Here is a 124,475-nt window from a genome sequence, read left to right on the forward strand (position 1 = left end):
ACCCTTCCAAAAATGAGTCATAGGTGCCTCTTTGCCCAATTAGCAGGGGATGGCCAGTTAGCAGGAGTTGTTTTTGGACTACAACTCCAATAATCCCTAGTTTTTGGTTTTAATGTAAACTGCTCTGAGCCACTTTAGGAAGGGTGGTATATAAACTGAATTAATTAATTAATTAATTAATTAAATTAAGTAAGTAATTCATTAATCAAAGAAGAATGAATCAATGCAGTTCTACCTGAGGAAAACAAAGGAATTGTGGTATCAAGAGCAGCTAAAAAAAAACCCCTATGTTCATTGTCACTCCCAAAATGTTTTGCCAGCTCCTTCTCACTGCTGCAAAAGCAGCTCAGTAGAATGTCACCTTTGCTAGCAGCCATGATAGATGGTTCTGTTCTGGCAGCTCCCAACCTGCCAACTGGCTGAGGAGTGAGGGAGTATTTTTTCTATAACAATACAGCAATTCTTCATGCATCTTTCATGAACGCTATTGCAATGCTTCCCAAAAACTTGAATATAAGTAAAAATGATATTAGAGGCTTGCAAGTCAGCATATACATCATTTGTGACTATGTGGAGAGCTTGTTTTCTCCCCCCCCCCAATAAAATCTTATAGTATAGGTATTCCCAACCTTAGATCTCCAGACGTTGTTGGACTACAACTCCCATCAACCGTAACCACACATGCCTCCAGCCCCTGTGGCTGTGGATGATGGGACTACTGACATATTTAGGGATATTGGAATTCTTACACACTATCTCAGTTCCTGAGGCATGTGACTTTGGAGTCATCTCTGATTAACCTCTAACCCTGATCAAAGCAGTTGCACAGTTTCTGTTGCTTTTTCTGTTTCCCCATCACTGGCATTTACACTTCCTCTCTGAATCTGTTACTAAAAGCCTTGCCCATGCTGTGTCTAGCGGCTATGCATTGGATCCAGACTTGTGCTTGAGGAACAGCATGAGTGCAAGCGATCTTCCCTGCCCCTCCTCTCCAATGCAGTTTCCCCAGCACCCCAAAAGGCAGCTAGTGAGGGTTGAGCAACCTTTGGAATGGTGCAGGATGTGGTGCAGGGGGCTGAAGGGGTTGGGGTGATGATCTTCAGAAGTGAAGTGTAACCACCTTCTCTGAATGGAAAATCACTCGCAGAAAGTACTTGTGGCTAGTTTTGGAGGATTCCCCCACCTCTGTGTTGTTCCTGTGGGTCTGTGTTTCCTGCAGCGCTATCCTCTTGCACCATATTTAGACTCAAAGAAACAACTGAAGGTTAAGTAAACTGTGTCTCTTTATTCAATTATATATTTATTATATTCATACGTCACCCCAAGCTTACGTCTCTGGGTAGTTTACATAAAACAAATTAAAACAAACATTAAAACAATTCAAAACTACAAGTCTAATTAAAAAACTTGGGTGAATAAATGTGTCTTTAGAGACTTTTAGAAGGTTGTCAGAGATGGGGAGGCTCTTATTTCAGCAGGGAACACATTTCAGAGTTTCTCCAGGTGGCAGCAGAGAAGGCCCATCCCTGAGTAGCCGACATACGAGCCGCTGGCAGCTGCAGACGGATCTCTCTGGATGATCTCAGTGGGCGATGGAGTTCATCATGAAGAAGTGATTCTCTTAAGAACCCCAGGCCTAAGCTGTTTAGGGCTTTATGGGTTATAACCAGTACCTTGCTTTTTGCCTGGAAACTTATTGGTAGCCTGTGTAGTTCTTTTAATATAGGAGTAATATGGTCTCTCTGAGATGACCCAGAGACCAACCTGGCTGCCACATTCTGTACAAACTGCAGTTTCTGGACTATGTACAAAGGCAGTCCCACATAGAGTGCATTGCAGTAGTCAAGTCTGGAGGTTACCACCATATATATGTGCGTGTGTGTTTGGAGGTTGTTTATCTCAAGGAATGGATGCAGCTGGCATATCAGCTGAATGCTTTCTATTTATTCATGGAATGCTTCTGCAGCTAATACAGGTACTGTAACTGCATGCTTTATCTTGAAATCTTCTGAACTATTCATTCCATTCCTTCATTTACTGTTCCTCCTCTAAATTCTACCTCCCTATTGCTGCTTCTAATCAGGGGCGTAACAAGGCTGGAGTGGGCCCAGAGACAAAATTTTAAAAAGGGCCCCTCGCTGACACACACACACACACACACACACACACTTACTTCACAATATATAGTCATGTGAATTGCCTCTGGGGGGCCCCTCGAGGCGTGGGGGGCCCCAGGCAGCTGCCTCCCCTTGCCTAATAGTAGTTACGCCCCTGCTTCTAATACAACATATTGTTATAGTCCCCTGACCCTCAGGAACTTTTCCACATGGCAGTTGAATGCAGCTTCACTACACTTAGGCTGGGGCAAAGTTCATACAAGGGAACCATTTGCAGTGACATCAAGACTGCAACAGAGGGTGCTGTTCATACAGCCAATGGCATTTTCCAGCTTTGCTCCTGATGATTCGCAGCTACTGACTGAGCATTATATGCATCCTAAAAAAGAAGCACTTTGGTGCAGAGCTTAAAACGGTTTACTTTAGGCACTTCCTGCCACAGTAAAGCCACCCATCTGGGAAAGCTCTAGGGACTTTTGCACACAGCAGGCTTTACCGCGAGTTCACAGGGAGGCTTTACTGCAAACTCAAAGTTGTTCCCCAAAACCAACACAAATAGTGGATTTTTTTTACCCTGGATATAAATCGAGCTACACTCTAATGTGCAGTGAAAAACCTGAATTGTGTGTGAACTGCTTCCTGATTATTATTATCATTATTATTATTTATATTTATTTATTTTTACATTTATATCCCGCTCTTCCTCCAAGGAGCCCAGAGCGGTGTACTACATTCTTGAGTTTCTCTTTCACAACAACCCTGTGAAGTAGGTTAGGCTGAGAGCGAAGTGACTGGCCCAGAGTCACCCAGCTAGTATTATGGCTGAATGGGGATTTGAACTCGGGTCTCCCCGGTCGTAGTCCAGCACTCTAACCACTACACCACGCAGGTACTTTGGGGTAAATCTGGCCAATATGTGAATGCAGCCCCTCCATTCTGGAGGCGATGTAAGTTAAAGAGCTTTAAAAGCCCCATGTGAAAAACATCCAGGAGGCTTTGCAGACAGGGCTGTTACCCTGAATCTCCTCTGAATGAGAGTGTATGTGATCACACACCAGCCAAACTTACCCCGAAGTCCCTTCAGGATCCTTGGCCCCACTCCACACACAAATCGGGTGTTGTGTTCTGGATTCTAGCTTATTTCAATGTATTTCCGGGTTTTTAAAATGCTGGCTTTAAGTGACTTTTTCTGAAAACACCTGAGCAAATAGGGAGACACACTGAGGTAGAATCATTAACATGATAAGAGGGAAACTCTCTTTAGGAATGCAGAAATAGGCTTTAGAAATTTCTCTTCCCGCCCCACCCCCCATTGGCTAGAAGGAAAACATGGAGGCATGTGATGTCAACCTGCACCAAAAAGAAGCCCAAGAGCAGAGGGGAGGGGCTGCTTCCCTCAATGCTTCGAGTGTACTTCAAAGTGACTTTGCTCCACATTTAGCCCGCAGCATGAAGCCATGTGTGAATAACTCCCAGGAGAGCCTTTTGATGGGGATCGGGGAACTCAGTGGAGATAAGGGGTTGAGGAAGATCCCTTGTGCTCATACCATTGTATAAATGTAAGTCTGGATCCAGTCTATGTGTCAACATCCCTTTGCAGGGCATTCCCTCCTCCTGTGTATGTCTCTGTTCCATCTTCTTCAGAACAAGATTGCATGACCCTAGAGAGACCAGTCTGAGTGTTCTAGACGCCCATTACTATCGTGGAAACCCTTCTTCCTTGGCTGGACAGCAAGAACCAATTGCAGACGCAAATATGGATGAAGTGGGGGGAAAGGAAGAGGATAATATGGGAGAAAGAGGGAAGGTTCTAGAATGAGGGGTGTGGGGGGAGGCCAAAGTAAGGGTGAGAGGCATGGGAGAGGGAAGGATTAGAGCGCTCTCCCCAAAGCATGCACAACATACTTTACCATTACACTGATGATGTGATTTTTTTTAAGGACTCATTGGGTGTTTCTGCACTAAAATGATATAACAAGGGAGCCATCAGACTCTAGGTCAGAAGGTTTATAAATCTAATAAATAAAGAAATAAAATAAACCAATTTAAAAAAAGAAAAAGGAAATAAAGGTAATAAGGTGATGCAAGGAGAGAAATTTTGTCTCTCATCACTACAAACATCACAGGGACTATCCAATAGGTGGCACTCATGCAACCACCTTTTGCACAGCCCTTACATTCGAAACAGATGTGCTAATTTGTGGGGGAGTTCACCTCTCCTCAGTGTGAGAGAAACACATACTGCTATTAATATTATATTAACATATACTTGAATTAATAATAAGAAATACTGTAGATATGTTGTCATTTTATAATGAAGACTCCATCAAGAAGCAAGAAAAAACCTTGCTAGTGTCAGCTCTCGGGAAAACTAATTTGTCTTCTTCCTCTGCATACTGAAGATTGATATTCATGTGCTTTCTGGTAATGGAAAAATACTTTTCCCAGACACAACAAAATAGCTTTCTAGTAGTCCAATGAGTTTTTCCCATTTAGGTTCCTACCCACCCACCATGAGAAGTCATCCTGCTAATGGAGCAAAGAAGCACCAGTTAAAGTAGTAGCTCTCTTCTATTTTTACTGTCCCTGTTCAACCCAGCATAGCATCTCTCCAGGGGTTGATTGCTAATGTCTCCATTGTGGTTTGTTTTGTTTTAGATTGTGAGCCCTTTGGGGATAGGGTATCATTTTCTATTTTCTGTTGCTATGTAAACCTTTTGTTGAAGGCTTGCTTTATTTTAAAAGGGGAGGTATATATACTAATACAATAACAAGTACAACGATCATGATAAATATCTTTGCCATAGCAGAAGGTGTGACCAACCAACTATTAGTGAGGTCAAGATGACACCAAGTTTCTCTTTTGGTTCTGGATTTAAGGGGGGCGGGCAGTGATGTAGGAAGAGCATAGGTGACCAATGGCCCATGCCTCTAACCGGGAGGTGGTGGGGCCCCCACCACGGACCCCCATGTGTGCTCACGGCAGTGGCAGCCTCCCTAATGAAGAAACCCAGTAGCCTGTCTGCCCCCACCACTCAGCTGGCCACGGCACTGAACAGCAGGGGCAGGGCAGCCTACCCCGAAGGCGTTCCCTTTGCCATATGTGGTGGGAGGGAAGGGGTGCCGCGCTCACCGCAATAGTTTCTCAGGTTTCTCAGGTTGAGGCTGTGGCCAGGAGTGCTTTTTATCAGCTTCAGCTGATATTATTATTATTATTATTATTATTATTTTATTACACAAGATACATCCATTCTTGGAGAGTGGTGACCTTAAAACGGTGGTACATATGCTGGCAACCTCTCGGCTTGACTACTGTAATGCACTCTATGTGGGGCTGCCTTTATACGTAGTTCAGAAACTACAATTGGTACAGAATGCGGCAGCCAGACTGGTCTCTGGGTTCACTCAAAGGGACCATATAACACTGATTCTAAAAGAACTGCACTGGCTGCTGATAGGTTTTCGGACAAAATACAAAGTGCTAGTTAATACCTATAAGGCCCTTAATGGCTTAGGTCCAGGGTATTTAAGAAAGCGCCTTCTCAGTCGTGAACCCTGTCACCTTTTAAGATCATCTGGAGAGGTCCAACTATGGGTGCCGCAAACTCGTTTGGTAGCAACTTGGGACCGGGCCTTTTCTATGGCTGCCCCAGGGCTTTGGAACGTGCTCCCTGCTGAAATAAGAGCACCTCCTTCTCTGCTTGCTTTTAGAAGGACCCTGAAGACGTACTTGTTTTCCCAGGCCTTCAACTGAGATTCGATTTTTAAATTTTAATGTGTTTTTAACATATTTTTATCTAATTTTCATCGTATGGGTTTTTAAACTGTTTTGTTGTTTAATTGTTTCATGGTATTTTACATTTTAATTGTTGATTGATTATAACTGTCTTTGTTTTATTTGTAAACTGCCCTGAGCCAATTTTGGAAGGGCAGTATAAACACTGAATGAATGAATGAATGAATGAATGAATGAATGAATGAATGACTAGGAACCTGGCGGGTCCCCCTCCTCCGTGCAGCGCCCCTTCTCTCCTAGCGCACACACCATGGCAGCCACTATGGTGAAGCAGCCCGGGGCAGGTTGTCCTGCTCCCGCGGCTCAGCACAGTCAGTGGCAAACTGAGCAGCAGGGGCAGGGCAGCCTAACCCAGGCTCCTATGCCAAGGCATACAAATATGAATATGATGGAAATTTATGTCCTGCTTTTCAATAAAAGTTTCCAAAGCAGTTTACATAGATATAAAATAAATAAATAAAATGGCTCCCTGTCCCCAAAGGGCTCATAGCCTATAAACAGCAACAGCCACAGGAGGGTTGCTATGCTATGCTGGGGATGGATAGGGTCATCCCCAGGAGGCTGCTGCTGCTGCTGCTGCCATGCAGGAGGCAGAAGAGAAGAGAACCACATGGAGGAGAGGGGCACCACTGGATGCCCGTTGCGGAGAGCACAGCAGCCCCAGAAAGGACTGGCAGCTGCTCTAGTAGTAGTTGCGTGCAGGTTCTTTGAACCCTTGCACACAATTACAGCTCCGCCCAGTGGTGCATTAGCACAGAGGCAGAGGAGGCATCTGCCTACGGCGGCAACATTTGAGGAGTGGCTCCTAAAGTTTTGCTGTGCCTCTCTGTCTCTGAGGGAGGTGGCAGGGAGCGAGAGGAAAGTCCTCCCTCCTTTATTTCATTTTAAAAATGAAATAAAATTAAAAACCATGGCGGCGGCAGCAGTAGCTGCTGCTGGGAGGGAGGCAACCAGGTGAGGGGAAAGTTCCCCCTTTTGCCCCCTAAAAGATCGCTGCTACCGGCAGTAGAATGAGGTGTGGTGGCAATGGCTGGCTGTGGAGGGGGGTGTTGAGGAGGGAAGAGTGCCCCCCTTTTTTACCTCTAAAAGCCTGCCGATGACTGCGGCGAGCTTGGCTCCTTCCTTCTCCCTGCCTCCTCCCAAGTGAATGTATTCAGGCTGAGGCTCTGCTATAGATTGCAGCCCATTTCCAGCTTTCCTTCCAAGCCAAAAATTGAAGCAAAGGGGGAGTACTTTCCTCTTGCCCCCTCCCTGAAGCTATTGCCACTGCCACGGCTTTTTTTTTTTTTAAAGTGAAGTGAAAGGGGGGAACTTTCCTCTCGCCCCCTCCTTACCCACAGTACTTCTGCCGCCGCACAGCAGCTGCTTTTTTATATATATAAGGGTGGCAAAAGCCTTTTTGCCTATAGGCAGCAAAAAGGTGAATCCACCCCTGACTCTGCCCCTGGTGGGGGTCAATATTGTCCTCCCTCCAGACACATGATTACTTATTAGGCCCAGAATTATTCCTCACTGGTAGATACAAATACTTTTATCGATCTGGGATTAAATATGTGGGAGAATGGGGGGGCAGCATTACCCTTTGGCACTAGTAACACAGGAAGCTGCCTTATACTGAGTCAGACAATTGGTCCATCTAGCTCAGTATTATCTTCACAGACTGGCAGAGGCTTCTCCAAGACTGCAGGCAGGAGTCTCTCTCAGCCCTATCTTGGAGATGCCAGGGAAGGAACTTGGAACCTTCCAATGCAAGCACTGTTATTTATTATTATTATTTACATTTTCTATCCTGCTATTCCTCCAAGGAGTCCAGAGCAGTGTACTACATACCTAATGTTCTCCTCACAACAACCCTGTGAAGTAGGTTAGGCTAAGAGAGAAGTGATTGGCCCAGAGTCACCCAGCAAATATCATAGTTGAATGGGGATTTGAATTCGGGTCTCCCTGGTCCTAGTCCAGCACTCTAACCTCTACACTACACACTAGAGAGGCCTGTTAGTTTCTTTTAATATTTTTAATGTAAACTTACAAAAATATTCACACAGATATTGATGTTATTGTTCTTTATAATACTTATTTCTAATAAATGGTTTGCTGAAATGTACACTTTCTTTGTTCCAAAAAGCTTTCTTAAATTGGGAACATTTTGATCTGCTTTTTTGCTTCTAACATAATTCATTGATTTAGTCATAATTATATATATATATATATTCTATTGTGGACATTCCCTGAATCCACTATTTGGTATAAAGTATCCTTGCCATTGTTACTATCTATCTATCTATCTATCTATCTATCTATCTATCTATCTATCTCAATCCTCTCTGTATCTGTGATTTCTGCTCTTCACATGTCAAAAGGGGGAAAAAACCACATTCATTCCAGTTATTCTGTTCACTGCTAGGGAGTGGAGGATACACTGGGTGAGCCTAATCTGGTTTTGGTGTATGAAAATAATATCTGGAGGGCTGAAGTAAAAGTAGACTAGTTATGTTTCCATGTGGAGGTATGTTTTGGACACCCAGCAATGAACTGTTGTTGGCTTAGTGCTGGGGAAATGTGATGTATCTCCTTTCATTCTTTCTTACTGGAAACTGGGCCCTACGCAACCAATATACATTTATTACTGTGTTAACGGGGTGGAGGGATTCTTTGTTTATCTAGAAAGCCCTTTGGTGGCTCTAGGGATGAGCCATTAACCACTCTTCCAATAGTGCCTACTTGCAGGGGTGGTCCTTTCATGAGGGAAGGGGAGGCATTTTCCTTAGACGGCAGATTATTGGGGCATCAGCAGGGTGGCAATATGTCACCTGCCACTACCATCAGAGCAGCTCTTCAGGACTGATCTGACTACTGCAAACTTTGCAAGGAGCACCTCTTCCTTGAAAGGCAAGAAGAGACCTGCTGGTGGCAACTTTTCCTCCTTATTTATTTATTTCTTTATTTATACCTATATATTCCGCTCTTCCTCCAAGGAGCCCTCAATGTCCATAGTTTATATTTATCTGCACAACAATCCTGTGAGGTAGGTTAGGCTGAGAAATGAATGATTGCCCCAGAGTCACTCAGTGAGCTTCATGGCTGAATGGGGATTTGAACTCAGGTCTCCCATGTCCTAGTCCAACAGTCTAATCACTATACCACACTGACTCTCCTTTGCACCACTTTCAAAGTTTACAAGGGTTGCTTCTGAAAGGAGGCTGGCCCCCACCAGAAGCATGGGGCAAAGCAGCTCAGACACCACAATACCTTGGGCCACCCCACCTTCTTGCTTCCTCTAGAAGGGCTTGCTGAGAGCAGAGGCGCTCTAACCACCAGACCTTGGGGACCCAGCCCATGGCCTCTGAGGTCTGGGGGCCTTCCAATGAATGGGGGGCCTCCAGAGGGCCTCCTTGCCCACCCTGCTGCTGCCCCATCACGCCGCCCCGCAAAAAGTTACCTTCCTTTAGCCATGAAATATGAGCAGGCCTCCACCCCGCCCCATGGTGGCAGTGGCCAGAATGGCTACTGACGGGCCTGTCTGGCCCAGTGGTCCTTGTACATTGTGAGGCACTCCAGTGTGCCTGTGCCTCACAGTTTGCAAGGACCTCTGGGCCAGTCAGGCCAACCCAGAGACTGCTCCGGCCGCCGGCACCACGGGGCATGGGGAGGCCTGCTTTGCTCACCCACCCACCCTGACCACACAAATTGGCAGCTAAACAGATGCATAACTATAGGGGGGCAGGAAGGGCACGTGCCCTGGGCGCCACTTTGGTGGGTCACGTGGGGGGCGCCAAAAAGTGCCATGACACCCCCATCCCCCCTTCCCCACAAAAAAATTTTTTTCAGGGTGGCGGCAGCCGCCGCACGCCCCTGCCAGCTCACGCCGCCGCCGCTACCTGCGCCCTCGCCAGCGGCCCAATGGAGTCGTCGTGTGCCCCCTGATGGCTTGTGGGGAGGGGAGTGAGTGCAGCGGTGGCGGGCGGCAGCGGATCGCCGAGTACAGAGCAACGCCAAGGCCTGCCGTCTGGCCCGGCGTCGCTGCCAGCTCGCGCTGCACCGCCACCGCTACCTGCGCCCCGGCCGGCGGCCCGACGGAGTCGTCATGTGCCCCGGGCCCCCTGATGGCTTGTGGGGAGGGGAGTGAGCGCGGTGGTGGCGGGCAGCGGTGGATTGCCGAGTACAGAGCGATGCCGAGGCCTGCCGTCTGGCCCAGCGTCGCTTCCCAACTGCGCAGGCACAGACTCCGTCAGGCCGCCGGCCAGGGCGCAGGTAGTGGCGGCGCAGCGCGAGCTGGCAGCGACGCCGGGCCAGACGGCAGGCCTCGGCATCGCTCTGTACTCGGCAATCCACCGCCGCCGCCGCGCTCACTCCCCTCCCCACAAGCCATCAGGGGACACACGACTCCGTCAGGCCGCCGGCCAGGGCACAGGACCGCAGGTATGGGGTTAGGATGTGGGGGGGGCGGGGGCGCAATTTCAGAGGCAGAGCTTGCCCTGGGCGCAGTTTTCCCCAGTTACGCCTCTGCAGCTAAAGGAAGATAACTTTGCATGATGCAGTGCAGCGGGGCATTGGGGAGGGGGGCCTTGCACGGGGGCCTCGTGGCAGGGTGATCCGGGCACCACTTTTGGCGATGTGTGCCCCTGACTGAGAGCCTGGAGCCAAACAAGACAAGTCAACCAAAGGCAGCTCAGCTGGGCCTCATTCCTGGTTTAGCAAGCTGAAGAGAGAGCCCTGGAATCAACAGAACCACGATTTAATATTCCTAAAGCACTGCAAACATACTAGGCAGGAACCATCCTGCATTTAAAATCTATTCCGTTTGATTACCAGAGCTTAGTATATAGCTTGTTCAAGACAGCGCAGTGTTGATCACTGCTGAATAAGAAGAAGTGTGACCATGTCGAAAGGAGGAGGCAGGCCTGAACAGCTATCACAAAAGTGATACTAGTGACTTAACTTAAAAAGTGTTTGCTGCCTCCTTGGCATTTCCAAATCCTGTTAGTGCTGGTTTTGGAGGAGCCCAGCTCCAGGCAACTGAGTGACTTCTGAGCTTCTTCTGTGACACTCTCCTGGGCGAGCGCCATCCATGAAGGACAATTTGCTGCACCACATAAGAATGCAGAGTATGTGGGCTTGCAGAAGAAGAAAAAGACTTGGAGGAAGGAGGGGGGAATTTCTGCCTTTCAAAAAAGAGAGCTGAATTAAGCATCTGGAAAATTACTGCAGCCTCTCTGCTTCTGCCACTTGCAACCCAGGATGAGTCATCAACTGGTTGCCGAGGCAACCGCTATTTTCTTCCCGCTGCTGATCAATTTTGTCTGCACAAAGGTCCTATGAAACTGTGAGCTGTGTAGATAATGCAGCCGAGTCACAGAAACCCCTACCAAGCAAACGTTTGCATTTTAAGTCTTCCAGGCCGAGGGCTTCTTCAAATTCCTTCCAGGATTAGCCTCATTATTATCAAGTCGATGACAACCCCTCAGGAGTACGTGTGTGATATTGGTGGTGTCACTACTAGGCTTTGTAATACCGGCCGCCACCGTGCCAGCTGTAAATACAAATTAGCATCTTGTCCTGAGAAATAAAAGAAAAGGACACTCCCAGTATCAGTGCTGTGGAATGGTTCTGGCCGTATTTATGCCATACAGCCAGAAATGGCTTCAGAGACCCAGGCAGCTGAGACTCTGGGAGTTCAGGCATTCATTTTGCCCCTGCTAACTGGGCAAAGAGTCACCTTTTTAATGTGATTATTCTCTTTATTGAGCAGAGGGAGGGTAATTGGCCCTATCCACTCCCAGAACATCCCTTCCAGTGGCTGTTGCTGGTGTCTATTTTATGTTTCTTTTTAGATTATGAGCCCTTTGGGGATAGGAATCCATCTTACTTACTTACTTACTATTTCTCTTTGTAAACTTCTTTGGAAATTTTTGTTGAAAAGCGGTATATAAATATTTGTTCTTGTTTTACTCATTGTGTAGCCTTGGACAACTCTCTCTGCATCATTACTGTGATGTGCATAATGAAAAAGAGGATAACTCCATCAGCTACCAGATCTGATGCTAATTGCTCCAGTGACAATTCCAAGTTCTTGTTCCCTAAGGTAAAGTGTGTCGTCAAATCGATTTCGACTCCTGGCGCCCACAGAGCCCTGTGGTTTTCTTTGGTAGAATACAGGAGGGGTTTACCATTGCCTCCTCCCATGCAGTATGAGGTGATGCCTTTCAGCATCTTCCTATATCGCTGCTGCCTGATATAATACCAGTGGGGATTTGAACCAGCAACCTTCTGCTTGTTAGTCAAGTAAAAATAAAACCATACATACATGTACATGCACTTGCTCCAGTGACAATTCCAATATCATGCCAACAAAGCACAGTGCATGCAGACTCTTTAGAACAATTGTCTCAGGAAGCCTGCATGAAATAGGAATGCTTATTGCCACCTTGGAAGCCCTTCACCACTACCAGGGCACTTTCCAGATTAGACCCTGCAATGGGGTCACATCGTATCTCGGAAGTGTGCTTCCACACTTCCTGCATTGTGACAGCGCAGTCCCTACGCGACAGCAGGGTGCCATTCTCATTGCCAATGCCTTGTTTTGAATTTAATCGCTGTGATATAGAGTTAGGACGTCGTATATCTGGCGTTTAAAAGTTGTTTTTGGTGGGGTTAAGTTTCAATGAGACTGCTCCCCCTGCTATTTACATTTCGAATGTGACTTTCCTGAATGGAGACGTTATGCTGCTGTTGACCAGCTAGTCTGGAAAGCGCCCAGGAGAAGTTGGCAAGGTCTACATGAAGCAGAGGCCCTCCCACTGTCACCATTGCCATGAGACCTTATCAGCTTGTAGAAAGGTGCCCAAATTCATGGCCTTTGTCTGTGGGGACTGTGGGCTATACAATCTCACCACATTTTCAAAATCTCAAGGATGGCATAACTGAAAAGACTGACATAACTGAAGAGATAAGCTTCAACAAAATGGGCTGCAATCATCCCAACTGCCTTGAGATGTCTTACAAAAGGCGGTATAGAAACTGAACAATAAAATAAATAAATAAGCTGCTACAGAAAAGCTGCTCAAAATCATTTTCCAGGATGAAGTGTCATGATGAACATGCAAATTCTTTAATTAATGATGAGTTGTATAAAACCATCCTCTTGGATGAGCAATTCTCACGAACACTGTTTTACCAGGCAGAAAGAAACCTACAAGTCAATACCTGTTTCTGTGACATGCTGCATAAAGAATCATTGTCACTCTAATTGAGCGAAAGCCCATCAATATGAAAGGATATAAATATGATCAGTTAGGAATATGAGAAGGGCACTCAGTACAAAAATGATCGATTTGGAATATGAGGAAGTCACTCATATTTCTGGACAATATATGTACACTTGCAGATTCCTTGCCTGTGTCTCTGTTACTATGAGGTTTGAAAGAGTTCAAGAGTCTTGAGTCAGAAGCTTCTTTCCCAAAGGGTCCTCAGCCCACTTCATGATCAAATTAGCTTTACCTATTTTCAGGGTCAGCTCAAGGTGTTTTCTCATCCCAGGTAAGGAATTTTTTTTTGTCCCCTTTCCTCCAAATGATGTTGTTGGAGACCCCCTAAGCCCAACTAGACCCTGAGGTACCAACCCAGAATTTTATGGAATTCAGGCCTGTGTCTGATTCCATTTTATTAAGCGATCAATTAATGCCTGAACTTAAGGTGAATTGACCAGTACATGACTACCTCTGCTAACTATATAGTTATAACTTAATAAAATAATAATAATAATAATAATAATAATAATAATAATAATAATAATAACTGCTCTGTGAAAGAAGAGGCAATCCAGCATTGTATTGTAAATGGGTACTCACAGAAACACAAAGGCCAGGCCTGAGCGATCCAAATGCTAAAATCTAACCCACTATCAGATAATGTCCAGAAGAAGTGAGAAGCTGAGCTCTCACTTCCTCCTGCAAGGTCTATGTTAATCCTTGTCAATGATTGCTCTGATATGCCCAAAGGGTATACTCAATTGCTGTCTATAGAAATTCCACTCTAGGTAAATGCACACAAAGAAAACACCTATAGATTTTAATTCTTATTTTATCAACACCTTTTAACACCTTCTGGGACCAGGCACCAGAAATCTGGGGACAAGAGAAGATGCCCATTTGCAGCTCAGAGATGCAGATTTGCTTTGGGCAAAGTAGAATGTCCCCTCCCCTAAATAGCAGCTAAGAGGATATGGGATTCAGATCACCATGGACTGAGCAGATATCCTGAATAATTAAAAGACAATATCCAGAAGGTAACAGCAAATTGTCACCTTTTTCGGACCCAGGAAGGGTGAGGATATTTTGAATAGACTCTATGGAGATCAAAGGGAGAATTAACGACAAAAATTGAGCAAGCTGAACAGAGAGCTAGCAAGCTTTGCCTAACAAGCAGATCTTAGCTCAAGAGCCATCTGAGAGTTTGTTGCTATAGCCACAGGGCCACAAGCAGGAACTCTGTCCATGGACAGGAACCGTCTGTGACTTCTGCGCAGTGAGAAGTCAAAACTTCCCCAGCCATGGTGCTCCCACCCACTGCCTCAGTCTGAGCAAACTGCCTGCTTGACCAGCCTGCTTGACCACCAGAAGCTTGACCACCACTCCCAAGCTGCTGTTCCCAGCTACAGCACCTCTCCTTCAGCTGAATTCTCACCGCTCTCAAGCCTCTGACCCTGGTAATATGCGACATCCACATGCCTTGGATCCCTCTTCCCTCCTCTCTACTAATCACTGCCATCCCTCTCCTAAGCCCTCCCTCCTTCCTTCTTTCTCTGCTTCTCTCTAAATGTTTTATTAGGATTTGTTAGATTATTAGATAGCTGTAATTACTGATTGCACACACATGTGTTAGTTAGGCACATTGCACCACACCTTGAATTGGAAACATGTCTTTAATTTGGATGATTTGATCCTGATGAGCAACTTTCTATAATAAAGCCCATTGAACTTTCTGAGTGTGTGTCTCTCTCTGTATCTCTGTTTGCATGCCCAGATCCTACATAGTCACCATATAAAAGAACTGGTCACTTTGTGACATTGATGAAACAAGCCTAATTTTGTATGCTAGCTCCTGAGCATATCTAGTATACAGATCAGGCATGGTTCACAACAATGTCATGTACTGAACAATGTAATGTCTGTTTATATTTTTGAGTAACTTCACATTACAACTCCATTATCAATATTGTAACAAAATATAATATTTTAGATTATGATGTCATAATTTTGTAATGGACCTCAAATTTGCAGCTTGAAAAGACTGTTCTCAGAGACGTAGTCCAGAGATTCCGCATCTGTTAATTAAAATAATCTAGCTAATAACAACTTCCATGATAAATATTCATGGGGATTTGTAAGACAACTGATCAAGTACACTGAAGTCAGTGTCTCCACCACAACACCAGCCATAGTGTGAGGCCTGGGGGCAGAGCCTACAATCTGTTCAAGTTGTACAGCTATTGTATGTGTTTACAAGTCCCCTGTCACCTAACAGTGCCATTAACACATCATATCAGGACCACGCAGATTACAATCCAGATTACCGCTGTGTCACAGTCAGAAAGCAGGAAATAATATACATGCAGAGCAGGGGCATAGCACGGTTGCTGGAGGCCATGGAACAAGCCACAAAGGCCGTTGGAGCCAGGCCTGCTAACTCGCTCCGGTCATGTCCCTTCCACTTGAGTCAGCATGCCAACGGTGTGGTCAACGTGGGAAAGTGTGCCTGGCCTTGACGGCAGGGGACGGTGGGAAGTGCGGCGGGGGGGGGGGTGATGGTGTGGGGGGGGGGATGAGGGAGTGACTTGCTCCCCCAGACTCCCACGGCCCAGGAATATTTGTCCTTCTACCCGCTCCATTATCCCCACATGCCTGATGCACAGAAGAAAGCTCAAGAAACTGAGCCAAGCCACAGCCTACAAATTAAGCCACATATTATATGGTCAGGGAATTAAGGATCTAGGAAATATTTACTCATTTTACAGAAAGGGAACACTGAAGCTGAGGCTAGATCCCAGAGCAATAAGTGGATCCATGCAGGGGCATCGCTTCTATTGGACAAGTGGGGACGATTGCACCTGGGCCCACAGGGTTTGAGAGGGGCCCCCAAGCATGGGTGTAGGGTCCATTGGACAAAGAGGCCCTGCAGCTGGGGCTCATGCACTCTTTCTGAGCATGATGGGAAGAGAAGAGAAGAAGTGCGCTGGAGCTAGGCATCTTTTCTCCTCCCTCACCCCACGCTTCCTCCTCCCAGGCAGCGGACCGCCACCCTTGCCGCCCTTGACACTCTTGGCTGCCTGGCCCCAATCTGCTGCCTCCGTCCCCAGCGGAGGATGGCAACTCCTGATTGCCCTGCACCCGACCCGGCTCCACGCCGTCGAGCCAGTGCTGCTGCTGGCCACCCTCCTGCTCTGCACAGAAGGTGATCCAGTGGAGGGGAAGGCTTGTGGGGGGAGGGTTAGGTTGCCCCACCCCTTGCATCTGACAGCAGGTGCAGGGGGCATGGCTTGGGCACTGGGGCACCCCATCGCTCCGATTTGTCCCCTGGCCGCCAGAAAACTCACTACACCCTGGAACCATGGCAGAGGCCTCAAACACACATCACACTCACACAAAGGATTGACTCCCCAGCATTTCCCCTTCTCTTCTTCCCACTACTTCTCACCACACTTCTTCAAGTTCTCCTTTCTTTTCCACTATCTTCTGATTAAAAATTGGGAGTGAGGTTTGTTTGTGTGTTTGTTTGTTTGTTTGTTTTCAAAAATCATGCTCCTTTAAAAACATTCAGTCATATATGTGTGAACTTATGCAAAGTATGTCTTAACATTCACTCAGGAAAAGTTGGCAGGTATGAGCGTTGGCAGGCCCTCCAAATAATGTTGGCAGGCCCTCCAAATAACTACAGAAATCCAAGTCAAGAAGAAATGGGAAAGCTGAGATCTTGTTTGCATCTGCATTTCATGACAGCCAGCCATGAAGGGGCAAGAAACCCTGCTAAAGGACAGCGTGTTCTGATGTTCCTTCACTCTGAGTAGTACTTTTCCTACTTTCTCTGTGATGCCAGAACATAACATTTTAATATATCCAACTGCTATTCTTAGTGGCTGCTCAAAAACGCGTCTACCAAATAGAATATATTATCTCATCACTAAAGAGCTGTCACTTCTACAAAGCACATTTTTAAGCATTGCATAAATTATGCCCTGGAGTGTCATTGCAAATGTGCTCGATTACTAACTTTCCATGCCATTAATCATTTGTCACAGAAATGCACCAAATGCTTTCTTTTAAGCACCCCAGGAAACCTGGGGATGGCAGAAAATCCAAACACAGATCTGCATCCTACAGAGGCATCCTTCACATGCACATCAGTGCCCATGCAACCAAGAGCGTGACTTAATTTACCACCTGGGTATAGCCAACAGCATGAACTTTTCCACCCAACTAGGAGGGAGGGCAACGAGCCAGTGGCAAAGACCCCAAAACAAATTGTCATGTCCGTGTGGTTGCTTTATCTGCATATATTCTGAAGCAACATGAAATTGCACCCCAGAGAAATGGCCCCTGCTAACTGAACAAAGAGGTACTTTTTTAAAGTGGTGGTCCTATTTATATAGCGGGGGGGGAGCAACTGGCCCACTCCATCCCTGGCACAGCATCCCTCCAGTGGCTGTTGCTGGTGTCTATCTTGTGTTTCTTTTTTCGATTGAGAGACCTTCGGGGACAAGGAGCCATTTTATTTATTTATTATATCTGTGTAAACAGCTTTGGGAACTTTTTGTTGAAAAGAGGTATATAAATATTCATCGTCATCCTCGTCTGCCCGGCCAGTGCAGCTGTGTGAGAACAGGGCCTTCTGTATGGGGCCTCGCTTGATTAATGTATTGAAATAGGACTGCACTCAGATTATCCACAGGACTTTTCTTCTGCATGAATGAGAGAGAGCTTGCAAATCAAGACTGTTTCATGGATAAATGAAATCTGGCCTTCCTGCTTGACATGAGAGGAGCCATCTTGGAGCCATGTCTGTTTGGGAGCTGGAAAGAACGGCCTTTGTGATGTAACATTCCACTGCTAAGGGACCAGTCTGAGCTCAATGAAGAGAAAGGAACACCACTAACCAAAACACCATTCCTGCTTCCACTCACAGGAACATTTCAAGAACTAGATAACAAAAACTAAATGGATTGTTTTGAATTAGGAAGGGCTGTTGAAGTGAAAGTTCTCCATTTAGGTAAAGTGTCTAGAGCACACACAGAAAGGGAACTTTGCATCATAGGCTGGACAGTCAGACAGACAGACAGCCTAATGTCTGGGCTGTCTCAGCTATCGCTGAGAAAATGGACTTTTACATATACATTTTTAAAAGGACTGAGTCAGCTGTTCTAAGATGGAGCTAGTCTCTTTTGATAATATCAGCAATAGCTTTGAATTGTACCTTTACTTTTTAAGAATACTTTTGGGAATGCCAAGAAAAACTAAAGAACTATTTTTTGTATCCAAAAAAATATTGGGGCCAAAATATTATTTGAAGTGTATTTTCAGAGAGAGAGAGAGAGAGAGAGAGATTTTTTTTTTCAAACCTTGATTGCTTATTGATTATTTTGAGTGTTTATTGTTAAAGATGAAATAACTGCCCTTAGACTTCAAAGCTCTTACCTTCCAATCCCAAGTGTCCATGATCTCCAGAGAGGAATTTACAGGGAGTGTCTAATCAGGGCTAGATCACATGGATCATTGAAGCATGGCCTATCTGTCATTAGGCACATTCTGATGATGCTACAGGCACTCCACTTATATTGCATCTGTGTACTACAGAGTGTCTTTCTACTAGGAAAATCACAGTTACAAAACTTGTAGGTCTTGTGTGAAACTAGAGTATTTGCTATAACCATTTGATTTTGAAATTATCGTCTATAGCAAGATAAGATATGTATGGTCTGACTTTTCCCCTGCCCACACAGTCTACTTGATTTATTCCAACATGGTTTAAAAGAAAAAAGAAGAAAAAATCACTGAGACAACTAATCTCTACCCCAAGGGATAACTCGGCATACATCTGCAAGCAAAACAGGCTTTATCTGACTATAATACTAAAACTCAGGATCATGAGATGAAATTGATTGGCAATTGATTCAGGACAAATAAAAGAAAGTAGTTCAGTTTTATTTTGGTCTCTGACCAGCAATACAAAGTAAACAGATTTTAAAAAAACTTTAAACATTAATAACAATTCATCCTAAAATATAACAATTGGATTAAGTATTAGGCATTTCTTGGTTGAGATTAGGCATCTCAACCAAGAGGATCAGGGGCCTAGAGCACCTTCTTTATGAGGCAAGGTTACAACACCTGGGGCTACTTAGTTTAGAAACAAAACAACCGCAGAGAGACATGATAGAGGTCTATAAAATCATGTATGGTGTGGAGAAAGTGGATAGAGAGAAATTCTTCTCCCTCTCACATAACTCTAGAACCAGGGTTCACCCTATGAAATTGATTGCCAGGAAATCTAGGATGAGCAAACAGAGTATTTTTTCACACAACGCATAATAAACTTGTGGAATTCTCTGCCAAAAGATGTGGTGCAACTGGTATTCAGCGGCATCCTGCCTCTGAGGCTGGAGTTGGCCTGTAGCCCTCAGACTAGTAGCCATTGATAGACCTCTCCTCCATGAAGTTATCCAAATCCCTCTTAAAGCCATCCAGGTTATTGGCTGTCACCACATCTTGTGGCAGAGAATTCCACAAGTTGATTATGCATTGTGTGAAAAAGTACTTTCATTTGTTGGTCCTAAATTTCCTGGCAATCAATTTCATGGGATGACCCCTGATTCTAGTGTTAGGTGAGAGGGAGAAAAAATTTCTCTCTATACACTTTCTCCATGAATGATTTTATAGACCTCTATCATATCTCCCCACAGTCGTCTTTTTTCTGTACTAAAAAGCCCCAGGTGTTGTAGCCTTGCCTCATAAGAAAGGTGCTCTAGGCCCCTGATCATCTTGGTTCCCCTCTTCTGCACCTTTTTCAGTTCTACAATGTTCTTCTTCAGATGTGGTGATCAGAATTGTACACAGTACTCCAGGTGTGGCCACACCATAGTTTTGCATAAGGGCATTATATATAATATTAGCAGTTTTATTTTCAGTCCCCTTCCTAATGATCCCTAACATGGAATTGACCTTTTTCACAGCTGCTGCACATTGAGTCAACTCTTTCAATGAGCTGCCCACCATGACCCCAAGATCCCTCTCCTGGTCAGTCAATGACAGCTCAGATCCCATCAGCGTATATGTGAAGCTGGGGTTTTTCATCCCAATGTGCATCACTTTACACTTGCCAGCACTGAACTGCATTTGCCATTTTGTCACCCACTCACCCAATTTGAAGAGATCCTTTTAGAGCTCCTCACAATTTGTTTTGGATTTCATTACCCTAAATAGTTAGGTGCCATCTGCAAATTTGACCACCTAGCTGCTTACCCCAACTCCCCATTCATACCTACCGTTTGTTTTCTGTCCTTCAACCAGTTGCCAATCCACACATGTACTTGTCCCCTTATCCCATGACTGCTAAGTTTTCTCAAGAGTCTTTGATGAGGAACTTTGTCAAAAGCTTTTTGGAAGTCCAGGTATACTATGTCAACCAGGTTTATCCACAAACCTGTTGACACTCTCAAAGAACTCCAAAAGGTTTGTGAGGCAAGATTTGCCTTTGAAGAAGCCATGCTGGTTCTTCCCCCAGCAGGGCCTGTTCTTCTATGTGATTTACAATTTTATCCTTGAGGATGCTTTCCAACAATTTGTCTGGAACAGACATTAAGCTAACCGGCCTGTAATTTCCCAGATCACTCCTGGATCCATTTTTGAAAATCGGTGCTACTCTTTAAAATAAACAAATAGAGAGAACGCTAGTTAATACTCGATATGTAGAGCCCAAAAAACCAAAGAAGTTGCTTGCCCACCTCTGAAGCATGTACATATGAGCTCAGGGGGGAATTTTCACTGATTTCCCCTTCCCCTGGAAGCACTCTGTGTAACATGTAAATATATCTCTGAAAGTCACACAGCTCACTATAACATATTTGTGCATTACAAAGAGTGCTTCAGGGGAAGGGGAGATCAGTGAAAATTACTACACCCACCCCCCTGTACTCAAGCATCTGCAGTCAAGCAACTTCATGGGGTTTTTTTGGGGGGGTGAGGGGAGCGGCTCTGTGTATGCAGCATTGGTTAGGATGTTGGCCAGTGAATTTAATCTCTTAATTACATCTTGAGGTCATTAACAAAATCAAAAACTGTGTTCTATCCGGGTTTGGAAAACCTGGGTAGAAGTGATTGTATGGAAGCAAGGTAGGAGGAAAAGCTACCCAGGTTTTCCTCTCACTTTGCTTCCACACAACCGAAAATTGGGAGCACACACAGCTCTCAAACCCGGATAGAACACAGTTTTTGATTTCTGAACGACCTCATAATGTGGCTTCTTTGGGGACACATTAGTTGGAATGATGGCCATTACCACTAAATCAGGTGATGGCCACTAACTCAGATTGTTTTTAAAAAGGGATCAAGCACATTCATGGGGAATAGGTTTATCAGCGGCTATTAGTAATTATGACTATGTGGATCTTCCACTTTCAGAGACTGCAAACCTTTTGCTGAATAGCAGTTGCTAGGGAGCAACACAGGGAGGGAGTTGTTGCCTTCATGCCTTTTATTTATCTATCAGCCAGGTCCACAAGTTAGATCTCTTGCACCTCAAAGGTTTACGTGTCCACCATCTTGGATTGGTGCAGATGACATCATCACAAACTTTGCCATTCAGGTGTCCCTGTGTGTCACTCAATGCAACTGTACCCAATTTGGAGCAAATGGGTTAGACAGTCCACAAATTAGCCGGCTTGCACCTCAGATGTTCAAACGTCCACCATCCTGTATTGGGGTAGATGACATCATCACAAACCATGCCATTGAGGCATCCCTATGTGTCCCTACTGCTGCAGCACATTTGGTTCAAATTGGTTAAGCGGTTCACAAGTTAGTCCACTTGCACCTCAAATGTTTACGCGTTCGCCATCTTGAATCGGCATGGATGACATCATCACAAGATATGCCATTGAGGTGTCCCCATGTGTCACTCACTGCAATTATACCCAATTTGGTTCAAACAGGTTAGACAGTCAGGGGATGGAGCCGCTCTGGGAAGAGCAGAAGGTTTCAAGTTCCCTCCCATGCTTCTCCAAGAGAGGGCTGAGAGAGATTCCTGCCTGCAACCTTGGAGAAGCCACTGCCAGTCTGTGACACACAGATGGATGGACACACGGGTACATGGGCACATGGGCACACACATAGAAATCCGGGTGATCTCATAAGCCTACTGGAAATTAGGCTAAAAATAGAAATAAATAAGAAATAAATAAAATAAAGGATCTTTTCTAATGCATCCCCACATGTCTCCTGCCCTATAGCATGTTATATTCAAGATATGTTTTTAAAAGCTGAATATTCTTTTAAATGAATATTTAAAATGGGGCAGGTGGACCATATGACCATGGGGCAGGTGGTCTTATGACATTTTGTTGGGATTTGCTTCCAATTGAAGTGAAAAACTGACTCATTTTTAATTAAGATGATTGAGCACATGAATAAGATGACTGAGCACATGCATTTAGAAATGAATGCTATCCTTCAACCTGACTGCATTTTAAAAATGAAAATGGCATTTATATTTCACTGCAAATGACATTTCTCATTTTCCAAATGGCATGGGAATTAATGCTTAGGATGCTGAGAGACTGGCATAAAAAATGCCACTGACTGCTTCTCATCAGATTCTTGCAGCTCTGTGCTGCAGAAGAAGGAAACGGTTCCTAGAAAAAGCAAGTCTTTCTAGTTCCTCTCAGCTGCAGAGGCTGGCAGGAGATCAGTGTGACAGGAACCGGTCTTTGTGGGCTTCTGAAGTGCCAAAACAGTTTATCTCACACTCTACAGAGGGTCAGATGGAGTCATTATAAGAGCCAAACAAAATATTATATGTGAGATGCATATGGTATGTAATAGTCTCGTAGGTTTTTTAAATGAAAAGCTACCCCAGGAGGCAACCAGTTTGAATGGGGGGGAAATCACAGGGGGGTTGGGGTGCTTAATCCTTTTCCCTCCAGCTGTTTTTTTTCCTGCACAGAATTGGCTCCCAACTTGCTTTTCTAGCCCTGAGGGAAGCAAGACAGGTTCCCATATCTTACCTGTTTAATTTCTTCTTCGGGTGGACTGATTTTGAGTGGTGGGGGGGAAGCGGCCAAAGTAGGAAGGGAAAGCACAGCCCCTCCTGCTGTTGTTTTCCCATTCAGACTGACAGCCTCTGGGGGCTGCTTTTCATTTTAAAAAATCTTGAGCATCTATTACTCAGTGGTGCACCTAGATCCAAAAATCAGCCCGGACCTGAAGGGCTTTGGAACACACACACACACACACACAACCACCACCACCACGAAAGCCTCCCTTAAACTTTTTTTTAAGGTACCTGCTGCTCCCTGCTGCTGCTCCTGTCTTATGGGGGCCTCCAAATGATCTGGGGGCCTCCCCAGAGCCCTACCTTCACCACCATTTGCACAGCCAGGGGGTTGGGGGTGATCTGAGCAGAGCAGAGCAGGTGGGTGGACGCACAGCAGCTGTTGAGCCTCTCCGGAGGGCACACCTGCACAGTGTGAGTATGGAGTGTCACAAGCCTATGACGTCACGGGCTTGTGAGGCTCCATACTTACACAGCGCAGGCACGCCCACCAGCCTCTGCGTGCCCACCTGCACCACTCAGCTCACCCCCAACCCCACCCCTGGCCAAACAAAGGGCGGTGAAGTTGGCAAGCGGTGGTGTGGGGCAGGTGCGGGGCAGCGGGGCAGTGGAGGGGCTTAGGGAAGCCCCCCCAGATCATTTGGAGGCCCCCCCAAGACAGGAGGCCACAGACCTGATCCCCAAGGTCTGTGGCTAAGTGCGCCTCTGCGAATATGAATACGACAAATATTTATATGCCACTTTTCAACAAAAATTCTCCAAGTGGTTGACATAGATATAAATAAATAAATAAAATGGCTCCCTGTCCCCAAAGGGCTCACAATTGAAAAAAGAAATATAAGATAGACCCCAGCAAGAGCCACTGGAGGGATGCTGTGCTGGGGATGTAATGTATGTCATGCTGAGGCCATGATATGTCAGGTTTGGTTCTAACCTCCTTTTCTACATGTGTTGTCTTTATATAATCCGCATAACAAGAAGGTAAATAAGGAAAGGAATGGGGCTTTAGCTCAGAGGCAGAGCATCTGCTTTGCACATAGAAAGTCCCAGGTTCAATCCCCAGCATCTTCAGGTAGGGCTGGCAAAGACTCCCACTTGAAACCTTGGTGAGCTGCTGCCAGTCAGTGTAGTTAAGAACATTACTACGACGACAACGACAATGACGACAATGACAATGTATATACCACTTTCCAACAAAGTTTCTAAAGTGGTTTACATAGAAAAATAAAGAATAAATAAATAAGATGGCTCCCTGTCCTCAAAGGGCTCACAGTTTAAAAAAGAAATATAAGGTAAACACCAAAAACAGCCACTGAAGGGATGCTGTGCTGGGGCTGGATAGGGCCAGTTGCTCTCCCCCTGATAAATGTAAGAGAATCGCCACTTTGAAAGATGTCACTTTGTTCAGTTAGCAGTTAAGAACATAAGAACAGCCTGATGGATTAGGCCCAAGGCCCATCTAGTCCAGCATCTTGTTTCACACAGTGGGAAGCCCACAGGCAAGATGTGAGGGCATGCCCTCTCTCCTGCTGTTGCTCCCTAGGGGTGTGCACAGAACCGCACAGCTGCGGTCTGGCACTGTGGAGGGGGTTCCTTTAAGGGCGGGGAGGGTTTACTTACCCCTCCTGCCACTTTGCCCCCTCCAGCACTCATATTTACTGCAGAAATTGGGGTGGCAGGATACCTCCCTGCCGCCCCTTGCCCCTCCGAAATGCAAAAGGCTCCGGCAAGCCCTTTGCACACACGCACGTCATGCGCGAGCTTCACGTCTCCCCGACGCCGGAGGCCCAGTCTACCCGGCCTCGGCCCCTGCTGGCGGGTAGACCGGGCCTCCGGCGGCCTCCGGCAAGACTTTTGCGCATGCTGCGCGCAAGCTTTACGTCTCCCCGACCTCCGGAGGCCCAGTCTACCTGGCCTCATCCCGGCGGGTAGACCGGGCCTCCGGCCGCCGGGGAGATGTAAAGCTCGCGTGCGACATGCGCGTGTGCAAAGGCTTGCCAGAGCCTTTTGCATTGCGGAGGGGCAAGGGGCAGCAGGGAGGTATCCTGCTGCCCCAATTTCTACAGTAAATATGAGCGCTGGAGGGGGCAAAGCAGCAGGAGGGGTAAGTAAACCCTCCCCAGCCTTAAAGGAACCCCCTCCACCCGGACCGAACTGGCCAGGTCCGAACCGGTCCGGACGGTCCGGAAGCCTTTACAATGGCCTCTGGACCGGTCCGGACCCATCCCTATTGCTCCCCTGCAACTGTTATTGAGAGGCATCATGCCTCTGAAACTGGAGATGGCCCACAGCCATCAGACTAATGGATAGCAATAGCAATAGCAATAGCACTTACATTTATATACCGCTTTATAGCCGGAGCTCTCTAAGCGGTTTACAATGATTTTAGCATATTGCCCCCAACATTCTGGGTACTCATTTTACCAACCTCGGAAGGATGGAAGGCTGAGTCAACCTTGAGCCCCTGGTCAGGATTGAACTTGTAACCTTCTGGTTACAGGGCGGCAGTTTTACCACTGCGCCACCAGGGGCTCTTAGGTGATAGACCTGTCCTCCATCAATTTGTCTAAGCTCCATTTAAATCCATCCAAGCTAGTAGCCATCTCCACAACCCATGGCAAAGAATTCCATAGATTAATATTGTGCTGTATGAAAAAGTACTTCCTTTTGTTGGTCCTAAATTTCCCAACTTTCAGTTTCATGGGATGATCCTTGGTTCTAGAGTTATGAGAGAGGGAGAAAAATGTCTCTCTTTCCACTCTCTCTACTCCATTCATAACTTTCTACACCTCTATCATGTCTCCCTGTAGTCACCTCCGATGCTGTAGCCTAGCCTCATATGGAAGGTGCTTCAGGCCCCTGATCACCTCGGTTGCCCTCTACTGCACCTTTTCCAGTTCTACACTGTCCTTCTTAAGATACAATGACCAAAACTGTACACAGTACTCCAGATGTACTGAGCTAGATGATCCAATGGTCTGACTCGGTAAAAGGCAGCAGCTACCTATGTATTAATGAACTAATTATCCCTATATTGCAACTGAGAGACTTGCCTAAGGCCACCTAGTGAGTTTATGGCATGGCAAGATTCAAACCAGGGAAGCCCTGATTTGCAGCCTAGTCTCTTAGCCACTGTGCTAAACCAGCTCTCCCCAAAATAAATGGGAAGTCGGCAAAAATCCATTTACACAGAGAATATATAAACTCATTAGCCCACAGGCATAATAAATGAAGTCAACTAAAAATCCTTTGCCCACAACAAAGGACATGAATTGAAGTCCCCAATGAACACTGCATAAGCTCACTAGCTGACTGTTTTCACAGGTCATCAAACGGACTCCAGAGTCCACATAAATCACCACACACACACACACACACACACACACACACACCCCAGATCCTTGTACTAACCTATGTTTAGTTCTTTGAGTTTTCATAAAAACCCTTTGCTAGCCAATCAAATGTTCTGCTATAAAATGATAGGAACCAACAAGCACACACATCCACATATATGCACTCAATTAACAGAACAGCCAAAGCTGCTGGCTGTATCAGCTCCTGAATTTCACGCCCATTCCTGCCAAAGCGACAGGTTTCCCTGAATGTCTTTCAGTTCTGTTGCCAACATGATCTCTTTTCCTCTCACACCATATGAGTCATTAAACTGCCGCCTGACACCATCTGCTGGAGTGTAAGGAAAAGAGAGCCAGCTTAGCAAAGCATTGGAAAGTAGAGCTTGTAGGTGGGAGAGACCAGAGACTTTGCTTTGGAAGATGCAGGGAGCAATCGCTGGAGCCAGGAGTGGCCAACCTGAGGCTCGCAGCTGTCATTGCAGCTGGGGTTCATGGGTGTTGTAGTCCACAACAGCTGGAAAGCGTCAGGTTGGCCACCCCTAGTTTGAGCCATGTGTTTAGCTCAGGCCTGCTCAATTTAGCTTCCCCCCCGCCGCTGTTTATTTATTTATTATTTATATATTGCCCTTCCAGAAATGGCTCGGGGTGGTTTACACAGAGAAATAACAAACAAATAAGATGGCTCCCTGTCCCCAAAGGGCTCACATTCTAAAAAGAAACTTAAGATAGACACCAGCAACAGTCACTGGAGGTACTGTGCTGGGGGTGGATAGGGCCAGTTACTCTCCCCCTGCTAAATAAAGAGAATCACCATGTTAAAAGGTGCCTCTTTGCCCAGTTAGCAGGGGATGGCTAGTTAGCAGGAGTTGGTTTTGGACTACAACTCCCATAATCCCCAGCCACAATGACCAGTAGCCAGGGATTTTGGGAGTTGTAGGCCAACATCTGCAGGAGGGCTGAAGTTGAGCAGCCCTGGTTTAGCTTGTGCGGCTAAGTCCATGTTTCAAAAGAAGGGTCTGAAATAAAGGACACCCCCTTCACTCCATGAGACAGTGAAGACTGGGACTTCTATTATCATTTATGGAAGAGATTTGGGGATTATGGAAGGAAAGAGAGCTGGTCTTGTGGTAGCAAGCATGGCTTGTCCCCATAGCTAAGTAGGGTCTGCCCTGGTTGCATATGAATGGGGGACTCGATGTGTGAGCACATCAGTCAATACTAACCTAGATAGACCAATGTTCTGACTCAGTATATGGCAGCTTCCTATGTTCCTATGATACAATTTATGGTCCAAGGGATTTTGGTGCCTGCAGCAAGGCATCAAATGTTGCCCCCCGTCACATTCCCCACACAGGGGCACAGTTGTCCTCCACCCCTTTATCTAGCTGCTCAGCTCAGGGACTCCTGGGTTAAGGGTAGCCGGGGGAGGGCTACCGCTGCTACTGCTGCTGCTGCCGCTGCCGCCGCCACCACAATGCCTCTGCTCTTCACTGCTGAGTTGGAGCCAATGCAGGTAGGAGTGCTGCTGCGCCCAAGGGCTGCCATGGGCAGCTCTTGCAGACACCCAGCTGAGGGGATGGCAGCAGTGCCAGGCAGCTGTCTTTCGCCTAGCCAGCCGTCAGCCCGATCACCGAGTTCTTGCCTTTCCTCCTTCTGCTCCCCCGATGCTCAGTTTAAAAGAGAGACGGAGGAGGGAGAGGAAGCAGGAGGAGAGGCAGGGAAAGGAGGAGGGAGTTCTGCCTGGAGAGCGGGGCTCGCATGGTGCCAGCCTCTGCAGTGCTGCCAGCCACAGCAGGAGCATGCCAGGAGACAAGCAAGTGTGTGGAATGGCTCTCAGTCTGCCTCTCTTCCTGATTCCCTCCCCTGGGCAGCTTGCTTCACTCTGCTTCGCGGATGGGCCGATCCTGGCAATCTATGTCCTGGGAACAGCTGGTGCACCCTTTTGGCATTGGAGTTCCAGTGCATCGACCTTTTGCACTGACTGTTCTAATGACCACTAGGGGCACTGGCAGTAGAGGTAGTTAGTGAGGGTCTCCTTACCTGTCCCTGCTTGCTTCTGCTCTATCACCCCTGCTGCTTTGACTCCTCAGTTACTTCCTGTAGTGAGTCAGTCCTCTTCCTTTCCTCCTAGAGAGAACATGGAAACAACTCTCTCTTCCTCTCCTTAAAGGTAAAGTGTGCCATCAGGTCAGTTCCGACTCCTGGCGCCACAGAGCCCTGTGGTTTTCTTTGGTAGAATACAGGCAGGGTCCCTCACCAGGGCGGAGAGCTGGTCTTGTGGTAGCAAGCATGACTTGTCCCCTTAGCTAAGCAGGGTCTGCCCTGGTTGCATATGAATGGGAGACTAGAAGTGTGAGCACTGTAAAATATTCCCCTCAGGGGATGGAGCCATTCTGGAAAGAGCAGAAGGTTCCAAGTTCCCTCCCTGGCTTCTCCAAGATAGGGCTGCGAGAGATTCCTGCCTCCAACCTTGGAGAAGCTGCTGCCAGTCTGCGAAGACAGTACTGAGCTAGATAGACCAATGGTCTGACTCAGTATATGGCAGCTTCCTATCTTCCTATGTACCATTGCCTCCTTCCTTGCAGTATGAGATGATGCCTTTCAGCATCTTCCTATATCACTGCTGCCCGATGTAGCCAAACCACACACAACCAGGCACTCCAGCCTGTTTCCAGAAGCAAACTAGTGTGACTGACTATCCATGAACTGGTTTTCTCACAGGGTGAGGGTTTCTATCCAGCTTCTCTCCTTTCCTCTTGGTGAAAAGACGTGCTCTTGGGAAGAGCTGCTCTAACTCAGTGGTAGAGCACCTGCATATAGTCCCAGCTTCAGTCCCTGCCATCTCCAGTTTCCTGCCTGAAACCTTGGAGAAGCCACTGTAGACAGTACTTGGCTAGACGCACCAATGGCCTGACGGTATACGGCAGCTTCCTATGTTTCAATATTCCTATCAGTGAGCACACTGGAGCCCTTCCCTGGTCTCAATACTGAGTAACCACTAGAAATGAGAAAACACATCCAGATCACTGGACTTGAATTCAGTACCTCTTCTTGCATATGATCACTATCTTTTTTCATGGAGAGCATCTCAGGAAAAGCTTCTCCTGGAGTCTTAGGTACATCAAAAGTGATATTCATGCACTAGCTGAAGTTTACAGAAGGGTTGTGAGAGAGAGAGCCAAGATCCCCCTGGGGGGTTTCTAAAAGTCTTGTTAAAGCTCCCACACCCAGAGGTACACCTAGATAATTTTGGTGCTTGGACCTAAAGGCCTCTGGAGTCTCCCCCCGCCAGGTGCAGATTAAGCATCATGCCCCTACTACAGAGAGAGAGAGAGAGAGAGAGAGAGAGAGAGAGAGAGAGAGAGAGAGAGAGATGCAGTATTTTCAACACATAGCTTCTTAAGGGCACAAACAGCAACTGAACTCACAAGAATGTAAGAATATATAACAGGTATATTTATGCAAATATGTATTAGCAGAAACATTTCAACCACCCAGGACAGACTAAAGAGGAGTTGGGGGCCCCAGGGGGTATGGAGGCCCTGGACTTTAGCACAGAGGTCCAGGGGCAAGAGGGCCTCTGCCCACACCTGCTGATTGCAGGTGTGGGCACACACTTTCTTGTCCTATACACAAATTTGTGCCTAGTGTCCACTCTTCATTGTGAATAGTCATGATAAAAAATATTCTGAAATTGCTTCTCAGAGTGGCTACAGCTGAGAAGATTCATTTCCCCCCTTGATAAGAGTTTGCCACAAGCTTTAAGGAAGCATTGATGACAGAATGGCATTTATCACCAAGCTGGACATTAACAGAAGTTCATTTTCCGCTTTCTAAATCATCAAATTGATGACCTTTTAAAGTGATGTTATTATATCAGTGTGCAACTGACACAGTGAAGGTGTCAGATTTGCTACTTTTCTCCTCCTCACCCCCTCCAGTTATAGCTATTCTCTTATCAGAGCCATTTTGGCTTTGCAAGAAATCACTTTTCCTCCTCTTGTTGTCTTGGAGCCCTCCCTGCCAGCAGATCTACTTAGGAATAAACACCCCAACATAAGGCTTTCTTATAAAAACTGCTAGTCTCAACAGTTTTGCCCTCCCAAATCTGCTATTTAAAAAAAAAATATTATATATATTTTAAAAATACACAAAAGGCGACAGGACTGCTTAAAAATGAGCTTTCTGGAGAATCAGGTTGCAATTCTGGGCAGCTCCATTTGTTTGCTGCAGGAGTCTCTCTGGGCAGTGATGAGTCATACGTTAGCAGTGCAGAGACTGCGCAAGCAAGCAGCAGCCATTATACTCTCAGCAAATTTGTTCTATCAAATCCTGGTGTGTTGGAAGCATGAAGATACCAAACAAGAGATTCTGTCTGCCTTAAAGAAATCAGCTTTCCTTTGAACCGCTCTGCTTTCCAGCTGGAGACTCACCACGTGGCACTGGGGAGAGGAGTGTGTAAGAAACAGGTAGAAGAAAAATCTAGAAGCATTAAGTCATCTGCTAAAGTATGTGGATATACTGTACCTGTCCTGTATACCACCCACTGAAGCAGGAGAAGAGAACATAAGAACATAAGAATAGCCCTGCTGGATCTTGCCCAAGGCCCATCTGGTCCAGCATCCTGTTTCGCACAGTGGCCCACCAGATGCTGCTGGAAGACACAGGCAGGAGTTGAGGGCATGCCCTCTCTCCTGCTGTTACTCCCCTGCAACTGGTACTCAGAGGCATCCTGCCTTTGAGGCTGGAGGTGGCCTATAACCCTTCAACTAGTAGCCGATGATAGACCTCTCCATGGAGTTATCCAAACCCCTGTTAAAGACATCCAGGTTGTTGGCTTCTTGTGGCAGAGAATTCCACAAGTGGATTATGCATTGTGTGAAAAAGTACTTCCGTTTGTTGGTCCTAGATTTCCCAGCAATCAATTTCATGGGATGACCCCTGGTTCTAGTGTTATGGGAGAGGGAGAAGAATTTCTCTCTCTCCACTTTCTCCACACCATGCATGATTTTATAGACCTCTATCATGTCTCCCGGCAGTCGTCTTTTTTCTAAACTAAAAAGCCCCAGGCATTGTAGTATGTTGTTGCTGTTGTATGTTGCCTCATAAGAAAGGTGCTCTAGGCCCCTAATAATCTTGGTTGCCCTCTTCTGAACCTTTTCCAGTTCTACAATGTCCTTTTTTAGATGTGGTGACCAGAATTGTACACAGTACTCCAGGTGTGGACGCACCATTGTTTTGTACAAGGGTATTATAATATTAGCAGTTGTATTTTCAATCCCCTTCCTAATGGTCCCTCGCATGGAATTGGCCTTTTTCACAGCTGCCGCAGAGGTAGCCATGGATGATCCTGATTGGTCTTCCCCCGCCACTTACCACCTTTCCCCTCATCCATAGGGCAGGCAGAAGGATCTGGGGAAGAAACGGGCAGAAGCAGCTGCACAACTATTTCAGTTCCTATGTTGCTGGGGAATTTAAAGATACACATACACATTCTCTAGGTTACAACCAAGCAACCTTAAAACTAAAATGCCCTGGCAAAATATAGTGAAGTCATTCTCACGACCAGCCCTACCTGGGTAGGGCAGTGCTAGCCTGGGTAAGGTTGGTTGTGAGAACTGCTGGGATTGGTCCTGATCCTGGCAGTGGTGCTCCTCCGCCAGGTAGCCCAGATTATGTACCCTGGCTAAAAGTGAGATAGGAAGGCTTGTGTGCACCTTCCTACCTCACCGCCTGGTCGTGGAGAAGCTCCCATAGAGCAAGGTAGAAGGAGTGCCCGGCAGCATGGAACTCCCCCAGTGCACCAAAATCCTTGCATGGTGTACTGTGGGATACTGGAGGACTTCCTCCTCCAGATCCCAGCTCTGTCTATTGCTGCTTCACCGGTTGTCTGGGCGCACAATCAGCAGAGCAAGGAAGAGCCTCTGGTCATCTGTGGGGAAACAGGTAGGAGCCTGCCTTCACCCACCACCTACCCTAGTCTGGTTGTGAGAATGACCACAGTGGCTGGCATCCAGACTAACAAAGTGCTTGTGTAAATGTGTTTCACTAGTGCAAGTCTCTTGTAGCTGGTTATGCTAACTCTTGAGCTTGCGGTCCAGACTAGGGTTGTACTAGTGCAAGTCTGTTTGCACTAGCACAACAAAATGCACAACTTATGGCACACCTTATGTGTTTTACAGGTAATCTTTGTGCAAGAGTGCAATTCCAAAAAACCCTTTGACTTCTTGTAGCCACGCAATCTTCTTCCACTAGCACAACTTTGTTAATTGTGCTTCATCCATCTGGATGCCAGTCAGTATATGAATGCCAGTCATCATCATCAAACTTTTTATTGTACACCTGAAAGGCCATGACAAAAAAGAACGTGCACATATATGGAACAAATCCAACAACAGAACATAAGCAAAATTAAAGACAAAAACAAACAAGGAACTGAACTCCACCTAAAAGTCCCCACAAACGTAGCTCTGATTTTCCTTGCTGTAAGGGCAAACATGCATTTGTTTATTTTTATTTATTTAACAGTGTTTATACTTTATATCTCGCCATCACATCATGGTCAGACACCAGAAAACAAACAACTGCAGCATCTGGTCCAAATGTATGTGTTCCCAGAAGATATGAGTATAGAAATGCAGCAAGCAAGTAAGTAAGTCAGGCATCACAGGATTAATTTACATTTCATTAACAAAGCAAAGAGAAATGCTTTGCCACACTGCAGCCTCAGAACTGGTTCATTTGTCCTACATTTGTAAAGGGCCTTCTTCTCCTGTGGTTGCTTTGCATGATGCTCTGATAATGTCCAGATGCAGGAAGTATGTAGGTGGCGAAACTAAATAGGTCCTTCCCACACCAGTCTCTCATATGCATAAGAGAATGGGTGTGATGCCATGGGCCAGAAAGACTGTTGAGCAGCACTGACGGGCAGATCGGGAATGGGCTAGCAAAACTGGTGGACACTCATTGCTGGATGTACATGACTTAACTGAGGAGACAAGGCACATCAGGAGCAATGCCAGCTGAACTGCTTTTGGTCAGCCTGTTCTCAAGCAAACTGAACCAGCTTTCTATATACATCAAAACTTTCTGTTAGACAAGTCATTGAAAAGATCAACAAACTATGAAGACAATGGTTCTTGCTATATAGGAGCAACCTTAGAAAGATCTACCACTAATTACCTGGATCTTGTGTTGAAACAGATGCAGACAGCACTTTTTACTAAAGATGTGGATGAAATCTGTCATGACTTGGTCTGGAATACACATTTGTCCAGCTCATAGTGCTTGGTTGTGTTACAAATTGAGTATCATTTCCCTCAGAAGTTCTTCTCTGTGCTGGAATGAAAAGCAAGATTCTGACAGGCAATTCAGTGTTCAGGATGAGCACCTTTTTTGTAAGAGGATGCACAAAAGTTGTTTAACAGTTGCTGCTGACTCATTGAAATTCTTGCTGATGGCTACTAACTAATCGACAAACAGTCGATCAGTCAAGCACCCTTTTGTTTGGTGAGTATCTCTTATGCGTTTTGATCTGAAATGGGTAAACTCTTCAATTAATGCAGAAATTATCCAATTTCTTCATCTCACCCAAAAATTGATGAAAAATGTACTGTTTTCTGTACCAATTCAAGGAGGCTGGAAAATGACCCACCCCCTCCATGCCAAGCTGCCTGTCATCCCCCTATGCCCTCAAATGGCAGAGGTGGGAGCAGCACCATTAGTAGTATAGGGAAGAGGGAGCCGTGTTCCCTTTAACAGGGATTCCCAGCTTTTTTGACTACAACTCCCATAATCCCCAAGCAAAAGTCATTGCAGCTGGGGATTCTGGGAGTTGTAGTCAACAACATCTGGGAATCCCTGTTAGCGAGAACACTGAGAGGGAAGGTTCTTTAAATCCCCATATCCTAGTTGCTTGATAGGCTGAAAGGCAGTGTATCAAGTAAAGAGCATCTTGGCATCACGTGAAGAGTAAGGAGGTATGTTATCCTCCCCATTATTATGAAGTGCTATGGTACATTGCTCCAGGAGCACTGGCACAGTCAGGGATCTGGACTCTTCCTCAAGGCTAGATATCCCTTGGGAAGACTCCAAATCTTAAGGTCCACCAAGCCTTTGCTCCTACTGTGCTGCTTCACAGAGCAATGGGGGTGGGGGAGAAGAACAACCCCACCACCACCACCCATGAGGTACCACAGTTGTTTTTCACCAGTCTGCAGTACCACAGCATGCCAGAGCAATCAGTGGGGAGTAAAAACTTCCTTTCCAGCCCCACACTAATACTCCTGGTGTTTCCACTGCTGCTGCCAGGACCACTAAAGCAAAGCAGATGAGAAAGTATGTTTTGTTTGGGAGACTGATCGGCAGAATTGTGGGAAGGGAAGTTAGCTAACAAACTTCTCCAACCTCAGTCTCAAAGAAGAACCTTGAGGGCTTCCAAACTTCATGTTCATAGATTCTTTCTTGATCTTTTCTCGATTTTTTTCTTTGCAAACAGTTTTTGTAGTTCTTATCCTCCATCCAGATCTAAAATCCTCTTTTGGTCCCAGGCGTATTTTTTTGGCAGAGGAAAGATTGAATTTCCAGGCATTTCTTTGGTGCTCTGGGGCAGAACTAGGGAAGACAAAACCCAACTAAAATTCTCAGGTAGCAATACAAAAATGTACATGCACATAGCATCATCAGCATGGATTGCAACATTTCAACAAGGAGAAAGTCCTCAGAAAACAGATAAGCTTTTCTGACTATTCTCCAAAAAAGCTCATAAAGACTGAGTCAACTCTAGATCAAGCTGCAGGAAATTTCCCCCAAATTTTTTAATCATACGCTGACTTAATACCCATATATGGCAGATATTGATTTCCTGTTCTAACTGGAGGGACTTTCATACAAGGCACAACAGAAAAGGAGGATGAAACAGCCACATAACCAAGTACATAACATTAAGGCTGCAACTTTAAGCAACATGTGGAAGAAAACCTCATGAAATAATACGATCATAGAATCTGGGAGGTGGAAAGAACCTTAGAGGTTGTCTAGTCCCGTCCCCTGCTTAGTGTAGGAATCATGATATTTACTTCTGAGTGTGCACAGCTAGTTTAGGTGGCATATGTTTTATATGCCTGCCTATTAAGAACAAGATGGCTTTCATGTTTAATCTCTTTTATGTTGTAAACTAGGGATGTGTACGAAACCGGAGCCTACCAGTTCAAAGGTGGGGGGATATCTTTAAGGATGGGGGAGGGTGCTCTTACCCCTCCTGCCACATTACCCCCACTGGCGCTGTCTGTTACAATGGTCCGGCTGGGCGGCAGCAGACCTCCTTGCCCTCCCAGTGCCTCCTCAGACCGGAAGAGGCTGGAAGTGCCCTGTGTCCATTTTAACAGACAGCACCAGTGGGGGAAACGAAACACGGCAGGAGGGGTAAGAGCACCCTCCCCCATCCTTAAAGATATCCCCCCCACCTTCGAACCGGCTGAACTGCCAGACATCCGTGCACATCCCTATTGTAAACTACCCAAAGACAGAAGTTTGGGGGCAGTATACAAATCTGAAAGATAGATAAATAGATAGATAGACAGACAGACAGAAGCAAGGTGAGCTCCCCATTGAAACCGGTGATTGTGTGAATGTGTCAGGGCTGCTGCGGACTTGTAAAACAGCCCCAACACTGCTGGGAATGAATGCTACCACAGTTATTTCCCTCGTGATGAATGGGCATCATGTCAGTCAGCATTTATTAATAGGGTGCACGTTACACCTTCCCACATGACAATGAGAACCCCAATATTAAAGAGATGCTCATTGTAGGGGTTCAGAATCTGAGGGATGAGTTAGATCTCCCTGTGCTGGATGGGGTTATACCCCCGGCTGGAAGGAGCAGGTATGGAGCTTGGGAGTACTTCTGGACCCAGGCCTCACTCTGGTATCTCAGGTGGAGGCTATGGCAAGGAGTGCTTTCTATCAGCTTCAGCTGATTCGATAGCTGCATCAATTCCTTGAAGAGGACAACCTCAAAACAGTGGTGTACCAGCTGGTAACCTCCAGGCTTGACTATTGCAATGCGCTCTACGTGGGGCTGCCTTTGTACGTAGTTCAAAAACTTCAGTTAGTTCAAAATGCAGCAGCCAGATTGGTCTCTGGGGCAACCCGGAGAGACCATATTATGCCTGTTTTGAAACAGCTACACTGGCTGCCGATATGTTTCTGGGCAAAATACAAAGTGCTGGTTATTAACTTTAAAGCCCTGAACAGCTTACGTCCAGGTTACTTCAGAGAGCGCCTTCTTCTGCATGATCCCCACCGGACACTCAGGTCATCTGAAGAGGTCCGTCTCCAGTTACCACCACTACATCTGGTGGCGACTGAGAGGCAAGCCTTCTCTGTAGCCACTCCTGGACTGTGGAATGTGCTCCCTACAGAAATCCATAATTTGAATTCTTTGTTGGCCTTCAGGATAGCCCTCTATTTGGCCTGGCCTTCTAGGATTTTTAAATTGTTGTAAATGGTTTAATGCTATAACCTGGTTTTTCAGGGTTTTAAAACAGGTCTGACTGTTTAATTGTTGTTGTTTTATGGTGTTTGAATTGTTTAATTGTTGTTGATTTATGCTGTTCTATAATTTCTGTTTTAACCATTAATTGAGTTTAATAGTTTTGTTTTAATTGTGAACCGCCCTGAGCCATTCTGGAAGGGCGGTATAGAAATTGAATAAATAAATAAACAAACAATAAAATGAATAAATCTAGGACATGAGACGGGAAAGAAAAAGAAAGAAAGAAAATACTTAATAAAGCGTGATTGGAGGGTGACACTTACTGGATTCCCATTTAAACACATGGGTCAGCAGGAAAAGTGCCTGCCAGAAAAGAACAGGGCCAGGAAATACTACACTTTCTGCTACTATGTTTGCTCAAGTCCCTGCAAATCAGAGCAGAAGCAACAAAGGTAATAGAAACCTGTGTGACAGGCTTCTTTTTCATGCCAGAAGAGACGTTAGAGAGATGTGTGTTGCTTCCTCTGTGTCTGCTGTGATCCCCAACAGCCCCCACCCATCCTGGCTTTCTATCCTCTTCCTCTCACAGTCCCATCACCGTTTCCAGTCGCTGGGCACCTCCCACCTAGAGCACTGAAATGTACTCCATCACTCATTTCTTACCTTTCCAGATAGTGGTTGGCCACATCCTACTAATATGTCAAGTTTCCACTGGGTCACCAAACTAATAGTAAGAAAGAGCCTCTGTCTTGAAGGGCGATGCACACCATATACCTCAATTAAGATCTGTTTTATAGTACTGAGGTAGCTAAAGCACTTATATCACCATAGTTTGTTCTGTAAGAGAATGGATCAGCAGAAGATGTGCCTTCTTCATTTTGTCAATGCATAGTACTCCAAATATTTTGAAAGCTTTCTTTTATACTTCTGTTACATGCATAATATTACATGCATAACTATTATATAGAAGCCTTGTTCACACAACCATATGTGGGTGGGCTGGAGGAAAGGCAGACTCCTACTCCTTGCCTCCCAGACCACCAGAACTCTACTTACAAATCAAGATCTCATTTGTTCAGAAGATATATATATATATATATATATATATATATATATATATGAGCTCTCATGAGAATTCGCGAGTTAGCTGCCAGCAGGAGGAGAGGAAAGCGGCGGCACCAGTGGACAGGCAGGTGAGGCGGGAAACAAAACGTCAGCAAGGGGAAGAAAATGGTGGCAGCAGGCAGGCGGGGAGAAAATGGGGGGCAGGGAAGAAAATGGTGGGGACAGGCGGGGGGCAGGTGGGGAAGAAAATGGTGGGGGCGAACGGATGGGGGAAATTAGAGGCGCAGATGCTCTGCACCTGGCCCAGCTAGTTTTATTTCAATCAGCAAATGCCTCTGTTTGAAATTGACCCTTTAATCAGTCATCCCCTGCTCCCTGCCCATTTTTGGCCCTTCATATACTGTATGCATTTCTTTTTTGCTGTCACAATGATCCCATAATTCATTAATTTTATTTTTTGTCAACACAACTGCAATCTATTAAAAGCATATTTTTAATGAACCCTTGACACAAACACAAAAAGAAAATGAAATGATCGAAACAAATAAATCAGAATTCCAGCTTTAGGAGAAGGGACTATTTACTTGGGAGTATAACTGCAAAGCAACCTGGACACTTTCCAGATTGCATGGTACCACAGTGTCACAACGTATCCCTTAAGTGTCCTTCCGTACTGCCTGTGTCTTGACATCACAGTCCCTGCGCTGTAAGCAAGGTGCTGTTCACATTTCCGATGCCTTCTTTCATGTTTTATTGCTGTGTTACAGCCCTATAACGTCACATCTGCATTGTAAACAAGTTGTTCTAGTAAGAACTAATCAGCCTACTTTCCTTTCATTGTCTCTACATCTGGACTAAATATGGTGCAAATCGAGGTCATCATTACAGACTGCACCACTGAGGTGTCCTTGTGTGTCACTCACTACCGCTGTTCCAAATTTGGTTCAAAACGGTTAGACAGTCCACAAGTTAGTGCACTTGTACCTCAAAAGTGTATGTATCTGCCATCTTGGATTGGGGTGGGTGACATCATCACAAACTGCACCATTGGGGCATCCCTATGTGTCCATTCAGCTGTTGCAAATTTGGTTCAAATTGGTTAGACTGTCCACAAGTTAGTGCACTTGTGTCTCAAAAGTTTACATGTCCACCATCTTGAACTAGGGTGGATGACATTGTCACAATCTTCGCTGTTGAGGTATCCCTATGTGTCCCTAGAGCTGAAGTAAATTAGGTTCAAATCAGTTAAGCAGTTCACAAGTTAGCACACTTGCACCTCAAAAGTTTACGCGTCCACCATTTGGGATTTGTGTAGATGACATCACCACAAACTATGCCATTGAGGTGTCCATGTTCATCACTCACTGCAGCTGAACCCAATTTGGTTCAAATAGGTTAAGCAGTCCACAAATTAGCCCACTTGCACCTCAGATGTTCACGTGGCGCCATCTTGAATTGGAGTGGATGACATCATCACACACCATGCCATTTGGGCATCCCTATGTGTCCTTACAGCAGTAGAAAATTTGGTTCAAATCAGTTAGGCGGTTCACAAGTTAGCCCACTTGCACCTCAAAAATTTATGCATCCACCATCTTGGATCGGGGTGGGTGACATCATTACAAACTATGCCATTGAGGTGTCCCTGTGTGTGTGTCACTCACTGCAACTGTACCTAATTTGGTTTAAATTGGTTAGACAGTCCACAAATTAGCCCGCTTGTGCCTCAGATGTTCATGTGGCCGACATCATCACACACCATGCCATTTGGGCATTCCTATGTGTCCCTGCAGCTGTAGCAAATCTGGTTCAAATCAATTACGCGGTTCACAAGTTAGCCCACTTGTGCCTCAAATGTTTATGCATCCACCATCTTGGATTGGGGTGAATGACATCATCACAAACTACACCATTGAGGTGTCCCTATGTGTCCCTACAACTGTACCTGATTTGGTTCATATTGGTCCAGGCGTTGCGAAGTTGATAGTGGGAGACACACTGTCACACGGGCACACACAGAGAATGCCGGGTTATCTCATAAGCCTACTGGAAAGTAGGCTTAAAAATAACTGTATTTGCCCATTGTAGGAGGCAATGGATTTCAACTGTAGATTTAAATTGGCACCACAAAACGTTGCAGTTGTACACCACTTTTTGCAGTGTAAAGCTCACTAGCTGGAAACCACCCAGGAAATACAGGGCAAGGAATGCAAAACAGTGGAGCACCACCAGCCATATGACTAACAAGTTTAGGAACCTCTTCTCCCAACAGTTGGACTGAGAGGAGTTTGCCAGTCCACACTAGACAGGCTGGTACTGAAATTGCATTTTAAAGCAGAACAATTGTAGCAAACCAGGTCTGTAAATAGGGAGATGTAGCAGTCTGGCAGTGGCAATATTGTTGTATGGGTTCTTGATAACTACCATGTGAATGAATTATGGCAATCCCAAAGAACAAGGCTGGCATGGAATCAAACCAAGATGCATCCCTCTCTGGCTTTGTAGGACACAGTGATCAAATGCAAATGAAGACAGGGCTCCTGTATATTTCAGAGCAGTAAAGGAAGATTAATAGTACATTTACTTTTGAGAGCAGAAGGGAGAATTCTGGCAGGTAGAACTGATCATGCAGGGGTGAAGAAGGCAACACCTTCTAGAATTCCTCCTTCTGCACCTTTATTCAATGGACAGGGGCCCTGCCTTTCTTTGCATCTGATTAGCCTGCATGGAGACTGCTTTGTGCGATTTCTTAGCCACACATCTACTACTTTGAAGAGATAAGATCAGCTCTGCTGTGTCAGGCCCAAGGCCTTTCTAGGCCAGCATCCTGTTTCCCACAGTGGTCCACCAGAAGAGTTTAGGAAGCTCCCAAGCAGGAGAAGAAGGCATGCCCCCTCTCTTGGAAGTTATTGAGATATGGCTTCATGCCCTGTGATATCTGAAGAGCGAATCTGCTTTGAAACAGATTCAAAGATCTTTAATTTGGGGGATTAAATGGACCGTTCACATAGGGTTGGCTCCTCTCCGCAATCCCTGCAGATCTTTTTCCTGTGTGCATTCCCACAGCTTGCTCCAGGTTTTTTCTCCAACCAATCACATCCCAAAGGAGGAGGCAAGAGACCTTTTTTTGTTGTTAGTTTGACAGTTAGTTACAGAAGACCGGCGAGACAAGTTGCCAAGCAGCCAGATCAAACAATAGAATGCTTAAGCTGAACCTGCCGAATCTGACCCAAACCTTTGCTGGCTTTTATAATGAGCTTGCCTTTGTGACTGCCTTCACCACCTCATGTTCCCACCCTGACCCCAGACCATTTAAGAAGCCATGGAAGTTTAAAGTAGAAATCAATGCTTTTTCTCTGTGATGAAGAAAAATGCAGCCTTGTGGAATCAGCTCAGACATGAAGGGCTCAAGTTACATTGGCTTCCAGGCATCCTCCAACAACATCTGCATATTTAAAGCCTATACTCCGATGGAGAAGGCCTGTGAGAGTTTTGGGGGGAAATGAATTACAATGGCCCCTCTACACATTGCGGGATAAGGAGCGGAGCATACCAGAAAGCTCAGTTTCCCTCCAAAAAGCTGCCACACATAGATAATCAGGTGTGTATTTGTCCCTGATAACTCGCAGGGTAAAATCCAGCTGATATGTGGACTCACACCCTCCATTCCGGAGGGGATGCAAGCTAAAATCCATGTGTGTAAAAGTCCCTGGAGATGCTCTCTTGCAACTGATATTCAGAGGCACCCTATCTCGGAACCTGGAGGTAGCCTTAAGCTATCAAGACTTGTCATCATTGAAAGACATGAATGTGTATCCATGAAGATGTGATAGTTCAGTCACAGAACACATTCTTTGCATGCAGGAGATTGTAGTTTCAGTCCCTGGCATCTCAAAGTTGGGCTGGGGAAGACCCTTGCCTAAAACCATGGAGAGTTGCTGCCAATCAGGGTAGGCTATACTGAGCTAGACAAACCAATGGCCTGTCTCAGTATAAGGTAACTTTGTCTATGTTCTTGGCCTGCAGGAACAGGCCACTGCAGAACTACTCCACAAATGGCCACACTGGCTTTCCGGAAGATTAATGGAATATAGCTGCTCACCTGGCTGACTTGGTCTATCCCTGTGCCTTTAAGAAATATTTGCTATGCAGAAATGAGCAGGTGACACTTTTCATGGCATGGGAACTCAAGATGATAATCTTGTAATTTGCTGCAGGACAAACTGCTGTTAAATTGCCAGCTGTTGAACCAGCTACAACAACTGGTTCAACAGCTAGCAATCCTACAGGTATTTAGGCAAACCTCCCCTGACCAGTATGTAGGGTAGTTTTGGTAATAACAAATCATTTCTTGAATGTGGAGAAACTAGAAGGCATCTGACCACTGGCCTGTTGTAGACCTGTAGAAATACATGAATATTGGTGGAGCCTAGCATTCCTGTCAAAAGAATTCCATACAGAAGGTGTTAAGAACTTAATGATGGAGGAATTTACTCCAAGTAATTCCATTGAAATTAATAGGATGTTACACATTGCCTAACGTGTCCTATTAATTTCCACTGGACTTCTTAGAGTAATTTTTTCATCATGTCAGTCGAAGTTTCCAAAAGAATTTGGATAGCAGCAAAATATTTTTAGAGCAACATTGCCACCTAGTGAGGTATATAGTGTAGAAAAATCTGAACACAAGTCCTGTACAACATATCCCTTAGGGTAAGACTAGTGCCCTCTTCAGAAGTTAATTTGAAAAAAGACAGTGTACGTGTGTATACCACCCAAAATGGTATACCCAAAGTCCCCCCTCCCCTCCCCAGGCCACACTGGACTTAATCTGAAGCCTGTGTTCCCATGAAACTTCCTCCCTCCAGAAGGAAACTCCATTGTACAACTCAAGGAACTGCTGCGAAACCCTAAAATCCTCCTTTACTTTCATGGACAGGCAAACACAATGATTCAGCTGCTGTACCCCAACCATCTGGGCATAAAGCCTAAGGGAGAAGGCCCTACCCAAACCAACCACCTGGCAGGCAACATTCAAAAGATCCGCCAACCCCTGTAACCCCCTAAGAGTTGCCGGCTTTTGTAGCAGGAGTGCATCTATGGCCCTGCACAATTTTTCTGGGGCGGCATCCTTTGCAGTGGTGTCATTGCAAATTCAGAAGTGATAGCCCTCATGGTCATGTCCATGATCCTGAGAACTGAAACATACCAGTGCTCCAATCTGCGCATCCCCAGAGAAGCTGAGAAGTACCCGTGCTCCAACCCTGCTAACTGGGCAAAGAGGCACCTTTTAAAAGTGGTGATTCTCTTTATTTAGCAGGGAGAGAACTGGCCCTATCCATCTCTAGCACAGCATCCCTCCAGTGGCTGTTGCTGGTGTCTATCATGTTTCTTTTTTTAGCTTGTGAGCCCTTTGGGGACAGGGAGCCATTTTATTTATTTATATCTATGTAAACCACTTTGGGAACTTTTTGTTGAAAAGCAGTATACTGTATAAATATTATTTGTCGTTGTTGTAAACCTGCACATCCTCCCTTCACTACACCCCTGCCCTTTTAACTGAATCCAACTTGATCCCCAGGAATTGCAAACAGAGGAACAGGATCTCCATCTTTTCCGGGCTAAAGGAGATGCCCATCACATTCATCAACAGCCCCAAATCCTCCAGCAGCCTAGTGCATCATGCTGACCCCACCAGGTCCACAAACAGGAAATCATCTAGTCAGTGTGTTACATCCTGGGATCCTGTCACCTTGGAAAAGCACCACTGAAGAAAGATGCCAAATGTCTCAAAGACTGTGCAGGATATGGAGCAGCCCATAGGTAATGCCTTGTCAGAGTAGTATATCACCTTGAACTTAAACCCCAGCAGGCTGAAACCCCATGAGAGGATGGCGAGGAGCCTGAATGCTGACTTTATGTCATATGAACCATTAAGGTGTCCTGTCCCAACCTGTGTGCTATGTCTATCAATGGTAGCTATAGTCTCGTGGCTATAGGCCACCTCCAGCCTCAGAAGCAAGTTGCCTCTAAATACCAGTTGCAGGGGAACAACAGCAAGAGAGAGGGCATGCCCTCACTGATTGCCTGTGGGCTTCTCAGAGGCATCTGGTGAACCACTGTGTGAAACAGGATGTTGGACTAGGTAGGCCTTGGCCTGGCCTGTCTGACCATTTGCAGCACCTACTGCCAAGAGGTGCCCACAAATGAGTGTCTGCCTGGGACCTCCTGGTCCTGTGACATGAAGTCCCTACAAAGCTTCCTGTCCCAGGGGATGGATTTATTCAGGCTGCATCACTTCCTAAATAGATCATCATAATTGGTCCATAAAGGGCTGGTAAAGGAGTTATATGTACTGTGTATAATGTTAGGGTACTTAACTAGAGGGCGACCTAATGGCACAGCAGGGAAAGCAACCTGCCTAGAGAGCAGGAGCTGTTGGTTCGAATCCCCGCTGGTGTGTTTCCCAGAATATAGGAAACTCCTATATTGGGCAGCAGCGATATAGGAAGGTGCTGAAAGGCATCATCTCATACTGCATGGGAGAAGGTAGTGGTAAACCACTCCTGAATTCTACCAAGAAAACCACATGGCTCTGTGGTTGACAGGAGTCGACACTGACTTGACGGCACAACCTTTCCAACTTAACTAGAGCGGAGGGCAGGGGTGTGTGCCAAGATTGCACCTACAACACACTCATGAAAATCGGATAGTGAGTTTATTTATTTATTATTTATTTATTAGATTTATATACCGCCCTTCCGATACGGCTCAGGGCAGTTCACAACATTTGTCCCAGTTCCTCTCGGCGTTTCAGTTGTTCTAATTGCGTGCGTACTGTGGTAAGGACTCCATCCTTTTCCAAGAGTTTTGGTTCAAGGTCCCTTAAAAGGAGGGAAAATAGATCCACATATTCACCCCTCCATACTTGCCCTTATGGCTTGCTCCAGGTGATACCTGAGAGAAGCCGATACATCCATGGATGGGTTACACATGGACAACCTGTTCTCTCCCCGCCATCACCATCCCATGAGGGGAGTTGACCCTGGAGGTGGTAGTGCAGTGTTAGGCCTTGGTTCCTGCCCCACACTCCCAAAACACCCTGCATGCCCCACCTGATCATATCTGGCACAGCTTGAGGGCCTGGAGTGCTTCCTGGAGGAGCTGTTCTACGCTGACCCAGTGAAACCGCAGAGGTGGATGCTTCCACCTGACCTGCAGGCACGGGCTCCTGAGCAGCTGCTGGTGGGCAGTGAATCCATGTTCTGAAGGAAGCTGCTCACCAGCACCTTGACCATTCTGGCCAGCACCAATGCCCCTGGGTAGGCTGCCACCCATGCCGATGCATGGGGAGCAGACAGGCTTTCTCACCATGCTGCCACCATCTCAGGTCCTTGAGAAGAGGATATGGGGCCATGCACCAAAGGAACCACCCTGCTGCCTGCACCTGACTGAGAGGGCCCAACTACCATGGTGTCCTAGTGGGACAAGGCCAGAACACCCAAATGGGCCAAGGCCAAAGCCCCCATACTAAGACCAACTGTGGCAGTCAAATGCTGCCATGGATCCCAAAGCGGGGAGGATGGAGGTTGCATGACCATGATCCCCAAGGGTGGCATAGGCCAGGGGAAAGAGTGGGGTGATTCAGTGCTACCCCTGCTGGCATAAGTGCTGCAGCTTGTACAGAAGGGACTGTGGTTGCTGGGGATCTGCCTCATGCTGCCCTCCCAACGCTCTGCCCTTCATGGACCCCATAAGTCTCCCTCAACCTTTAGTGGCCTGCATAAGCCTTTTATTGGGTTGTGCCAGGCCTTTTCTTGTAATGTGTTGTGTGTCTTAGGCAGGGTGATGCAGGGGGGGCATTCAGAAGCTCTGGGGCAGCTATTATTGTTGTGGTGGGGAATAGAAAAAATGGCGTGGGTAGAGCAGCTGGCCAGTACAGGGGGAGGAAAACCAGTAATTTAGTACCTGTTTCCACTTCCGGCTGCCATCAACTCTCTGGCCTCGGGAAGCAGTTCCAACTACCCACAGAACCTAGCCTTGCTCCTCTGCAATGCGTGGTCAGTTCAGAATAAGTTTGAAACCATCCACAACTTGATCATGGATGAAGTTGCTGACCTGGCTTGTATAACTGAGACCTGGATGCGGGAGGCTAGTAGCCCAGTCTGGGCCCAGCTTATCCCACCAGGCTACTCTGTTGTTGAGCAGATGGGGCAGTGGGCAGGGGGTGCAGGGGTGGAGTGGGTATGGTCCATAAGAATACAATTTCCCTTACCAGGGCTCCTGTGCAACAGTTGAGTTAGATTGAGTGTGTATTTCTGAGGCTGGGAACTAGGGGTAGATTGGGGATTCTGTTGGTGTACTGTCTACCCCGTTACCCAACTGACTCCCTAACTGAGCTGATGGAGTTGGTCTCAGAGTTACCCAGACCTTTAGTGCTGGGGGACTTCAATATCCATTATGAGGCTGACTTGTCTGGTGCGCCTCAGGAGTTCATAGCGACCATGACAACTATGGGCTTATCCCAACGAGTTTCAGGACCAATTCATGTTGCTGGACACACATTCAATTTAGTCTTTGTTCAGATCAGGGGGGTGTTCAATGGGTGGGGGATCCTGTGATTTCCCCATTGTCATGGACAGACCACTACCTGGTTAAGGTTGGTTTCACAGCCACAGGCCTGCAGGCGTGGAGGACCTATTAAGATGGTCTGCCCAAGATGGGTGCTGGACCCAGTAAGATTCCAAAAAGCCTTGGAGAGTTTTAATGTTGATCTTGCCAGTGATTCTGTCAATGCCCTGGTGGGACCCTTGAATAGGGAATTCACCAGAGCAGTAAACACGATCACTCCCTTCTGACCTGCTTTAAAAGTGGCCTCTTGTTATACAGAAGAGTTGCAGGGTCTGAAGCAGCAAGGTAGGCCATTAGAGTGCAAGTGGAGGAGAACTCGGCTCGAAATTGACAGAACATGGCATAGAGCCCATTTGAAGGTTTATACGAAAGCAATGCAAGTGGTAAAAAAAAACAATTCTGGTCGGCACACATTGCTTCTGCAGGTTCACATTCAGCAGAGCTGTCCTGTGTTATGAGGCATTTGATTCAGGCTCCTTCCATTTCAAACTACTCCCCCGAGACTTTGTTCTACTGTGATGCTTTTAATGGATTCTTTGCGGACAACATCTCTTGTATCCAGGCTGACTTGGACTCCACTGTTTTTGCAGAGTCTATGAAGGAGGTGTCCAGCAATCCCTCTTGCAGTATTAGGTTGGATCAGTTTCAGTCTGTGATGCCTGATGATGTGGACAAGCTGTCTGGGGTGGTACAACCTACCACTTGTTCTCTGGATCCTTGCCTTTCTTGGCTGCTTCTATCTAGCAGGGAAATGATTGGAGATGTTCGTTGATATCATTAACTCATTGCTGCGGGAGGGTAGGATGCCTCCTTGTTTGAAGGAAGCAATGATTAAACCACCTCTTAAGAAGCCTTCCATAGATTCCTCACTATATAGTTATAGACCGGTCTCCATTCTCCCATGGTTGGGCAAGTTGATTAAGAGAGTGGTGGCTAACCAGCTCCAGGCAGTTTTGGAGGAAACCGATTATCTAGACCCATTTCAAACTGGCTTTAGAGCAGGCTATGGGGTTGAGTCTGCCTTGACCGGTCTGATGGATGACCTTTACCGGGGAATCAACAGAGGGAATGTGACTCCTCTGGTTCTTTTGGATCTCTCGGCGTGGTCGATACCATTGACCATGGTATCCTTCTGGATCACCTGGGGGAGTTGAGGATAGGAGGCACTGCTTTGCTATGGATCTGCTCCTATCTCTCAGGCAGATTCCAGATGGTAGAGCCTGGTGATGGTTGCTCTTTGAAATGGGAATTATTATGAGAAGTCCCTCAGGACTCCATTCTGTCACCAATGCTTTTTAACAGCTACATGAAACCGCTGGGTGAGGTTGTCAGGAGATTTGGTGCAGGGTGTTATCAAGTTAACCCATGCTAACTTGGCAAAGAGGCACCTTTTCATTTGGTGATTTACTTTATTTAGCTGGGGAGAGTAACTGGCCCTATCCACCCCCAGCACAGTACTTCCAGTGACTGTTGCTGGTGTCTATCTCATGTTTCTTTTTAGATTGTGAGCCCTTTGGGGACAGGGATCCATCCATCTTATTTATTTGTTATTTCTCTGTGTAAACTGCCCTGAGCCATTTTTGGAAGGGCAGTATAGAAACAAAACAAAACAAAATAAACTAAACTAAACTAAACTAAACTAAACTAAACTAAACTAAACTAAACTAAACTAAACTAAAATAAAATAAAATAAAATAAAATAAACTAAAATAAATAAATAAATAAATAAATAACAATGCTGATGACACCCAAATCTATTTCTCCTTATCAATCACCATCATCAGGGAGAGGCATTCACTCCCTAAATGCCTGCCTATGGGCAGTAATGGGCTGGATGTGGGATAACAAGTTGAAGCTGAATCCAAGCAAGACAGAGGTGCCCATTGTGGGGGATTGGAACTTGAGGGATGAGTTTGATCTTTCTGTGCTGGATGGGGGTTACACTCTCCCAGAAGGAACAAGTACACAGCTTGGGAGTGCTCTTAGATCCAGGCCTCACCCTGGTATCTCAGATGGAAGCTATGGCCTGGAGCGCTTTCCATCAACTTTAGCTGATTCGACCACTGCATCTATTTCTTGAAGAGAACGATCTCAAAACAGTGGTGCATCAGCTGGTAACCTCCAGACTTGACTATTGCAATGCCTTCTATGTGGGGCCACCTTTGTACATAGTTCATAAACTTCTGTTAGTTCAAGATGCAGCAACCAAACTGGTCTTTGGGGTAACCCGGAGAGACCATATTATGCCTATCTTGAAACAATTGCACTGTCTGCCAATATGTTTCTGGGCAAAATATAAAGTGCTGGTTATTACCTTTAAAGCCCTGAATAGCTTGGGTCCGGGCTGCTTTAGAGAGCACCTCCTTCTGTATGATCCCCATTGCACGTTGAGGTCATCTGGAGAGGTCTGTCTCCAGGTACCACCCTCAGGTCTGGTGGCGATTCGGAACCGGGCCTTCTCTGTAGCTGCTCCTGGCCTATGGAATGCACTTCTGCAGATATCCGTAATTTAGGCTCATTGTCTGCCTTTAAGAGAGCCCTACAAATGTACTTGTTTGGCCTGGCCTTCTAAGGTTTTAAAATTGTTTTTAAGTATTTTAATTGGTTTTGAATTGAATTGTTTTTATATTGTTTTAAGCAGTGTGTTTTAAATGGTGTTTGTTTTTATGTCTTTTAAAACTTGTTATATACCACCCAGAGCCTTTGGATGGGGGTGTGGGCTATAAAGGTAAATATATATATATAGTAATTCAGTCTCTGAGGGCCCTGGGACTGCCTCCATCACCTCTCATGCCACTACAGCCCGGGTCTCAAGAGGGGGCCTTCTCCCCACTAACCTGATCACTAGGCCAGGGCCACTTGGGGGTTCAGCGGTAGGTGGGCAGGCACCGCTCTTTAAACACTCCAACCTGGCACAGAGGTCAGATTGTATGGCTCAAATCTCTATTACTGGCCACTCTTCTGGTGGTGGGGAGTCTTTCTTCCATGTCCTTCTCTTTGATCACCATGCTGATCATGGGACTAATCACCATGCCCAGATGTTGCCAACTATTCTCATGAAAAGGTGCCCTTTGCACTCTGTGTTGCTTAATTTTCTTACTCTCCCATCCTCTCAAAGGCAAGTTTCACCTCTCCATCACTATTACTATTTATATACCATTTTTCAACAATAACAAAAAAGTCAGATCAAAACAGTCTGACAAGAAAAAGAACAATAGGGAGAAGTTTGTTCTCTGACCCCAAACCCAAAGGGCTTGCAAACTAACACAAAATGCAGGGTAGACCCCAGCAACAGCCACTGGAGGGCTGCTGTGCTGAGGATGAATAGGGACAGTTGCTCTCCCCATGCGAGAATCACCAGTTTGGAATGTACCTCTTTGCTCAGTCAGCAGGATTTCTCTGAATGGAAATCCCTGAAAAGTTAGAAGAAACTATTTGGGGGTGAGGAAATATCAAAGAGCCAACTTGAGAAGGGGCATAGTGATTCCCACAGAGAACAATGGAAAATCACAATTTATCAAAACTGAATTAAAAATCAAAACTAAAACTAATCTAAAATGATCCTCCTGAGTCCCACACACCTCTATGGTGCCAAAGGGAATAGTTTCCACATATGACCCATCCTTGCTAGCATCCTCCTCTCCATTTCATCATGTGAGCCATCTTGAGACTTTCCATAAATGAACAGAATACAGTTATTAGCTCAGCTATTTGTAACTCTGTAAACCCACTCTCTGCCACTTGCTGTACATACTGAACCCACATTACAGCTGATAAGCAAGCATGGCCATAAAGAAACATGCTTCATGAACCACTGTAAACTCCCTCCTATATTCTACCAAAGACAACCACAGGGCTCTGTGGTCACCAGGAGTCAACACCAACTAAATGGCACACTTTACCTAAACATTAAAAGGATTTTTCTTTTAGGGTTAGGAAGAGGAATGGCAATATCTTTCCCCAACTCTGCCTTCTAGGCTTTTATCAGGAGCCTGGCAAGCAGGAATTCACCAGGAGGTTTTAGAGAAAGGGCTTTTGCCCTGAATCCAGTCCTAATTGGAGTGTGCCAATCTACGTATTCGCTGGATTTAATCTGACCTCCCTGCAAACTATCAGGGACCAGGACAGACAGGACTTTGGTTCTCCCTGAACGGAGGCTGCAAATTCTGGCTTAGCCCGAGTTATGGAAATCCTCTACTATTTCCAGAAGGTTTTGAAAGAAAGAAAAGGGCTCCAAGGCTTCTGCTTTCTCCGAAGGTGTTGTTGGAGGTGCTGATAGCTATGCAAAGGAGGTGCTGGCGGCTATGTGAATGGTCTCTCTAATCACTTGAATTAAAATGCCTTGAAACTGCTGTGAAGCAGATTCACTCTTCAGATACTCCGAGGCATAGAGCATGCAACCTCCAGGTGGTTTTACAGACTAGGAGTGTGCACAGTTCAGTCCGGGCACAATTTAAAAGACCGCCAGACCGGTTCGGAGGTCCGGCGGTCCGGAGGTTTGGGAGGGCGGGGGCATGTAGCTTTAAGGGGGTGGTGGTAGTACTCCCCCCCCCCCAGCTGCTCTTCCCCCTCCGGCGCTGGTCCTTTGAAAAATATTCTTGGGGCGGCAGAGTTTAGGGAGTTTAACCCCCTAAAGGGTTAAAGAGATGAGCGGCAGGGAGGAACTCTGCCGCCCCAAGAAGATTTTTCAAAGGACCAGCGCCGGAGGGGGAAGAGCGGCGGGGTGTGTGTGTAAGTACTACCACCCCCCCTTAAAGTAACAGTCCCCCCCGTGCCAGACTGGGGGGGACTCCAGACCATGCACACCCCTATTACAGACAGGTCCCACTGGTTCTAATCCTGCGCCCAGGAGCAACAGAGAACAAGTCCACTCCTCCTTCTATGCAACAGCCCCCCAGTTATCTGAAGATGGATCTCATAGCTCCCCTTCTCTTTACCAAGTTAAACATACCCAGCTGCTTCTACTGTCATAGGACTTGGTTTCCAAACACCTTGCCATCCTGCTTGCCCTCCTCTGAACTCATTCTTGCTTCCTGCTCCTCATCTGGGACACTAATGATACATTTGAGGATCACATTTTTCAGTCCTATATGAAGGCAGCTGATGCATTTGGATTACAAATTACATGGAAAAAATGGCACATCAAGCCACAGAGCATGATAAAGTTATCTTTATTTCTGCTAGAACCAGATAGAAATTCAGGATAAATGTTCTCAGAAATATACTACAGCCAACCAAGATATTTTCATTCTCAGGAGCATCAGAGCAAATCACGAAGTCTGTAGAAGAATTGTGTCATCTGTCACTGAAATGTACCCAGCATTCAATAGTGCTGGACCATGATGGGTGGTATTCCTAATGCACAAACACTTCACAGTAATTGTAGAGCAGGAAGTAAAATTTACTACATTATTGTTAAAGTTGGAGAGCAAACCATACATTGTGTAAACCAATATATGGCTTACACCATACATTTCATGCCCACACAAGAAAGACCTGACTTTCCCTAAGCATATGTGCATATTGACAGACCATGTGCAATCTAGACAATAGTTTTGGACAATTTTCATAGCTACCTCCAACTTTTTTCCTCCACTCAGCTCAATCACAGAAATGAAAGTTGTCAGAATCCATGCTTACACATGACATTAATCAACACAGAGCAGGTGCTCAGAAAAAGCCAGGATAGCACACAGAAAGTTATCCATTAGAGAATCAAAATCAATGTTATTCTATACTGGAAAGTGGAATAAAGCATTTACAAGGCATGCATAAAATTACTTTTAGGAATATCAAAAGAATTCCAGCCCATACAATGGATAAAATTTTAACTTCTATTGGGTGGATGTTTGTTTGGGTGGATGAGGGCCATGAAGTGGATGAGTTTGGGTGGATGAGGGCCATGAAGTGGAAACAAAAATCAGATAAAATTGAGGTACTGTTGGTCAAAGATTCTGTCTTGCTAGATGGAGTGCAATCCCATTCAAGATTTATCTTCATTGTGGTTGCCACTGCCAGGAGCACTTTTAATCAGCTTAGACTGGTATCTTGAGATGGCCTCAAAATTTTTGCTCTCTAGCCCACCACTGACAGAAATTTGAATGGTGCAAACCAAAAATAGGGCTTTCTCAGGCTTTCAAAAGTACACTGCTGAACATGATTACAGTTGCCTAAAGGGGGTCCTGCCCCCACTTTTCAATCATCTCCCTTCTCTCTCACTGTTCATGGAAAGGGCAGAATTTGTGTGAAGATCTAACTGTGATGGCAGGTACATCCATGATCGGCAGCCTGTGATGTGCACAAACCAAGGTTCATGCCCCAGTTCAAGGCCAAACCAATTTATAGGGATGTGCAAAATGATTCAGGTACAAAACGATTTGTACCCAAATCTGGCTGATTTGGGTGATTTGTAGACAAAACAAATCACCCGTGTCCTCAGTTATTCAGATTCAGGTACAATCAAATCACCCCAGATTTGGATCCATTGTGGGTTGGGTGGTAGTGCCCAATGGGTGGAAGCTACCACCCAAATTTCAAAGAAATTGGGCAAGGGGATGATTTTTAAAGAATGTTTAAAAGCATCTTTAAGCTTTTTGCTATAGGGAATAACGGGGATTTCATCAGCCTCAGTTATAACTCCCTGGGGGCAGCGGCACCAGACTGGCCCAGAGCAGGTTGTGGTGGGTGGTAATGCCCAATGGGTGCAAGGAAGCTACCACCTAGATTTCAAAGGAATTGGGCAAAGGGGTGATTTTTAAAAGATTTTTGAAGTTGGCATTTCTTTGGGGCAGAAAAGGGGTTTCAGGGACAGAAGAGTGGGTCAGGTGGTAGTGCCCCAATGGGTGGCTGATACCACCCAGATTTCAAAGAAATTGTGTGCCATTGAATCCACTCTCATTTCCTACCAGAGAATGTTCTCTCAGAAGAACGCCTCAGAAACAACAAAACCTAGTGCCCCATGGATGTCATTTTGAAGGGGGGTTGGCACCCTATGTGCACTACATCACCCCTGGTGCCACCCGTGGAGTTATGGGGCTGTTGAAATTCCCCATTATTCCCTATAGGGGGGAGCTTAAAGACGTGCGAACTTCAGGAATGCTTTAAAAATCACCCGTTTAACCAATTTCTTTGAAATATGGATGGTAGCAGGCACTCATTGGGGCACTACTACCTGACCCACTCTTCTGCTGCTGAACCCCTTTTCTGCCCTGAATCTGCCACAAAGACATGGCAACTTCAAACATCTTTTAAAAATCACCCCTTTGCCCATATTCCTTTTAAATCTGGGTGGTAGCGCTTGCACCCATTGGGCACTACTACCCACCACAACCTGCTCTGGGCCATCCTTGTCCACGCTCCTCCCCTCCTAGGGAGTTATAATGGAGGCTGCTGAAATACCCATTATTCCCTATGGGAAAAAGCTTAAAGGCGCATAAACTTCAAAAATCATTTAAAAATCACCCCTTTCTCCAATTCCTTTGAAATATGGGTGATAGCTTCCTTGTACCCATTGCGCACTACCACCCACCACAACCACTCTGGGCCACCCTGGTGTCTCCCACATGGAGCTATAAGGTTGCTGAAATCCCCATTATTCCCTATGGGGAAAAGCTTAAAGAGGCACCAAATACAAAAATTATTTAAAAATCACCCCCTTGCCCAAATTCTTTGAAATTTGGGTGGTAGATTCCACCCATTGGGCACTACCACCCACTCCAATCTTTTGCCCCTGGACCCCCCTTTTTTGCCCCAAATCAATTCAGATATGGAAAATTCAGATACAAATTGAATCTGGGGTGATTCGGGGGAGGGCAGATTCAGACCCCCAAAAAATTGGGTGTGATTCGATTTGAATACAAATTGAAATGAAAAAAATCAATTTGTGCACATCCCTACCACTTTATGCTACCTAAAACCTTTGTGTGGTCAGAATGGTGTTGCTGTGACAACCCAGGCTGCCAATCACGGAAGCACCTAAAACACCACAGTTAAGGTGCTTCCCTCTTCACACAAAAGCTGCCCTTTCTTTGAGCAGTGAGAGGAGGGAGATGACTGACAGGCGAGCCCCTTTAGGCAGCTGTAATCATGCTCAGCAGCATTCTTTTGAATGCCTATAACTGGCCCCCTATCTGTGGAATTCCCACCATAAGGAGGTTTGGGTACACTTTAGCAGTTTTTAGAAGGGAAGTCAAGACCTTACTCTTCTGAGAAGCATTTGACTCTATGTTTCTGTTATTTTATTATTAGTAGTAGTATTAATTCGATTTCTATACCGCCCTTCCAAAAATGGCTCAGGGCAGTTTACAAAGAGAGATAACAAACAAATAAGATGGCTCCCTGTCCCCAAAGGGCTCACATTCTAAAAAGAAACATAAGACACACACCAGCAACAGTCACTGGAAGTACTGTGTTGGGGGTGGATAGGACATTTATTGCTGTTATCCCTGTGTTATTGTTTTAAATGGAATGTTATACTGTGTTTTGTTATAAGCTGTTTGGAATTTATACAAAAAGTGGGATATGAACAACTAAATAAATGAACTTGCTGGTAGAAATGTAATCAAAAGGTCCACCCCGCCCCCGCCCCCCCCCCCCGCTCCCAGATGGATTACTCTTAAACACTTCTCTAGTGTCAATGGGCATGCTGGGTACTGTACAGAATACACACAAAAATAAACAATTCCTTCCTTGAAGTGGTTATTGTCTACATTAGATGGATGAGACTGGAGAGATCAAGAATAAATGAAGACAGGCCGAACAGATTTACATTTTCATCAGTGAAAGATATCCTTAACTTACTCAGTTTCTCTTATCGTTTCGTATCAATAGTCTGCAGAAGCAAAGTAATTTCCTTTTCAGACACTATTCAAGAAAAGTACTAAGATGTGTCTTCTAATAACTAATATATCCCTGAGCAAGAATCTGACCAAACAGAGTTATAGCCAACAATATCATGAAATCAGATTAAAATAACGGTATCCTCATGGGGAGCCCATTTTCCCTTTCTTCTTTGACATAAGCAATAACAAGATTTCTTTTACAGATTCATTTTACCAAATCCCCTCAGCGTTACAGCACAATTGGTTCCTACAAACTGTGTTTAAAGTTGAACTGTCTTAACTATTTTCCCATAGGAAACCATGTTATAAGAGGGGGTTTGGTTCCTGAACAAGGCTGGATACCCTAATTATTTCTGCTGCAGTCAAAGCTGGTGGTGTGTCAGTCACAGACATGCAGAGAAGAGTATGGGGAATCAGAAGTTGCTCACCCTTGCCTCCGATTCCCTTCCTGGCTCTTTCTCTCACTTTTCAGCAGAAGAAAGGGAGGTGAATGGGTAGATCACTTCCATCTCTTCCTCCTGAGCAATGGTTAGACAAGTGAAGACGGAGGGGAGGCAGGAAGTGAGGTGTGGGCTAGAAATGGCCAGGACTCTTTCTCTCTCAGCATTACAGCACAGCAGCTGAGCCTGCAAGAGGAGGAGGACTGGAAGAGTGGAAAAAGCTGTGGTGGCAGTGGAGAGCATATTGGACGGGCGAGTCGGACAATCCTTCCATAGTCTCAGATGCTGCAGCATCTCGAGGACAATGTGAGCCTGAGACACCATTGTCTCCTCGTCCTCTAGCCTACATACCAGCAACCATCTAGTGGAGCCTCCCCTCCTGCAATTGAAAAAGGTGGCAATTTACAAGAATCTTAAGTGCTGTTCATCTTAACTCAGAGTGTCTTAAGTCAAGGGCTTCTTGTACTTGGTGCCTGTAGAGCTGGGCACCACAGCCCCAGATAAGTGCGCTTGCAAACCTTCTCTCAGTGTTGTCCCAGGGCACTTGACTGCATCACAAGCTAAACAGGACTTTTGAGATGTGGAGAAAATTAGAGCATCACTTAAATGTGGTCGTTTGCTGTGGGAATGGCAGCCTTCAGCTCTGCTCCATTCAGGATGTTTCTGGGCATTCTTGGGCAGCTCTTTGTGCCTTAAAATGAGTGAGAGGCCACAGATGTCCAGGTGGAATCGGTTAGTCTGGAAAATGCAGGCTCCAATTGTGTTTCCATGCCGCTAGCGACTGTCCCTGGCAGAGGAACTGAAGCAGATGAGGATGTGGCAGGCCATGGGATATTGCTTCGCAGGAATGTTCCTGGAGGGCTGCTGCTTGCATCACTTGTAAGATTGGCAACATTGATGGCATTGTTGCTGACTGTCCATAGGCACGGGTAGTGGCTGCAATTAATCAATGTAAACATGCAATAGCTGAAATTGTATCTATGGGGGCTGCATGGAAAGCACTTGTTGCAGTCTACTGTTCTGAGATCCATCTTATTTGCTTAGCTCTTTGGGAAATCCCAGTCAACAGAAATGAGGGAAATATTTCCAAGGATGATGCAATAGCTCAGGGGTGGCCAGCCTGAGAGTTTCCAGCTATTGTTGGACTACAACTCCTATCTTTGTCAGCTGCAATAAGCTGTGGCTGCTGGGGATGATGGGAGTTTTAGTCCAACAACTGCTGGAGATCCTCAAGTTGGCCAGCCCTGGGCGCTTTCCAGATTAGCCGCTCAACAGCGGCAAAATGCTTCCATTCAGGCCAATCACTTTCAAAACATAAACAGCAGGGGGGAAAGTCTTGCGAAAACTAAGAACCCCAAAAAACAGCAACTTTTTAATGCCAGATATACAACGTCATGGCACTATATCATGCTTAAATTCAAAACAAGGCATTGGAAATATGAACTGCACCCTGCTGTCAGCATAGGGACTGTGGTGTCACAACACAGGAAGTGTGGAAGCACACTTCAGAGATTCGTCATGACCCTGTTACAGGGTGTAATCTGGAAAGTGCCCTGGAAGAGCTGTTTGTGCAGTGCCAGTACCAGGCTGCAGGGGTCTCTTGGGCAAAGCCCCTGGACCTCCCTGGCACATCTCTCTCTCTCTCTCCAAGTTTATCAAAAAGAGAGACATAATCTATAGATCCTGATATAGATTATGGATAAAGGAAACAGATAATGGTGGAGCTAAAGTAATTCTTAATAGATCAGAATACGAGAAAGAGGTGTACCATCAATTTACCTGATTTAATGATGTATAAACCATGTGCAGGAAATCCATCGTGTGGATTTGTTCAGCAACTCCAAGAAAAAAAATCTTGGTATTCCAACCATTATAATTTTAAAAACTATTTTTTATATATGTCAATATAGGAAGCTGCCTTATACCAAGTCAGATCTTTGATCCACCCAGCTCATACTGTCCGTACTGACTGGTAGTGGCTCCAGGTAGAAGTCTTTCCGTACCTGGAGATGGCAGAGATTGAACCTGAGACCTTCTGCAGATGAGCTATAGCCTTGGCCTCCACCCCCAACATATTAGGTATGTACTGCTTTCAGGCCTAGTTTATCATTGTTAATAACTTGGAGCTAGACAGGGAGGTAGGAATGAGTGAGCAAGGAAGAAATTTGGTTTTCTTAGCTTTCAGGCAGTTACACATCAAGGAGCCTCATGTCATACATGAGGGATCCTCCTCCACAAGGAAGAGAGCTGGTCTTGTGGTAGTGAGCATGACTTGTCCCCTTAGCTAAGCAGGGTTCAGGTGCGCAGCCACGGTGTGAATGGCCTGTGCCCAGCCGCGGCATGGCGGCCCCTCTCACCCGACCCCTGCATCTGACGTCAGGCTCAGTGGGCGTGGTCTGGCTCCCGAACGGAGCCACGCGGCTCCGTTCGGCAGTTAGAGCCTGGCCGGTGCTGTGTTCCCAGCGCGGCCATTTAACTCCCAAGCACAGCTTCGCTCAGGATCTAAACCAGCACACACACACACCCGCATCTGACATCAGGCACAGGAGGTGTGTCGGGGCTGTGAGGCGCGGCCCCTGATTGGCAGTGGTCCGGGTTCTTTGAACCCATTCACCCAATGGTGGCTCCGTCCCTGGCAGGGTTCACCCTGGTTGCATATGAAAGGGAGACTAGAAGTGTGAGCACTGGAAGATATTCCCCTCAGGGGATGGAGCTGCTCTGGGAAGAGTATGTAGATTCCAAGTTCCTTCCCTGGCATCTCCAAGATAGGGCTGAGAGAGATTCCTGCCTGCAACCATGCAGAAGCTGCTGCCAGTCTATGTAGACTATACTGAGTGAGATGGACCTATGTATGGTCTAACTCAGTATATGACAGCTTCCTATGTTCCACAGCTCAGAGAGGCTCTTACACCGACCTCTGCCAAGGTCACAACATGCAAATACAATGTCTGCTTACCTAGGACCTGGCGTGGCAGTGCCACTATTGTGTGGCACTGGGAGCAAGTTGGCATGGGGACTGGATGATACTGAAGTCCAGCCTTCATGGCTTGGAGACACCTGAAGATCATTATTGGTGCTCTCCATCAAATTCACTTTAGTAGGAAGAACACAAAAAGTTTAGCAATTGTAGCATATTTCTAACAACATTATTCCAAGATCCCAAATCAGACTATATTTCTCTTTAAAATCATAATGGAAAATAACCAGTTTAGGCTGAAATGACAGTTTAAGTTTAATCACTCAGTCCTGCTCATTTCCTTGAGTAATTTACAGTCATGGAGCCCTTTCTCACGAGCAGAAAAAGGGCTCCGACGGGGCAAGGGCAGGAAGCCTCGAAAAGCTTATCTGCCCCACAGATGAGCAGGTCCTTGCCTCTGGGAGGGCAGATCGTCAGCCCAGACAGTCACCAGATGCTGCTGGTTGCTCCGAGGGTTGGGGTGTCGGAATGCCCCAACCTGCCCCGCCCTGCATCGCTCCAGTAATGCACCGCACAAGTGTGCAGTGCATTATGGGGATGCCCCCTTCCCGAGTCTGATAGCCGTGGCTGCTTGCAGCTACGGCTGGCAGACGAACGTTAGAACAAGGTTAAGGGAGTGCTCGCTCCCTTAACCTCATTTTAAAGGGAGGCTTCCTAGGCGGGTTTGCTGCCATGATCGGCCCGATCCCAGGGGTTCACATGCGTGTGCAAAACCAGGCTGGGCTCCCTTAGCCTGGTTTTGAACGTGCGTGTTAATCGCTTCATGGATTGCTTGCCCCATCTATATATCTAGGGCAATACCTATGCCATTGTTTACATACCTACTGTGGGCTGGTACAATCGTTATGGTCACTACACGGAGGTAGCTTTAATAGGGACATTTAAGGAAGGCAAAGGGACCATGGCAACTGGACACACACACCCGCACCAGTTTCAGGTCATGTGATTATTCCTCAGAAGGACCAATATTTCTGCCAGGTGGGCCTGTGGTAATCTGTCCCTTCAGGGATTGTTCCAGGCTAAGAATTCCCTCCATACACTGAGATCTAAGGAAAAGCACACAGGTAGTATTCTCTCCAGTTGTGCACTACGAAGTATCATTAACCTGCTTTCCAATATTCCGGTCAATGAGTGCAAAGGCTTATTTTAAATTTTTATAAAATCACGTGTAATTTATTTAATACAATTTAACAACTTCACATATATGAGGCTATTATTCAGACAAGTTATTAATATACAAAGTTCATTTTAAATGTTTGGGAAAAGTCAAGGACTTGATTTGGCTTTCTTCAATTTCTCCAACTGCTGACACAACTTTTGGCTAAGGTGTGAGTAAATTGACAAATTTCCAAGACTTATGCTGCCTCTATAATCCAGAGTAGATTGGAGAGAAACAGTTGGGTGCTGAGAGAATGCAGAACTATTACATGGTATTTGATGCCACAGCAGTCCAGTCATGGAATGCTGTGGATAATATTGCAATGCATCAGGCAGAAATCCACCTGGTACATCTGTAGCAAATATTTGTATGTGTTGCATCTGTTGAAATTCTGTCTGGACATTTACTATCATAGGTGGCACTTTGGGAAAGCACTGTTTAATTTCCTAAAAACTGATTTGACAATGTCTGTGTAAAACAGAGGAAACTGTTTACATATAACATATCTGTAAATAGAAACCAGTTCTTGAACTCTTCTTTTCCCTCATGATTATCAATTCTGAAACAGTGCTTGGGGGAGATGAACTTTAACCCTTTCCCCTTTCATGATTTTCCTGATCTGAATCACACGCACAGTTCCAGAATTGCTGTTTGTCTCATAGGGCAAAAACAAACAAGTACACATGGCAGCTCAGGGTAAAGGTAAAGTGTGCCATCAAGTCAATGTCGACTCAGGGTAGGGGCATGCAATTGGATTAGGAAAACTACAGAAGGAGAAGGATTAATCCCATCTGCATTTACCCATTTTTTCAAAGCAGGAAATCCAACCCCAGATTTCATCCCATCTAGTTGTACCCTAAGGCCAGGACAAAGTATTATAGAAAAGAAGTGCATGTTCTGCAATCATGAATTCATTTTTTAATTATTGCTCCCTTTTGTAACTTTAAATATGTTTGCTCTTAATGTTGAAAAGAAATGGGAGCCATTTATACACTTCTGGGGTGAGCAAGAAATCCCTATCAGGTTCTTTGCACTGCCATAGAGTGATTTGATTTACTTGTTTTCTCTTTTATAAGATGCCCTTTAGGGTTTGAGAAAGGAATATTGGAAATATAAATTATGTTTGTTTTTAATTTTTAATTTTAAGAATTAAGTCTTTGCGCTTTTCCCATAAAGGAAAGAAGGCACACACATCGGAAACTTACCTGTTGGGGAGTGATTTCTCTGCATGTATGTGGCAGGATAGGGAACAGCTCTGTGCCCTCGAAGAGCCAAATAATGTTCACAGCCATGATGCGAATGTGGAGCAGGCAGAGAAAATGTCCCACTGTACTGATAGCTTGAACTTCCTGCTGTGCACACTGCATCCGGATTGGAAATCAACCAGCCACCCACTATGGGGACAAAGAGGGGAAAGAGTTGAAGAACAGGACAGAACAGCAAGTTGCTAATTTGAAGATTCCAGGCAGCAATAAAAATAGTAACTCAAAACCCTACTTTGACCCATATTTTGTTTTGTACCAAAATACTGTAGACTGGGGGACGGTCTAATAATATAACTAAATGATCTTTTTGTCTCTAAGTAACAAAGGAACCTATTAATAAATGAAATACAAGCAGTTCTTCAGCTACAAATAGATAATTCATTGTGCGATATGATGAGGGCAAAACAATTAGAGGCAAATAAACTCTGAGATGGGGGGGGGGGAAGTAGACCTTTTTTTGTTATACATCATCCAACAAAAAGTAGTTGTATCCAGTATGCATTGACAAATGGAAAAAGAAAAACCTTTTGATAGCTAAATTGTAAACCCCTTGGGACAGGGGCCTGTGCTCTCATTATTTGTAAAGCATGGCATACATGTATGGCACAATAAGAACAATAACAAAAGCAAAGAAACTCCCTCTTCTGAGCATAATCGAAATGGTAAGTGCTGGGAACAAAAGAAGTGTTCCATCTTGTACATGTTCATGTCATCCCACCACTGGCTGACATTTCATGCAGCAGAATGGCAGCATTAGGGACCTGCCAGGGCTGCTGTGCAATGTGAAAGGCAGCCCTGGCATTGTTATGGAGGTGGCAAGTTGCACAATGGCCTATAACAACACCCAGACACTTAACATAAGAACAGCCTTGTTTCACACAGTGGCCCACCAGATGCCACTGGAAGCCTACAGGCAGGAGTTGAGGACATCCTGCTCTTTCCTGCTCTTTCTCCCCTGCAACTGGTATTCAGAGGCATCCTGCCTTTGAGGCTGGGGGTGGCCTATAGCCCTCCAACTAGTAGCCGTTGATACACCTCTCCTCCATGAAGTTATCCAAACCCCTCTAAAAGCCATCCAGGTTGTTGGCCGTCACCACATCTTGTGGCAGAGAATTCCACAAGCTGATTATGCACTGTGTGAAAAAGTACTTCTGTTTGTCCTAGATTTCCTGGCAATCAATTTCATGGGATGACCTCTGGTTCTAGTGTTATGGGAGAGGGAGAAGAATTTCTCTCTATCCACTTTCTCCACACCATGCATGATTTTATAGACCTCTATCATGTCTCCCCGCAGTCGTCTTTTTTCTAAACTAAAAAGCCCCAAGTGTTGTAGCCTTGCCTCATAAGGAAGGTGATCTAGGCCCCTAATCATCTTGGTTGCCCTCTTCTGAACCTTTTCTAGTTCTACAATGACCTTCTTTAGATGTGGTGACCAGAATTGTACTCAGTACTCCAAGTATGGTGGCACCATAATTTCATATGAGGGCATTATAATATTAGCAGTTTTATTTTATATCTCCTTCCTAATGATTCCTAGCATGGAATTGGACTTTTTCACAGCTGCCACACATTGAATCAACACTTTCAACGAGCTGTCCAGCACAACCCCAAGATTCCTCTCCTGGAGGCTTTACACACAGGACTTTTATTTCCAATCTCCTCCGGAATGGAGTGTGTCAGTCCACATATTAGCTGCATTTACCCCAAAGTAGCTGCAGGCTATCAGGGGCCATATAGACAGGACTCGGTTTCCCCCCCGAATCGAGGCTGCACATTCTGGCTTAGCTCAAAATATGTCCGGCTTTTTAAATGCCTCTAGTTTCAGCAGCTTTTGGATGGGGGAATCTGAGGCTTCTGTTATGCCCCACCATTTCTCCCTTGATGTGTGGAGTGGCCATGCCAGTAATTTGGCTTTTGAAAACTCAATGAAGGGGAGTTTGCATAGGCTTTAGATATGCAGATTGGATGTAACCTGAGCTTTTTTGTCTGAACTGATTCCATTAGCCTGCAATTTTCTTCATGACAGAGAGAAAGCTCTGATTTCTGCTTTAAACTTCCCTGCCTCTTAAATCGGTGTGTGTCGGGGAGGGGGGGCATGAGGTGATGAAGGCAGTCACTCACAAAGGCAAGAGTTAAGCATTCTACTGTTTGATCCAGCTTTTGGTAACGTGTCATGCCTGTCTTCCGCAGCTGTCAAACCAACAGCAACAAAAAAGCTCTCTCTCACTCTCCTCCTCTCTGATGTGATTTGTGATTGGTTGGAGGAAAAACCCGGAGTAAGCCAGTGGGAATGCACAGGAAAAAGATCTGCCCAGGGATTGCGGAGAGGAGCTAACCCTATGTGAAATGTCCATTTAATTCTCTGAATTAAACACCTTGCGAATCTGCTGCGAAGCAGAATCGCTCTTCAGATACCCCGCGGTATGAAGGCATATGTTAATAAATCCCTGATCAGTTAGTGACAGCTCAGATCGCATTAGTGTAAACATGAAGTTTGGGTTTTTTGTCCCAAAGTGCATCACTTTACACTTGCCAACACTGAAGCGCATTTGTCAATTTTGTCATCCACTCGCCCTGTCTGGAGAGATCCTTTTGGAGCTCCTCACAATCTTTTTGGATTTCACTACCCTAAATAGTTAGGTGCCATCTGCAAATTTGGCCACCTCGCTACTTACCCAAACTCTCCATTTATACCTACCCTCTGTTTCCTGTCCTTCAACCAGTTACCAGTCCACACATGTCCCCTTATCCTGCTAATGATTACTAAGCTTTTTCAAGAGTCTTTGATGAGGAACTTTGTCAAAAGCTTTTTGGAAGTCCAAAACTTACACTTGCATCATACTACTTCCATTTTTCCAACAGTAGTGCTGCGGAAGTGCCCACATGCTCTTTTAGGCCATCTGCCTCCACAGCACCACTGGGGCTGCCTTCCACATAGCCCAGTGGGTCCCTAAGGTGGCCATTCTGCTGCTCAGAATGTTGGCCATTGCCTATTATAAGAACCATCTCCGATACTGACCACATCTCAGATACTGAAGCAAATAGGTCACAGATCTATCTCAAATATGATCTAGCACTACAGGCTCAGAGAAAAGAAAAGCTATCATGAAGCCATACAATGAGAATACGTCATGTGTTGACTTTCAGAGGCAGTTTCTGGAGCATCCTTGGAGTGGTTTCTGAAATATAAGGACATTAAAGTTATTTTGATGCTAATGACACTACTTTTACACTGCTTTCTCCCCACTCAGGACTGCCAACAGGTGGGGGAGAACAGAACCTCCCATACCGGGCCTGGAGACAGCAGGGTGTCTGGCAGGGAAAGTGCCACCCCATCTGCCTGCCCCACCACGGCTCCTCTTCCTTGCCATTGCCACTACAAAAGCAGATAAACTTTAGGCAAGCACCTTACTGGCCTCTATGTACTTCCTTGAAGCCAGCATGCTACTAGCCTGAATGCGCTTCTGCCGCAGCGTTTCTTTTCCAAGGAAGAGTGGGAAGTTGGAGCAGAGGACAAGACATCTGCTGGAAAAGGAGGTTGTTGGGGGCCAAAATGGCTGGCCGCACTGGGTGACCATTATCAGTCCCACCCAGAGAGTGCTCAGGCAAGGCCTGGTAGGGGGCAAAGTCAAGGGGCTGGATGCACTGTGGGCCAAGCTAGGGAGAGGTAGCATGAGAACTGATCCAGGACTGATCCATAAAATCCTGTTGGCATCCTTGACTACACAGATGAATCCATTTAATGGATATGAATCCATTCTCATAGTGTGCCATACCACCACCTTATAGTAATACTACAAATTCTCATATCACACATAGCAGGGCTGGGGACCTGCAACAGCAGCTTATAGAAGATCATCCCAGCATCACAAGTACTGCAGGTATCATGAGGCTTACCGAGTAGCAAACTCACCTTTCTTTTGCATCCAGAAAGGCTTTGGCAAATGGGTTGTACTTGATTTTGAGAGCTGTTATCTTGAGTTTCAAAAAATAAATAAAAATAAAGCATTTTAAGAAGATTATTCAAAGTGGACAGAGGCAATGGTCAGCATTTTCCAGAACAGAATAAATGAGTTTCAGCTTGCCACAGACAACACACACATATGCAAATATGCATTACATTTAATCACACAGTTATACATCAGTTGGGTTCACTCCACTGGAACGCCCCTTTGAGAAGCAGCATCCTTTGTTTTAGAAAAAGCATCACGCATCATTTCTGCAGAATTTTCCCCAGCTTGCATTATAATGAACAGCAACTAATATTTTTCCCCCATGCAGGGGCGTAACTATCATAGGGCAAGGGGAGACAGTTGTCTGGGGGCCCACTGCCTTGGGCCCCCCAGAGGCAAGTCACATGACTGACTCCCCCAGCCGCGCACCCCACCCAGGCTTCCTTCAGTTGTATTCATCCTCAGAAACTGATGTGAGTGTTAAAGACCTGGAGCTACCAGAACAGCATGTCTTTCTCTAGGACCATTAAATGACTTGCATCATCCACAATTTACAAACCTTTTAAAAAATAATTTAGGATGATGTTCTACTGTGGCACATAGGAGATAGATAGATAGATAGACAGACAGATTTTACTATGCTTTTTGTTACCACTATTCAGCCTCATTTAAGATTTCTTTACTTCATGAGTTGAGCTTCGGGGGGGCGGAGGCATTTTAAAATCTTGTCTCTGGGCCCACTCCAACCTTGCTACGCCCCTGCCCCCATGAGCTAACTGCTGGAACCTTTTTAAAAAAAAGCATTACTAAACAAGACACATCCTGACAAATCCTATACAAAAAGATGGGATCCTATGATAAATGGGCCGTTTTAATATATGCTAACAGACAGAAAAATGGACAAAGTGGACATTCATCCATCTGACTGATGCTGTGTCAGGCTGATTGCACTATATGGTAGGAATGAGGTGGTAACGTTCTGAGTGACAGAATGGAGTATACCACTTCGGACTGCAGATGGGAGGTCCCACTTTTAAATGCTTAAAAGTTAAAAAATTGCTTAAAAGTAATAGCACATCAGGGAGGGAAGTTTTACCCTAGCCCTTTGCCTGCTGTGCTGGTTTTTGTTTTGCAGGGAATATTTAACACAGAAGAGCACTAAAAATTGGGATTTCACCCTGTAGTTTGAAATGGTACAGTCTGTTCTGCCACCTCAGGATTCTGCCACTTCATTCTGCTGTATGTTAGCCAGGCCCTCAGACACTGACGTGGTCAGCCCATGGGTGCTCCATATTAACAATATAGTAGGGAGAAACATTGTTTTTAGTTCATTTCTAAGATTTTGCATATAATCCCCACCAGTAATGCCCAAATTTTTATCATATTTATACCCACCTACCTCTTCATTCTGGTACGCAGTCACAGCTATGAACTGTGTTTCAGGAAAGGAACAATTCATTACCATTCTGTGTGGGCCTCCTACTCGAACGATGTGAACTTGAGGCTCATATTTATGTAGTGAATTCAGCATAATCTGTATCGAGAAAAAGGACGACAGATTAGCTAACGATAATGGTCCTGATCCAACTAAGAGAATCATGACTAGGTCCCATTGACATTAATGAGGTTTAAGTTAGTTGAGACTAACTTGCTCCATTGGTTTCAATGAGGCTTAGTCATGACTAGATTTATCTGGACTAGATCCAGTGAGGTCATTCACACAATCAGAAATTGTGTTGTACCCAGGTTTGGAAGATATGTGTGCTCCCAATTTTCGGCTGCGTGGAAGCAAAGTAGGATAAAAACCTGATAGCTTTTCCTCTTACCTTGCTTCCACACAACCAAAAATTGGGAGCATACAAAGCTCCCAAACGTGGGTAAAACATAGTTTTTGATTGTGTGAATGACCTCAATATCTTCTTCACTTGCAGATCATTAACCTAGGAGATATGCAGCAAAGTCCAAGGTAGATTGTAGATTTCCTAAAGAAGCAACAATTAACATTATATAGATTTGTATTACATTATGTCTGAAAACATCTGCTGAATAATTTAAAACATGAACTGGAAAACCTATAATGGATGATGAAAACTGTCTCATATGCAATTGCTCAAAAGTTAGATCCCAAAATTTATATGATTTTAACTCTGCATTATGTCATTTTGGAAGTGGCATCACTCAACTTTGAATATTTAGGGTAGTAACTGTAGCATGTCTCTTAGTCACCTCGGCTGACTCAAAAACCAGGCAGTCAAGAAAGATGAAATTCAAAACAAGGCAATTGTCACCCAGCCCTATTGGGTGAGAAAAGTATGTCAATCAGTCATGGGTTCCCTTTTCCTCTGCCCTACAGTTTCCCCCCTCTTCCTCTCACGTACTTCTTCCTGCTGGATTTGGTCAGGAAGTAAAGGATCAGAGGTGGTCGGCAGGGTATCCGACCCAGTGCTCTGTACTGAGTCATACACCCTTCAGACCACCTCTGATCCTTCACTTCCTGACCAAATCCAGCAGTTTGATGCTAACCAAGAGAATGACTTTCAAATGAACACCCACAAGGGCACTTTTCTATGAGGTGAAAATTGTGGATCCAACACAGCCTCTGTCTCAGTGGAAAGCAATTTTTGATGCTTCATGATGATCAATGTAAAATGTTGAATTTAATGAACACTGAGCTGTCTCTTAGCTGCTGATGTCTATAGTAGTCAATACAGCTGGACTACAGTGTTGCCTGAATTGCTAAGCACCACCACAACCAAAATCCCAACCACAATAGCCTGTTGAATATCTGCCATTAAATCCGAGATCCCTGTATCTTGGCATATACATTTATTTGTGAATGCTATCCATCATTCACTGTGTAGGCCAAGGACTACTGATTATCTTTGACATGTCTGCCCAGTTCTTTAAGCTGCTTCCCATGACTGAACCACCTTACATTTCAGAAATAGGCCCAGTATTTTGAACATAAGAACAGCCATGTTGGATCAGACCCAAGGCCTATCTAGTCCAGCATCCTGTTTCACAAGGTGGCCGACCAGACACCTCTGAGAAGCCATCAGGCAATAGGTGAGAGCATGTCCTCTCTCTTGCTGTTGCTCCCCTGCAACTGGTATTTAGCAGCATCCTGCCTCTGGGGCTGCATATAGGTGGCATGTAGTCACCAGACTAGTAGCCAGAAGGTCTAGATTCCACCCTCAACTTTGCTACTACTTTACTGTATGCAACACAGACTCCCCATGCCTCACTTTTCCCATCTGACATGCTATAGCAAGCACTGTTTCCTCCTTAATATGCTTCTTGGGGGACTAAATTTGTTACACACTGCCAGACAAGAATAGAAAAGGCCATGAACTGACCAGAATAGATATAGATCAGATACAAGGTTAAAAGTTTGTTCTTGGCTTGCTAATGGGTTCACTGACAGGTGTGCCCTGATATAAGAGTTCTGCATAAAACAAGCTACAGGTAATACATAACATTGTAGTCTTGGGTACATACTAAACAAACAACCCAACAAAGCCAACTTTCCCCTTTGCATTTTTAAGGGTCTCAGAGAGAATGCCACTTATTTTCTGGTATAGGTACTGGCTTTTTATTATTATTCCAAAGGCCAAAGATGATTCAATATAATATTGATAATTATCATGAAGCAGAAGCAAACACAGTAATTATTTCATTTAGGAGCAGCCTTTTATTCCAGTATCTCACTATTGCCAACATTCCACTTATGCACCAAACGGCATGGGGAGAAAACAAAACCTTAATACCCACAATCATTTCCCCTTCTCTGAAGTCCTGTGTAAAAACCTCTACACACAAGGAAAACTATGGGGGGGAAATCCCTGATGGTTCAACCATAGCGCACTCTGTCTCTCTTCACATCAAGGAGTCCATTAAAATCTGAAAGCTCCAATTAAGACCTGTTTATTCCTGTTTACATTTGGACTCCAGGGAATAATTGGCATCTGTGGGTGAAGAGGCCTCTAAGGGCCCTTCTAATTGCATAAATGCACCCTTGATATTTCTTGATTGGTAGAAGCCTTTGACCGAAGCCAAGAGACATGGAGGAAACATGGTGCCATACCTGCCCGTTGCCATTCAGCTTATTGGTAAGTTTCACTTTGCTAAAAGATACAGCAGCCTTCATCCAGTGGGCCCCAAAGTTTGGAGAGTCAGGGTGGATATAGACACAGCTGTTATTTGAGGGCTCTGGTTTCCCAGCTGGTACCCATTCTCCGTTTACATACTTCCAGCGATGGCTGTCGGTTGGAGCAAAATCCAGCAGAAAAGAATACATGGCATTAGGATCCAAGCCCGAGACGCTGATCTTTAATACAGGGAACATCCTTCTGCAAGAGAAACCAGATGTGGGAAACTAGGGGATAATTTTAAACCGGGAAATAATTTATTTGTATAGATTCATTACTTAACTCAAGGGGCTGACAAAGCTGCTTGAAGTCATAACATTCTACCAATGAAACAAACATGGAACCATCATTCTTCCGCTTTGCACAGATGACTAGGAGCTAGCATAGCTTCTGTTTGGAGCAGAACTTTCTGTTCCCAATATCATTGACACTATTAGAGCTTTGATTTTATTAATTTCATTCTCCAGATCTGGACTCCATTTTTGCTTAGCAAACTGTCTCAAAGTAACTGCATCTAAGGGTATGTCAGCATCATAATGATTAGTCTAGGACATGTTTCCCCAACCTGCGGCCCTCCAGATGTTGCTGAACTACAATTCCCATCATCCCAGCCACAATAAGTTGTAGCTGGGGGTGATAGGAATTGTAGTGCGGCAACATCTGGAGGGCCGCAGGTTGGGGAAGCCTGATCTAGGGGACTAGGTATGTTCACACAGTACATCTGATCCCAGAACTTTATTTATTTAGATTTATATTCCACTCTTCCTGCAGTCTATAGACTGGGAGCTGGGGTTGCTTCAGTCTGTGCAAGTCACCCACCCATCCAGATGGGACCATGGCAGGGTGGCTGGCTCCCTGTTATTATGGAGTGAGGCCTCCCAGACCAGCTTCTTTAAAGGTTAAGAATAAAAATAAAGTGCTGTCTGAAATGCAAGGGTGAGAAATCCACTTTAGACACATCCAGAAGCACCTAACTCAAGGCTTTAGATCAAAGAACAAGACTATTAGGTAGCCCTGACATGTATGTCCTGAATGCCTGTACAAGTCTACTCTTGAGAACTTCCAAAGCAAGACATTTCAGTATATTCTGTCCTTGAACTATTCCTTGTTATGAATAGGAAGATGGTGGTTCTTTCCTCAGTTTATTATCATTTTCAATTCTCACCTTTCCCCAGGAAATAAAACAAAGATTTTTCTCCCTTCTTTCTGACATCTTTTTAGATCCATAAACAAATCAGGATATTCTATCTCTAGATAAAACAGCAGCAGTTCCTCCTTCAGTCTTTCTCTGTCCAATCTGCCTTCTAGAATTTGGGCACAATGGTCTTGTTCATACAACCAAAAGGGGCACTGGATGTTTATGCCATATGATGATTCTCTTTATCGAGCAGAGGGAGAGTAACTTGCCCTATCCACCCCCAGCACAATACCTCCAGTGACTGTTGCTGGTGTCTATCTTATGTTTCTTTTTAGATTGTGAGCCCTTTGGGGACAGGGGTCTATCTTATTTATTTATTATTTCTCTGTGTAAACTGCCCTGAGCCATTTTTGGAAGGGTGGTATAGAAATCGAATGTATGTATGTATGTATGAGTGAATGAATGAATATAGGTATTCTATTGACATTCTCAGCTGGTTATCCACTATCACCTCTATATGTTTTTTCTGATATTTCACTGGCACTGTCTAGCCAGTAATCTCTAATTTTTGGATTGTTTTAAGATCACATTTCTCTTCCACTTGCAACATAAAAAATCTTTGCCGATTCCAATTTGTTACTGGGTACAATTCAAGGCATTGATTTTGACCTATAAAATCCTTTACATCAGGGCAATCCAAAATATTGTGGCATCTGAGGTGAAGTACAAAATGTTGCCTTGCTCCCATGTTTCTGCTGTGGGCCAACCCCCTTTCAAATCTGACCTTTGCAAGCTTTAAAAGTGACACAGGAGGCAGGGAAGATCGAAGCCTCCTTACCTCTCCTCATGCTTCCTTCAAGCCCCAAAAGTGGTGGTAAGGGACACCTCCTCTGCCCCTTAGCCATTGGCCCATAGGAAACTGCAGGGTTCTATTCTGCCCACCCCCATGCTGTTCAACATCTACACAAAACCCCTGGGAATGGCCATCCATAGGTATGGGCTGTGGGGTCATCAATATGCAGATGATACTCAGCTGTACTTGTCTTTCAAATTGGTCAGGTTGATGTCTTGTAGTTGATGTCCTGAACAGGTGTCTAGAGGCCATTCTGGATTGGATGGAGGCAAACAAACTGAAATATAATCCAGATACAACGGAAGTTTGCCAGGCCACTAAAACTGGTAATCTGAGTGGTTAGGTAAATCTGGTCTTAGATGAGATCACACACTAGCTTGAGAGTCCTCCAGTGCCTAATGCTGTCCCTGGAGGTCCAGCTGGTGGCAGTATCCAGGAGTGCCTTTTACCATCTTTAGAAGATACTTGGCTGGAGGAACCAGATCTGACTTCAGTTATCCATGCATTGGTTACATCCAGATTGGATTAGTGCAATGTGCTCTATATGGGGCTGCTTTTGATCATGATTTGGAAGTTTCAACTAGTTCACAATGCTGCTGCAAGGAGCAAGTTGCTCCTATGTGAGAGCTAGTTGCTTGGAAGTCTTACACCTATCCTGCAGTAGCCAGTGAGGTATCCATTTATGGCAATAGGGGAGCCTCCATATCCCCATGGGTGGATATCTGAAGGCTGCAGATCTGATGTAGTAAGGAGTTTCTTGTAAAATAGATGGGAAACGATAGTGTATGGAGAACCAGAATCAGCCATCAGCCATACTTCATGGCCATTAAGTTTAGCTTGACACTGTGGAGAAGTGTCAAGAAGCTATTATTCTGTTACACTTACAATGCTGTCAGGAAGTGATTCATCTGCCCCATTCTTATCATACAGTGACTCAGTAATGCAGTGGACAGCAGACTTACAAACCTTCGCAGAGCATCTTCTTTCTTTGCACCTGTTGCAAGTGACCTTCCGAGGAGGACTGTGAGCAAGATTGGCTTTGTGGGGAGAGTCTCCACATTAGGGATGCCAGTCTGAAGGCAGGGGGGTAACTTTAAGGATGGGGAGAGTGTTCTTACCCATTCCACCATGTATCCCTCACTGGCACCATGTATTCAAATGGTTCGATGGGGCAGCAGCATACCTCCCTGCTGCCCCGTTGCTTCCTTAGACTGGAAGTTTCTGGTGCGTGTGTGCACGTCATACATGTGTATGTGTGCACGTACATACGAGGTGGACACTCACACTGGGAACTTCCAGTCCAAGGAGGCAACAGGGCAGCAGGGAGGTACACTGCCACCCTGCTGGAGTAAGAGCACCCTCCCCCCCCCAAAGTTACCCACACACACACACACCACCTTCAGACCGACTCAAATGCTAATCAATGAAACCAGTTCAGCACTCCTAGAATGGTGCGCCGAATGGTTCCATGCACATCCCTACTCCACATTGGTAGCTCCTCCTGCTGCCACTTTCTGGGGCAGTGCCATATGAGAAGATTGGGTTTGGAAGGATTTAGACAGAACAGCCTGGATTTCAGTTGGTTGGTTTTGGGGTACCAAAGAGAGCAATTTAGCACAGTGAAGAGCATTTTCCACCCTCCTAGCTATCTCTATAATTTTATACAAGGTAAATCTCCACTCCACAGCAATTTTTCACACAGTATGGAGCAGCTTGTTTGCATAACAATCTGATCCCTGATCAGTTCATCAATAAAGGAAGTCCAACACAGGTGCATTGGAAGTTCAACACAGATGCGTTGGACTTCAGAAGAGGAAATTTCACAAAGATGAGGGGACTGGTAAGAAGGAAGTTGAAAAGGAAAGTCAGGAGGGTCAAATCACTCCAGAAAGCATGGAACTTATTTAAAACCACAGTACTAGAAGCACAGTTGGAATGTATACTGAGAAGGAGGAAAGGTACCACCAAGTCCAGGAGGACACCAGTGTGACTAACAGGTAGAGTCAGGGAAGCTATAAAAGGGAAGACTTCCTTCAGAAAATGGAAGTCCTGCCCAAATGAAGAGAACAGGAAGGAACATAAACTCTGGCAAAATTAATGCAAGGAGACAATAAGGGATGCAAAGAGAGAGTTTGAGGAGCAGATAGCTAGAAGTGTCAAGGGGAGTAACAAAAACTTCTTTAAATATATCAGAAGTAGAAAACCTGCCAGGGAGGCAGTTGGACCCTTAGATGATGAGGATGTGAAAGGGATTATTAAGGAGGATAAGGAGATTGCAGAGAAGCTGAATGAGTTTTTTGCATCTATCTTCACGGCAGACGATACTGATTATATACCCTCTGTAGAATTGAGCTTTTCAGGTTTAGCAGCTGAAGAACTGAGCGAATTTGAGGTGACAAGGGAAGATGTTCTAAACTGTCTTGAAAAACTAAAAATTAACAAATCACCAAGGCGAGATGGCATCCACCCAAGAGTTCTTAAGGAACTCAAATGTGAAATTGACAGTCTTCTAGCAAAAATATATAACTTGTCCCTACAATCAGGCTCTGTACCAGAGGACTGGAAAGTAGCCAATGTGACCCCAGTTTTCAAAAAGGGATCTGGGGGGATCTGGGAAATTACAGGCCAGTCAGCTTAACTTTGGTGCCAGGTAAATTGATGGAAAGCATACTTAAGGACAAAATTGTTAAGCATATAGAAGAAAAGGCCTTGTTGAAGGAGAACCAGCATGATTTCTGCAAGGGAAAGTCTTGCCTCACTAACCTTTTAGAGTTCTTTGAGAGTGTCAACAGGCACGTAGATAAAGGTGATTCCAGGTATCGGTACTGGGACCAGTGCTCTTTAACTTGTTCATAAACAATCTAGAAGTTGGGGGGACCAGAGAAGTGACCAAATTTGCAGATGACACTAAACTATTTATGTTAGTGAAATCCACAATGGATTGTGAGGGCTCCAAAAAGATCTTTCCAAACTGGGTGAGTGGGTGACAAAATGACAAATGCGGTTCAATGTAAGCAAGTGTAAAGTGAAAGAAATGGCTTCTCCTCCTGAAGATCATGTTACAGCATTCCACTCAGGCACCACAAACAAAAGGTGCTTTCAGTGTAAAGGTGAAGACCTGTATATGCTAGTTGTCCTGATAAGCCTAAAAAAGCTGCTACTAGCAGAAACAAGACAAAATGAGAGACAGAGGGGATTAAGATTCCTGATGCTAAAAGCCATCAGAATTCCATACCGGGAAATACATAAACTGAAGTACATAAAGGCCAAACCTAAGCTTAAAAGTTATAATACCATGATTGAGACCAATAAAAATGTATTCTGCATCAATTCCAGAGCAACAGAGAATCTTTTGAAAGATATTAAACTGTTTACAGAATTGGATAATGATTACAAAGTCCTGATTTATCTCTCAGATCTCTTTCTGCTGAGGGGAGAGGTGGTGCAATAGTGCATTGTAAGCTACCAGATGGCCAATGTGTTGCTGTTACTATTAAGGGTGCATTATTTGTGCCATCATTGGAGAATAATTTTATTTCTGTGAAATTTGGAGTTGAAATGGGATGCAGAGTTGAGTTCAAAGACAAGTATTGTTATATTACACATGGAAATGATTCAATTATGGCTGAAACTCTGAAAGTGGGTTGTTTTAATAGGACTCTATAAATGAAAGAGCAAGTCTAGCAACAGACTGCAATCACAAGCCACGTGACTTACTTTGGCACCAGCACCTTGTGCATCATGATGTAAAAGCGATTCATGAGCTTGAGAAGGGGGAATTAAAGACTTTGAAGTACAGCCATGCAGAGAGGCTGCATCCAGATATGACTGTTGCCTTCATGCTAAAGCTGTGAAGCCTACTTTTCATAAGAGAGAGAAAAAAGTCACAGGACCCCCTACAGTTGATTCACAGTGATGTTTGTGGTCCATTGGAAGAAAGCAGTTTTAATCATTACATACTCACATTTATTGATGATTTTACAAGATTTGATTATGTTTATACTCTGAGAGAGAAGAGTAAGTTGTACTGGTCAGTAACAAATTTGGAAGAAAGCCTCAGAGACTAAGGTCTGATAATGGAAGTGAGGACATGTCAAATGAGTTGAAAACATTCCTGAAGGAACGGGGATTGAACATGAGACTACTCCCCCATGCTCACCAGAACTAAATGGTGTGGCATAGAGGAAACATCACTCTTTACTAGAAATTGACAGATACATGTTGGAAGATGCAGGTTTGGCAAATAAATTTTGGGGAGAAGCAGTGATGACTGCCAGCTAATTTACAGAACAGATTGCCAACAAAAGCAGTAAAAAAAGACACAGTTTGAACCGTGGTTTGGATACAAGCATAGCCTAAAGCATACTAGAGTATTTGGATGTGAAATATATGGTTGGATATGTACCAAAAGCAAAGAGAAACAAGCTGAATTGCAGAAGAAAATACTCTGTGGATATGTACTAGGAAGAAAAGGATATAGAATCCTGAATGTTGAAACTGGTGATATTGAAATTTGAAATGGTGTGTACTTTGATGAGAGGCAAAGGCCAATCAAAAGGTGAAGTACCAGAAACTGGGCCAAGGATCCAGCAAGGAACCAGATGAGCGGACTTTCATACGCCTCATGCCAGGCTGTGAACCCGAACCAGATTCAGATAGTGATGTGCACGGAACCGCAGAGCTGCAGTCCGGCACTGGGATGGGGGTTCCTTTAAGGGTGGGGGGGAGGAACCCTCCCGCCACTTTCCCCCCTCTGTGCGCCTTTTTTAATTAGCAATTGGGGCAACAGGATTCCTCCCTGCCACCCCCTTCCCCCGCTCGGCTGCAAAAGGCTTCAGGAAGCCTTTTGTGCATGCGTGCGCGTGTCGCCACGCGCACAAGTCGCGGAGATGTGAGGTGCGCACAACATGCACATGCACAAAATGCTTCCTGAAGCTTTTTGCAGCCAAGCATAGGAAGGGGCGGCAGGGAGGAATCCTGCTGCCCCAATTGCTAACTTAAAAAAGCTTGTGGAGGGGGAAAAGCGGCGGGAAGGGTAAGTACATCCTCCCCCCACCCTTAAAAGAACCTCCACCTCAGTCCGGCTGAACCCCAAACCTCCCATGTCCGGACCGGTCCAGAGGCCTGTAGAATGGCCTCCGGACCGGTCCATGCACATCACTAGATTCAGAAGAGGTTACACAGCCTGAACCAGAACTGAGGTGCTCACAGAAGCCCAACAAAGGGATTCCACCCAAAAGACTCTCACTCATGACCAGAAGTGAAGAATTACACTTCTGAACCCAGCACATGGCAAGATGTTGAAAAAATGCCAACCCACAAAGCTGAGAAATGGAGGAAAACTTCTGAAGAATAAAAAAATTGAATCTCTGCACAAGAACAAGACATGGACACTTGTGGAACTACCTGCTGGAAGCAAGACTATAGGATGCAAATGGGTCTTTAAAATGAAACAAGATGTGGAAAGGGGATGTACAGTGCTACAAGGCAAGGCTAGTAGCCAAAGGATACTCCCAAATATATGGTGAGGACTACTATGAGACATTTGCACCAGTCATGAAACACACTTCATCAGGACACTGCTCATCATAGCAGCAGCAAGAAAGATGCATGTCGACCACTTGGACATAAAGACTGCCTTCCTACATGGAGAAATTGAGGAAGACATCTACAGTATATGCAGCAGCCACCAGGCTTTGAAGAACCTGGAAAAGAGAGGCTTGTGTGCAAACTTCAAAAGAGCATCTATGGTTTAAAGCAAGCTGCTAGAGCATTGAATGAAAAGCTAAACCAACTCCTGCTCAAGTTGGGGTTCACACAAGAAGAAGCTGACCCCTGCGTTTACTCAAGATTCAGAGATTCAAATCTTCCAAACACTCTCTCCCTGTGGAACAGTGACTACAGGTCATTTGAGATAGCAAGATAGACCAATGAACTGCCTTGGAACTATGGAACAGCTTCAAATGTTCATTTAACTGAAGTGGAGTGAGCCGTAGCCCAAACAAATCAGCCTATTGTTCAGAATTGTTGAGATTTGTCATCACTGCATTTAAGAAAGTGCAAAACCATGGATCATGGTTACAAGAAAGAGAGAAGCAACTAGGATTCCTGAGGATGTCAATAGCAGGGGTATTCCCCACCCCCCTCCTTTTGTCTCCAGTAGTTCCATATGGATGACATGTCCATGCAATGGCAAAAGTTGTGAACCACTGGCTTAGACATCATGTCCCACCAAATTACATTGTGGCCTAAATTACATTCGACTGCTCAACTTGGGCAACAAAACTTAGACACCACTAAAACGCATAAAAATCAGAAGAAAAACAAATTAGCTCTTCAAAAGAGCCCTGAACAAGTCAAGAGATTCTTTCTAAACCTTTGGAAAGAAAAACCTGTGTAATTTCAGAACTCTCCTAACCAGCTTCTCAAAAAGCTTCTCCACACAATTTATACCATGGCTTTTAGCAAGAGCTTTGGAACTGCATTGAGCTCCCAAAGATATTTGGGTATTTCTGTCTCAAAATGCTGTCTTCCAAATCCCTTTGCAAGGTCAGTTTGCATTTCAGTCACACTGAATACAACACATACTTAACTAAACAATTCATGCTCAACAGCTTTTTGCATATCTTATCTTCTGCTAATCACTCAGTGCCTCAGCTGGAGTAGAGAGAGTCAGAGAAGTCAATTCCAATTGCAATGCTTTTCCAAAGAAAAAAGCATTCTGTCCGAAACACAGTCATTTTGATTTGGAACAAAAATCTCTATTTTTTAATTTTGATTTTGTTTTGGTTACAAAACCTCTGAAATTGCCATTTTGGGGCACAAAACATTTTGTACCCGAATCGAAATGCACAAGCATACCCTACAGAACTAAGAGCCTATTGGGTCTGTTTCTGCAGTCCTGGCCATGTGATCTCTCCCCCTCATATCTTGGACAAAGAGAGGGAGCAATCTGGGCTGCTCTGTGAAAGTAAGAACATCACTCTTTCTGTTGGGGTAGGGTGTGTTTGTGTGTATGTATGGCCAGGACTGCAGAAACAGACCCAATAGGCTCTTAGTTCTGTAGGGTATGCTTGTGCGTTTCGATTCGGGTACAAAACGTTTTGTGCCCCAAAATGGCAATTTCGGAGGTTTTGTAACCAAAACAAAATCAAGAATTAAAAAATAGAGATTTTTGTTTCCAAATCGAAATGACTGTGTTTCAGACAGAATGCTTTTTTCTTTGGAAAAGCATTGCAATTGGAATTGAATGTGTGTGTGAGAATGTGCGTGAGTGTGCGTAAGAGAGAGAGATTTCTCCATCTCTGTGATTTCTGTAGTTGTGGGGTTCCTTCCCCCACCTCAGGCTTGAGTTAGTCTTTGTATGCCTTTCTGCGAGAGAGAGAAATTCTTTTCTCCCTCATTTGGAAGCCACTGTTGGGGTGGGGCTTGGTTTAATTTTAAACAATTTCAATTTTGCTTGAAATTGAAACTAAGTCTTAGGCTGCTGGGAACTGTGTGCAGTCTTCTTTATTCATGTAGTGAATAATCATGTGCATTTATAACACTGTAGGGTAAACACGCATCATTAAAATTTGATTCAAGGCATGGGAAATGTGAACGGCACCCTGCTGACAATGCAACAATTCCAATGTGGAAACACAGGAAATCTGGAGGGGCACTTAGAAGATATGTTGTGAGTATGTTGTAGGGATGTGCACAAAACCGGTTTGAAAATCTTATATACTACCAAAGAATCTACACTCAGAACACTTCAGAATCAATAAAACCCAGTACCCCATGGGTTAGCAACCCATGGGAGTGGTTAACACCCTCTGTGCACTACACCACCACTCACTCTGGGCCACCCAAGCACCCCACAAGTGGCTTTAAGGTTTTTCTCCATAGGGAAGAATTGAGGTTTCAGCAGCCCCATAACTGCACTTGGGGGGTGCTGGAGTGGCCCAAAGTGAAGGTGCCAACCACCCCCATGGGTTGCTAACCCATGGGGTACTGGGTTTTATTGCTTCTGAAGTGTTCTGAGTGTAGATTCTTTAGTAGCAAATAAGATTTTCAATGACAAACCATGAATCCACTCTCATTGCTCACCTTAAAGACACATAAACTTCAAAAATCACTTAAAAATCAGCCTTTTGCCCAATTCCTTTCAAAGAATTCTGATAGCTTCCTGGCCCCCCTTGGGCACTACCACCCACCAAACTCCACTCTAGGACACCCCTTTCCCCCCCGACGTGAAGCTATACATTTGCTGCAATCCTCATTATTCCCTATGAGGAATTCAAAAATACTTCTTAAGTTCACCAATAATCAGAGGAGTGTCCAATTGCCTTGGGTTTTTGTGGGTGGTAGGAACCCTGGGTGCCTACCACCCACCCCACTTTTGTGCCCCAAGGTGCTCCACAATAGGGGATAATGGGCTGGTTCGGGTTGAAAATGAGAAAAATAATTAAAAATATTTCAAATATTTATTAAAAATCGTAGGAGTGTCTGATTGCTTCAGAGTTTGGGTGGTTGTTGGCACTCATGGGTGCTACACAACAGGGAATAATGGGCTGACTCGAGTTCCATTATACCCTATGAGAGAAAAATAAAAATAAATTTCAAAAATTCATTTAAAAAATCGTACAAGTGTCAGATTGCTTTGGGGTTTGGGTGGTAGGTACCCATGGGTGCCAGCTACCACCCCACCCACATTTGTAGGTTCGAACTGGTTCAAACCAGTTTGAATCGAACCACCCCAAGTCTGGTTTGAATTTGAACCTGCAGCTCGAACCTGATGGCTAGTTTGGTTCAAATTCGAACCACCCTGGTTTGAATTCAAACCCATTCAAGTTCAAACCGGTTTGCACATCCCTAGTATGTTGCAGTGTGTAATCTGGAAAACGCCTTGGTGACCACAGAGCTATGTGGTTTTCTTGGTAGAATACAGGAGTGGTTTACCATTGCCTTTCTCCTGCACAGTACGAGATGATGCCTTTTGCCATTATCACTGAAGTGAGCATCCACCTCCAGCACCTTCCCATATTGCTGCTGCCTGATATAGGTGACTACAAATATTTATTTACTAAGCACAGTCTGGGAAGCACACTGGCAGGGATTCGAACTAACAGCCTCTTGCTCTCTAGGCAAGCTGCTTCCCTGCTGCACCACCACAGCCGATTCCAATACTGAGTGATTGATTAATTAAGTGCCGTCAAGTTGGTGTTGACTTTTAGCAACCACATAGATTCTCTCCAGGATGATCTGTCTTCAACTTGGCCTTTAAGGTCTCTCAGTGGTGCATTCATTGCTGTCATAATTGAGACCATCCACTTTTCTGCTAGTTGACCTCTTCTTCTCTTTCCTTCAACTTTTCCCAGCATTATGGTCTTCTCAAAGGACCTGAGTCTTCACATAATATGTATGATAGTTTGAGCCTGGTCATTTGTGCGAGTGAACATTTTGGTTTGATTTGTTCTATGATCCATTTGTTTGTTTTCCTGGCTATCCATGGTATCCTCAAAAGCAGTGTTCTGTCTAACAGGGATTTCCAGAAGTTGTTGGAAATCCCATAATTCCCAGCCAAAGGCCACTGCAGCTGGGGATGCTGGGAACAGTGCTCAAAAGTCTTCTCCAGCACCAATTTTCAAAAGCATCAATACTTTTTCTATCTTGCTAGTCCAGCTTTTGTATCCATAGAGTGTCAAGGGGAATACCATTCTCCGAATGATTCTAATCTTTGTAGGTATAGACACATCATAACATCTAAATAGCCTTTCCTTCATTGCAACCCTACCAAGTGCTAGTGTGTGGCATATTTCTTGACTGCTGGATCCTTTAATGTTGACAGTCAATCCTAAAAGGCAGAAGCTATCCACCACTTCAATGTCTTCATTGTCAGTTCTGAGGCTGATTGCTGTACCTGTTGTCATTAGTTTAGTCATCTTGACATTTAGTCGTAGTCCCATTTTCTCACTGTGCTCCTTGAATTTCATTACTAGAGCTTGCAGATCATCTGCATTCTCAGCTGTCAGAGTGGTGTCATCAGAATAGCGTAGGTTATTGAGGTTTCTTCCTCCAACTTTAAAACCACGCTCATCTTCTTCCAATCCAGCTTCTCTCAGTATATATGTTCAGCATATAAATTGAATAAAAAGAAAGTATACAGCCTTGTCTTACTCTTTCCAATACTTATAGGAGATCTCTATTTAAAAAGAGGACGGTGGGACCCTCTTTAAATAGAGATCTCCTATAAAATTGTTGGATAAATGCCCCTGAAGAAAGCTCATAGCTGAAATGTGTTTGGCATATCATTACTACATGAATAAAGAAGATTGCACACAGATCCCCACATCCTAAGACTTGGGGTCTTTCCTATTGCCTTTTCTTTAGATGTTTCCCCTCTCTCTCTCCCTCTCTCTCTCTCTCTCTCTCTCTCTCTCTCTCTCTCTCTCTCACTGTTTTCAGTTTTGCTAGAGCAAAAAACTGTTTTTGTTTCTTTTTTTCTGATTTTGAGTTGTCATGTGGTGACTGATTGTGGGGTGGGTGCTAAATTGAGCATTGTCTTTAATCTGGTCTGTGGGTTTTTTCTTCTGTCTGTCTTGTTGTTGAAAATATATTTATATTCTGCTTTGTAACAACAAAGCTACATTGCAGCAAAACATTTAAGAATATGGTTCACTGCCCCAGAATAGCTCACAGTTTGGGGACGGAGGGGGGGGCAGTGGTTAATCTTAGATTAAAGATTTTGATAGTTGATTTTATAGTGTTGATAAAAGCAGGTTTGTTTCTAGCCTACTTTCCAGTAGGCTTATGAGATCACCTGGCATTCCATGTGTGTGCCCCTCTTCCCCCAGGGGAAAAAAATCCCCCTGGCATTGCAAAAAATCAACTTTGCAATGCCTGGACCAATATGAACCAAACTGAGTACAGTTGTAGGGACTCACAGGGACACCTCAGTGGCATAGTTTGTGATGATGTCATCCATCCCAGTTCAAGATGGCGGATGAGTAAACATTTGAAGCGAAAGTATTACTGCTTCACCTCACTTGTGAACCACTTAACTGATCTGAACCAAATTTGCTACAGCTGTAGGGACACATAGACACAGCTCAAGGGCAGTTTGTGATGATGTCATCCACCCTGATTCAAGATGACAGACGCACAAATGGCTGAATAACAAGGGGACTAAATTGTGAACTGCCTAACCAATTTAGTCTAGTTGTAGGGATAGTGAAAGAAGTCAGATCAGTTCTTTCTAGAATGCCTTGTTTTTAATAGTCATGGTGATGTGTATAACTTGTACCAGATATGTTATACCAGCACCTAGCATGTGTAAACTCCATAGCTGACTTTATGCCACAGGCTAAAGAAACTATTTCTGTGCATCTTTACTCAGAAATAAACTGCCTAGAGATTTACATATCAGGCAGTATACAAATATGATAAATAAATAAATAAATAAATAAATATGTTCCATTATATTCCATGAAGCTTATTTCCAGGCAAATGTGTGTAAGATTCTTGATGAAATATTTTTATGCTAAGAACAATTATGGAGAACGCTTAAATGAAAGTTCTTGTTGCTTGGGCATTGTTTTGGTAAGTTATATTTCCCTTCCACTTCTCTGTTCATCTGGTAGTCACAAGAAAGGGTAGGCTCTAAATATAAGATTTTCAAAGTTATGAATAGTTGTGCAGTAAATCATTAACAATCAACCACTAGATTGTTTTATTTCAAACTGAACACACAGTCTTGTTCTCACATGTGAAATGTTTGCAATGGTAGTAGTATTCTGTATTTAACTGAGTTTGTGATTCAGTCGTGCTAACCGAGACCATTGTGCCTCTGGGGAGGAGAGCTGGACTTCATTAGCAAGCATGAATTTCCTTTGCTAAGCAAAGTTCCTTGGTTTGCATACTATGGAAGATTACACGTGAGCACTGTAAGATATTCTCCTTAGGATGTGGGGCCATTGGAAGAGCATCTGCATGCTCATACTTGCATGCAGGAAGTCCCAGATTCCCTCCCTGAGATACTCTTGCTGTAACCTTGAAAAAGCCGCTACCAGTCAGTGTAGACAGTACTGAGCTAGATGAATCAAGGACGTTACTCGGTATAAGATAGATTCCTATCTTCCTCTACAGGCAAATTAATGGGGTGGGTGGGCATTGCTTCTTGCTTCTGCATCTGAGGTAGTGGGCATGGCTATAGGGGACTGTTATGGAGAGCACCTCCACTTCTGAATTTGTGACTACAGCACTATATGCAGGAAAAATAACAATCTCTCTCACAATCATTTCCTGGGAAATGTAGGCCTAGTTCTCACAGAGGTGTCTGGGCTGTATCACTGATGCTCTGATGATTGACTGATCCTTCATACAAAAACATTCCTTCCACACAGAAAATGTGACCTTAAGGAGAAAACTAGGCTAGACTCCTTCCTCCAACATCCTTAAAAAAAAAAAAAAAAATTACAGATGGGGAAAATTGAAGAGAGGAACATTCAATCATGTGCACTTACCTGAAATGGACTAGGTATTGATTTAGGCACAGGTTTACCCATAAGTCTCTTTTCCATGATTCTTTGGGGTTGTAAGAGACACATGTCCTTTCTCGTCACTCTCAGAATAATCTACTAGACTTCTAATCACTTAACTATTCATTTTTGAATCAATTGCTCCCTCAGTTATTGAGGGATTCAATTCTGGTTCAAGGCCAATGACAGATTTTTGCTTTGAGCTCACCAAAAGAAAATCCCTCTCTGAGTCAATATTTGGGTTCAGCTTCAAATTCCATTTGGCTTCCAGGTTCCAAAAACTATTATTTTCTTTACCAAACTTTATACATCCATTTTAAAGCCAAAGTCTTAGTGCATTTCCTTGATGCTTTCTTTTGCTAAGGAACACAGCATAAAAATGGAAGAAGGCAGCTGTATTTGTGAATCTGTTCTAAAAATCAGCACTACCCTTCAGACGTTTCTGCTGCTCCTTTCTGGAACAATTTATACAGGCCCAGATAACAAAGCAATACTGATAGCTGGCCTACTCAACAGGATGCTAAACCCAGTGTTACATAGGAAGCTGCCTTCTACCGAGTCAGACTATTGGTCCATCTAGCTCAGTATCATCTACACAGACTGGCAGTGGCTTCTCCAAGGTTGAAGGCAGAGAGAGAACTCTCAGCCCTCTCTTGAAGAAGTCAGGGAGGGAACTTGGAACCTTATGCATGCAAGCATGCAGATGCTCTTCCCAGAGCAGCCTCATCCTCTGAGGGGAATATCTTACAGTGCTCACACATGTAGTCTCCCATTCAAATTCAAACCAGGGCAGACCCTGCTTAGCAAAGGGGAAAATTCATGCTCACTACCACAAGACCAGCTTCTAACCACACAGCTAATTCTAATCACACTGCTAATACCCATCAGAGTGTATGATCACAGGGTTGTGTGCAAGGGCATCATTAGGGGGTAGCCCATGGGGCTTGAGTCCCTAGTTTATGGCCCTGAGCCCTGAATCTCATCAGTCACATCCTTCTTGAGTGGGGGGGGTTGCCTCTGCTGCTCCAGCAGCTATTGCTTCTTGTCTCGGTCTTTTCCGTAAAAGGTGCTGTACTGAAAACAAAACATATGCTTTAGCCCCCAGCACAGCACTCGTTTCCTCCAGATTCCCTTTGGGGAGGAGTCCGACATTATTATTCATGGGGGTGGGGATGATTAGAGTTTAATCATCAAAGAGGGGCTCTGGGCCCAGATCCTGGGTCTTTTGAGTACCTACCAACACCCCTGGTTGTCTGTCCCAGTTTCTCCGTTGCAATAATAAAGAACCTTGCAACGAGAAAGTATATTGAGATCTATAGGTAAAGTGCCGCCACTTGCCGTGTGAGTAGCAGAGTATTGCCTATACATTTTCATTAAAGACAGAGACCTATCCTTTCTCTAGAGAAAACTGTTCCTGAAGAATGCCAAATCCACCCAATTAAGGAGAAAAGTTCCCATACCGCAGAAATAGCACACGGCAGCCAAAGAGAGAGAAGCTCAGCATGCTCTCCTAAGATTTACAGACTTTGCTTCGGAAATGATACATTTAACACACGTGTGCCATGTGTGTACAAAAGGACAGTTTCATGGTTCACAGACACTACAAGAACTCATGACTAGTCAAGGTATCCCATGATGGGCACATGTCCATGGTAATTTAAAAAATTTATATACTTTCCAAATAATTTTTGTTTCTGTTTGGGTGTTTATAATACTATAAAGTGGCCCCGTGAGCCTTGAACTCACTGAAAGGCAAGATAGATTCAATACATAAAACAAAACAGGTATTTATTTACCACACAGGATGTCAAACACATAGCGTAAGAAAGCCCCAACGAGGCCCTCTTGAGAGACAATATTTCAAGAACAGCCCTGTGCAGCTTGTGCACCAACAGATGCTGACCCAGAAGAAGAATCTCCTTTACGTTTACCTTACATTTACAGTAGCCAGCATGGACATTCATTAACTACATATCCATCACTCAGATGTTTCATTTACTGTTAAGCCTGTATAAATAGCAGCAGCTCCCACCTTAATATTGAAAAGGCTAAAGATGCATTATCTAAATGCATCTTTGCAGAACCCACAAAGAGGATCTTCTGAAAAAGTCCTATTGAAAGCAAGGGAACTGCAGTAGATAGAGTGCTCCCATGGTCCTGGGAATTCCTTTTCATTCCAGTTGTTCTTGTAAAAGGAGAACTTTCCCATACTCTGCAGGGCACAGTGAACTGCTGCAGCATAAGCAGTTCTCTGTATCCCTCACTTCCTCCAAAGGAGAAGATCATACTCACCTGCCATTCTTGGTGACAATCATCTCATTTGTAACTTCTCTGAACCTCTGCCACAGAGCAGCATCCTCCAAGACAACCAGGAGCTGCTTCTCAGTGGGGTCTCCTTTGTCTCTTCCAGCCTGGAGCTCATTCTCCACCACATTAAGCAGCCTGGAGATGGTGCAATCGCTATGTTTCTTGCAGCCCAAATCAGTCATGGTGACTTTAATGTCAGAAACTTCTCAGATGACTTAAAAAAAAAAAATCAAAACCAACCCCACAGCTCTAAACCCAAGCCGATTAATTAGCCACAGTGGAACAAATGTGCTCACCTCAGCCCTTTGCTATGGACTTGTTCTTCCCCCACTATGTCCCAACAGGATGATGACACCTGCGTGTTAAGGTTTTAACATGCACACACAACCTTTCCTAATTACTGGCTGTCAGGTGGGAGGCAGCCTGATTATGCAATTGGCTGCTTCTGAAGAAGAATCTTCCATTCAAATCACTAAGCTTTTATCTTTTTGAGGGGGTTTAATTAGTCTGCTTAAGAACTATATTTCCATTAATGGAAATTGTTTAATGTCTCAACTGAAACAATGAATGGAAAGTGGGTCTGTGCAGATGCAAATTCCTGCTGGGGGAGAAGAGAGAGAACAACATTCAAAAGCTATCTGTGGGAATATGTTGGTGTTCTCATCACAAGTACAAATTTACCCATTTACTTCTGTTTCACTACATTTTTCTCAACCATTACGTTTCTGCTTATCATACCATATGGTTCTAGCCTTAAAACAGGAGAACAATTCGTGCATGTTTACTATTTCTAAGCCCAACTAGCTATTCTGGGGAATTAGAAGGGAGGGAAAGAAGGTGTGCATAATGTTCTCAAAAGTATACTTTCTGACAGGGGCGTAGTGGAGGGGGCATTGGTACTTCTTGGCCTCTGGCTGTTGAGGTGGGCATGGCCATGGGGGCTGTTACGGAGATCACCGGCACTTCTGAATTTGCAACTACATCACTGCTTTCTGGACACCTCAACACACAAAACTGTAAACCTGTTTACTAGAGATGTGCACGAACCGGTTCGGCGCTCATTTTCTGGAGTGCCGAACCAGTTCAAAAGTCTGACGTTCGAGCCGGTTCGCGGGCAGGGGTCATTTAAGGGGCAGAGATGGTGCCCTTACCTGCCCCGTTGCTTTCCCCCTGCCAGTGCTCTCCCCAAAAGCATTGATGCAGGGCTGCAGCATACCTCCTTGCAGACCCAGTGAACGTCATCACGCAAATGGCTGGTGCACATGTGCACGGGACGCACATGCACATACTTCGGTTATTTGCATGATGATGTTCACCGGGGCTGCAAGGCGGTACGCTGCAGCCCTGCACCAATGCTTTTGAGGAGAGTGCCAGCAGAGGGAAAGAGGTGGGGCAGGTAAGGGCACCCTCCCTGCCCCTTAAAGGACCCCCCCACCTCCCGGGAGTGCACAAACTAGTTCGTGCACATCCCTACTGTTTACACAACCATTCTGTATGTTCAGGATGCTTTTCTTTCCTCCCAGATTGCACGTTGATCATGGCAGAGGGATTATCTGATTAATCCAGACAACCATTCCATCCTTAATTGAGACAACCATTCGATCCACTAAGTGTGCATGCAAACAATCTACCCCTGCTCCCATGACCACACATGCACACACATAGACTTTGCTATACCTGCTGCAATACTCCTGGTAAATTGGATTAGGTGACCATTGTTTGGCACAGAGAACTTTAGGGGCAGCCCAAGATATTGTGGCACCAAATGCTGCCTCGCCTCCACCTGAAACCATGATTCATGAAAGAGCCACCCCTGGAGTTAAAGGTACAAATTACAGCCTTATAGAGCAAAATAGTTGTCATCACCGTAATGTCACTTTAGACTGAAAACAAAGATTCTTCCATCAGGACACTCCCTTTTGCAAGTATATTATGGCAGCAAGCACCATCTGACAGGGAGCCTATATGCTGGATCTGGGCCTAGAACATTTTTTTCCAAAGTATGATAAAATGTTCACCCACAGTTTCAATCATAAGGGGGAGAAAGTTTTCAAACTATAAGAAATACGGATATTTTTACCTTTCAGTGTTGCATGTCTTCTTTGGATTTTGTATGTGCCATGTATGTGATGTGTAAATGTTCATATTAACTGTGAATCCCTTACTGTTAGATGGCACCAACTTTGTTATTCAAGTCAATTACCTGTGAGGTCAGTTTGTGCAGCAAAATATATTTATCTCCAGCACCAAAGAAGTAGGCCATTCCCACATTATAGCAACTTCCAGTCAGAGTCAAATGCTATTTTCACATGTTATGTGAAACAATACAATACAAACTCATACAATCTATATACAGGTACAGATCGGTATACAGATCTGCAAGCACAAATCCACCCCCAGCATAGTACTTCCAGTGACTGTTGCTGGTGTGTGTCTTATGTTTCTTTTTAGAATGTGAGCCCTTTGGGGACAGGGAGCCATCTTATTTGTTTGTTATCTCTCTTTGTAAACCGCCCTGAGTCATTTTTGGAAGGGCAGTATAGAAATCAAATTAATAATAATAATAATAATAATAATAATAATAATAATAATAATAATAATAATAATAATATACAGATACAGTTATTTACACAATATGTTGAACACGCACAAAAACATGTATAAGTGCATAGAGATCTGAATGCAGGTACAACTTAAGGTTCGAATAGGGCTAAAATAAGCAAAGTTATCCAGTCTTGCTGGGAAGGAGGAGTTACAGGTCAGTGTTAGAGCACATGCTTTACATGCAGCAGTTCCTGGTTCAATCCCTGGCATCTCCATGTGAGGCTAAGAAAAATGTCCGAAATCCTAGAGGAAGGCTGCTAATTACTGAGCCAGATGGGCCAAGGGATTGACTCAGTCAAAGGCAGATTCATGAGTGTGTCCAATTTATGGTACATGAGGAAGAGATAGTGTCAGTGCCACACCAAATAACCTTTGACTTCTATAGCCTCATGGATCAGATTTCTTCTGCCAATAAAATGGTTGAGAAGCAAAGACGACTCATACCTTCCACCCTTTGGAAAAGAAACAAGCAATTTGACCAGTCATCCACCTTGTTGGCTTCACTGAACTCCATTAAAGTGGGCATCCGCAGGACTTTTACCAGAGGGTGGCAAAGGCTGCAATCCTATACACACTTACCTGGGAGTAAGGCCCATTGAATTCAATGGGACTGGCTCATTCCAGGGGGGAATTGCTCCCTTGACCCCCCTCCAGATATCTGTGAGGTGGTTTCTCTTATTAGCAACCATCTCCTCAGTTATCAGTTGCTGCTATACCATAAAAACCCCAGCCTGCCTGCCTATCTCAGCCATTAGAAATATATTTAATTGACCCTTCCTTGGAAATGATGCCTGTACAAGTAATGAAAAGACTAATCTTTCCTAAATCACTTAAAAGCCAATAAGCTCCACCAGTGTCAAGACCTGATTAAAAACACCAGCCAAGCAGCTGTCTTTTTGTCCTTCGTAATTATGACTTGGCATTGGGTGTCATGGCAAGGTAGATATTTGGTTTCCCTAGAGCTTCTGGAACTGAACGTACAGGGAAGGGAGTGCATTCACATGGGACAGCAGGGAGATGGAAAGAATAAGTTTTCTTGGATTTCATTTGATTAAGAATTTCCTTCTCTTTTGCAGGCAGGAGAAAAAGTCTGCAGGAAAAAACAGCTATCAAATATCAGGTGAAGAGGAAAAATTGTTTTCCTGTTCCATGTCAGCAGCTGTTAGCTCCAGAAAGTTTTAGATTAAACTCTATCTGCTAATCAACCAATAAATAAGCAAAGTGATACCTAGACAAGCATGCTCCCTGATGAACCTCGGCACATATAGTGTATAATGCATTTAACAGAGTTATGATATCTATCCATCCATCCATCTTTATTTATTTATTTATGGCATTTATACACTACTTTTCAGGCAGTTTACATTTTTAAACAATTAATAAACAGCCACACTAAAAGCAACATGTTTACTTACTTTGTCTCTTCTCTCTTCGCCTCAGAGCAAGATGGCCCCTTGCAGCTATCTTGTAGTAGCAGGGGCATAACTATAATATGGCACGGGGAGACAGTTGTCTGGGGGCCCACTGCCTTGGGGGGCCCCCCCAGAGGCAAGTCACATGACTGACTCCCCCAGCCATGCACCCGCCTGGGCTTCCTTCAGTTGTATTCATCCTCCAAAATTGATGTGAGTGTTAAGACCTAGAGCTACCAGAACAGCATGTCTTTCTCTAGTATCATTAAATGACTTGCATCGTCCACAAAACCTTTCAGGGGATGGAGCCACTCTGGGAAGAGCAGAAGAGTCCAAGTTCCCTCCCTGGCAGCATCTCCAAGATAGGGCTGAGAGAGATTCCCACCTGCAACCTTGGAGAAGCCGCTGCCAGTCTGTGTAGACAATTCTGAGCTAGATAGACCAATGGTCTGACTCAGTATATGGCAGCTTCCTATGTCCCTTTGTCTTCTCTCCTTCCCTCAGAGCAAGATGGCCATTCATAAGGGCCAAGCTAGACATGACATTAAACACATTGAAACTATTCTCACAACCAGCATAAACTGGGCTAAGGGAGCCCAGCCCAGTTCCTGCTGGTCATGAGAACCACTGGGAGCTGTGTGGCTCCTGGTGGTGGCTCAGTGGTAAGCCCGCTTACGGAACCTGCCACATAACCCAGGTTTGGGGCACAAGCACACGCCCAAAATGGGTCATCTGATCGTGTGTCTGCTGTGGTTGCTTGCGAGCACACTCGGGGAGGGGGGATCCCAGAAATGCACCATGCACTTGTACGGGGAGGGGGGATCCCAGAAATGCACTAGGCACTGTGTGACGGCACTTTCCTTCGCCCGACCCCCGGAGCTGCCAGGCGAGGTGTGGGCAGATGGCAGGAGAGCCACTGCTCGTCTGCACCGCCGATCCACCTGTGCAGGGAACCCCTTCTGATTGTCTGTGGGGAAAGGTTAACCCTCTTTCCCCCATTAGCCCTGAAAGCTCTTCTCACTGATTGAGAGAAGGACTTCACTGTTTGGCTCTGCCTTGTGTTTACTTTTGATGAACAACAATTGCAGAAGGTCACAGTCTAGGTAGGGTCTGCACTGCAGCATGGGGGCAAGGAAGGGATGTAACTCTTTGCCCCCACCTTGCTCTCAGTCCAGATCAGTCCATCCCCCTTGCTATTTGTTACAGGAGGGAAACCTTCTGAAAGGCTTCTTGATATAAAATACAAGTCAGTATGTTTCAAACATTTTAATTGTGTGAACGGTGCCTAGCAATATATAAGAATAGAGCGATGAATTATATATTTCACTTCAGCCATTTGAATTGTCTTCAACTTTATGCATGCGTTTTGATTAAACATGTTTCAGTATTTCCCTGTTGTGCATGAACTTATTTAAAGAATATGTTCATAGTCACATTACAGCTTACTCTTGCTATCACTTATTATGCAAGCATGGGAGTACCTGTGTATTATGGGTGGAAAGGTAAAACAGAATTCTATCATATTATTTCACCCAACCCACCCACCCCCCAGCCACAATCTTCTTAACGCTTTCTGTTTGCACTATTCATGCTAGAAGGGGCATTTTAATGCCCAGGATCACCTGTTCAATAAATGTGCCAGTTATTTATTGAATCCATGGGGAAATGGCTACGTTATGAGGAGTAGAAGTTGAAAAGCAGAAATGAAAACTTAAGATCACAGTTGGATCTTCCCCCACTGCATTTATTTATTTATTTATCAGATTTGTACACTACCCCGAACTTTCGTCTCTGGGTGGTTAACAATAGCATAAAACAAGTTAAAAACATATACAAAAATGTTTTTGTTTTATAGTGAGGGAAGGATTGTCTATCCAAATAGAGAAGCACAAACTGACTTTCCTGATTCCTTCACAAAAGGCCTCTTTAGATAGTCTGTCTTCTATAAAAGACTCTTTGATGAGTTTGTCGAAGAAAATAGGTTTAGAATTTCTACAAATTAAGAAAATAGACAGTATTGTTACATCAATCTCACGTGCACACAGAACAGTTGGAATATTCATGAGGCAAAAAGGGGAGGGGGAAGTGAGTGAGTGGGCACAGAAAGGAGGAGGGAATAAACAGCCTCTACCCTTGTTGTCTGACTCTTTAGCCCTGGAAACAGCTGTGAAGGGGCTGGCTAGTGAAATCTCCCCCCTCCCCATCAGAGAAGGAGAAATGTCTTTAAAATTAGCAACAACTATAGTTGAATAGTTTAACTCATGTCAATAGTCAGCTCGTCTGGTGGCGACCCAGAGGGGGGCCTTCTCTGTAGCCGCTCCTGGACTGTGGAATGCGCTCTCTGCAGACATCCGTAATTTGAATTCTTTATTGGAATTTAGGAGAGCCCTAAAGACCTACCTGTTCGGCCTGGCCTTCCAGTGCTCTTAAATTGTTTTAAAGGGTCTTTGATGTTTGTGAACCACCCTGAGCTAGTTTGTAAGGGCGGTCTAAAAATCGAACAAACAAACAAACAAACAGAACAGGTTCAGTCACACAGGCCTTGGCTCCTTGTGCATTACTGCTTCTGACAGTGACCACATTTGGCTTCATTTTACCTCAGAACTGTGAGACCTCAGCACTCCTGATTTTACCACCTTCCAATCTGTAAATCATAGTGGGAAGGACTGCTGAGTTCTTTGTTAGGACCAGACTTTTAACAGTTTTGTGCCAGGCAGACATTCAACTTTGCCTAGCATAGGAGGATGGAAGGAACACCTGTTATTATTCTGCCTGTACTTCAACTGCTTGACAGCCAGAAATGAAACAAGCAATGCTTCAATTATATAAAAGTTACTATTTTTCCACCTTATTCCACCCATGTTTAGCCTACTTTCCTTAAGGAAAGTAAGCTTAAGAGAAAACCTGGCATTCTGTGTGTGTCCATGTGTCCCTATCAACTTTGTAATGAACCACACTGGGTACAGTTGTAGGGATGCCTCAACGGCGTAGTTTGAGATGTCATCCAGCCTGATACAAAATGGTGGACACAAACATTTGAGGAACAAGTGGGATAACTTGTGGACTGCCAAACCGATTTAAATCAAATTTGCTGCCGTTGTGGGGACACCTCAACAGCATAGTTTGTGATGTCATCCACCCCAATTCAAAATGGCAGATGTGTGAATGTTTGAAGTGTAAGTGTGTGCTGATTTGGACCAGATTTGGTACAGTTGAAGGGACACCTCAATGGCGTAGTTTGTAATGTCATCCATCCAGGGGCGTAACAAGGCTGGAGTGGGCCCAGAGACAAAATTTTAAAATCGGCCCCTCGCTGATACACACACACACACACACACACACACACACACACACACACACCCCACAATATATAGTCATGTGACTTGCCTCGGGGGGGGCCTCGAGGCGGGGGGGTCCCCAGGCAGCCACCTCCCCTTGCCTAATAGTAGTTATGCCCCTGCATCCATCCTAACTAAAGATGGCAGATGTGTGAGTGTTTGAGGCACAAGAGGGTTAACTTGTGAACCACCTAACTGATTTGAACCAAATTTGGTACAGTTGTAGTGAGCAACACATAGGGACACCTCAGTGGTATCTTCTGTGATGTCATCCACCCCAATTTAAGACAGCAGCTGTGTGAACTCAACACACAAACCCTTTTGTAAACAGAAAGGGTCCCCACCCCTTTAACTGACATTCACAATAAGGGCAATTATAGAATTCTACCTTTTCAGTGCATGCTTCAGTGGAGTGAAAATTGTGGAGGATTAGAAGGGCAGTGGGGGCTGGAATTTATTCCAGATTAACAAGTGCAAGATCACCCTATTCAGACATTATGCGGGCATGTGTGCAGATGTCTATTCACATGAACATGTTTGTGTAAATTACTGTACACAAGTTAATTTTAAAACCTGTGCACAGGCCCCATCTAATGTAGAGTACACATAAGTGTACTACATGTTGATTATTATCTGTGATTTGTGCATGCATACATTTGTACAATACATGTGCAGATTGAATAGAACGCTTGTCTATGCAGCATCATTTCTGAAAGCAGAAACTGTTTAGGTGCTATATTTTATATATTTACTTTTCTTTGTAAACCGCTGTGTGAACTTTGGTTGAAGAGCGGTATATAAATAATATTATTAGTAGTAGTATATATGAAGAAGAATTCTGTGATTAGTTGCTGACAGGACAGTGAAGTATTTTAGACATTTTATAATGTTGCTTAACACTTTTTTACTTTAGCTTAATCTAATAATAATAATAATAATAATAATGAAGATGTAAAAATATTATGGGACTTCCGACTACAAACAGACAAACATCTGCCACACAATACACCAGATAACACTGTAGTCGAGAAGAAAGAAAAACAAGTCAAAATAATCGACATAGCAATACCAGGGGATAGCAGAATAGAAGAAAAAGAAATAGAAAAAATCACCAAATACAAAGATCTACAAATTGAAATTGAAAGGCTGTGGCAGAAGAAGACCAAAATAATCCCAGTGGTCATTGGCGCCCTAGGTGCAGTTCCAAAAGACCTTGAAGAGCACCTCAACACCATAGGGGCCACAGAAATCACCATCAGCCAATTACAAAAAGCAGCTTTACTGGGAACAGCCTATATTCTGCGACGATATCTATAACCATTGACAATAAAATTCTGGCATCCCAGGTCCTTGGGAAGGACTCGATGTCTGGATAAAACAAACCAGTCAATAACACCTGTAATAATATTTCTATACTGCCCTTCCAAAAATGGCTCAGGGCAGTTTACACAGATAAGTAATAAATAAATAAGATGGCTCCCTGTCCCCAAAGGGCTCACAATCTAAAAAGCAACACAAGACAGACACCAGCAACAGTCACTGGAGGTCCTGTGCTGGAGGTGGATAGGGCCAGTTACTCTCCTCCTGCTAAATAAAGAGAATCACCACGGTAAAAGTTGCCTCCTTGCCAAGTTAGCAGGGGTTTTACATAAACAAGGATGTTTACTCATGAATGAGAATAAAGTAGCACTATGACTACCTTTGCTGTGGCTACCACCACTTTCATCATGACTTGACAGGAGTACAAATCAATGGCAGACATGGGTGAAAGACCTTTAGGACTGATCCATTGCTTAAGTAAGTTCTACAATATTTTCTTCATATCTGCAAAAATAGTTTTAATTAAACCAAAATGTGAGCTTACACAGAGATGGCAATGGAGTATTTGGAGGTACAGTAATCCCTCGAACTACTCGACATCCGATGTTTTCGAGTTACGAGCGACAAAAAAGACCGGAAGTAGTTGCCAGTTTAGATTCAGCTTACTCGACCTACGAATTTTTAGATGTGGTTTCCTCGACTTACGAATGTTTCCAGACTTCCGTGGTGCGCTCTTCGACTTACGAAAATTTCGACCTCCGAACGTGCGTTCAGAATGGATTAATTACGTAAGTCGAGGGACCACTGTAGTCTGTTTCTTTCCTATGTTCTACAGACTCTCATCCTGTGCTTAAACTGGTGTAAACATGCAGCTCCAAGCCCAATTACTTTGTTTTCAGGCTCAAACACCAAGTTAGAAAATTTAAGCAGTTGCCAAACTGTTTTATGGTACACCCCTTGAATTCTACCATAGTCTAATATATTGTCCAATGATTACTTAATAACCTTAGCATCAATGGTTAGTTTTATCATTCTTTAGGTTTTCTGCAATGATCACCTTGATTTTAAAGAAGAGAGAGAGGTTTTGAGAAACCAGCTTTATTGTAGAAGGGATACAGTCAGTATAGTAAAGAGATGTTCAAAGAGGTATTTTTCTTGAGGCAGACAAAGCAACCAGTATACAAAAAGGTACAATAGCAAACAAGAGAATTGTACAAAAGTGAGACATTCACATTGAAAAATAAGACACTTATTACAAAAATCCCTGTTAATGTGGCCACATTACATTGTGGAGTCAGGCACTTTTTCTTATGTTTGCTTTGTTTCTCCCCAGTCTCCTGCCAAAGCTACCCAAACAAAATAATCCACACCACATATCTTGGAGAGATCACTTTGTATTTAGTAGCTGAAGAGCCTTAAGATGCACCACCAACACACTGTGATTAAGGCAAACAATGGTTTTAACTAAATAGTATTGTGAAAAACTGTAGAAATAAGCTGCCCAATCAGAATAACTATGCTCCGATAGTATAAGCATAGTGTGTGTGTGTGTGTGTGTGTGTGTGTGTGTGTGTGTGTGTGTGTCTGTGTCTGTGTGTTTTGAGGGGGGAGCTTAGAATAGATGAATTAACCTGTTTCAACATGCAAAAGTCTATAGACAGTATGGAACGTTCCTGGAATTTGTGCCATGCAACGATATCAAGATGTTTGACAGCTGGGCCCTAGTCCTTTAGTGCACATTTAGCTCAGAAACTGTGCTAAGCTATAAGAATGAATAACAATGTAAGCTGGCTTTTACACTAACACAATTAACAAATTTGTAATTGAAAAATCGCTTGAAATTTTGAGGTGAAAGAAACCTACAACAAATATAGCTGTTAAAGTTTTGAAAATTACTCAACTTGAGGATGAATTTTAAGAAGAAAATTTAAGAGAATGCCAAACATCTGCAGATCAAACAAGTGAGGGTAGTGACATTTTTGAGACAGTTGTATCCCCATGGTGTGCATGCAGGTATTTCTTTTATCTCACCATTTCCTCTAGGTCAAACAAATTTTGCAGTTTTCTGGAACACAAAAACCATTTTTCCAGAAGCAAATACAGGATGAATGTAGATGCTACAGGCAGCAATCTCTCTTTCAAACCACATCCAGGTTTCTGAAGAAACCATTCTGACTGCAGCCTAAAAGACAAGCTGACAAAGTGATCTAAATCGACATCTGAACATGACCTGAAAGGATTCAGATCCTTCATTCTTTGGAAAAGCCCCATGCAATTAAACGTCATCACTTTTTCTTCAAGAATTTCCAGGCTAAGTATACGGATCATAATTTAAAGTCACCCTTTCCCACTACACAGCAATATTGATCTGTGAAAAATACATCTGCAATAAATAAGGTTTCCAAGTCCTCAAAGGGTTCCTGTATCTTTAAGAAACTTCAACCTGCCTTTTTCCATCGGTACAGCAATGTGGTGGGAAATGCCACACCAGATGAAATCCTAATTTTCAATGATACAACAGTTTATTTGGTTTAACTGGCAACAATAACCACCTTGCCCAATACTAACCAAGAAAGGGATGTGGGAGTAAGACCCTGCACTAAAGCAGAATGCCACCTCATGCTAAAGATATATGGTGATACTGTACCAATTGACATGTGAACGTTGAGAGCATGTGAATGACCCACAGACCTATGCTATGTCTTCCCAAGTATCATGTGTATCTCTGGGCAGTTCAGTATGTAAATAGAAGTGGTAATGATACTGGACATAGCACCATGTGGGAAACAAAGCACACACAGATTCCAAATAGCAGCATGCTTATGAGTTCTTGAAACAAAGTACTGTCTTCCCAACTTAAATATATTTGAGGTTTGATTTTCCCCACCCCCTTTCATTCATATTCAGTGCATACATGATTTACAGATCAAGTCTGTGTTCTTCCAACTGCTTATTGTAAAGTGGTTAAGATTGCATCAAACGTTCCAAACACTTATTTTTGTAGCTTATAACATCCTGCAGAACTCGAATCCTGTCCTTAAAATAATTACGTCATAAGTGAATAATTTTGCCAGTTCTGCTTCTTTGGCAGTGGGGCAGAACACAATTAAGCTTTAAAAACCTAGTTATGAATAGCTGACAACACAATGAAAAGGTTGCAGTTTGCGAATTAGATACAAAATGTATAACTCAGTGTATACGAAGTTGGGCTTAAATTCTGGTACTCTCAAGATGTACAGGAAAACATCTATGTTCAGATACACAGCACGAATCCCTTCCAAATGTTGAGAGAATTCAGAGTAAGAGGCACAAAAGCACAGAAACAGACTTGGTCCCAGAAGCTGATTACAAGCCCTCTACAGAGGGATTGGTCCCACAACTTACTGTGATGAATTTAGTTAGTGACTCCTTTCTTTTGGAAGTGGATGCCTGCAGCTTATGCTTTCCCCAAAACACCTCACATACAAACAGTTGTAACACAAGCATGAAAGAAGTGAAAATCGCATCAACAAAAATCGTAATGAAATACTCAGAAGCAATTGTATAGTATTTCTTGGGGGTAGGGGAGGTACATCAATTCCTTGTTACAAAAATTTGAGATTTGAATCCAAGAAAAGACACGTAGCAAGGATTTCCAACTCCTGAGAATAGCCTTCTCCAATCACTATAGGACAAGGGTAGGCAACTTGGCTCTCCAGCTGTTGCTGGATGATAACTCCCATCCCCTGATGGCTAGGAATAATGGAAGTTGTAGTTCAGCAACAGCTGGATAGCCAAGATTGTTCTATAGACAATCATTCATTGAGAAACCAGAAAAAAAGAAACAAGACAAACCCCACTGAGCTATGCCAGCAATGTGAACAAAAATCAAGTATTAAGAGGCAAAGTGGAAGGGGAAAAAAGTTTAAGAATATGAGGTGTCTCTTTTCAGGTTATATTTCACCAACTTTAAAAAGGAACATGATATTCTAATGACAGAATGTGCAGGGGAAATCTAGTGAAACATCAACAGCAAGAGGCAGCAAATATTCATGAGGCAATGTCAGCACTAAGGCAGAAGTCTTAACATTACTTCAGGTTGCATTTTATAAGACCATAAATGGAATGTAGTAAACTGCTGGGAGAAATTTAAAAAAAAATCCATCTATTATTCCCACATGCATTTTTCCCTCCCTTGCATATTACTAGTTCTGTTGGTGGCCCAGCAACACTCACTATTATGTTTCCTAGTTCTACTATGATAAAGAATCACATCAGCTATTAGCTTAGAAAACAGTTCTAGTTAACTTAGTTCTACCAAGTTCCCATACATGATTGTTGTTACAAGAGAAGGAGTTTAGGAACCAAGAAGTGATTACACACACACACACACACACACACACACACACACACACACACACACACACACCCCATGAAAAGAGCTTTGTGTGTCCCCCCAGAAAATCCACCATATTCTTAGCTACAAGTCCCAGTGTGAAAGCTGCTCTTTTGGCTGTGTAAAACAGGAATTTGCCAGATTAGGAAGCAGTTATTTGTAATCACATCTCTCTGGAATTATAATACGCATTTCACGAACAAAACAGCATAACTGAGACAACTGTGTGTCAAACTAATGCAACAGCTAAGTGAAAGGAATGCCTGGTTGATCTTGGCCTTTATAATCACAAAAGTCATTTTCCTTGAATAGAATATAGTTTGTAGCTTTGTTCGATGCTTCATAGATTTACTTAGTAAGTTTAATAGGCTTTGTTCCAAGAAGAGCATGTGCAGGTCTTCTAGTCCTCAGTGTGACATTTCAGTGTATGGAGATGAAACTTATCTTGCTCTCCTGCACAAAAACAGCAAAATATACTTAGAAATGATGAATATGAAAGATCCAAGCCAGATCCCTTACAACTGTCAGTCCTATAAATGGGGTTTCCTTTTTCCAAGCAGGCAAGGAAAAAAAAACTGGGCATCTTGGCAAACAACATCCTTAAGCTGTCTCTAGGGATGTGCCCGAAACAGCTCGGGCAGCCACAGGCAGGAATCGGTTCCTTTAAAGACAGGTCCTTACCTGCTCCTCTGCCACCCCACCCTTTTCCAGGCATGGCACTCGTTTTTCAAAAGGCCGTGAGAAGCTGCAGCGCTACTCCCAGGAGCCTGTGTGCAGCAGCGGCCATGTACATGCCAACGCCATGAGCAGGTTGCTGGGAGCAGCACTGCAGCTGAACGCGGCCTTTTGAAAAGTGCAACCTTTTTTATGTGCCCAGAAAAGTGGTGGCGAAGGTTAGGACTTGCTTAGCTGGGTTTTAAAAGAACCGATCCCCACCCCACCCCACCCAACTAGTTCGGATGTGGGTGCACGAGCCTGTTTGGCACTTCCCTAAAGCGGCACCGAACTGGTTCAGGCACATCCCTAGCTATCTCTACAACTCAGCTACCTACAGAAGAGCAAAAAGGAATTGGGGGACACAACTATTTTTCTTCAATAAGACTAAACTTTCTAGTACTGCTTATCAAGCGGTTTACTCACCTGTTATGTGAGACATGCAGCAGCACACTTCTTCACAGCATCCCTGTGGAAAGTGAGAGATACTGATGAAAACAGAGGCCTTAACTGCTATATGGAAGCACTGAGGGGGAATTTGAGATTTTTATTGGGTCCACAGTGCAAGGCAGAAGGATTACATATATAGGTTACATAGAAAGATACTTTATATCAAGTTAGATCATGGTTCAGCTAGCTCATTATTGCTTGCACTAAGGCTGCTTAGCTTCAGCCCTCCTGCACATCTTGGACTACAATCCCCAACATACCTGGCTATTGGCCACTGTGGCTAGAAAGGATAGGAGCTGTGGTTCAACAACAACTAGAGGTTCGAAGTTGTGCAGCCCTGGTCTATACTGACTGACAGCAGATCTCCAAGGTTTCAAACGGGAAATCTTGCCAGCCCTAGTTGGAGACGCCAGAGATTGAACCTGGGGCCATCTGCAAGCAAAGCAGATGCTCTGCCACTGTCTCACAGCCCCTTTCAAACACCCATGCCATGGTCCCAATAAGCATTCCATCCCCCACATTATTTCAAAACAAAACATGTCTTTCTGCTTCTGTGTAATACCACATCTAGTATGGTCCAAAATATTAGACAATCATTGATGTGCAGTTCCACAAACACTCCGCATTGTAACAAAGCTGATGGCCACATTGTCGGTCCATCTGCCATTATCGCACACCTACAGGAGAAGCATTTTAGCTCCAAATTATTTTAGCAATACAGTTGAAATCTCTGACAGAAAGCAGTCTCTGAGAAAATTAATTTTTCAAGCCAAAGAAATTCCTCTTAGTTGGTTCTGTGAACTAGATGCTTTATTTTATTTATTTATTTTTACATTTTATATCCCACTCTTCCTCCAAGGAGCCCAGAGCGGTGTACTACATACTTAGGTTTCTCCTCACAACAACCACCCTGTGAAGTAAGGTTAGGCTGAGAGAGAAGTGACTGGCCCAGAGTCACCCAGATAGTTTCATGGCTGAATGGGGATTTGAACTCAGGTTTCCCCGGTCCTAGTCCGGCACTCTAGCCACTACACCACGCTGGCACAAGTTAAGGAGATAAAGATTACCTTGCAAATGGTATGTAGGAAATGCTATACCTAGAAAAAAGCATAAATATAAGTCATTAGCAAGAACATTAGAAACTCTATTCTCCCCTATACAGTACCTTGTGGAGGCATGCACAACTGACCACCAATTCCACTGTTCTCCGTTAAGTGTTCGAGAGCCACCACTTTGCAGCTCCAGCAAAAACTGGAGGCTACTGTTCAGTCAGAGTAAGACTGTTGCTAGCTTGGTGGATTGCACATTGTACGGGTCTATAGAAGCCTCTAAAATTAGGAGGAGCCTCCTGTCCATGCAGTTTAATTTTCAAGTTGTCAGTGAAAATGAGGGCCAGTTTGCATTACTTTCCTTGTTCCAGGAGTGGTGTACCCACAAAAACAGTGTGAGATGTAGTACAGGAGCTCATTTCTTAGCTGCAACCACTTTGTCAGATCACTGATGCTCACAAATAAAACACTAACATAAGAGAGGAAACTAACTAGACTAGGAAGATGAACTAAAGTGATTGAGTAGGTGGTGGCCTCTCAGCTCCAGGAAGTTTTGTATTGTGCAGAATATCTAGACCCATTTCTAACTGGCTTTCGAGTAGGCTATGGGGGTTGAGACTGCCTTGGTTGGCCCAATGTAGAATCTCCAATTGGCTACTGACAGAGTGACTGCTGCTCCTTTTGGATCTATTGGTGGCTTTTGATACCATTGACTATGGTATCCTTCTGGGTCGCTTGAGGGAGGTGGAACTGGGTGACAGAGTTTTATGGTGGTTCCGTTCCTACCTCTCTGGTAGATTCCAGATGTGTCACTTGGAGACTGTGGCTCTGCAATGTGAGAACTAAAGTGTGGAGCTCCACACGGCTCCATACTGTCTCCAGTGTTCTTTAATATCTATGTGAAATTGCTGGGAGAGATCATCAAGCGGTTTTGTGCAGGGTGTTATCAATATTTTATTAAATTTTTATACTGCCCGGTCCAAAAGCTCTGGGTGGTGCACAACAATATGCTGATGAAACCCAGATTTATTTCTCCATATCAACCTCATTAGGAAATGGCATAACTTCCCTTAACAGTTTTGGCCCGGGATACCTGAGGGACCGCCTGCTCCCAAGGGTTGCTGCCCGCTTGACAAGATCATCTGAGGGGGCTCTGCTTTGGGTGCCACCAATGAGAGAGGCTCGGTTGTCATGCACACGGGACAGGGCCTTCTCTGTTGCTGCCCCCAGACTTTGGAATGCTCTCCCAGTGGCCATTCGCTCCTCAACTCCATCAGTTTTTAAAATCCATGTTAAATCTTGGCTTTTTATCCAGGCCTTTACATGATTGTTTCTATTGCTGCTTCTGTGTGTTTTATATATTTTAAATCAGATATGTTTCATATTTCTAGCTTGATATTTTTAATTGTTCATTTTTATTATATGTTTTTAACTTTTGTGAACCACCTTGGGATTATTTTTTAATGAAAGGCAGTATATGAATTTAATAAAAATAATAAAATAAAATAAACACACACCTGCCTGGAGACAGTAGTGGGCTGGATGAGGGATAACAAACTGAAGTTGAATCCATATAAGACGGAGGTACTGACTGTGGGCGGTTAAGGCCCAAGAAATTGTTTAGGTCTGCCTGTTCTGGATGGGGTTACACTCTCCCTAAAAGATCAAGTAAATAGTTTGGGAGTGTTCCTGTATCCAAAACTTTCCCTAGTTTATCAGGTTGATGCAGTGGCTAGGAGTGCTTTTTATCAGCTTTGGCTGATACATCAACTACGTCCATTTCTGGAGGTAAAGGACCTTAAAACAGTAGTACACATGCTGGTAACCTCCAGTCTTGATTACTGTAATGTACTCTTGTGCTGCCCAGCCCGCCCCTCCCCTCCCCTCAAGAGTGAACCCTGTCCTGTCTGTCAGTTAGTGACCTCTAGGGATCAGTCACTCAGCACAGGGTGACCAGGACCTAGAGGGTCTGGCGTCAGGAAGTGAAGGGGGTCTTTGTTCTCAGAATGAACCAGGAGGGTGATGAGGGAAGATGGGGAGCAGGCTTCGTGAGTACCAGCCATGAAGTCTTGCTGCCTCATGGCCAACAGCCAGCCTGGAGACTTCTCCCAGGGAAGGACATCTGCAGATTCTTGAGACACAGGATTGCAGGCAACTTGAATTATCTCCTGGAGTTTGGGAGCGAGTTCAAAGGAAAAAGAAGCCAAGGGCTTTGGGGAAAGGTTTAGCCAGGGAACCATGTGTTAGGTAGCCTGCATTATATTTCCTTTGATTTTATACTTTTGCAAATGCTTTCAATTATTCTATAGTGCTTTTATCTGTAACATAACTAAGAGGAACTGAGCCAGAGCCTTTTATCCAACCAAGAGCTCTGTAGAAGTCCCTGTACCCTGTAAAGGCTCCCCTTTTGCAAGGAACCCTTTTAAAGGTTCCTTGCAACTGGGGGTGCTTTTTAAATCATCCTTGCAAATGGGTAACCACGATTTTAAAGTGTGCCACTCCAAATACCAGCTGGAGTGCTTTTTGAAGTATTCTTGCAAGTACTGAGTGTTTATGGTACCTGTAACGAAAAGCTGGAAAAGCCTCAGACTGAAGCAGTCTGTAGTATTTTTGAATAACCTTTTCTCTTTTTGTTCTTTGCATCTGACCTGCCTCTGATTTTTAACTTAGGAAAAGGGGTTTTACCCTGGTGCAAATATGCCTCAATGTTGATTGCTCAGCAACTCACACTACCAAGTTTGCTCTTCACGTGTAGATTGCATGTGGAAAGTTTTCTGTATTTTTCCATTGATAAACAAAGGAGAATTTCCTCTACACCAGGGAAGGATTAAACTCTTAAAAAGTGGGTGTGGTGGCAGTGATTACCAAGAAACAGTTAAATGTTAAAGGAACAACCTTTGTTGAGCAAACATGGAGGGAATGAATGAGCATTTTTCTTTCCCCCATGTGGGATTGCCTTGAGACAAAGTCTGGGTTTAAATCCGCTACTCACTACAACTCTCTATGTGGCTGCCTTTGTATGTAGTCTGGAAACTACAGAATGCAGCAGCTGGACAACTCGAAGGGACCATATAACACAAATTCTGGAAGAACTGCACTGGCTGTCGATATTTTTCTGAGCGAAATACAAAGTACTGGTTATTACCTATAAAGCCTTTAACAGCTTGGGTCCAGGATACTTAAGAGACCACCTTCTTTGTCATGAACCCAGTCACCTATTAAGATCATCTGGGGAGGTCTGATTATGGTTGCTACCAGCTTGTTTGGTGGTGACTTGTGAATGGGCCTTCTCTGATGCTGCCCCGAGGCTTTGGAATATGCTCCCTGTCAAAATAAGAGCATCTCCATCTCCGACTGCTTTTAGAAAGACCCTCAAGACACACTTGTTTTCTCAGGCTTTTAACTGAAATCAATTTTAAACTATTTAAAATGTTTTTATTCTGTGAAGTTGTTTTTACTCTGTTTTATATTGTTTTAAATTGTGTACAATTTATGATAAAAATAGATTTAGTAAGGGGAGAGCAACTGGCCCTATTCAACCAGCAGCACAGCATATCCTCAATGTCTGTTGCTGGTGTCTACCACATGCTTAAGATGGTTTCCTTTCCTAAAAGGGCAAAATAATAATATTTTTTTTCCTATGTGAAATGCCTTGAGATCTTTTGTTGAAAAGCAGTATATAAATATTTGTAGTCAAGTCTGCTTCTCTGCCCAGTCAGTCATGAGTCTGAGCCATCTTTACAAGAGAATTGCAACAACCTCCTAGAATTCTCCAGCAATGGCTACTTTCTTCTGAAAATGAGCCAGTTTATCTAGGGGGCATGCAAAGAAGTGGTGATGTCACCTACCATGCCAAGGCAAAGAATTGCAAGATACAGAAGATGAGGGCAAGTCCCTTGTTGTGCCACTGAAAGAGAGAAAAAGAATTAAAATCAAGCAAAGGAAATCAGTATGTATTTCATTAAAGCACAATAGTTGCATTGGATTCAGGTACTTACCCAGAAAGCTGAACAGAGAGTTAATATGAGACACAACTAGAAGAGAAGAGAGAGTCTTTTAAACCAAGTGCAGTATTAAAATCATAACTGAAGAGGGCTTTGTCCCGGTTTAGGACAGATATGTTTAATTTAAGGGCAGTGTAGTTCAAATCTCTGGTTCAGATCATGGATAATTTAAGGAGGTCTGGTTAAAATAAACCAGGATCATCAGGGGAAGTGTGCATTCTTGAGGCTAAGGACAGTGTGCAAAACCAAGGTTTCATCTCGACTCTGCAGGACATCTGAACTGGCCCTTTGTTTATGGATTATGCACATGTCACAGCAGGTATAATCCAAGAATAAGAATTCATCTAGTGGAACTGTAAATGTCTCTTAAGAAGGTGGTTGCTTTCTGCAGCTTGAGTACGTATATTAATTTTTTTTTAAATCTGTCTGATTAGAGGTACCGTTTAAGTGGATTAAAAGCTTTTCTAATCAATTAACTTGTTATACTGTGTTTAAAATTAAGGCTACAATGTTTATTTTAAACAAAGCCATTAAACTATTCAAATACAAGTTAACACCAAAACAACAACAACAATAAATTCCAGTACTTACAAGCATAACAATAGTAGCTATCAACCGAGTAGGTTCAAACATTCTTTTCAGTTGCTTCATAGGTCCCATAAGGAAAATGGTGCTGTAACAAGAAAAGTTTAAAACTGAAGGCAGCAAAAAATACATTACATTATACACTTTATTTATTACATTTATATACTGCTCTATCCAAACGGCTCTGCACAGCAGCACGAATGGCTGTCTTATGTTTCTTTTTTAGATTGTGAACCCTATGGGGACAGGGAGCAATTCTATTTATCTGTGTAAACCGCTTTGGAAACTTTAGCTGAAAAGCAACATATAAATATTCATTGTATTGACAAAATAAAACCCACAAATCAGTCCTTTAAAAAATAAGCATTACAAAATAATTTAAACACAGTTCAAAACTATTAAGAATTAAAATATTTAGCACAGTTTAAAAACCCTGGAAGGCCAGGCGAAACAGATAGATTTTAATGGCTCTCCTGAAAGCCAACAATGAACTCAAGCTATGGATTTCTGCCAGGAGTACATTCCACAGCCCTGGAGCAGCTACAGAGAAGGCCCACCTCTGAGTTGCCACCAGAGGTACCAGTGGTAACTGGAGACTGACCTCCTCAGATGACCTTAACATGCAGTGGAGATCATGCAACAGGTATATCATTACTCTAAGGTAATGATATACAAATAGCTACTATATTCCCCCAAGATAGTATAATCTATTTCTTAAAAGGTTTACTGTATTGGAGACCAAAGAAAACAAGCTAATGTGGTTAAGTGCCTTCCTAAATCTAAAATGAACTACAACCTGATGAGAATTTACAACCTGATGAAATTTCACTGCTCTGTCTTATTTCCAGTCAAAATAATTTGATTACAACTGTAAAAAGGATTACCTTCCAAGGGATGAGATATTCCCAAGTGTATAAAATACTGCGAACAATATTAGTCCTTTCCTGGGAATCCATAGCAAGCAAGTACCCTGGAAAGAATGAGAGAAGATTTTTTTTTTAAAGTATGAAACAAGCATATGTAACCTGTAGAGAAGCAGCACTAGGACACATTAAATGTGAATTCCAGCTTTTCTATTTGTTCTCATAATATTTGTTTCAGTTATTTACATATCATACTTTTTTCTATCATATCTTTATACTGCTATGTGTATCTCTAGATGGTGTACAAAATTTAACATACAATATAAGACAGAGTAAACAACTAAAATTTCACAAAATAAAATAAAAATCTCATATGATAAAATCAAAATAAACAGTTTAATTTCAGTTACAAGTCCAAGAAAAAAGGTGTGTCTTGAGGGTCTTCCTAAAAGCAAAGAGATAAGGATATGCTCTTATTTCAACAGGGAGCTCTGGGGCAGCCACAAAGAAGGCCCAGCCCCAAGTCACCACCAAACAAGCCAGCAGCAACAGTAACTGGACCTCTCCAGAAGTTATTCATAGGTGACAGGGTTCATGACAAAGAAGGTGGCCTTTTAAATACCCTGGACCCAAGCCATTAAGGGCTTTATAGGTAATAACCAGCACTTTGTATTTCACTAGAAGACATATTGACAGCCAGTGCAGTTCTTCCAGAATCAGTGTCCTATGGCCCCTTCGAGTTGTCCCAGAGACCAATCTAGCTGCTGCATTCTGTATCAATTGTAGTTTCCAGACTACGTACAAAGGCAGGCCCACGGAGAGTGCATTATGGCAGTTAAGCCTGGAGGTTACCAGTATAGGTACTATTGTTTTAAGGTAATTTACAGGGGCGTAACTATAATAGGGCAAGGGGAGACAGTTGTCTGGGGGCCCACTGCCTTGGGCCCCCCTCCAGAGGCAAGTCACATGACTGACTCCCCCAGCCTTGCACCAGCCAGGGCTTCCTTCAGTTGTATCCATCCTCCAAAATTGATGTGAGTGTTAAAACCTGGAATTACCAGAAAAGCCTGTCTTTCTCTAGTACCATTAAATGACTTGCATCGTCCAGAAGTTACAAAACCCTTTAAAAAATAATTTAGAATGATGTTCTATTGTGGCACATAGGTGTTATATATATAAATTTTACTATGCTTTTTGTTACCACTATTCAGCCTCATTTAAGATTTCTTTACTTCATGAGCTGAGCTTCAGTGAGGGGGGGCATTTTAAAATCTTGTCGCTGGGCCCATTCCAACCTTGATACGCCCCTGGTCATTTATCTTCAGAAATGGACTTAGTTGATGTATGAGCTGATATGATAAAAAACTGCTGATAAAAACTGTTCCTGGCCACTTCCTCAAACTGAGAAACTAAAGAGAGTTTTGGATCCAGGAGCACTCCCAAACTATTTACTTGATCTTTTAGGGAGAGTGTAACCCCATCCAGAACAGGCAGACCTAAACAATCTCTTGGGTCTTAACTGATTCCAGTCAGTACCTCTGTCTTATTTGGATTCAACTTCAGTTTGTTATCCCTCATCCAGCCCATTACTGTCTCCAGGCAAGCGTTTAGGGAAATTATGCCATTTCCTGATGAGGTTGATATGGAGAAATAGATTTTGGTGGCATCAACATATTGATAACATCCTGCACCAAGCTGCCAGATTATCTCTCCCAGTGGTTTCAAGTAGATGTTAAAGAACATTGGAGACAGTATGGAACCTTGTGGAGCTCCACACTTTACTTCTCGCTTTGCACAGCAGCAGACTCCAAGCAACACCATCTGGAATCTACCAGAGAGGTGGGAATGCAACCAATGTAAAACAGTGCCACCCAACCCCAACCTCCTCAGGCGATCCAGAGGATACCATGGTTGATTATATTGAAAGCCACCAAGAAATCCAAAAGAATCAGCATAGTCACACTCCCTCTGTCAGCAGCCAATTGGAGATCATCCATCAGGCTGACCAAGGTAATCTCAACCCCACAGCCTGCTTGAAAGTCGGCTTGAAATGGGTCTAGATCAGTGATTCTCAAACTTGGGTCCTCAGGTGTTATTGGACTTCAGCTCCCATAATCCCCAGCCTCAGTGGCCTTTGGTTGGGGATTATGGGAGTTGAAGTCCAATAACACCTGAGGACCCAAGTTTGAGAATCACTGGTCTAGATAATGGAGCATTATCATTATTTAATGGTGCATTAAGATTTTCAATAGATCCTTGTAAAAAGAAGACTATCCCCCAACTATCTGAAAGAAAACATTAATATTTCCTATCATGTGACCTGAGTCATGAATCTGCAGTAACAGTTTTGTAAAAAAAAAAAAAAAAATTTTGGACAGCAGCAACAATAACCCTAACCCTATCAGCCATGATACTAGCTGGGTGACTCAGGGCCAGTCACTTCTCTCAGCCTAACCTACTTCACAGGGTTGTTGTGAGAAGAAACCTAAGTATGTAGTACACCGCTCTGGGCTCCTTTGAGGAAAAGCGGGATATAAAATGTAAAATGTAATGTAATGTAAATGGCTTGGGACCAGGAAAGAGAGCCTTTCCTCGTATGTCCCTACCTGTACCTTAAGATATTCTTCAGAGGCCTTCCTCCAGGTGCCCCTGCCAAACGAGGTGAGGCGGGTGGCTACCAAGCAGAGTAGCCTTGGTGGTTAAACCCTATTTATGGAATAGCCTCCCCAGTGAGGTTCCTCTTGCTTGATCACTTTGTTCTTTTAGATGCCAGATAAAGGCTATTTTTTCAACTCAGGATTTTAAAATTCACGTTTTCAGATTTGTTCTGATTTTTAACTAATTTCAAATTGAGTTTTTAAGCTGCTTTGTCTTGTATTTTCTTTAATGTGTTATATGGTTTCATTGTATCTTTTAATCCTCTGTTGTGAGCTGCCCAGAGAACAATTTGTTATGGGGTGGCTAACCAATAATAATAATTGTTGTTGACAATGTACAATATTCAAGGAACACTCAATTAGTAAACTCTCTTTGGTTTGTTTGCTTTTTTAAAAGCACTCTTACTAGTTAGATTAGTTATAAATGCAACTTCCTCTGAGAAAATGAAAGCAGTATGTTAGCCTTACAACCAGTTTGGACACTACTTTGACAGGCCCAAGTTAACACATGGGAGAAGAGCATGGGTGTGCAATCTCCACCAACCTACTTGGTGTGCTATTTTTCAATCACACAGGGAAGCAGTTCATTTGAACTGCCCCCCTATGCATGGTTCAAATATTACTAGTATTTAAATTGGATGTAGAAGGGTTGTTTGAATGAACTGTCGCCCTGCCCCAACACACACACACACACACACACACAATGAGAAACGGCATGACATTTCGAGGGGAAATGTGTGTACCCACCCTTCTTCCCAGACATTTGCGAGGCCCAGTTTGGCAGTATTGTCTGAATCAGCCTAGAAAGGCCTGCCAGAGGCCACCTAGTGAGCTTCATAACCAAGTGGGGTCTCACCCTGGGTTCCTCATACCAAAGCTCAAACACTCTAGTCATAGCATTATACCAGGTCTACAAAAATGGATTATTTACACAATGAATAATTTGCATTATTCAATGCTACTAAAAGACTACTATAAAAAGCAACATGTCACAGAATGCTACAGCATAATCTGTTGTGCATCCGTTTCAAAACCCAACTACATTTCTAATGGACAAGGAGAGATAAGATTGTGGCAGAATAAAAGACCCTGTACACAAAGCAACTTAAAATAAAAGATACAAACACTGTCCAATAGAGGAAATTTCTAAAAGTAGAATTAAACATTGTGAAGGAACTGTGTAAAGGGAGAATCAAAGGGGAATACGAAACACTGAGGAAAGATGTGTTAAATGGGTAAACAGTTCCTTCATTCAATTTCAATTTACTCATTGCATATGAAAACTCAGCATATGGTTTTATGCAATATACACTGGTGCATCCCAAAGTCAAACAGATATTCGAATGATAAGATCAAGGGTGCATCCAGGTGTACATAATTTGAGCAGCAAGTCCACCACATTACTATTTTCTCTTAGAAAATCTGTTCAAGTTGGCAGCCAACATCAGCTATGTACAGCACTGAATGGCTGGCTCCCTGCAACATTATGAGGTCATTTCTCTCGCCCTCTCTAGAGTACATTTTCAATTTTTTCAAAGTAAAAATTTTCACTTTTTAAAAAGCGAAGTACAATCAATCAAATGAATGTATATCATGCCCTTGAAATAAATGAACAACCCACCTCATTCATGAAAAAGGGGCAAGACAACAGAATCAACATTTGATTTGCTGGCTTGGTCCATCATTGGCATTTCAAACATGGGAGGAAACTGGCTTCACATATACTACAATTCTTACTTTTTGGTACATCCATGGGGCTAAGGTCATGCGGATCAGATCTGTCAGCCAAGGTGGTGATTGAGCACACACTCATTTATGACTAGCCCATCGCTCTGACACACCAAGAGAACAAATGAAAAGCTGAATCATCCCCTAACAGTTGGTTGCTAAAAGCTTCCTCCATAGCTCACAGCACCAGCTACATGTAGGCTGAAGATATTAGATGGCTCACTTGTCTGGTTCAGGAAGGATGGCAATTCTTATTAGTTCTTCAGCATTACAGTTTATCATTACAAACTGGTCAGGTTGCCCTTCACCTGTATATCCTCTAATTATATGTAATTACAGTCATCTCTTAACCCATTACATCCATTAACTCTTAATGGCAACCATTGTTCTGCATGGAAGTATACTTGGGATCAAACTAGAAGCAACATTGGAGGTATGCAAATGCATCTCTCAATGCCTCCCCCCACCCACACTAAACACATTTGCGGCAATTTGTGCCATCTTGGAAGTACATCACATATCTGTGCATGAAAGTGGGGGAGGGGGGAGATCTGATTCAGAACTATTGTGCAAAAAAAGGGGGGGGGGAGAAAAAGAGGATTAACCCCGGTATTGCAACCTTGAACCAAATTGCCCCAAAATCGCTTTTACCCACCACCACAAATACATTAGGTAAAGCATTCATTCATCTCCAATGTCACAACTGGTTTGTCCCTTAGACTTTCACATCATCAAGTCAAAAGGGAACAAATGAAGCATCAGTGATACTTCCACCGATCTAAATTGCTTCAGCAAGAAAAATGGCCTGTAAATAGGTTGTTACGCACTTTGGACAATATAAAATGTCTAAGTTACATCCCATGAACACTGATAGGAGAGGGGAGAAAAATGGAAAAGGTCTTACCAGAATGGAACACAGAACTCCTATAGCAAAACAAGCTATGAAGGCTTTCAGTCTTGTGCCCCAGCTTAAGGAAGTTGCATCAATTGCCTGGAAATTTTAAAAGGATTCCAATTAAAATTGCAATGTCAAGATTATAGAAACTAAGCATTAATGTGTGCCCCAGCACAGAACTAGTTGCTTATGTTTCCTTCAAGCAACCTAAATGCAAGAGGAAAGATTTAAAACATGTCCCGTTTTATAAACAACAGAAATATCGCTAAAGAATAACCAACCTTTCCAACTGGTGTAAATGACAACCATAAAGTATCACTGAATCTCATATATGTTTTGAGCTAATAGTTCACAAAATGCTGCAACACCGCTCTGAAAATTGTATCTTCTAATCGGTTCTATTAACAGAGGTGTGTGTTTATTCATGAAGGGTGGGTAGGTGAATAAAAAGATAAAGTTAAGTGTGCCGTCAAGTCGATTTCAACTCCTGGCACCCACAGAGCCCTGTGGTTTTCTTTGGTAGAATACAGGAGGGGTTTACCATTGCCTCCTCCAATGTGAGATGATGCCTTTCAGCATCTTCCTATATTGCTGCTGCCCGTGATATGTCTGGGAAACATACCAGTGGGGATTCGAACTGGTAACCTTCTGTTTGTTAGTCAAGTGTGAGTAGGGGGAGCTTATAGTCACTTTCTTCCAAAATAATATTTCTATTGAGCATTATTAAGAGTGATTTTGAATATGTATGCTCATATGAAAGCGTTCACAGGAAACATTCTTTATTAATTAGCTGTGTTTTAGCAGGGGAGTGGCAAGGAACGGGTCCCAGGATGAAAAAGTGAAGGTGGGCTCCTGCCCGCCCTCTCTCTTCTTTGGAAAGGCACAAGAACCATCTGACTCTCTTCGTCAGGCAGCTCCTCTCCCTCAGGGGACCAGGGACATTTGACCTCCCGCCCCGCCCCACTCCTCACTGAATTATAACTACACCCCTTTGTTTTAATACACTTGATCTAAATGAGAACCTTCTCTATTATCTGCTTCAGCGTCAAAGCTCTGAAATGATTAACAAATATAGTGAAAGAATTCCACTAACTATGAACAAAAGTGCTCATGTTAACTGTGAAATGTATAGGAGTAGAATAGAAGTTTCCATCTTAATAACGGAGATTAAAGTGCAGAGTTTTGAAAATGCTAGGAAGATGCTGTCAGCTTTTCTAGAACATTTTATTTAAAATGGTGTTCCTTTAATTAAAGGGAATTCTGGATCATTTTAACCTATTATAAAATCCAAGACCAACACAAACACCAACTATTTTGTAAAAATAATAAAAGTTACTTAAGTCAATTATTAGACAGTGGGCAATGTCTGAAATTCAAACAATATTTTATCCAACCCTAGAGGAAAAAATAAAATTATTTAGAAATCAAGTCTTAAAGTCTGGATCCAAATAGCTGAGCTATTTGATGCATCTGAAATCTTGACATGCTTATGTAAGCTTTTGAATCTCCTTTTCAAAGAAAGAATGAAAAAAGACAAAAGGCTTAGTAAATTCAACTCTACACAGCATTAGGCTGTTAATTCAAGATCAACTATTATTTATTTATTTACATGTATATCCCGCTCTTCCTCCAAGGAGCCCAGAGCGGTGTACTACATACTTGAGTTTCTCCTCACAACAACCCTGTGAAGTAGGTTAGGCTAGGGACTGTTTGGGAAACAAAAATCCATGTGAAAAAACTAGTCAAGCAGAGAAAGTACATAGGATACCGCCTTATACCAAGTCAGGCCATTGGTCCATCTAGCTCAGTATTGTCTATTCCTGACCTGCACAATATAGAGCCCACAGGCACGTTTTTCCTGGCCCATAGTGGAACCAGCTGGCCCTGGTCAGTGAGTGGGCGAAGGGCAATAAGAGCTGTGGTGAGACGGCATGGAGCTACAAGCCGGGTGGCAGGGGCACCGCCAGCTGTGCACCACCAGCTGCCTCTGCCCACCCTTGCTCCCAAGCCCCAGTTTTGCTATCGGGGCTGGGAGCTGGCCCTGGCAAACAGGTGGCGGAAAGGGCAGCAGGTGCAGTGGCAAAGGTGCAGAGCTGTTGGACCAGGGGTGGGTGTGCCACAGCCACATCACCTGTCACCACTCCTCCTTCTCCCGAACTCTTCTACTGCTCTCAGTCAGGGCTGGAAGCTGGACCTGACAAGTAAACAGGGGAAAGAGCAGCCAGTGTGGTGGCGAGCTGTAGTGATCAGCCATTCCTCCCCTAAAGAGCTAACAAAAAGTATACCCTGACCTAAGAGACAGGCTGATTAAGTCCAGGGCTCAGCCAATCAGCACACCAGATAGGTGGGAGCTAAAGAGCCACTGGGAGGAAGGATAGTTTGTTAGAAGAAGCTGGGCTGGCGGTGCAGGAGGACACATGTGACCATGGAGGATGGCTTCAGGAAGATGACTGCAGCTCTTGGAAGACAGAACTGCAGGGGCTTGAATTATCAACCAGGGTTTGGGTGAGTTCAAGAAAAAGGAAGCCTGAGCTTTGGCTTCGGGAAGTTTAGTCTAGGGAAAGTTTGTTTAGTCAGATTTTACGTTAGACTTTCTGTTTCTTTGGTGTGTGTTTTGTATATCCCTGATACTAGTCCATTATTGTTAACCTGTAATGTAACTAAACTAAGAAATACAAGCCTTCACCCATCCAGCCAGGGCACTGCAAAAGATTAAGTTTTTAAACGTACGTTTGTATTTTTCCTACATATCTGTTCCTTGCAACTGGGTAATCATGATTTTTAAAGTATGCCTCCCCAACATCACCTGGGGTGCTTTTTGAAGTATTATTGTAACCTATTGAGTGTTTTTACCTGTAACTAAAACCTGAGAAAGCCTCAGGAGGGAGCAGTCTGTAGCATTTGAATAAAACTTTTTGTTCTTTTCTTTTAGAAGCCTCTCCAAGTGGAGGTTTTGGCTCGGGAGAAAGAGGGGTCTGAAAGGGGTTTTTGTTCTGCGGCAAACATGTCCTCAGACGTTCAGCAACTACCAGTTTTCTCACTACATGTAGTAGGCTTGCACATGGAAGATTTTTGTACTTTTTCAACAGCAAAATAAAGAGAGTTTTCCCTGGGAATGCCACCCCAAGCCATACAGAAGAGTTTAGGAGTAGCCTTTGCCAGAAAGCTCAGCAGGGATGATTCAGCATTTCTTTCCCTCATGTGAGCTTGCTCTGAGACAAAGGCTATAATACGCTACATGAGCACACACTGCTGTGGGACCGGGGCAGGTGTGCTGCTGGCTTGTCCTCCGCCACCTCTCCCCAAGTCCCTCTGCTGTTGTCAGAGCTGGGAGCTTTCAGGGAATGTGGGCACACATGCACCCTGATGGAAACACAAGGGGCATGTGCGCCCTCATTCCCATCAGGCTCCTGGCCCTGAAGCCAACTGAAGGATTTGGGAGCTGTGGAAGTGGTGGTAGCAAGCTGGCAAGGCAGCACTGCATCCATCCCTGGTCCCACAGCAGTGCGCCGCCTCACCACACCTGCCGCCCTTTATCCCACCCACTTGCCAGGGCCAATTCCCAGTCGCGAGAGCGGCAGTGGGGCTTGGGAGCAAGGGTGAATGGCAATGGGGAAGTGGTGGCAGCACCCATGCCCCTGCTCCCATCTCACAGCCCTATGCTGCCTCGCCACCAGTCCTGCCACCCTGTCCCCCAGCCAGCTTGCCAAGGCCAGCTTGAGGGGCAAGGGGATAGGGGCTGTCAGGGAGGAAGGGCAAGCACAGGCCCACCCTAGCCTAGCTATAAAAATTTAAGTAAATAAAAAATTAAACTATTATATATTGATTACTTAAAATTATTATTTTTGTTTTAAATTTGGCCTCGGCCCCCGCATGCCAAGTCATGGTTGGGGCATTTGAGTTGTCTACACAGACTGGCAGTAGCTTCTCCAAGGTTATATGCAGGATCTGGAGATGCCAGAAAGGAAACTTGAACCTTCTGCATGAGGATGCAATTCCCAGAGTGGGTCCATCCTTTCAGGGAAATATCTTACAGTGCTCACATGTAGTCTCCCATTCAATGCAAACCAGGGCAGACCCTGCTTAGCAAAGATGACAATTCCTGCTTGTCTAGACCAGCTCTCCTCCCAAAGTAGTCAAACAGCTCTTTATATTTTGGTCAAAATGAAGAGGTGGTTTACACCAGGAGAGCAAAACAAGAGAGACACATGGGGTAGGAGATAATATGAAAGCATTTCTAGAACACCATTAGCTGCAATAATCTAAGATGTAATGAGTGTCAAATCTGCATGCAAGCTTTTAATTTATTTTAAACTGATACTTCCTACATAAATTCTGGTTATGTTTGGGGAGATTTTGATAGCTTTTATTTTAAGTCAAGCAACTACAATCTATAGCTGTGACTTGATGAATCAAGATGATTTAATACTAAACTGAGAGTTGCATAATAAATATGCTGCTATTTTTTATATTACTAAGCTTGCTATCAACCAGAAATAAACAATTCCTAGGAGGTTAATATCCGAGAGCCTCTCCAGTCATATCCTCCCAAGGCTGCAGTTCTACTGCAGTGATATTATATATTTCCCAACATCAAAATTAGTCCTCTATCTGTTATGGGGAAGGGATATCATGCTACTGTTGGTCATCAATGGAACATGTAACAAAAGGGCCACACGTGTAAAGAACAAACCAAAACTAGCAATAAACCGTGTGCAAACAGCAAATATATATAATCATACAAATTCAGAAATTAAATAACAGGATGGACTATCGTTATAACACATTTCTCTATGCTGATCTTAAAGGATTGGAACTTTACCAACATTTCCTATAAATTTATGTACTTTCAGAAATAGTGAACTTATTTTGGTGTTCTGTTGTAACATCATAGTCCATACTGATTAAGCATGATTGGAACATTTTTACCATCTTCATTATTCTGTGCTCTGGGCAACTTTGGACATTTCTTGGTGTTCTTTTGAAATATGTATGTTTATTAAGAGATATATTTAAAGAATTTGACACATATATAAAATATAATTATTTAATTTCTGAATTTGTATGTTTATATATATTTGCTGTTTGCACACGGTTTATTGCTAGTTACAGTTGGTCATCAAGCAAGAGTGAACAGCAGAAGCAGCATTAAAAATCAAATCTGGTCTTTTAATAGTCTGTAAAGTTCAATGATGACTTTTAAAAATCAATTCCCATTCCAACATTCAACACACACACAATAATTAAGCATGTTAACTTTGCACTGTTTCGGGGAATCATTTAACAAATATTTAAAATATGTTATAATACATAAAATCACCTTGACATAACACCCCTGTTTAAAGTGAACCGATACACATTTGCAACTGTTACACTAGTTTTGTTTGTGTTAAATATGTAGCCATTTACTCAAATATCTGTAGTCCAAAATGGTTTAATACAATTGCTCTTTATTAGCCTTTTCTTTTGTCTTTAGCTCATATGTTGCAAATTGTTACAAAATGCCTCCAGTAGTAAAACAGTGATTACACACCTTCCCTTCCACCTTACTTCCTCCAGCAACTATTCTAAATTTCCTTCAGTATCTCAAAAAGGCACTTATTTTAAGTTTCTTTGTTACAAACAAACTTAATTGACTAATCGGCTAAAAAGGAAGATTTATTTATATACCACCCACTACCAAAGTCTCTAGGCAGTTTACATTAACAAACCAAACCAAAAGATTTAAAACATATATAAAATTGTAAGAGTTCAATCAATAAAATTCAACTAAAAACATCAACTAAAACTTCAAATGAAAAGCTTGGTTGAAGAAACGTATCTTCATTTGTTTCCTAAAAGCTATCAGGGATGGAGTAGCTCTAATCTCAACAGGAAGTGCGTTCCACAGCCCTGGAGCAACTACAGAGAAGGCTTGCCCTTGAGTTGCCAACAGACAAGCCGGTGGCACCCTCAGACAAACCTCCCGTGATTATCTTAATAGGCACAGCAGGCTTCATAATACCTTGGGCCCAAATTGTTAAGGCCTTCATAAGTAATAACCAGCACTTTGTGTTTTATCCGGAAACCTATTGGCAGCAGTAGTCAAGCCTGGAGATAACCAGCACATGCACCACTGACTTAAGGTCACACTCCTCCAGGAAAGGGCACAGCTGGCATATCAGTCGACACTGATAAAAAGCACTGCTGGCCACCGCCTCCACCTTGGACATAAAAAAAGAGAGTTGAATCCAGAAGTACTCCCAAACTGCAAACTTGTTCCTTCTGGGGGAATGTAACCCCAGTCTGGAGTTTGAGCCTCGGTTTATGCAAGTGATGGCAAGGACTAAAGGTCTCACCTAGAAGGAAGGGAATCCTTAAAATAAAGGGCGTGTCATACTGAAATTGAAGACACAGAAGTCCGCCAGGTCGAGGGGGGGAAACAGAGGGAAGAGACTGGAAACAACAAGCAGGCTGTAGTCAGAAAGGCAATATGCGGGGAAACGGGCAAAAGCTAGAGACGGGGGTGGGGTTATTATCCTGGAGTTGGCGAGCAGCAGCTAAGAAAGTTGGGTGTGAAGAAAGGGATTGGTCTGGTGGCAGGAGGAGGGAGTACGAGCAAAGCACCACAACAGTTGGACAGAGCGCTCAGAAGTGGCAGGACACAGAGCGAAAGAGACAAAGGGCAAAGGTCCAGAGAAAGAAACCTCGCTCGCTCGCTCGCCTACCCAACCTGCTAGAGAGGGACTTGCCTCAGCCAGCGGCCCCGGTTCCTCCGCTTCCTGCCCGCTCAGAACCCGCTTCAGCTTGTCCATTCCTCGCGGCCCAAACACTTGTTCTCTTCCCGGTTCCGCCTGCCGCGATGTCGTCTTTACTCACAACAATATTAACCAATCAACCCGCTCTCGGCTTCCGAAGACTACAGTTCCCAGCATGCAGAGCTGCCAGACCTCCCCCACCCCGTATGCCTATAAGGGCCACCAATCCGATCTCTCTGATGCAATGCACACTGGGAGTTGTAGTGAGGGTGCTTCCTTTAGCTGAATGTTGCCCCACTTAAGGTCTCGGCGCTCGTCCGAGTCTGTCTTGAGGCTCCTCCCTGCTACGTAGTGCCGTCGACTTCCTTGGGAGTCATACATTGTTTTCTATGCTGATAAATTTTTAGTGAATATGAAGTTGGACTGCAACGACTAGGCTGCAATTTGCCTTATTTACAGCACTTTTAATGACTTGGAGTGGACAATGTTACGTTTACCTTCTTAATGGGGTAAATTCTCGTTCTGTGCATTGGGAAATAAGATTGATTGAAAGATTGATTGTTAACCAGTGACACGGGATTCTTGCGGGAGAAAGCGATCTCCAGCACCGAGACCTCATGACTCTCCCTAGACTAGACACTAGACCCAAGATCGCAATTCCCCTAATATCGAATTATCTTCTTCAAAATATTTTCACAGATCTATAGTACTCAGATTTGCCGACTAAATGCCAAATACTGTTTTGTGTTGTTTATTCTCAAAGTAAGCGTCCCTGCAACTCAGTCACCACCACACAAACTCTCAAGCCCACTCATAAGGGCTTCTCCAATGTAACTGTGCTGATAAAAACCCCGCCACCACACACACCCTGGTATCTCAGGTGGCAGCTATGGCCAGGAGTGCTATCAGCTTCGGCTAATTATTATTTCTTGTTTAAACAGTCAGACAGGTGTTATTGACTGGTTTGTTTTATCCAGACATCGAGTCCTTCCCAAGGACCTGGGATGGCTGAATATTGTCAGTTGTTATAGATATCGCAGAATATAGACTGTTCCCAGTAAAGCTGCTTTTTGTAATTGGCTGATGGTGATTTCTGTGGCCCCTATGGTGTTGAGGTGCTCTTCAAGGTCTTTTGGAACTGCACCCAGGGCGCCAATGACCACTGGGATTATTTTGGTCTTTTTCTGACACAGCCTTTCAATTTCAATTTGTAGATTTTGTATTTGGTGATTTTTTTCTATTTCTTTTTCTTCTATTCTGCTATCCCCTGGTATTGCTATGTCGATTATTTTAACTTGTTTTTCTTTCTTCTCGACTACAGTTATATCTGGTGTACTGAGTGGCAGATGTTTGTCTGTTTCTAGTCGGAAGTCCCATAATATGTCTGCATCTTCATTTTCTACCACTTTTTCAATTTGATGGTCCCACCAATTTTTGGCTACAGGTAGCTTATATTTTTTTTTGCAGATGTTCCAGTGTATCATCCCTGCTACCTTGTCATGCCTTTGTTTGTAGTCAGTCTGTATGATCTTTTTACAACAGCTGATCAGGTGGTCCACGGTTTCATCTGCTTCTTTACAAAGGCGGCACTTGCTGTTTGTTGTTGGCTTTTCTACTTTTGCTCTTATTGCATTTGTTCTTAGTGCCTGTTCTTGTGCAGCCAGTATTAAACCCTCTGTTTCTTTCTTCAAGTTGCCATTCTTAAGCTATTGCCAGGTCTTGGTGATGTCTGATTTTCCACTTATATTGTGCAAATATTGACCATGCAGTGGCTTATTTCTCCATATTTCTGCTCGGTTCTTGACTTGTTCTTTCTTGTAGGCCTGCTTTGTTTCATTGGTGTTGAATAGTTTCACGTTATTGACCATTTGCAGTGCATCTTCTTCACTGTCCTTTATATATTCTTCAAGGCCTCTTTTTCTCCTCCTCTACTGTTTGATGGACTTGCGGCATTCCTCTTCCACCTGAGCTGTGAGGGAGGTATAGCCTATCGACATCACTGCGGGGGTGCAGAGCATGATTGATGGTCATAATTTTCCTGGTCTTACGATCCAGTGTCTCTAGCTCTGCCTGGGTCCAGTCTATTATCCCTGTAGTGTATCTGATAACAGGTATAGCCCAGGTGTTTATGGCTTGTATGGTGTTCCCGCCATTGAGTTTGGACTTGAGGATTTTTCTAACTCTCCTGATGTATTCACTTCTCATTTTTCTTTTAACTTCAGTGTGTGCGATGTTATCAGCCTGGAGAATGCCCAAGTATTTGTAATGTCCTTTCTCTTCCAGGTTCTTGATCTTGCTTCCACTGGGCAGTTCTATTCCTTCTGTTTTTCTTATTTTCCCTCTGTTCATTATTAATGCAGCACACTTGTCTAGTCCAAACTCCATTGCTATATCGCTACTGAATATACGGACAGTGTTTAGCAGTGATTCGATTTCTGACTGGGACTTTCCATACAAATTCAGATCGTCCATGTACAGCAGATGGTTGATTTGACTTGATGTTTTAGATGTTTGGTATCCGAGGCCTGTTTTGTTTAGTATTTGTGAAAGTGGGGTCATGGCGATTACAAACAACAGAGGGGATAGTGAGTCCCCTTGGAAGATGCCTCTTCTAATGCTAACCTGTCCAAGTGTCTCGCCATTGATTGTTAACTGTGTACTCCACATGCTCATTGCTTTTTAAATAAATATCTGAATATTTTTGCTGACACCAGTTGTTTCTAAACATTTTAGTATCCATGTGTGAGGCAATGAGTTGAAGGCTTTCTTGTAGTCAATCCATGCAACACTTAGATTGGTTTTTCTTCTCTTGCAATTTTCTAAAATCATTTTGTCAATCAGCAGCTGGTCTTTTGTGCCTCTGGTGTTCGGGCAATTTCCTTTCTGTTCAACTGGAAGCTGTTTGTTAGTTAATAAGTGTTGCATGATTTCATCTGCTATTATTCCAGTTAATAATTTGAACATGGTTGGCAGGCAGGTTATCGGTCTATAATTACTTGGAACTGCACCTTTTGCTGGTTGTTTAATGATGAGATGAGTTTTCCCAGTTATTAGCCATTGTTCAATATCACCTCCTTGCAAAATGTGATTGAACTGTTTTGATAGTTGTTTATGAAGGCTTGTTAGGTGTTTAAGCCAAAAGCCATGCAGTTCATCGTCGCCTGGAGCAGTCCAATTTTTAATTTTCTTTGCTCTTTCACTTATTAATTCTGGTGTTATTATTAGATCTTGCATTTGTTGGTTACGTTTTTTGACCAGCATGCTTTTTTATTATAATCTATTGGATTGTCCCATAATTTCCCCCAGAATTGCACTGTTTCTTCTTTATTTGGTGTTTCTACGTTTCTTGCAGTTTCTCCTTCTATGCTTTGGTAGAAACGTCTGATTCGACTGGAATTGGAGATTCTGCCTGTGTTGTGTAATTCTGGCTTAATACCTGATAATCTTCTTTGACACTGCTGTTATTTGCTGCTTTATTATTTCCAGGACTTCTCTAATTTTCCTTGCATCTAGGTGGTATTTTTGGATCAGATACTGTTTGGTGTTTTCATTCTTCAGCTTCTTGTCTTTCATATCTTTCAATTTACTAGCATCTGATCTAAGCCTGGAGATTTTATTTTCTAATCTAATCTTCCATTTAGGTGATGTACTGCTTTCTTTTTTTACAGGTCCACTGATCTTATATCCGAGCTCTTGTGGTGTTATTGTTGCTGCACTGTATATTAGTTGGTTTGTTTCTTGCAAATTCTTGGTTGTTATCTCTGCAAGTGCAGCATTGACATCTTTTAATGCCTGAGAGAGTTGTTTTTTGGCAACTGTTTTTAGAGCTGGAAGTTGAACCCTGGTGGTTATTTGGTTCATGTGCTCAGTTATTTTTTGCTTTAGTTCTTGTTGCTTTTCTGTTAAACAGCATTTGGGTTTTTGAGGTGAAGGCAAAGGGGAGGTTGCCTGGTTTTGATTTTGAAACAGTTCAGTAACAGTGGCATCCTCGATTTCCAACACCTCCTCCACCTGTGCCTGAGCAACTTCTTCAATTGGTGGTAATTCTTCCATATCTTAAGCCTGTGTTGCTCTTTGCAGTTCTTCCAGCTCAACTCCTGTGAATACTTTATTTCTTATTATGAATCTTCTCTGGTCTTCTAGCCTTTGTTCTGTTATTTCTGTATCTGGATGCTTCTCTTTCCAAATTTGGTACATTCTTTTTAAATAATCTCTTCTAGTTGGACTAGACTTGTAATAGCAGATCATTATTTCCTTGTTGGCATTTTTCGTATATATTTTTTCGGTTAAGCGATGTTTCTTCCAGTAACTTTGCTGTCTTCAGCCCTGGTTGCTCAACTGAAGATCCTGAGTCCTGTTGCCCACTTGCCACCAGATGTCCAGGGACTATAGCACCTGGCGCGGTCCTTGTTGACCCAGGCGACGACCGATCCGGTATAGATTTATTAAAGTTACATCTCACCATATTGTTGATGGGAGAGGCACTCTTTGTCTGGCTCCTCTGGTGAGACCTGTCCAGTATGGTTGGACCTCTGGCATAGCTCTCACCTTCCTCAGAGCACACAAGCCCCACAACCACGCCAAGGTAGTGCCTCACTGGGGGAATTATTATTATTATTACGTTTATATCCCGCTCTTCCTCCAAGGATGAGAGAGAAGTGACTGGCCCAGAGTCACCCAGCTAGTTTTATGGCTGAATGGGGATTTGAACTCGGTTTGGCTAATTCGACAGCTGCGTCCATTCCTTAAAGAGGACGACGTCAAAGCGGTGGTGCACCAGCTGGTAACCTCCAGGCTTGACTACTATAATGCGCTCTACATGGGGCTGCCTTTGTACGGAGTTTGGAAACTTCGGTTAGTTCAAAATGCGGCAGCCAGAGCAACCTGGAGACACTATATTATGTCTGTTTTGAAAGAGCTGCACTGACTGCTGATATGTTTCTGGACAAAATACAAAGTGTTGGTTATTTTACCTTTAAAGCCCTTAATGACCTAAGTCCAGCTTACCTTAGTTAGCACCTTCTTCTGCATCATCCCCACCGCATGTTGAGGTCATCTGGAGAGATCCGTCTCCAGTTATCACCAGTACGTTTGGTGGCGACTCAGAGGCGGGTCTTCTCTGTAGCAGTTCCTGGGCTGTGGAATGCACTCCCTGCAGAAATCCATAATTTGAATTCCTTATTGGCTTTCAGGAGAACTCTCAAAACCTCTCTCTTTGGCCTGGCCTTCCAAGGTTTTTAAATTGTTGTAAATGGTTTTAATGTTGTAACCAAGTTTTTCAGGGTTTTAAAACTATTTTGTTTTATGGTGTTTTATAATCTGTTTTAACTGTTGATTTTAAGGGTTTTGTTTTAATTGTCAACCACCCTGAGC

General features: G+C 43.9%; 2 protein-coding genes across 2 annotated transcripts; both read right to left on the minus strand.

Annotated features, from left to right (window-relative positions):
• Positions 1 to 56,745: 56,745 nt before the first annotated feature.
• Positions 56,746 to 86,686, minus strand: TBX19 (T-box transcription factor 19). The gene is made up of 8 exons (XM_053311235.1): positions 86,357 to 86,686; positions 69,492 to 69,756; positions 66,807 to 66,941; positions 65,368 to 65,429; positions 64,572 to 64,633; positions 61,395 to 61,496; positions 59,010 to 59,145; positions 56,746 to 56,989 (listed from the first exon to the last, which is right to left on the minus strand). Exons 1-8 carry the CDS (start codon positions 86,551 to 86,553, stop codon positions 56,746 to 56,748), a joined length of 1,203 nt encoding a protein of 400 aa, XP_053167210.1. The 5' UTR covers positions 86,554 to 86,686.
• A 9,441-nt stretch (positions 86,687 to 96,127) lies between these two features.
• On the minus strand, positions 96,128 to 119,307 carry SFT2D2 (SFT2 domain containing 2). The gene is made up of 9 exons (XM_053307537.1): positions 119,097 to 119,307; positions 112,375 to 112,461; positions 107,107 to 107,192; positions 106,229 to 106,310; positions 105,632 to 105,667; positions 105,482 to 105,540; positions 101,652 to 101,681; positions 100,561 to 100,603; positions 96,128 to 99,873 (listed from the first exon to the last, which is right to left on the minus strand). Exons 1-8 carry the CDS (start codon positions 119,157 to 119,159, stop codon positions 100,564 to 100,566), a joined length of 483 nt encoding a protein of 160 aa, XP_053163512.1. The 5' UTR covers positions 119,160 to 119,307; the 3' UTR covers positions 96,128 to 99,873; positions 100,561 to 100,563.
• Positions 119,308 to 124,475: the final 5,168 nt, after the last annotated feature.

This window comes from Hemicordylus capensis, chromosome 3 (assembly GCF_027244095.1).
Source record: "Hemicordylus capensis ecotype Gifberg chromosome 3, rHemCap1.1.pri, whole genome shotgun sequence".
Classification (NCBI taxonomy): domain Eukaryota; kingdom Metazoa; phylum Chordata; class Lepidosauria; order Squamata; family Cordylidae; genus Hemicordylus; species Hemicordylus capensis.

Coding starts and splice junctions, on each gene's coding strand:
- SFT2D2 (XM_053307537.1), bottom strand. CDS start 119,159: ATGGACAAGCTGAAGCGGGTTCTGAGCGGGCAGGAAGCGGAGGAACCG. Junction 105,668..106,228: donor TAGCTACTATTGTTATGCTT/GTAAGTACTGGA, acceptor CTTCTCTTCTAG/TTGTGTCTCATATTAACTCT. Junction 105,541..105,631: donor CTCTCTGTTCAGCTTTCTGG/GTAAGTACCTGA, acceptor TCTCTCTTTCAG/TGGCACAACAAGGGACTTGC.
- TBX19 (XM_053311235.1), bottom strand. CDS start 86,553: ATGACTGATTTGGGCTGCAAGAAACATAGCGATTGCACCATCTCCAGG. Junction 69,757..86,356: donor ATTGTCACCAAGAATGGCAG/GTGAGTATGATC, acceptor TTTCTCTTGCAG/AAGGATGTTCCCTGTATTAA. Junction 61,497..64,571: donor ACACATGACGTATTCTCATT/GTATGGCTTCAT, acceptor TTTCTCTGCCTG/CTCCACATTCGCATCATGGC.